At 41.1% G+C, this 144179-nt stretch overlaps 1 protein-coding gene across 1 annotated transcript; it reads right to left on the bottom strand.

Annotated features, from left to right (window-relative positions):
* Positions 1-25831: 25831 nt before the first annotated feature.
* On the bottom strand, positions 25832-120239 carry LOC139536843 (carotenoid-cleaving dioxygenase, mitochondrial-like). Its single transcript, XM_071337499.1, has 12 exons — positions 118664-120239; positions 102329-102545; positions 100852-101063; positions 91473-91588; positions 91153-91255; positions 70234-70362; positions 64172-64332; positions 61099-61266; positions 57288-57425; positions 53248-53430; positions 30853-30963; positions 25832-28766 (listed from the first exon to the last, which is right to left on the bottom strand). Exons 1-12 carry the CDS (start codon positions 118689-118691, stop codon positions 28650-28652), a joined length of 1683 nt encoding a protein of 560 aa, XP_071193600.1. The 5' UTR covers positions 118692-120239; the 3' UTR covers positions 25832-28649.
* Between the last annotated feature and the right edge of the window lie 23940 nt (positions 120240-144179).

The raw sequence follows: 144179 nt of genomic DNA, 5'->3' as shown, positions 1-144179 counted from the left end.
TGTCGGGTAGAAGATTGTGCCTTCTACAGATACTTCCATGAACTTGAACACCTTGTCCTGTGTATATACCAGACTTAGTTTCCCTCTTGCCTTTATGTAAAATGACTGTATTATGGCTTCACCAGTGGAGGGTGTAGTCAGTCTGGCATTCACCGGGTTTGCTTCCCAAATGGCACCCTATTCCCTATTTAGTGCATTACTTTTGACCATGGCCCCAAAGAGACCCTCCCTGGTGCTGGTTAAGGAGGGCTGTATTTGTTCTGAGGTCTTCTGCGCTGCGCTCCGTCCAACCGACCCGGGGCTCTTTTGGCCTGGCTCCACGTAGCACAAAAGGGACGCGGCATTCCTGATGTCTGCGGCTAATCTGTGGTGTCAGCTTGTGTTAACGCCGCGCAGCCAAATCTGAGGGCACGCAGGGCCGTGGAATATTCAAAACCCCAACGGCAGAATTCCTCCAGAGGTTGCAGGAGGGCAGAGCACGGGCAGGGAGGGGAGAGGAAGGTTGAGAGGCTGGGAGTCAGCTAAGGTTGAGCGGCGGGCGGGCCAGGTATACTGCAATGGACAAAAGGCGAGGCAAGGTAAGGAGAGCGGGAGGAGGGGTGAGGAGAGAGGGAGGAGGGAGGAGATGTGATGGAGGGAGGAGGGGTAAGGTGAGAGGGAGGAAAGGCGTGGCAAGGTGAAGAGACAGGGAGGGGGGGTGAGGAGAGAGGGAGGAGGGAGGAGATGTGATGGAGGGAGGAGGGGTAAGGTGAGAGGGAGGAAAGGCGTGGCAAGGTGAAGAGACAGGGAGGGGGGGCTAGGTGAGGGAGGAGGAAGGGAACGCACATTAAAGACAATACATCTTCTTACTTGTCTTGACTCACTGGCACTAGACTAGGACTAAATTAGCCTTGTGTTTTAATAATTTTGTTCCTTCAGTTGATAACCCAGATTCACTGGATTCCACTTCCCAAATTATTTCTGCATGCTACCACAAAAGTGTCCCAGTCACAAGATATACATCCTGATTCATTTTAAACCTGTTATCCTGCTAGTTCTATCCTTCCGCTCTCCTTGTTTTCACAGGGCAGGTAGTGTGACAGATGGAGTGAGTGACTCATTCTCAAGTTGGTGTCACCAATGTCAGTTTCTGGATACCCATACTTGTGTACTACATACTTAAACTGCATACTATTTACTCCTTGTCACATACTATTTAGCACATGTCATTTAGTAAAAAGTATGCAATATGCCACAGCCGCAACGCAGTAGTGGCTCCTGATTGGCTGAGTAGGTGGGGCGGGGCCGAGTGCGGTTGAATAAAAAAAAAATCAGACATCGCATTAACCAGACATCGCATTAACCAGCCTCATAGCTAATTTCCAATATGATTAATTTCTCTAAACTCTGAAAATAATAAGAATGGTGTAATAGGCTGTAGACCATATAGCCCATCTATCCTATTTAAAAAGGACTGAAGACAGAAATATATAATTTGGTTCTATTTCAACATATTTATTAGTGAAACCAAAGTGTTGTAACATCTATAAAATTGAATCCAATAGCCTATACCAAAACTTTTCAAATGCTCAAATCAAAAGTCTATTGCACAGAAAAATGGTAACAGTAGTGGGAATTACAAATTCAAAACAGCTGGACAGCAACATAATAAACAAACACAATGTTTACCGACACTCATAGGTTGATGGGAGTAATATTGTGGGTGACCCGGCCTATAGAGCACCCGTCCGGCACTCTAATGTCCATTGGAATGGAAAGGGGCTGAGTTGGGATGCCCAGCTTGGAAACCCAGAGAAATTTCGACTGGTTCCCCCACAGTAGGATGGCATGAAAAGGGGTGTGAGAAAGGGGAGAGGAAAAGTTCTGTATTGCCCACCAGAGTACTCGCCACTACCCGTGAGCCTGTTCTTTGAGTGGACAGGAGGACACAAAATGACCAGCAGTTCCACAACACGGGCAACTCTTTGTGAGAAGCCGGTGTAGACGTTCGGCTGGGGACAGCCTAGCTCTGCCTAGTTGCATCGGCTCGGGACGACGTGAATCGGCAGACTTCGGAGACAATCGGGGGAACTTGGGTAGAATCCTTGGAATCCTTGGGCGGGCAAGTGGAATCGGACCTCTTCTCCTTACTATGTTCCCAAAGCCGCTGATCGATCCGGATGGCAATGAGCGAGTCGAGATCCATCTGTAGTTCCCGGGAAAGCTAGAAAACAGAAACTAGAGAAAGACAGGAGCGCAGGGAAAACGCTGGTAGACTTGACAAAACAAAACGAACGAGAACACAGCTATAAGTACACTGGGAACAATGGGGAAGATGGGCGACACCTGGAGGGCGGTGGAGACAAGCACAAAGACAGGTGAAACAGATGTGACAGATCAAAATCTAATCAAACTTTATTTGTCACATGCGCCAAATACAACAAGCCTTAACGTGAACCTTAACGTGAAATGCTTACTTACAAGCCCCTTTAACGAACAGTGCAGTTCAAGAAGAGTTAAGAAAATATTGACCAAATAAACGAAAGTAAAAAATAAAAACTATGCATAGATAATGAACAGCGAGTAGCAGCTATGTACAAAACAAATGGAGGGAGGGGGGGTCAATGTAAATAGTCCGGTGGCCATTTTATTAATTGTTCAGCAGTCTCTCCTGAGGGGGATACGGCATTGTCGTGCCCTCTTCACGAATGTCTGGGTGTGTTTGGACCATGATAGTTCATTGGTGATGCGGACACCAAGGAACTTGAAACTCTCAACCCGCTCAACTACAGCCCCACTGATGTTAATGGGGGCCTGTTTGGCCCGACTTTTCCTGTTGTCCACGATCAGCTCCTTTGTCTTGCTCACATTGAGGGAGAGGTTGTTGTCCTGTAGCATATGATGTAGCATATAATGCAATACTCGTGACTATTTAGCCTACATTTGAACCAGTGGAGGCTACTGAGGGGAGAATGGCTCATAATATTGTCTGGAATGGATACCATATGCATGATGTATTTGATACCATTCCACTGTTTCCGCTCCTGCCATTACCATGAGCCCATCCTCCCCAATTATGCTGCCACCAACCTCCTGTGATTTTAACACCACCACAGAAGCTTTGGGCATCTTCCCAATTAAGTAGCCTAATTTTGTTGTTTGGCTACTTGAAGAGAACTAGAGCCTATCGCACCTCTTCCAATGCATTGTCGAAAACTATTAGCTAAAGATCCGAAATGAGTATAACATCCTGGCATTTTAACCATACTCGATTTTTAAAATACTGCATACTAGTAAACGTTCTATTTTCGCATGCTGTCATGGGTGATTGCGGTGTTTTCCACTTTTTGTTTATTTCGGAAATGTCATCCCCATATCTAATTTATCAGCTGTTGTCAAAGCTGAAATGGGTATGACATCCGGGCATTTAAAGTATACTTGATAATCAAAATGTCACATACTATAATTTTTTTTTCTTCTTCATATACTCAAACAGCCTACTATTTATGACGCTAGTATGGGCATTCGGGCATGTCCACTGATCAGAGAAAGAAAGGGGGAGAAGAAAGAGGGAGAGCAGAGGTGAAAGCACAGACAATAGTGGGTATGGGGGACAGAGGTGACTTACTGATGTCTAGTGTATGAGGCTTTGTCAGACGTCTATAAGACTACAGTGTGCTCTTATTCCAGGCCAATAAGACTGGCCCCTCAATGCAGTCTTTGTACCAATAAATCCTCATTGACACTGAGGGTCAGAGCTCAGCAAACACCAAGTTCAACTTCTCACTGTATGTAAGTTACACTGTGTCCATTCTCAAAACACAGATAGTTTTATACTACATTTACAGTATAGCAATATACATATATTGTATACAGTACAGTATACAGTACGTGTATTAGCAGAGCCAGATAGTACCACATGGTAGTATTGTAGTGCAAACAGCAAAGCACCAGCAGAAAAGCTAGCCTAGAGTGGGGGTTGTGACTGCATGTGAGGGATAGCTTGTCTCTGGCCCTGTGGGGTGTTTGGCAGTTCACAGTACAGTACAGTATGAGACTCATGGAATACAACACAGCTTCACGCACAGGGGCATGAAAGAGGTGACAAGGACTTGCTGAGTGCTGACACATTAACAGCAATTGGTGCTAGTTGACTTACCAGCCAAAAGACATGACAGACCCCTGGTACTATAGGGCAAGGCAGGCCTCCAACAAGAGTATAACTCTCCCCAGTCACAGAGGGAGACGGGCAGGCAGGCAGAGTGGTGGGGCCATAGCCAGCCAGGCAGAGTTGTGGGTCCAGACGGGCAGGCAGGCAGATGTGCAGGTGGACAGATGGACGGACAGGGAGTCTTTCAGAAGAACAGCTACTGTGAAAAATTAGACACCAGTTCTGATTCATGCGAAAGCAGAAAAAAACTTCTGTCATAAAAATATAACCAGAGTTATTTTCCCTTGCAGTGTAAAACCCTAAATATACAGTGCATTCGGAAAGTATTCAGACCCCTTGACTTTTTACACACATTGTTACGTTACAGCCTTATTCTAAAATTGATTAAATATGTTTTTTCCTCATCAATCAACACACAATACCCCATAATGACAAAGTGGAAACAGGTTTTTAATTTTTTTGCAAATGTATTGAAAATAAAGAACAGAAATACCTTATTTACATAAGTATTCAAACCTTTTGCTATGAGACTCGAAATTGGGCGCAGGTGCATCCTGTTTCCATTGATCATCCTTGTGTTGAATTCAAGTGGCTGGACAGTGAGTCGGAAAGGCACGACACCCATCAATATGTACCACATGAGATCTTTAATGGCAACCTGCTCAACAGCTTTGTAGCGGGGGGCAGGGAAGGAATGAGCAACCCTAAGCACACAGCCAAACAACCCTAAGCACACAGCCAAGACAATGCAGGAGTGGCTTCGTGACAAGTCTCTGAATGTCCTTGAGTGGCACAGCTAGAGCCCGGACTTGAACCCACGATTGAACAATTTGTTTAATCAGCTGTGTTTGCTTGGGATGGAGAAAAAGTGTGACACCACTCCGGCCCCCGAGGACTGGAGTTGCCCATCCCTGCTGTAGGGGGTCCATATTTGAGTTGTATCAGCTTGAAAATGTTGAGTAACGCCCCCCACTAAGCCATGGATACAATATAATGTTCCAGTATGCCTTTTCAAGTGAATTGTAGTTACCACCATGACTGTATTTGTTAGCAACAGAGACATGGCCTTAACCAAGTGAGTTCCTAGGTGAATGTTATCCTGTTAGTGTGTAGGGGGCGCTATTTTCACTTTGGGAAAAAATAACCTCTTGAGAATACAGGGGGTAATATTTTTGCATTAGCATAATTTGCTCTACAGATTAAACTGCCTCTTATTCAATTATTGCTCTTACTATATGCATATAAATAATACCATTGGAAAGAAAACAATCCCTAGTTTCTAAAACCGTTTCAATTTTGTCTCTGAGTGATACAGAAGTCATTCCACAGCACTTTCCATGACCAAGAACATAAAATCAAGATGTGTTATGCTGGCTTCAAAGCTCTGCCTATATATGGTCGTGCCCCCTATGACCCGAAACACACCTCATTGGCCTTCCTCTGGGTGACAAGAGGACGTCAGAGGAAAAATATCTTGTTTATCTGGGACTGACGTGAAATGAGAGCTAATTCTTTGGCATGACCGACAACTTCCGGTTCTCTATATCGTGCGACTTGTAGCTGCGATTGTCTTCTGTTGTACGGCCATTATTATCTCCGTCTCGAAGTTTGTTTGATACATGTGACCATATCATCGTAATGTATGTTTTTTCAATATAGTTTAATCAGATTATTTGAATTTTTTCGGGAGTTTTGTGGTGTTCCGTTGTCTTTACGTTTGAGATCCGTGCCACTCGACCGGTACCTGTGCTAAATGGAGTGGGCAAGGAAGAATTCTGAACGGAACCAACGACTCATCTTGACAAAGGACACTTTGATCAACATTCTGATGAAAGATCAGCCATAGTAAGACCCAATTTACGATGTTATATCATATCTGTTGTGCATGTGAACTGGACGTGGGCGCCTAGCCGAATCTGCCTGGTAAAAATATCGTGTCCTTCGCTAACGTGGTTAGCTAATAGATTTACATATTCTGTCTTCCCTGTAAAACATTTTAAAAATCTGAAATGGTGGCTTTATTCACAAGACCTGTATCTTTCATCTGGTGTCTTCGACTTGTGATTTAATGATATTTAGATGCTACAAGTTACTTGTGACGCTATGCTAGCTGTGCTACTCAGTGGGGTGAGTTGGGGGGTGCTACCGGATCAGGGTTGGTGACTCGTGAGAAGTTAAATGGCCTCGTACTCTATTCTAGATCGTACAATATGCATATTATTATTACTATTGGATAGAAAACACTCTCAAGTTTCTAAAACCGTTTGAATTATATCTGTGAGTAAAACAGAACTCATTTTGCAGCAAACTTCCTGTCAGGAAGTGAAAAATCTGAAATCGAGGCTCTGTTCCAGGGCCTTCCTATTCATTTGCTTGAAATCTATGGATATACATGCACTTTATACGCCTTCCACTAGATGTCAACAGGCAGTGGGAGGTGGAATGGGGTGTCTAGCTTGATCTGAGGTCGAACAAGATCTCTTGGAATGACGTGACCCCAAATTTCCTTTGTCCAGCAAGGCGCGGGAAGGAACCCTGGATTGCCTTCTGAAAAGCTTTCGGTATAGACGGCTAATATCTCCGGCTTTGATTTTATTTGATACATGTGATAATATCATCGTAAAGTATGTTTTTTCAATATAGTTTTATCAGATTATTGAACGTTTATCGGGAGTTTTGGCGTTTTCCGTTCTCTGCGTTTGGTGAAGATGGACAACTTCGCGCCACTTGGCTAGCTTTGGTTGCTAATTCGACAGGAGAAGAGGACATTCTAAAACCAAACAACGATTTATTCTGGACAAAGGACTCCTTGTACAAGATTCTGATGGAAGCTCAGCAAAAGTAGGAACCATTTATGATGTTATTTCGTATTTCTGTGGAAAATGTTTAGTACTATTTTCCGCCCTCATTGCAGGCGCTGTCTCGCTATAACGTAAGCTGTATGTCGTACTAAAGTTATTTTTAGAATTCTAACACAGCGATTGCATTAAGAACTAGTGTATCTTTCATTTGCTGTACAACATGTTTTTTTTAGTAAAGTTTATGATGAGTTATTTGATTAGATTAGGTGAGTGTCAGAAATATATCCGGATAATTTTGTGCAGTTTGGCTACGTATTCACATTGTAAAACCACGATTTGTACCGCTAGATATGCACATTTTTGAACAAAAATATATGTATTGTGTAACATGATGTTATAGGACTGTCATCTGATGAAGTTTGTCAAGGTTAGTGAATAATTGTATATCTTCTGCTGTTTTTTTGCGATCGCTACCTTTGCGGTGAATGAATGCGGTTGTGTGGTTGGCTATTGTGGTACGCTAATATAATGCTATATTGTGTTTTCGCTGTAAAACACTTAAAAAATCTGAAACATTGGCTGGATTCACAAGATGTTTATCTTTCATTTGCTGTACACCATGTATTTTTCATAAATGTTTTATGATGAGTATTTAGGTATTTCACGTTGCTCTCTGTAGTTATTCTTGCTGATTCGGTGCTATTTGTGATTGTAGCTGCAATGTAAAACTATGATTTATACAAAAAATAGATTTATTGTATAACATGTTATAAGACTGTCATCTGATGAAGTTGTTTCTTGGTTAGTGACTAATTCTATCTCTATTTGGGGGTTTTGTGCAAGCTACCTGTGCTGTGAAAGAAATGTCTGTGCTTTTTTGTATTTGGTGGTGAGCTAACATAAATATATGTGGTGTTTTCGCTGTAAAACATTAAAAAAATCGGACATGTTGGCTGGATTCACAAGATGTTTATCTTTCATTTGCTGTATTGGACTTGTTAATGTGTGAAAGTTAAATATTTCTAAAAAAAACAATTTGAATTTAGCCTTTTCAGTGGAATGTGGGGGGGGTTCCGGGGCTAGAAAGGTTATCATTATAATTAAACTCCTCTTAAACATATCTCACAAGACCTTATTTGGAGTAGCCTTAGACTCATGGTTTACAGGCCACATTAGGCCTGCAAGTAGGGTTGAACAATTCCAGTAACTTTAGCAAAATGTTCAGAATGATTTCCAGAAATCTTCCAAGGAAATCTTCCAAGGAAAAGGAATCTTCCCAGGAAAACCTGGTAATTTGCAAGTGAGTTTTTTAAAGTAATGTGTAATTTTTATTCACCCACAACCTGCATTAATAATGACGGCCAGGGTTAGAACTGTGGAACAACCATTTCATTAACCTCTAAAAGTCTAAGCCATTAAATGTGGCCTTTAATACTATAGCCCATAGAAACACATTGAATAACACATTCATAAATGGCAAAAAAAGACAGTCAAAAAATAAATCATAAGAAATAAGGTTTTGAAGTATCTGTCCTATAACTAGGAGTTCAGGAAATATATATATATGTTATAACCCCTTATTTGTTGCCACAAAACTACCTCTGTACTTCCATTTGTTTGTATGGGTTACCTTCAGACGAGTTGTAGAGCTAAATGGAGAACACCACTTTGTTCGCGAGAGTGGTCATAATAGTTTGCAGGCCAAATCGTTCGGACGATACAGACCTGAGAAGACCTATGTTTGGGATGTCTCACGGTCTGACAAACACTGCTGTAGGTCGGCCACCTTTCACTGCAGACACAAAAGGCCGACATAGGTGGATGCGGTGGATTGAGACGTAGCCCATGCAACATTTTTATAATACTTAGATTGACGCACGGGTGCAAAAAAAATCATCTTTGTGTAGCATAAGATTAATCAATCAATCACTCAATGTACCTTTTTTTTTATCTACCTGCCGTAGTACATGCTGGGGAAAAAACTCAATTTGTTATCATAACTTGAAAAAAAAATGTTGATGTGACTTTCTCATTTAGTTTTGAGTCAGTTCCACATAAACATGTAAGTCCCCACATTTTGGTGTACAAAGCGCTCTGTGAACGCCGTAAGGTCCCGTGCCTTATAGTTCCAAAAATCCTCATCTGTCTGCTCTCTGTTTCAGCTCTCTCAGCAGTGCAGACTTGAAGTGTCCGGTTTCAGACCCCACATTTGCATAGGGAGTGACGTGTCACAATTTCTGGCCTATCCAGACAAATAATACATTTTCTTCCTCTGGGCGAGTGAGGCCAGTCTAGGAGACGGCAAATGAATGGTGACAGTCTGACCTAACGAGTCCAGCCATTGTGGTTTCATCTTGCTGTGATATTCTCAGCCGGATTTAAAGCTCTCAACATGAAAAAATACTAAATAATTTCATAGAACTGGTCACAGACAGACAAAATCACCTCCTGCTTAAAGATGAAGTTGTAATGAGTCTGCACACATTTGAATGGTGTTTCTGTGCCACTCAGTGGACATTGAGGAGAAAATTCCCTGTCGTCAGTTATATGAAATAGTGCCAATATTGTACTGTCACTAAGTATGATCATATTTATTTTACAGTAATTAAATTCACTTTTGTTGAATTGGAAAAACATAATTTATGATTAGATTTTTCATATTTTCATAATAGTTGTACTATGTTTGAGCTTGTGTCCTCAAAAGTGAGTACACCTCAGCAACTACTTTTACCAGACAGGTGAGTTCTAGACCATTCTAAAACTATGCAATTGTACCAGTTATTGTTTATGCCCTATCATTCAAGATGACTTTTCATTGACTTTGAGTTCAACTTACTAGAAGTATTTGAGTTAAATGACTTTGGGTTTACAGTGTGTTTATCCATCAGGGCATGTTTTGAGGTCAATATTACAAATCATACAACCCTGCATGAGAAGTGGAAGGAGCCTGTAATGTTAACTGTGTATTGAGAGAGTGCCTACTGCCCTCCTCCCTCCTTCTCCAGCAGTGCTGGCTGTCTGGCCATACGGTATCTCAGGGAAGTGGTAGCCTTCCCTGCGCCGCGTTTCAGCATTCCTCCTTCCCTCTCTCCTTCCCTCCTCCTCCCCGTCTTCCCCTCCTCCTCCCGAGAGAGGCCCCATGGCGGTGCAGCACCATCGGGTCAACGAGTGCAGACCATTACCCACAAGTTACCCATTACCTCTGGCGCAGGCTAAATTTGAATATGCAGTGCTGCTCCTTTAAGACGCTGAAACAGGAGTCAACTGAATGCACTTGGACTGAGACACAGAGGCAGCCAAGATGGAGAGAGAGAGAGGAAGAGCGATTGAGAGAGAGAGACAGAGAGAGTCCAGTAGGGGAGGGAGGAAAAAGAGAAGCTCATTCCTTCCCTGCCCCCCGCTACAAAGCTGTTAAGTTGCCATTATTCATGTGGTAATATTATGGGTGTCGGTTTGCTCACTGCACCACTTGCAGAGAAAAGGATTATTGTTGCTAGGAGAGGAGAGGCGCAGCCTTCTCTCATTGGCCACCAGGAAGTGTTCGACGGCCCAATGAGAGCCTTCCCCAGCATCAGTAGGACAGTGGAGCAGAGGAGCCCGCACATGCAGACCTGATTAATATGTCAGACATGTTTTATGTGTTATAGTGAATCAGAGACTAGATGTATTGAAAAGTCTGCGGTAGGGAGGGATGGTGTGTGTGTGTGTGTGCGTACATGCAAGCGTATGCATGGGATGTTTTAGGAGTGCATGCATGTATGTACAGTGTGCCTTGGCCTATGGATGTACATACTGTATGTGTGTGTCTACAGTTTGTAAGTGTAGGTGTGTTTGGATGTCTGTCCGTGTTCCCGAGTGCTTGTGGAGAACCTGGGTTTATGTACTTCCAAAAGAGCTAACACATGTAGTCACACGAAGGCTGATACACACATACATGCACCGCAGGCACGCACGCCTACACACACACACACTACTATACTGTGTCATGGCTGGGATCTTCACATGAGCTTAGTCGTGAGTCTCTGCTGCACAAAGAGACACAGATGTCAAATCATGGACATTAGGAGATCATGTGCTTTGTGAGTAATTATATTTTTCGTGTCATCGCACTGACAGCGCCGCATGGCCATGTCCAGATTCCTTTTGCCTAAAACGAGAAAGGAGGCACATGGGGTCGAAATACTTCCTTGATTATTCATCAACCTTATTTAGAAAAGTTCCATTTATACTCAAAGTTCTTTGGGTTTGGCACCTTCGTCTCTGAGCCCACATCCACATCCCTCTGGGTAGCTCAGCTCTGGTCTATGTCCATGGACAATTCCTTCCAACAGAATACACCTCAGGGCCAACTGGCGACAAGACAAGTTGGTAGGCTACAGCTCTCAGTGTGATGAAGACCTCACTCTCAACCTTGTCTGTCACTAAGGCCTGGATAGTAACAATATATCACAGACTTGTATCCTTTTTTAAACTTAAGAGTTGTAAGTGTAAATGTACTCATCAAGCCCTGTTTGCAGTTTGAAAATACATGAGACTGCCTGTGTGTATATTACAGATCCCTCCTCTACTTACAGCGTCTAAGAAGCATTTTATGCCATTTCTATATAACTCTCATCAAGCTGGTCCTGTTCTGTTTTTCCCAACTTGATTTTCGTAAAGTTACATAATGATAGTGATATTGACCTTGGAGTGAGTGCTGCTCATTCCCAAAGCTACCCTCTTACAGAGAGACATGCGTCCTTAGAAAAAAGGGTTCCTAAAAGGGTTCTTTGGCTGTGCCAATAGGATAACCCTTTAAAGAACCTTCTTTGGTTCCATGTAGAACCCTCTATGGAAAGGGTTCTGGAACCTTTTAGGTTCTAGATATACCTTTTTTCCCCCCAAGAGTGTAGATGTACTCCTATTACTCCTAAGTCGTTTTGTGTGTTTTGTCCACCTAAGCATCACCATGGCAACACACCTTATGTGAGACAGATACAGCTCTCACTGTCTGAAAGGTCAAGGGTAGAATGTTAGGGATCAGGGTCAAGGCCATGAGGTCACATGTGCCTGTCTCAGTAAGATCACCTGACTATTCCTTCCCCATATACAGAACAGGACTATATGTACTTGTACAATTACGTTACAAATGTTGTACATTATTCAGTCTTGCTAGAAATTCTTTGTATGCCAGTATACTGTATGTGTAATAAAATCATATAGAAGCATAAGAGCAATATAATCACTCTAAAACAAAGAATACATGTTTATCATTTGTAATAACAGTCATACCAATGTGTGTGCTCTGTTCTAAGAAGCTACAGTATTGGCACATTTCTATAGCACCCCCCAAAGTTTGAATGGCAGATAACAGTGAATGTGCTTATTTGGCAGAAATGATGCAGCCAGCGTTATTAGCTAGATTTAGAGCTTAGCTTCTTAAGTGGTTGCGTTCCAGAGCTGAAACTAGCGGTGAGGAAAACGAGAGAAATCGTTCAATCCTTTTGTTCTCTCCTCTGTGGACATGTGCTTCTGTCCTGTGTGTGTGTGTGTGTGTGTCTGTGTGTGTGTGTGTGTGGGTGGTGGTGGTAAGACGGCAGGGTGGGCTCCCAGTGCAGGTGTTTGGGGGGGATTTGAAGGGCACAAACACACACACAGCTGTGGTTACCTCCCGCCTCACCTCCTCCATGCTTTACCGCCAGATCATGAACCTCATTCTGCTATGCTGCTTCCTTTTATGATGAACTATTTAATTATCTCTCTCTCTCTCAACACCATCTAGTACGGGGCATCTGTACGTTGAGGCTACTTTCTTTATCAACTTTTTTTCTCATACATAAGAGAATTAAGTTTCATACTTTATAGCCAGTCTTACAGGCACTGACTGATCTTCTCCACACCTACGGACATCAACCCTGCACATCTGCTCACCCACCCTGACCTCTACTGGCTATACAGTGAATCACACTGTGGTGATTCATATTTTTTACAGTAGGATCCTGAGCTTAGATTCAAGTGGGTTTTCACTTATCCATAGCCCCATTTATAACTGGTGCTAACATGGGTCGTTTGTCTTGATTTTGTCCACATTCTGATTGTGTCCAAAAATGTGAGCACAATCAGAATGTGGATCAGGACAAAGGACGCATGTTAGCACAGATATAAGCAGGTTTCATGAAGTAATGAGTTGCTATGAGTGTTTTTCAAATCAAAATCAAATGAAATCACATTTTATTTGTCACATGTGCCGAATACAACAGTTGTAGGTAGACCTTACAGTGAAATGCTTACTTACAAGCCCTAACCAACAATGCAGTTTTTTAAAAATATATACAAAATAACAAATTAGAATTAAAAATAAAACAAATAAACAACATTAAGAATAAGAATTAAAAGTAACAAATAATTCAAGAGCAGCAGTAAAATACGAATAGTGAGGCTATATGCAGGGGACACCGGTACAGAGTCAATGTGCTGCGGCACCAGTTAGTCGAGGTAATTGAGGTAATATGTACATGTAGATAGAGTTATTAAAGTGACTATGCATAGATAAAAACAGAGAATAGCAGCAATGTAAAGGGGAAGGGGGGGCAATGCAAATAGTCTGGGTAGCCATTTGATTAGATGTTCAGGAGTCTTATGGCTTGGGGGAGAAGCTGTTTAGAAGCCTCTTGGACCTAGACTTGGCTCTTCGGTATATCTTGCCATGCGGTAGCAGAGAGAACAATCAATGACTAGGGTTGCTGGAGTCTTTGATTGGTATATATAATGTGTTGATTGAGTATGGAAGTTGTGAATGTAGATAGGCAACGTTTTTGCCCGTCGTCAACAACAGCACCTTTCTGTCTCTGTCTGTCTGTCACTCTGTCTATCTTTGATGATGTAGATAGATGGCAGTGTGCGACCAAGGCTCAGTTCTGACTCATCCCAACACTCTGTGTCTGTTTGTCTGTCTGTCTGTGTTTGTAGCCTGCATTCTGATATATGGGTGACAGTGAGAACTCAAAATAACCAGGGGGAAAAAAGAAGCACTGTGTAGAAATGGATGAACAAATACAGAATAGAGGAGACTGACTCTTCAGTCCTGGGTCATTCCACGAAAAGAGTGCCTTTGATATTTTAAGTAGAAATTGTGCACCAATATTGAATTTCAAAAGACTGTTAAAATAAGACCAGGCACCACAACCTCATTGTTCCCCCCCCCCCCCATAATCAAATCACAATCTCCTTTTACTAGTTTAATGTAAACACAATTATAATATTTTTTTTATCAAAAATTATGCTGAAATATGTTATCGCCTCATTTACATATGTGTATAACATATATCAGAAATGTTTTTTATAAAAAAAATATTATATTAAATATGCCCATATTTGCAAATTGCACAAATCCATTTTTCAGGACTGGTTGAAGTCAGCCTAAATATTTGGTTACATTTTGTTAGGACAGCACAACATTTGGTGAATGCAGATGCTTCTGAAGCTGAGACAAATGAGTTGGTGTGTGGAAGATTCTGACTTTCGGGAAATGGAATTAAAGACAAGTACACTGAATTTAGACTACCAAACCACAAATGCCTATTTAGACCCAATCACCATCTTTTAAAATTAAGTTACTAAATATAGTTTAGTATGTAACACTATGAAATTGGCTTTTAAATGATGTGCAATTGTATGTAGTGAGCTTTGAAATTATTGATGTATGTCCATTTTAAAGTGGTTCAAATTCATTAAAATGTTGATGACCGTAGTATGATGGCTAAATACCCAATCTGGCTCTCAAACCATCACGGTCACCTAATAATCCCCAGTTTACAATTGGCTCATTCATTCCCCTCCTCTCCCCTGTAACTATTCCCCAGGTCGTTGCTGTAAATGAGAACGTGTTCTCAGTCAACTTACCTGGTAAAATAAAGGATAAATTAAAATAAAAATGTAAATGCTAAACTAAAGAAAAAAATATTTTTTTAATCAAGTTTTTACATTTTAATTGTTAATATTTAATGTTTGGAAAGACTAATATTAATAGACCAAAATACCAACAAGTCTCAAAATTGATATGCAGATGCAACATTTTTATTTCAGCCTGTGGTCTGAATAAAGACTTGCTAAAGTGGCAAAATGTTGTGAACCCCTACAGTTATTACCATCATTGTAAACCCCAAGTTATTTTGTTGTTTTGACAAAGTAATTCCTGAAGATTATTTATTTCATATTAGTGATTCATTTAATGAGTCTGTCCCTCATTTTAAGGTCAACCCTATCGTTTTAATCTGGCGAAACTATTTCTTTAAAAATATTTTATCAAAATAAACATTGAACATCTAATAGTGTCTTGTTGAAATGCTCTTGGTAACTGCAGTTCTGTACAGGATCTCCAGCAATAGTAAAATAAACGAAGCTTTATCTATGAGATACAATAGTAAACCTATGACATTGTTCTCAAAACCATAACATACAATTTAATATGCAGTGCCTTCAGAAAGTATTCATACTGAACCAGGTTTTCCTCTAGGATTTTGCCTGTGCTTAGCTATTCCATTTATTTTATTCCCCACAATTATTTGTATATATATTTTTTAATGTTTTATATTCTGTACAGGCTTCCTTCTTTTCTTTTTGTCACCTAGTTTAGTATTGTGGAGTATGTACAATATTGTTGGTCCATCCTTAGTTTTCTCCTATCACAGCAATTCAACTCTGTAACTGTTCTAACAAGTCACAAAGTAAGTTGCATGGACTCACTCTTTATGCAATAAATTATTTCTGAATGACCTCATCCCTGTACCCTACACATACAATTATCTGTACGTTTCTCAGTTGAGCAGTCACTTTCAAACACAGATTCAACCACAAAGACCAGGGAGGTATTCCAATGCCTTGCAAAGAAAGGCACCTATTGGTAGATAGCAGACATTGAATATCCCTTAGAGCATGTGAAGTTGTTAATTACACTTTGGATGGTGTATCAATACACCCAGTCACTACAAAGATGCAGGCATCCTTCTTAACTCATTTGCCAAAGAGGAAGGAAACCACTCAGGCGACTTTAACAGATAAGAGTCGAAGCCAGGTGAGAGTGGGGTTCTACTAAACTATATGGAATTGTTTTAAGAAGGTCATACCAAGGCTCATTTTGCTATTTGATTTGGAATTTTCACCCCCTAAGGTCGATGTCCACGCCCCCACGGAAATCTAATTAGCATAATACAAAAACCCCCATTGGATGCATCTCAATCAACCGCATCTGCCTATTCAACACTTCCGCATCTGTTGTGAAAGATGACAGAGCTAGAGTGGTATTTGTCAGACCATGACACACTCTGAAAATAGGTCTTCTCACAAAATCAGCTGTAGTGTCCGAACGGTTTGGCCTACAAACTATTTTGACCCCTCGATGAAAACATGAGGCTCTCACGAAACACAATTGAGTTCACAATTGAGTTCTCAACTGAAGTCGGTATAGGTGATCTGACAACTTCTGTCTCTAGCGTCCAAACAGTTTTGGCTATACACTAATATGACCCCTCTGTGTAAAGGTGAGACGCTCACGAAGACTCGTCTGAAGGTCTCCCGGTACCAGTCTAAATGTTTTTTTATGGAAGTATACATGGAGACTGTTTATTGACAAAAATAAGAGGTTAAATACACGTAAAAAAATATTTATATTAAGAATGTTTCCTGATCTTTCTTATATCTCTCAGATATAGACACTTAAGAACAAACTTCCTTTAGATTTTTTGGGGGAGACTAGCTGTTGTTCCATGCAATGAATCTGTTATTCATTGCGTTTGTATGGGCTAATAGCACTAAGGACAAATACAATTTTTCATCAAATATTATTATAATTTTTTTTTGATACGTCAAGCAGTTTTAAGCAAATGTTTACTCTTGAACTTATTTAGGTTTACCATAACAAAGAGGTTGAATACTTATTGCCTCAAGACATTTCAGATTTCATGTTTTATTAATTTGTAAAAATCTAAAAACAAAAGTCCTCTTTGACATTATGGGGTATTGTGTGTAGTCCAGTGACACAAATTTCAATGTAATCCATTTTAAATACAGGCTGTAACACAACAAAATGTGGAAAAAGTCAAGGGGTGTGAATACTTTCAGAAGGCTACAAGTTACGATGTGATTCGTATAGTTTTACAAAAGTGCTCAATCAAAACCCCAAAATAAAATACAAAACTTCTGTGTGATCGTATAGCTATCAAGGTAGGGCTGTGATGGTCATGGAATTTTGGATGACGGTAATAGGCCAGCCAAATGACCGCGGTCACCATAATAAAAGTTGGAATAGCACATTTTCTTCTCTCCTCCACTCCTGGCTGCTTGTGCTGCCATAGAAATAGAATGAATAGAACGGGGGTCCCCATTCAAGTCGATAGTGCCATAATGGGTGGACTGGCAGCCATTGCGAGTGTACCTGTAGGAGCAAAGAGATCAAAATACAAAGGGATCAACAACATTTCATTCCCTCCATATTATTGGCCTGTATGACAAAGTGAAAATAAAGTAGCCCGTATAAAAAAATCCACTCCAAATCATTCATTCTGTTTGCAGCAAGGCTGTTCAGTAATACTGCAAGACAACACGGCTGTACATTTTGGCCTAAATTAAAAACTACAGGGTTGGGCTAAATCCAATACAACAGTCTCTATTTGCAAGTATTGTGGTGACATGTTCACTCTGTGTTCTGTTGTATTGGATTTGGCCCAACCCTTTAGTTTTTATTTTAGGCCAAAAGTACATGTATTTTCCGTGTTGTGTTGCAATACTACTTAACAGCCTTGTTGCAAACAGAATGAATGACTTGGAGTGGATTTTTTAACATGTCATGTTATGGGTATGCTTGTCATCGGCAGGGACTGGGGAGTTTGTCAGGATCAAAAGAAATATGAAAGAACCAAAGCCCAGGTAAAAATATGAAAACCCACCTCAGTCTTCTGAAAACCTAACCCTGAGATTTTATTTTCCATCAAGACAATTACACACATTTTAATGTCAAAGACTCACCACAATGGCTTTCCAAGAGGAGATGAGTGTTCCTGAGTGGTCTAGTCTCAGTCCTGACTTAAATTTTCTGTCCATCAATGATCCAAAACCAAATTTACTGAGCCTGAGCAAATTTGACAAAAACAATAGACACGTTGCCTAAGAGTTGTGCAAAGTTGGAAGAATCTTAATGAAAATGATTCACAGCTGTAATGGCGACAAAAGGTGCATCCACCAAGTATTAACTCTGGGGAGTGTAGACTTATCCAATTATGATATTTAAGTTATATTTTATTTGTTCTTAATTTGGAAGATTTCTATAACTTTCTTTCACTTTAAAAATGTGGAGTAGCTTCTATAGATCTGTAAGGGAAAAACATGTCATTTAATTTTAGATTGAATTTATAGCAGCAAAATGTGAAGGTGTAGACTTTCTACAGGCACTGTATGTGCCAAAATACAGGTACAGTTGAAGTCGGAAGTTTACATACACCTAGGTTGGAGTTATTAAAACTCGTTTTCAACCACTCCACACATTTCTTGATAACAAACTATAGTTTTGGCAGGTCGGTTAGGACATCTACTTTGTGCGTGACAAGTAATTCTTCCAACAATTGTTTACAGACAGATTATTTCACTTATAATTCACTGTATCACAATTCCAATGGGTCAGAAGTTTACATACACTAAGTTGACTGTGCCTTTAAACAGCTTGGAAAATTCCAGAAAATGATGTCATGGCTTTAGACGCTTCTGATAAAAAGAAATCAGCCAAGACCTCAGAAAAAGTCTGGTTCATCCTTGAGAGCAATTTCCAAATGCCTGAAAGTACCACGTTCATCTGTACAAACAATAGTACGCAAGTATGAACACCATGGGACCACACAGCAATCATATCGCCCAATAAGGAGATGTGTTCTGTCTCCTAGAGATTAATGTACTTTGGTGCGAAAAGTGCAAATCAATCACAGAACAACAGCAAAGGATCTCGTGAAGATGCTGGAGGAAACAGGTGCAAAAGTATCTATATCCACTGTAAAACGAGTCCTATATCGACACAACCTGAAAGGCCGCTCAGTAAGGAATAAGCCACTGCTCCGAAATCACCATAAAAAAGACAGACTATGGTTTGCAACTGCACATGGGGACAACGATTGCACTTTTTGGAGAAATGTCCTCTGGTCTGATGAAACAAAAATAGAACTGTTTGGCCATAATGACCATCGTTATGTTTGGAGGAAAAGGGGGGATGCTTGCAAGCCGAAGAACACCATCCCAACCGTGAAGCATGGGGGTGACAGCATCATGTTGTGGGGGTGCTTTGCTGCATGAGGGACTGGTGCACTTCACAAAATAGATGGCATCATGAGGCAGGAAAATGACGTGGATATATTGAAGCAACATCTCAAGACATCAGTCAGGAAGTTAAAGCTTGGTCGCAAATGGGTCTTCCAAATGGACAATGACCCCAAGCATACTTCCAAAGTTGTGGCAAAATGGCTTATGGACAACAAAGTCAAGGTATTTGAGTAGCCATCACAAAGCACTGACCTCAATCCTGTAGAAAATGTATGGGCAGAACTGACAAAGCGTGTGCGAGCAAGGAGGCCTACAAACCTGACTCAGTTACACCAACTCTGTCATGAGGAATGGGCCAAACTTCACTCAACGTATTGTGGGAAGCTTGTGGAAGGCAACCCAAAACGTTTGACCCAAGTAAAAAACTTCAAAGGCAATGCTACCAAATACTAATTGAGTATATGTAAACTTCTGACCCACTGGGAATGTGATGAAAGAAAAAAAAGCTGAAATAAATCACTCTCTCTACTATTATTCTGACATTTCACATTCTTAAAATAAAGTGGTGATCCTAACTGACCTAAAACAGGGAATTTTTACTAGGATAAAATGTCAGGAATTGTGGAAAACTGAGTTTAAATGTATTTGGCAAAGGTGTATGTAAACTTCCGACTTCAACTGTATATACTGTATTTTATACCATCTTTTGCACCTTGCCTATGCCGCTAGGCCATCGCTCATTCATAGACTTACATGTACATATTCTCATTCACCCCTTTAGATTTGTATGTATTAGGTAGTTGTTGGGGAATTGTTGGATTACTTATTAGACATTACTGCACTGTCGGAACTTGAAGCACAAGCATTTCGCTACACTCACATTAATATGTGTATGTGACAAATAAAATAAAATACAATTTGATTTGATTTACAGTGGTCTAACAGTGATGTGGACATACTCAGTATTAATATCCCGAAAGAATGAAATGATCTGACACATGCAGCTAACAAAAATATATTGAAATGTCTGTTCTACCCAAAATAACAACCAACCAATTGCATCATTATCGTAAAAATAGAAGAAGCAAGTTGTAACCGGAAAAAGTAAGGAACTTGTCTGTCGGCCCTGCATTAAAGACCAAAATTGGATAAAGAAAATAGTGATAAATAAAAAAAGTATCCTGTTTAATTTAAGGACCAAAAAATTGACAGCTGTGCCTTATAGCTTGCAAAATAGTTGGGAAGAGATTTTCGATGTACCGATTCCATGGCACATGGTTAATGAACTGACGACGACACCGGATTCAAAACATTCTTGCGAACAATAGAATGATATTTTTGTGCTGGATACAACCATCCCAGTGCTGCAGATTTTGCTGCGAAGACACAGAATCAGTGGATCATTTGTTTTGGTACTGTCCATATTTAGCTTGTTTTTGGTCACAGGTCCAGGAATGGCTGAAGAATTGCAACATTTACCTGGAGCCAACTCTGAAAATAGCAGTGCTGGGTGATTTGAAAAGTCGTAGTCAATCGATCAATAATATAATAATAGTTTTAGCAATTTTTTTTATCTTTCATTTACAATCTGTAGAAACTATGGGAATAGAAATGTTCAGATTTTGTGAAACATCAGCACAGATGAAAAATATACGGCAAATAGAAATAAGAAAATGGATGGTGTGAAGAGATAGATGGGAGGGATTGAGTGGGGTTGAAGGTTGGGACTAAAACAACCAGATAACTAATGTAAAATATACTGTGTCCGTAAAATGTATAAAGTTTCAGAACTTTTGTTAAACAGAACAGTTAAAAATATGTGGCAAAGAAAAATCAAATTGGATGGTCGTCGGAGATAGATGGTTGAGGGTAGCTGAATTATGGGATTAAAAACAAACTAAAGATAACTATTGTGAAATACACTGTGTCTGTATATAGTATTTAGTATGTATAAAACATAAGTAGAAGCCTAAGTGTTGTTCTCCATAAGTTTACTCCAATTAGGGGAGGTGTGGTAGCGCTATGGGAAAATAATAAAGGAAAATATACTTAAATATATATATACAGTTTGGACACACTTACTCATTCAAGGGTTTTTCTTTATTTTACTATTTTCTACATTGTAGAATAATAGCGAAGACATCAAAACGATGAAATGACACATATGGAATTATGTAGTAACCAAAAAAGTGTTAAAAAAAATCTAAATATATTTTATATTTGAGATTCTTCAAAATAGTCAGCCTTTGCCTTGATGACAGCTTTGCACACTCTTTGCAGCCCCTATACCAGCTTCACCTGGAATGCTTTTCCAACAGTCTTGAAGGAGTTCCCACATATGCTGAGCACTTGTTTACTGCTTTTCCTTCACTCTGTGGTCCAACACAGAGTGTTGGCGGCAGGTAGCCTAGTGGTTAGAGCGTTGGACTAGTAATCGAAAGGTTGCAAGTTCAAATCCCCGAGCTGACAAGGTACAAATCTGTCGTTCTGCCCCTGAACAGGCAGTTAACCCACTGTTCCTAGGCCGTCATTGAAAATAAGAATTTGTTCTTAACTGACTTGCCTAGTTAAATAAAGGTAAAATAAAAAAAAAAAATAAAAAACTCATCCCAAACCATCTCAATTGGGTTGAGGTCGGGTGATTGTAGACGCCCGGTCATCTGATGCAGCACTCAATCATTCTCCTTCTTGGTCAAATAGCCCTTACACACCCTGGAGGTGTGCTGGGTCATTGTCTTGTTGAAAACAAATGATAGGCCCACTAAGCGCAAACCAGATGGGATGGCGTATCGCTGCAGAATGCTGTGATAGCCATGCTGGTTAAGTATGCCTTGAATTCTAAATAAATCACTGACAGTGTCACCAGCAAAGCACCCCCACACAATCACACTTCCTCATCCATGCTTCACGGTGGGAACCACACATGCAGAGATCATCCGTTCACCTACTCTGCGTCTCACAAACAGAGGGGGGTTGGAAACAAAAATCTAAAATTTGGACTCATCAGACCAAAAGACAGATTTCCACTGGCCTAATGTCCATTGCCCATGTTTCTTTCCCCAAGCAAGTCTCTTCTTATTATTGGTGTCCTTTCGTAATTGTTTCTTTGCAGCAATTCAACCATGTAGGCCTGATTCACACAGTCTCCTCTGAACAGTTGATGTTGAGATGTGTCTTGTAGTTGAACTCTGTAAAGCATTTATTTGGGCTGCAATTACTGAGGCTACTAACTATAATGAACTTATCCTCTACAACAGAGGTAACTCTGGGTCTTCCTTTCCTGTGGCGGTCCTCATGAGAGTAGGTTTCATAATAGCACTTGATGGTTTTTGAGACTGCACTTGAAGAAACTTTCAAAGTTCTTGACATTTTCCAGATTGACAGACCTTCATGTCTTAACCTCTCTAGGGTACGTGAGACGGTAGCGTCCCACCTCTTCAACAGCCAGTGTAACTCCAGGGTGCCAAATTCAAATACAGAAATACTCATTATAAAAATTCAGAAAACAAAACATATTTTACATAGGTTTAAAGATGAACTTCTTGTGAATCCAACCACGGTGTCAGATTTAAAAAATGCTTTGCGGCGAAAGCATACCTTACGATTATTTGAGAACATAGCCCAGCAGACAAATCATTACAAACAGTAACCAGCCAAGTAGAAGAGTTACAGAAATAGAGATAAAATTAATCCCTTACCTTTGATGATCTTGATATGGTTGCACTCAGCAGACATTCATTAACGCAATAAATGTTCCTTTTGTTCGATAAAGTCTCTTTATATCCAAAAACCTCAGTTTTGTTCGCGCGTTTTCATCAGTAAATCACAGGCTCAAACGCAGTCAAAACAGGCAGACAAAAAAATTCCAAATTGTATCCGTAAAGTTCACAGAAACACGTCAAACGATGTTTATATTCAACCCTCAGGTTGTTTTTAGCCTAAATAATCGATAATATTTAAACCGGACAATAACGTCGTCAATATAAAAGGTATAAACAAGAAAGGCACTCTCTCGGTCGTGCGCATGAAAAAGCTCTGTGACACTTTAGGGTCCAGTCATTCCGACTGCTCTTATTCCCTAATTTTTCAGAATACAAGCCTGAAACAATTTCTAAAGACTGTTGACATCTAGTGGAAGGCATAGGAACTGCAATTTGAGTCCTAAGTCAATGGACACTGTAATGGCATTGAATAGAAAACTACTTCCTGAATGGATTTTTCTCAGGTTTTCGCCTTTCAAATAAGTTCTGTTATACTCACAGACACTATTTCAACAGTTTTGGAAACTTTACAGTGTTTTCTATCCACATCTACAAGTTATATTCATATCATATCTTCTGGGCCCGAGTAGCAGGCAGTTTTATATGGGCATGCTTTTCATCCAAAATTCCGAATGCTAGCCCCCAACCCTAGAGAAGTTAAAGTAATGATGGACTGCCGTTTCTATTTGCTTATTTGAGCTGTTCTTGCCATAGTATGGACTAGGTCTTATACCACCCCTACCTTGTCACAACACAACTGATTGGCTCAAACACATTACGAAGGAAAGAAATTCCACAAATGAACTTTTAAGGCACACCTGTTAATTGAAATGCATTCCAGGTGACTACCTCATGAAGCTGGTTGAGAGAATGCCAAGAGTGTGCAAAGCTGTCATCAAGGCAAAGGACGGATCTCTAATATAAAATATATTTTTATACAGTGAGGTTTGCCCACTGACAAAGAAATGATCAGCCTATAATTTTAATGGTAGGTTTATTTGAACAGTGAGAGACAGAATAACTCCGGACTGTGGCCCGTTGTTGGAGGTTCCGGTCTGTGAACTGTCGCCGGACGCTCTGGACTGGGTACTGTCGCCGGCCGCTCTGGACTTGGTACTGTCGCCGGACGCTCTGGACTGGGTACTGTCGCCGGACGCTCTGTACTGCCGAGGCGCACAGTACCTCCCATCACCCCGAGAATACCATCCCCACAGTGAAGCATGGTGGTGGCAGCATCATGCTGTGGGGATGTTTTTCATCGGCAGGGACTGGGAAACTGGTCAGAATTGAAGGAATGATGGACGGCGCTAAATATAGGGAAATTCTTGAGGGAAACCTGTTTCAGTCTTCCAGAGATTTGAGACTGGGACGGATGTTCAACTTCCAGCAGGATAATGACCCTAAGCATACTGCAAAAGCAACACTCGAGTGGTTTAAGGGGAAACATTTACATTTCTTGGAATGGCCTAGTCAAAGCCCAGACCTCAATCCAATTGAGAATATGTGGTATGACTTGCTGAACACCAGCGGAACCAATCCAACTTGAAGGAGCTGGAGCAGTGTTGCCTTGAATAATGGGCAAAAATCCCAGTGGCTAGATGTGTCAAGCTTATAGAGACATACCCCAAGAGAGATGCAGCTGTAATTGCTACAAAAGTTAGCTCTACAAAGTATTGACTTTGGGGGGGGGGGGTGAATAGTTATGCACTCTCAAGTTTTCTGTTGTTTTGTCTTCTTTTTTGTTGTTTCACAATAAAAAATATTTTGCATCTTAAAAGTGGTAGGCATGTTGTGTAAATCAAATATACAACCCCCCCAAAAAATCTACTTTAATTCCAGGTTGTAAGGCAACAAAATAGAAAAAATGCCAAGGGGGGTGAATACTTTCGCAATCCACTGTAGAGCCGAATATATCGATAAAAGTCTCCTTGTCCGAGAGAGATTAACACAGTTATCAAAATATAACGCCAAGGAAAGCCTACATGAAACACACACCTTGTATGAAGTGGTTTTAATATCCCCTATGAGAAAAATGTATGAAAAATAATTGGGACCATTTACATGTTTGACTGCTAGGTTTTATGGGTATTATGATGCATCCACTGTGGGGTTCTATGGTAAATTAAATTACAAGTCAATTTATGCTTGTTCCGAAAATGTGGTCGGAGACTTCGTATGAAAGCCCTGATGTCTGCGGAGGCTTTTTCGCAGTAAATTCTGTATGGCCACTTCAGACATTGGATTGATCATGCAGAGCATTTTATCTGGAGATTACATCCTGGTCTTTGCAACCACCGAACTGCAGTACCACATTACGCCAGAAGAGATCACTCATAACACATGAGTAACATGAAAAACAAATCATTTTGGAGAATGTCACAACTTACAGGGACATTTATAACCCTGTTAGACCTGGACCACTAACACTCCCTCAAGGCATCTGATAATACCTGAGAAGCCTAGAAGAAATATGATTACTTTTATTTACATAGGACATGCATGTAGGTTGATTGGCAGAACATTCAGCACTGTACAATAATACACCCACTGGAACTCAAGGTAGGAACATAGGATGACTGAAAACGGAGTTTGTATGTTTATTGGATTGGAAACAGAGAGACAGGAGAGGCAAGAAGAGTGTGCTGAAAGACCCTTGGTCAGATTTTAAATCATCCTCTAAGACTCGCAGTGGTACATAGCGTTCTAGAGGAAGCAGCTTAGACCGTTAGAGCGGCTAGACCACCCCAGGCCACTGGTGGCTTTACTATCAACTACATTTAATTAAATTTATATATCAATAATATCAATGACTGATAAAGGTCAGAAAACAAATGAGAAACTTTTATAGTATCACTTTTTATTAAAAATGTACCACAGAACATAGTAAAACAATTTGTATAAAAGTTACAAAAAATACAAAAGATTGTTACTGGTTAAAGATGCACCCTTGGGATATGCATGCGTAACTTAATGTAAAGTAAGGCATCAGATTCTGCACTGTAAAAAGTAATTAGTTCTGCTAACAATTATTTTATGTGGAAACCAGTTGCCTAGAACCATTTGAGTAACCTAACTCAGAGTATTTCAGTGTTCAATACTTAAAGTAATAAAGTGACATCACCACCCATCTGGTCTTCTTAAGTTGTAAATACTTAACTGTTTAATGTTTTATGAACTTTTTGAAACTAAATTGCATGATGTATTCTGATCTATAACGATTGAAGTTACTTGAACATGGATATTTGTTGTAGTGAATGTACACACTTACAGTCTCTCTCGTAGCAGATTTCGAAAAGGAGTTTGATAAAGTACATTTAGAATTTATATATAAATGCAAGGATTACTTAAATTTCGGTGAATCTCTTGTACAATGGGTTAAAGTTATGTACAGCAACCCCAGGTGTAAAATAGTAAATAATGGTTCCTTAGAAAGTATTGAGCTTTTAAGAGGAGTAAAAGGCTGTCCATTGTCTCCCTATATATTTATTATGGCCATCGAAATGCTAGCTATTAAAATTTGATCCAACAAGAACATCAAGGGGTTAAAATAAAAAATGTGTCAATGTATGCCGATGACTCAAGTTTTTTCTTAAGTCCGCAATCTGGATCCCTGCACAGTCTCATTGAAGATCTTGATCACTTTTCTAGCCTCTCTGGACTAAAACCTAATTAGGACAAGTGTACCATATTACATATTGGATCGTTAAAAGTCAGTGTTTACACTACCTTGTAGTTTACCAATAAAATGGGCGGAAGGTGAAGTAGACATACTTGGTATTCATATCTCAAAAAATATCAATTAACTTACCACAACCAATTTCAATAGAAAGTTTGCAAAAATAGATAAGATTCTGCAACCATGGAGAGGTAAATACTTGTCTCTTTATGGAAAAATCACATTTATTAACTCTTTGGTCCTATCACAGTTTACTTACTAATGGCATTGCCTACTCCAGACGACTTGTTTTTTTAAATCATATGAGCAAAAAATATTTCACTTAATTTGGAACGCTAAACCAGACAAAATAATTAATATGCGTTTTGGGGGCAAAAAATATTAAATATTAAAGCATTAAACCTCTCACTAAAAGCTTCACTTATACATAGATTATACGTAAAACCAAAATGGTTCTCCAGTAGATTATTAAGAAAGGTTAATCCTTTGTTCAAAAATTTTATACAGAATACAACTTCTCATTTCCGACTAATTGAAAATGAAACTTTGTTTAAAGTATCGCCCTTTCATAAACAAGCCATACAAAGCTGGTTACAATTTCAATTTTACCTTCCAGAAAAGACAGAACAAATATTATGGTTAAACTCAAATACTGATTAATAAAAAAAAGTTATTTATGGAATAAAAAAATAAAAAAATTGTATTATATGTATTATTGATAGAAATAGTGGAGTTAAGTAACATATGCAGCTATCAAAAATATATGGGAATATCTGCTCAATCCAAAGTTACAACCAATTGATTGCAGCATTACCAATGGCAAGGGGAAGAGGGAGAATGTTTGGAACTTGTTTGTCTGCCATATACTAAAGATACAAAATTGGCTGAAAATGATTGGCACGAATAGAAAAATATACCAGTTTCATTTGAGGGCAAAAATGTTGACCGCTGCGCCATACAGGTTGCAAAATAAATGGGAAGAGATTTCCGATGTACCGATTCCATGAAACATGGTATATGAACTGATACAAAAAAACAAAATTTGATTCAAGACCGACTTTTTCAATTAAAATTATGATACAAAATTCTTGCCACCAATTTCATGCTATATATATAGGGCATACAACAATCTCAGCACTGTAGATTTTTCTGCGAAGAGATCATTTATTGTGGTATTGCCCCTATGTACAGTAGCTTGTTTTCAATCACAACATTGACTTAACATTAACCTTACAAAGAGCAGTGTTGGGCAATTTGGAAAGCCATTGTCAATCAATCAATAATATAAGAATAATCATAGGGAAGGTTTTCATCTTTAGGTTACAATCTGTGGATAATATGTGATTAGAAAGGTTCACAATTCATGTGTGATTAAAGAGCTTGTGTTTGGTAATGTATTATTATTATTATTATTATTATGTGATTGCTCTATATAAAAGTACCATGTGTGTAAAATGTATATGTAAAATGTGTGTATACAGCATATTCAGACCCCTTGACTTGAATGGTAAATAATGTATTGTCATTTTGGAGTCACTTTTATTGGAAATAAGAATAGAACGTTTCTAAACACTTCCATTGTACATTATTGTGGATGCTACCATGAATATGGAAAATCCTGAATGAATCGTAAATAATGACAAGTGAGAAAGTTACAGACACACAAAAGACATGCTAACCTCTCACCATTACAATAACAGAGGAGGTTATCATTTTTTGGGGGGGGTATATGCTATTTCTGCATCTAACTTTCTCACTCATCATTATTCACAATTCATTCAGGATTATCTGTAATCATGGTAGCATCCACATTTTAAAGTATAATTTAGAAGTGATTATAAACATATTCTATTCTTATTTACAATAAAAGTGACTCCATAATGACACAATACATTATTTACCATTCATTTCTATTGGGCACAAAATAATCTGAGGGAGGGAGGGAGGAAGGGATGGGTGATTGTTAGGTCAGTAATGCTGATCTAGGCAGTGGGGTTGAAGGTACCATGGAAACCGTAGGGAATATTGACAGGCACTTCGGCTCTCCCCAGCTCCTCCCATGTCTTGGCATCCAGAACCAGGAGGAATGTACTCTTATCCTGCACAGAGAAATTGAAGCTTCTAGATTCATCTACATCAACACTGTAGAACATTCTAGATTAACCTCTATCAACACTCTAAAACATTCCAAATTAATCTCTATTAATACCATATCCGTAATGCACGCTTCTGAAATGCTGTAACTTGTGTCTAAAATAACTGAGGTTGCTACCCAGTGAATATCGCCATTTGACCCTAATGAGTGGATGAGAAAGGTGAACAACCTGAACAGGCTCGTTGTGTGAATATTATTGATGACAAGTTCCATTTTTATTTTTACGTTGACAATGGTAGTCAAAACCACACTGTTTAAACTTTTTTCACATTTTCTGTAGCCATTTACGCATTTACCCCCAAAAAATGGAAGATTTGGACACTGAAAAGCACCTAAATTGAACGCAGCGGCTGTACAGTAACATGCTTTACATGATGTTAGAGCTCAGAGTCTCGCTTCACAGCACTATATATATGAAATATATAGCCAATACGTTTTGTATTGAATAACAGTGTAATTTACACTATGATTTCAGTTAGAAAACATTTTCACAATGAAGAGTTAGCCTGTGCTTGTCATAAGCTGTTGTTGCAAGGTTGCCATAAAGTGTTTCTTTACATGACCTTTGACTGTTGTAAAGCCGAGTAGTGAATCTACTCAATAAAAATGATGATGTGGACATCTAGTGGTGACATTAGGAACTGCATGTTACTGCATAGTTTGATTTTGGTGCAGTTTCAGATTTACTTTGAGACAAAGTTTAATTCATTCAGCCCTTTTTGTTTATTAGTGTGCTTGTGGTGCTTCAGCATCAACACTTCTGTATTTTTATCCACTGCCAAAAATAGGTACAACTTAAAAATGTGTCTAAGAAGGTAAACTGAACAAGTGTTTTGTATTTATATATAAAGTGAATTCTTATTCCACATTGTATTGTTACAGCTTCAATTAAAAATGGATTAAATAGATCTCACCCATCTACACACAATACCCCATAATGACAAAATGAAAGCATGTTTTGTTAGACATTTTTGCAAATGTATTATATTAAATAAAGACATAAATAAAGACTAATTTACATATGTATTCACACCCCTGAGTCAATACATGTTAGAATCAGCTTTGGCAACGATTACAAAGGTGAGTCTTTATCGGCAAGTCTCTAAGAGCTTTGCACACCTGGATTGTACAATATTTGCATATTATTATTATTTTTATTCTTCAAGCTCTGTCAAGTTGTTTAGATTTTCGAACCAATTTAAGTCAATATTGTAACTAGGCCACTCAGGAACATTCAATGTCATCTTGGTAAGCAACTCCAGTATATGGTTATGGTCCTGAGGAAAGATGAATTTGTCTCCCAGTGTCAGTTGGAAAGCAGACTGAACCAGGCATATCCTCTAGGATTTTGTCTGTGCGTAGCTCTATTCCTTTTATTTTTATCCTGAAATTGTCCCTAGTCCTTGCTGATGATAATCATTCCCATAACATGATGCAGCCACCACCTTGATAAATTAAAATTGGAATATTTAGTTAATAAATGATCATTTTGAGCACATTGTGTAATAAAGACGGTTTGTGTCTCATTCCATTTCTAAAAAAAAGTAATATAAATCGGTAGATATATTGGTAATTGGTGACTTTTGCCTCCCTAAAATCCCATATCGGTTGGACTGAATTTTGTTGTCTGAGAGGAAAATGCTGTAAATTACAAGGACTGTGCATTTTGGAAGATAAGAAGTTGAGGATTATAATAAATACAGATTTGATGATACAAGCACGAGTCCAAAAGTGCATTTCACATTTCCATATCATAAAACCCATGTAACGTTTATGATCACTACCTTTCATGTACAGTTACAAGATGACATGATGTTATACCCTGGGTTGTCCTGAACAGAACAGCCTGTTTGTTTTATTGTGAGGAACATTTGCTACCGACCACACATCAGAATGCACTCATGACTCCATTCTATGCACACCAATTACAATCTGCTTCTCCGAATTTCCTTGTGAAAGCCTAACACTGTAAGATCATATTTGATCATTTCGCTAGTCATGTGTGCGATATAATGACCCATGACCTTTACCTCAGTGGGCGTGACCACCACGGACAGGATGACCCCATCGTCCTCCTCCACGGCGTCTGGCGAGGGGACGAACACAGGCTCTGAGGGGAACAAACCCTTCTGGTACCACACCTTGAGACAGAGAGAGAGCAGAGATGCAAACTGGGACCCCAAAAGGTAAACATGGGCAATCGTTGAAAAGTGAAAGATAATACTTTTTTTCTTCAGAGAACAACAAGTACATAATATACATTTTATTAATCTCATTACTCCTAACTTCCCAAAACACAACAGACAGAGAAAATAGTGTCCCAGGGAATGGGGAACGGGGGAGTTGGGCTCTTTGGTCTGCGTTTAAGGTTTATCATGACATGCAACGATAATCTCAGTCTTCCCAGAGAGGAATACATAAGGCACAATCACATCTTTTTTTTGTTGCCAAATTACTTTTTGTCGGTTTTGTTTTTCCAGGTTTGGGATTTTTTTCTGATTTTCACTCTCGTAATCACACATTTTTAATAGAAACAAAACCAAATTGGATGTTCTAAGTCCACAACAATGCTTAAACCTTAGAGATCAAATTAAAATTACAAGAGGGGATTGGTCATAAACCCTCAAAGTTCAATAATGGGGCTAAAATGGCAGCCATCTTGGTCAGAGAGAAATCCAAAAACGAATCTAATGTATGGCAGTAACGCATATGTGATGCATTTCCTGCTTTTACTGATGCAGGAAAATAAAAGTAAGGCATGTGATGTATCAGAAATTGTGTATTAGAATTATAGTTAACGTAAAAAATGTAATTTGATTTTAAAGTCAGTTTATATGGGTTTTATACACATTTCCTGTATAAATTGCCTCTAAAAAACATGTAAACATACCATAAATGTCTCGTAATCCTTGAATGAGTGTCCAAACTTTTGACTGGTACACTACTGTTCAAAAGTTTGGGGTCACTTTGGGGTCCTTGTTTTGAAAGAAAAGCACATTTTGTGTCCATTAAAATAACATAAAATTGATCAGAAATACAGTGTAGACATTGTTAGTGTTGTCAATGACTATTGTAGCTGGAAGCGGCAGATTTTTCATGGAATATCAACATAGGCGTACAGAGGCCCATTGTCAGCAACCATCACTCCTGTGTTCAAATGGCACGTTGTGTTAGCTAATCCAAGTTTATCATTTTAAAAGCCTAATTGATCATTAGAAAACCCTTTTGCAATTATGTTAGCACAGCTGAAAACTGTTGTTCTGATTAAAGAAGCAATAAAACTGGCCTTGTTTATCTTCTTGGAACTATAGGGGGTGCTGTTCCGCATTAGCATATTTGTGTCTCCAAATTAAACTGCCTCGTGCTAAATTCTTGATCGTACAATATGCATATTATTGTTATTATTGGATGGAAAACAGTCTATAGTTTCTATAGGAGTTGAAATTTTGTCTCTGAGTGGTACAGAACAATTTCTACAGCACTTTTCATGACAGGGTTCAGATTTCAGAAATTTTTACCTCTGATCTGGGGTCTGTTTATAAGGCCACAGTGAATGCTATGAAGAAACCGACACTGCCTACGTCTTCCTCTGGGTGTCTGTACGTCATCACGTTTTCAATGAAGTCGATGGGACGTTCACAGCCATTATAAATGACAAAAATGTACAGAGACCCCCCTTTCTCAACGTGCGCCTCAAGCGTGAAGGCCATCGGACCTGCCTCGTTCCAAATCGTTTTCTAACCAGCAGTATTTCTCCGGTCATGTTTTCAGTCGTTATAGTTGTTAAAAACATCATAATGTAGTGAATTTTAACCGTTTTATATCAATTTATATCCGTTTAGTGCGATTTTGAGGAATTTCTTTGTCGTGCACTCTGAAAGTTTGGACACGTTTTAGGGTGTCGGTCGTTGGTGATGGACATTTCGAAGGACAGAGGACATCTATCGACCAAAAGACGTTTATAACATAGAAAGGATACATTGCCCAAGAATATGATGGAAGATCAGCTCAAAGTAAGCAATATTTAATATGATAAACCGTGTTTCTGTCGAAATATTTTAAACGCATATATCGCCATTTTGTTTGGTATAGCTTCACTTGGCCAACCCTGTATTGAAAAGTAAGGATAATTTTAAAAATGTAAATCAGCGGTTGCATTAAGAACTAATTTGTCTTTCGATTCCTGTCAACCCTGTATTTTTTAGTCAAGTATATGATTAGCTTTTAATTAAACTAGATCACTCTGATAGATGACGTCAGACATATTGAGGCTTGATTTCCTAGTATTTTCATTGTGTAACCACGGTTTTGTATGGCTAAATATGCACCTTTTCGAACAAACTGTATATGTATGTTGTAAAATGATGTTACAGGAGTGTCATCGGAAGAATTCTGAGAAGGTTAGTGAAAAAATTAATATCTTTTGGCGGTGGTTACGTTATAGCGCTCTTTGGCTGGAATCGATGCTCTGGTAACGTTGGAACATGTAGTATGCTAACTTATCGATTTATTGTGTTTTCGCTGAAAAACGCTTAGAAAATCTGAAATATGGTCTGAAATCACAAGAACTGGGTCTTTCCATTGCTATGCTTTGTCTATTTTTATGAAATGTTTTATGATGAGTAAATTGGTCATACACGTTGCTCTATCTAGTAATTCTAGTGGATTTGTGATGGTCGGTGCAATTGTAAACTGTGATTTCTACCTGAAATATGCACTTTTTTCTAACAAAAACTATCCTATACCATGAATATGTTATCAGACTGTCATCTGATGGTTTTTTTTATAGGTTATTGGCTATCAATATCTTAGTTGAGCCGAATTGGTGATAGCACCTGAAGGAGTAAGAAACTGATGGAGTTAGAATAGTGGTGTATTTTGCTAACGTGTTTAGCTAATAGATTTACATATTTTGTCTTCCCTGTAAAACATTTTAAAAATCTGAAATGGTGGCTTTATTCACAAGATCTGTATCTTTCATCTGGTGTCTTGGACTTGTGATTTAATGATATTTAGATGCTACTATCTACTTGTGAAGCTATGCTATCTATGCTAATCAGTGTGTGGGGGGTGGGGGGTGCTCCCGGATCCGGGGTTAGTAGCCGTGAAAGGTTAAACTAGTTGAGTATCTGGAGAATCAGCATTTGTTGGTTCGATTACAGGCTCAAAATGTCCAGAAACAAAACTTCCTTCTGAAACTCGTCAGTCTATTCTTGTTCTGAGAAATGAAGGCTATTCCATGTGAGAAATTGCCAAGAAACTGAAGATCTCGTACAACACTGTGCACTACTCCCTTCACAGAGCAGCGCAAACAGGCTCTAACCAGAATAGAAAGAGGAGTGGGAGGCCCCGGTGCACAACTGAGCAAGAGGACAAGTACATTAGAGTGTCTAGTTTGAGATACAGACGCCTCACAAGTCCTCAACTGGCAGCTTCAGTAAATAGTACCTGCAAAACACCAGTCTCAATGTCAACAGTGAAGAGGCGACTTTGGGTTGCTGGCCTTCTAGGTAAAGTTGCAAAGAAAAAGCCATAGCTCAGACTGGCCAATAAAAATAAAAGATTACGATGGGCAAAAGAACAGGGACACTGGACAGAGGAAGATTGGAAAACAGTGTTATGGACAGACTAATCTAAGTTTGAAGTGTTCAGATCACAAAGAAGAACATTCGTGAGATGCAGAAAAAATGAAAAGATGCCATAGGAGTGCTTGATGCCATCTGTCAAGCATGGTGGAGGCAATGTCTGGGGGTGCTTTGGTGGTGTTAAAGTGGGAGATTTGTACAGGGTAAACGGGATCTTGAAGAAAGAAGTCTATCACTCCATTTTGCAATGCCATGTCCTTTGGCGCTTAATTGGAGCCAATTTCCTCCTACAAAAGGACAATGACCCAAAGCATAGCTCCAAACTATGCAATAACTATTTAGGGAAGAAGCAGTCAGCTGGTATTCTGTCTATAATAGAGTGGTCAGCACAGTCACCGGATCTCAACCCTATTGAGCTGTTGTGGGAGCAGCTTGACGTATGGTGGAGGCAGGGCTTTCTCCTATAGAGCTCCATTTTTATGGAATGGTCTGCCTACCCATGTGAGAGACGCAGACTCGGTCTCAACCTTTAAGTCTTTATTGAAGACTCATCTCTTCAGTAGGTCCTATGATTGAGTGTAGTCTGGCCCAGGAGTGTGAAGGTGAACGGAAAGGCACTGGAGCAACGAACCGCTCTTGCCGTCTCTGCCTGGCCGGTTCCCCTCTCTCCACTGGGATTCTCTGCCTCTAACCCTATTATAGGGGCTGAGTCACTGGCTTACTGGTGCTCTTCCATGCCGTCCCTAGGAGGGCTGCGTCACTTGAGTGGGTTGAGTCACTGACGTGATCTTCCCGTCCGGGTTGGCGCCCCCTTTGGGTTGTGCCGTGGCGGAGATCTCAGAGATATCCCTCTAGTGGTGTGGGGGCTGTGCTTTGGCAAAGTGGGTGGGGCTATATCCTGCCTGTTTGGCCCTGTCAGGGGGTATTGTCATTTGGGGCCACGGTGTCTCCCGTGACCCCTCCTGTCTCAGCCTCCAGTATTTATGATGCAGTAGTTTATGTGTTGGGGGGCTAGGGTCAGTCTGTTATATTTGGAATATTTCTCCTGTCTTATCCGGTGTCCTGTGTGAATTTAAGTATGCTCTCTCTAATTCTCTATTTGTATCTCTTTCTTTCTTTCTTGGAGGACCTGATCCCAAGGACCATGCCTCAGGACTACCTGGCATGATGACTCCTTGCTGTCCCCAGTCCACCTGGCCGTGCTGCTGCTCCAGTTTCAACCATTCTGCCTGCAGCTATTGAACCCTGACCTGTTCACCAGACGTGCTACCTGTCCCAGACCTGCTGTTTTCAGCACTCTAGAGACAGCAGGAGCAGTAGAGATACTCTGAATGATCGTCTATGAAAAGCCAACTGACATTTACTTCTGAGGTGCTGACCTGTTGCACCCTCAACAACCACTGTGATTATTATTATTTGACCCTGCTGGTCATCTATGAACATTTGAACATCTTGGCCATGTTCTGTTATAATCTCCACCCGGCACAGCCAGAAGAGGACTGGCTTCGTAGCCTGGTTCCTCTCTCGGTTTCTTCCTAGGTTCTGGCCATTCTAGGGAGTTTTTCCTAGCCACTATGCTTCTACACCTGCATTGCTTGCTGTTTGGGGTTTTAGGCTGGGTTTCTGTACAGCACTTTGTGACATCAGCTGATGCAAGAAGGGCTTCATAAATACATTTGATTTGATTTGAACTAGAATGCCAAATGGCTGCAAGCTGTAATTGCTGCAAATGGAGGATTCTATGACGAAAGCAAAGTTTGAAGGACACAATTATTATTTCAATTAAAAATCATTATTTATAACCTTGTCAATGTCTTGACTATATTTCCTAGTCATTCTGCAACTAATTTGACGTATGCTTTCATGGAAAACAAGGACATTTCTAAGTGACCCCAAACTTTTGAACAGTAGTGTATGTATATATTTCCTGAGTTTTTTAAAGTATTTCCTTAAATTTAGGACAGACACTTCAAATCTTTGTTTCTTATGATTTATTTTTGAATGTCCTTTTTGCCATTCATGAATGCTGATGTAAAAAGGGCTTCATAAATACATTTGATTGATATAGTTATACTATAGTTTATTCATGTTTTAAAGAATTTGAAGTTAGGGTAGCATGAACCTGTGAAAGTTTGAAAGGATAAATTATTGTTGCTATTATATGCAAACTCATGCATATTTGAGTAGTTATAATTTATAGCACAGACCAGAGCTAGACCAGAGCTAGTGCGAGCCAGAGCTAATGTAGCTAGCTACACCCAGTACCCGAGCTGAACCAGAGCTTGGGCAGACCAGAGCTAGACCAGAGCTAGTGCGAGCCAGAGCTAATGTAGCTAGCTACACCCAGTACCTGAGCTGAACCAGAGCTTGGGCAGACCAGAGCAGTAGTTGTGTGGTTGTGATCAGTAGTTGTGGTCTGTAGTTATCTTCAGCAGTGGTCAGTAGTTGTTGTCAGTGGTTGGGTGGTCAGTAGTTGTGGTGATTCGATGTGTGGTCAGAAGTTGTGTGGTTGTGGTCACTAGATGTTTTCAGCAGTTTTGTGGATGGGGTCAGAAGTTGTGTGGTTGTGGTCAGTAGTTGAGTGGTCATTAGTTGAGTAGTCAGAAGTTGTGTGGTTGTGGTCAGTAGCGGTCAGCTGTTTTGTGGTCAGTCGTTGTGTGGTCAGAAGTTGTGTAGTTGTGGTCAGTAGTTGAATGGTCGGTAGTTGTGTGGTTAGAAGTTGTATGGTTTGGTCAATAATTGTGGTCAGCAGTTTTGTTCAGTAGTTGTGTGGTTGTGGTCAGTAATTGTGATGTCAGTAGTTGTGTGCTTGTGGTCAGTAGTTGTGTGCTTGTGGTCTGTAGTTGTGTGGTTCAGTTGTGTGGTTGTGGTCAGTAATTGTGGTCCCTCTTCACCCGTGTCATAATTTTTGCTCTCTTGCGTCTGTGAGTACCCTTAGCAAAGGCTCCGTTTGGGCTGCCCAATGATGACACAGAGCTGTTAGAATTCATTAGCTAGCCATTTTTTGTCACTCTAAACTCTGACAAGCAGCTGTAACTTTTTATTGGTAGAAGACATTCCTAATCCGCTTCATCCAATCAGTGGGGTACAGCCTGCCCTCCTCTTTAGAGAGAGGCAAACTAGCAAATTGAGTTATTTAAAGCACAGAGCATGATACTGAGAAGGCGGACAAACCTAGTGAGCATTAGAAATATTCTCTTTATCATTCTAGGTCGCCCAGACCGGGGAAGCATTCAAAATCTTGGCGATTGTTGTTCAGTTAGAAACAGATTCACAAATCATGGGAATTTGTGAAGCTAGGAAGACATTAGCTGTGTTCGAATACTCATACTAACTACAGGCGTAGCGCTAGTATGCTCAACTGAAATGATATGTTAGTTTACAGTATACTAAAATGAACTTCTAGTATATAGTATATACTCATTAAGTATGTAGTATACAATATGTTAGTATGGGTATTCGAACACAGCTATTATCTCCTGCGAGTCAAGCGCTGCTAAGCAACAGTAGCCTTGGCAACACTGCTCCCTTATGGCTAAATTCAAGTGTGAGAAACATCCCAGTCAACAAGCTGGGTTCGGGCCTATTCCGTTTGAGACTCCGGGGACTCGGAATCGACTCGGACTCGGGGGGCTTCATACTGGCCGAGCTCTTCCAAAGTACGGCAGAATCATATTACTCTGGGTTCTGGCTAATGGTACTCGGGCCGAGTCCACCTCAGCATATCTGACCCGATTAACTTTTTCAGAAGTAGGACCATATGATGTTTTTATTCTGCAGGTGATGAAAAAATAAAATGACATACATTTATGTAATAATTTCACCTCGAATTTGCAATTAAAACTCGAACTATTAGATGGAGAAGGACCCTAGAGAATCTATGCTAAAAATGAACTAGATTTGACTACTGATTTTCTTTGGAACCCCACTCACACTAATTCTAATAATGTTAGTCCCACGGCAAATCCTGGCTGAAGGAGTGATGCAGCCTACAACCATGAATGTTGAATTAATGCAATAGCCTATTAAACTGGTACAAATTTTGTCTGTTGCCTATTAAAATAGCTCAATAAATAATGACCCTGACAGGCAATGGGAAAAATCATGGTTCTCGACAGGTCATGATTGAAGGTCATGATTGGGTTCGATTTCCGGGGCCACGAACAGAAACTGAATGCATGTATACTGTCGCTTTGGACAAAAGCGTCTGCGTAATGTCACATGTATTATTTTTGCACACCTCATATTTGTGAGACATTGACAATTTTGACAGTAGCTATGTGCTGCCTGCACATTCTGAGAAGACAGGAGAAAATATAACAGCGTATCTAAAGCGGGTAAGTTATGAATTGCATGACCAACAGTAACTTTGTCATACTGTTTCCTTGTCATAACACAAGGATGCATGCCACATTTTTGCTGAACCTAAACATAGACAAAGTCTATTTCAAGATTGAGACCGCACATCATGTCAAAAATAGGCTACTATGTCCTGTCTGTTTTATAAATCTGTGATTGTAATTTTCAACATTACAAATAGCAGCATACAGTACATGTATCGTCAATTGACAACATCAATGCTTTCTGAAGTATCCTTAACCTCTAATTCCTCCCAAACCCGGATCCGGGAGCACCCCCATCAGTAAAAAAGCTGACTAGCATAGCCTAGCATAGCGTCACAAGTAAATACTAGCATCTAAATATCATTAAATCACAAGTCCAAGACACCAGATGAATGATACACATCTTGTGAATCCAGCCATCATTTCTGATTTTTAAAATGTTTTACAGGGAAGACACAATATGTAAATCTATTAGCTAACCACGTTAGCAAAAGACACCACTTTTTTTACTCCACCAGTTTTTTACTCCATCAGTAGCTATCACAAATTCGACCAAATAAAGATATAAATAGCCACTAACCAAGAAACAACTTCATCAGATGACAGTCTGATAACATATTTATTGTATAGCATATGTTTTTTTAGAAAAATGTGCATATTTCAGGTATAAATCACAGTTCTACATTGCAGCTGCAATCTGAAATAGTGCCGAAGCAGCCAGAATAATTACAGAGACCAACGTCAAATACCTAATTACTCATCATAAATCATTTCTGAAAAATACACAGCGTACAGCAAATGAAAGCCCAACATCTTGTGAATCCAGCCAATATGTCAGATTTCTTAAGTGTTTTACAGCGAAAACACAATATAACATTATATTAGCTTACCACAATAGACAGAAACACAACCGCATTTACCAGCAGCAAATGTTAGGGATCGTAACAATCCAGCAAAAGATATATAATTGGACTAACCTTGATAAACTTCATCGGATGACAGTCCTGTAACATCATATTACACAATGCATATAGGTTTTGTTCGAAAATGTGCATATTTAGCAGCACAAATCGTGGTTATACAATGTGATCAGTAGCAGCATTTCATGCATTCTGGCCGGCGCCATCTTGGAGAGGCACCTAATCTAATCGATAAATAATCGTAAACTTGACAAAAAAATACAGGTTGGACAGCAAATGAAAGATGCATTAGTTATTAATGCAACCGCTGTGTTAGATTTTTTAAATTAACGTTACTAGACATACAGTGTGCGTTACAGCCAGACCAGTGCCGCAATAATGGCGGACAAATCCTTTTTCATTTTTCCACATAAATACGGAATAACATCATAAATAGCTCTTACTTTTGGACGAGCTTCCATCAGAATCTTGGGCAAGTTGTCCTTTGTCCAAAAGAATCGTTGCTCGGTTGTAAAACGTCCTCTTCAACTTTGGAACTAGCAGCTAACAATAGCTATGTGGCGCAGACATGCCCAAATGTTCAAAACGCAATACTAAGGAAATTCTGAAAATGGCAATATACTCGCATAAACTGATATAACCTGTTATGGCTGCAGGGGGCGTATTGGAAAAACTGGAAAATATGTGCCAATTTTCAAACGGCCTCTTAATCAATTTTTGCTCTTACAATATGCATATTATTAATACTATTGGATAGAAAACAGTCTCTAGGTTCTAAAACCGTTTAAATTTTTTCTCTGAGTGGAACAGAAGTCATTTGGCAGCACTTTCCCTGACCAGGAAGTAGAATGTCAGAAATCTCTGCTCTCTTCAACGTTATGCCTATACATGGTCATTTGACGTAGGACCCTACGGACACTTCAGACGCCTTCCTCTGGGTGTCAAGAGGGTGTGAGAGAAGGAATTTTGTGTTCATCTTGTTTAGAGGTTGAATAATAGCTATTTCTTTGGCGTGACCGACCAATTCCGGAAGTCTGAAACGCGCGACTTGGGAGTGACATTGGGTTCTGTTTTGCTGCCGTTTTGGACGGGAACAATCTCCGGCTCGGTTTTTAGTTGATAAATGAGACCATATCATCGTAATGTATGTTTTTTCAATATAGTTTAATCAGATTATTTGAATTTTTTCGGGAGTTTTGCCGTGTTCCGTTCTCTGAATTTATTTATGTTGGACAGATCCGTGCCAGTGGACCGGTACCCATGCTAAATTAAGGTGGAAAGTTGCAATTATGAATCCAAACAACGACTCATCTGGACAAAGGACACATTGATCAACATTCTGATGAAAGATCAGCAAAAGTAAGACCCAATTTATAATGTTATTTCATATATCTGTCGTGCATGTCAACTGGTCGTGCGCGCCCAAGTGTGTCTGGCTAATGTGGCTATGCTAATATAGCGCTACATTTTGTTTTCGCTGTAAAACATTTAATAAATCGGAAATATTGTCTGGAATCACAAGAATCCTGTTTTTCAATTGCTGCACAGTATGTATTTCTCAGATATGTTTTATGAGGAGTAATTAGGTATTTGATGTTGGTGTCTGTAAATGTTATGGCTGCTTTCGGTGCAATTTCTGATTGTAGCTGAAATGTAATTTATGATTTATACCATAAATATGCACATTTTTCATAAAAAAACATATGCTATACAATAAATATGTTATCAGACTGTCATCTTATGAAGTTGTTTCTTGGTTAGTGGCTATATATATCTTTATTTGGTCGAATTAGTGATAGCTGGTGATGGAGGTAAAAACTGATGGTGTTAGAAAGTGGTGTCTTTTGCTAACGTGGTTAGCTAATAGATTTACATATTTTGTCTTCCCTGTAAAACATTTTAAAAATCGGACATGTTGGCTTGATTCACAAGATGTCTACCTTTCATATGCTGTATTGGACTTGTTAATGTGTGAAAGTTAAATATTTTTAAAAAATAGCTTTTGAATTGCTCGCCCTGCACTTGAGCTGGATGTTGTCATAAGTGTACCGGTGTCGGGCTGCCCCCGTAAAAGGATAACTCGGTTTAAAATAACTTTGTTATGATGTTTCTAACACCTATATCGAATTAAATTACAGACGGATATATCTAAGGCCGATAACTGAGCGTTTCAAAATGCCATCCTGAGGTCTTGCTTTGCGTCATGACGAACGTCAAAAAGAGAGCTCCCTCTGTTCCTTGGGGCTTTATAAGGTCTGAGATCTGCGTAGAAACTCCATTCCAATTCTCATTGGTTACTGACATCCAGGGGAAGGCGGGTGCAGTTCATGTCGAACCATAGGATACATACAGAGCTTTAAACTGATCTGAGAACAGAGCCTCGTTTTCAGACCTTCGCAGTTCCTGTCATGAATTTCGCTGCAGAAAGAGTTCTGTTTCACCCACAGACATAATTCAAACGGTTTTAGAAACTAGAGATTGTTTTCTATCCAATAGTAATAATAATATGCATATTGTACGAGCAAGAATTGAGTACGAGGCAGTTTAATTTGGGAACGATAAATGTCGAAGTTGAAACAGCACCCCCTATAGTGACAAGAGGATTTATTAGGGAGCTAGCATTACCTCGGAAGATACCAAAAACATATGATCCAGCAGCAGTGGCCTCTGCTACTCGATCCATCTGCTTGGCAGCTCGAGCTGGGCTGACTTTCCAACGGTCGTTGTGAGAGTCAGTCAGTTGGTTAATAACAGTCGAGGCCAGCCGGAGGAGATACCAGAAAAAGGTCATTGTAGCTATTTTATTTGTAGTAGTGTATTTCGTCACAGTCACTAATTTAGTTTGTGATATTCTAGGTAGCTTAATTTGTGGACTGGTCATGGTTGTTGTCGAAGTTTCTCCATTAATGTCAGCTAACGTTAATGGTAGCTAGCTATCTCAGCTAACTGTTAGAGCAGAGGTAGCTAGCTAAGTCAATATGTTTAGCTTCTATCCTATGTGATATTAGGTAGCTAATCTGGTGTTTTTGTTTGTAAAACATTGGTCGTCTAGCTAAGACTAGGCAAGAAAGCACCCAAAACAGTCACAGTTAGCTATGCTATCTAGCTAACGTTAGCTAGCTATGTCCAGTCACAAAGGACTCGCGCGAACCCAACTGGTCTCGAGTGGAGATGGCAAAGAGCGCTCCAAGATGCGTTGATGATGGTTTATTTCATTTCATGTGTACTATGCAAGCTCTTTTTTATATACGGTCCCAGTGGCTCTGTGTAACTGTCCCAGTGGCTCTGCATTATTTGGATGTAGTTAGTTTTGCGAAACTATTCATGGTTGATCCTATACAGTCAATGGGTCAATCAGCTCCTGTCTTCTTTCATTGAAAAGCAAATCTATAAAAATGATAAGTATAATGTAAAACAACATTCTATAGGTTGAATGATTAGTTTCCAAATCAAATCAAATTTTATTTGTCACATACACATGGTTAGCAGATGTTAATGCGAGTGTAGGGAAATGCTTGTGCTTCTAGTTCCGACAATGCAGTAATAACCAACAAGTAATCTAACCTAACAATTCCACAACTACTACCTTATACACACAAGTGTAAAGGGATAAAAATATGTACATAAAGATATATGAATGAGTGATGGTACAGAACGGCATAGGCAAGATGCAGTAGATGGTATAGAGTCCAGTATATACATATGAGATGAGTAATGTAGGGTATGTAAACATAAAATGGCATAGTTTAAAGTGGCTAGTGATACATGTATTACATAAAGATGGCAAGATGCAGTAGATGATATAGAGTACAGTATATACATATACATATGAGATGAGTAATGTAGGGTATGTAAACATTATATTAAGTGGCATTGTTTAAAGTGGCTAGTGGTACATTTTTACATAATTTCCATCAATTCCCATTATTAAAGTGGCTGGAGTTGAGTCAGTATGTTGGCAGCGGCCACTAAATGTTAGTGGTGGCTGTTTAACAGTCTGATGGCCTTGAGATAGAAGCTGTTTTTCAGTCTCTCGGTCCCTGCTTTGATGCACCTGTACTGACCTCGCCTTCTGGATGATAGCAGGGTGAACAGGCAGTGGCTTGGGTGGTTGTTGTCCTTGATGATCTTTATGGCCTTCCTGTGACATCGGGTGGTGTAGGTGTCCTGGAGGGCGGGTAGTTTTCCCCCGGTGATGCGTTGTGCAGACCTCACTACCCTCTGGAGAGCCTTACGGTTGTGGGCGGAGCAGTTGCCGTACCAGGCGGTGATACAGCCCGATAGGATGGTCTCGATTGTGCATCTGTAGAAGTTTGTGAGTGCTTTTGGTGACAAGCCGAATTTCTTCAGCCTCCTGAGGTTGAAGAGGCGATGCTGCGCCTTCTTCACAACGCTGTCTGTGTGGGTGGACCAATTCAGTTTGTCCGTGATGTGTACACCAAGGAACTTAAAACTTTCCACCTTCTCCACTACTGTCCCGTCGATGTGGATAGGGGGGTGCTCCCTCTGCTGTTTCCTGAAGTCCACAATCATCTCCTTTGTTTTGTTGACGTTGAGTGTGAGGTTATTTTCCTGACATCACACTCCGAGGGCCCTCACCTCCTCCCTGTAGGCCGTCTCGTCGTTGTTGGTAATCAAGCCTACCACTGTAGTGTCGTCCGCAACCTTGATGATTGAGTTGGAGGCGTGCATGGCCACGCAGTCGTGGGTGAACAGGGAATACAGGAGAGGGCTCAGAACGCACCCTTGTGGGGCCCCGGTGTTGAGGATCAGCGGGGTGGAGATGTTGTTACCTACCCTCACCACCTGGGGGCGGCCAGTCAGGAAGTCCAGGACCCAGTTGCACAGGGCGGGGTCGAGACTCAGGGTCTCGAGCTTGATGACGAGTTTGGAGGGTACTATGGTGTTAAATGCTGAGCTGTAGTCGATGAACAGCATTCTCACATAGGTATTCCTCTTGTCCAGATAGGTTAGGGCAGTGTGCAGTGTGGTTGCGATTGCGTCGTCTGTGGACAAATTGGGTCGGTAAGCAAATTGGAGTGGGTCTAGGGTGTCAGGTAGGGTGGAGGTGATATGGTCCTTGACTAGTCTCTCAAAGCACTTCATGATGACGGAAGTGAGTGCTACGGGGCGGTAGTCGTTTAGCTCAGTTACCTTAGCTTTCTTGGGAACAGGAACAATGGTGGCCCTCTTGAAGCATGTGGGAACAGCAGACTGGGATAAGGATTGATTGAATATGTCCTTAAACACACCAGCCAGCTGGTCTGCGCATGCTCTGAGGATGCGGCTGGGAATGCCGTCTGGGCCTGCAGCCCTGCAAGGGTTAACACGTTTAAATGTTTTACTCACCTCGGCTGCAGTGAAGGAGAGCCCGCAGGTTTTGGTAGCGGGCCGTGACAGTGGCACTGTATTGTCCTCAAAGCGAGCAAAAAAGTTATTTAGCCTGTCTGGCAGCAAGACATCCTGGTCCGCGACGGGGCTGGTTTTCTTTTTGTAATCCGTGATTGACTGTAGACCCTGCCACATACCTCTTGTGTCTGAGCTGTTGAATTGCGACTCTACTTTGTCTCTATTGTCTCTCGGTCATGTTTCCGGTCACCTTGCCCAGGTTAAAAGCAGTGGTTCGCGCTTTCAGTTTCACGCGAATGCTGCCATCAATCCACGGTTTCTGGTTTGGGAATGTTTTAATCGTTGCTGTGGGTACGACATCGTCAATGCACTTTCTAATGAACTCGCTCACCGAATCAGCGTATTCGTCAATATTGTTGTTGGACGCAATGCGGAACATATCCCAATCCACGTGATCGAAGCAGTCTTGAAGCGTGGAATCAGATTGGTCGGACCAGCGTTGAACAGACCTGAGCGAGGGAGCTTGTTGTTTTAGTTTCTGTTTGTAGGCTGGAAGCAACAAAATGGAGTCGTGGTCAGCTTTTCCGAAAGGAGGGCGGGGGAGGTCCTTATATGCGTCGCGGAAGTTAGTATAACAATGATCCAAGGTTTTACCAGCCCTGGTAGCACAATCGATATGCTGATAGAATTTAGGGAGTTTTGTTTTCAGATTAGCCTTGTTAAAATCCCCAGCTACGATGAATGCAGCCTCAGGGTGTGTGGTTTCCAGTTTACAAAGAGTCAGATAAAGTTCTTTCAGGGCCATCGATGTGTCTGCTTGGGGGGGAATATATACGGCTGTGATTATAATCGAAGAGAATTCCCTTGGTAGATAATGCGGTCGACATTTGATTGTGAGGAATTCTAGATCAGGTGAACAGAATGACTTGAGTTCCTGTATGTTATGATCACACCACGTCTCGTTAATCATAAGGCATACACCCCCGCCCCTCTTCTTACCAGAAAGATATTTGTTTCTGTCGGCGCGATGCGTGAAGAAACCAGCTGGCTGCACCGACTCCGTTAGCGTCTCTTGAGTGAGCCATGTTTCCGTGAAGCAGAGAACGTTACAATCCCTGATGTCTCTCTGGAATGTTACCCGTGCTCGGATTTCAGCTGATCCCATTCCTTACCTGAACCCCATGTAAAGCAATGTGCTCAACAATACATGTCTTCTTATTAGTCTTCTTGCCAGCAGACTATCCCCACCCTCACTCAGCCTCTCTGACGGACTGTATCCACCTTGTTCCAACAGTATGCATTTTCTTTTTCAACAGTCTTGAAGGAGTTCCCACAGCACTTGTTGGCTGCTTTTCCTTCACTCTGCGGTCCGATTCATCCCAAACCATCTCAATTTGGTTGAGGTCGGGGGATTGTAGAGGCCAGGTCATCTGATGCAGCACTCCATCACTCTCCTTCTTGGTAAAATAGCCCTTACACAGCCTGGAGGGGTGTTGGGTCATTGTCCAGTTGAAAAACAAATTATAGTCCCATTAAGCACAAACCAGATGGGATGGCGTTTTGCATGCTTTACAGTGGGAAATACATATGCAGAGATCATCCGTTCACGCACACCGCATCTCACAAAGGAACCAAAAATCTCCAATTTGGACTCCAGACCAACGGACAAATTTCCACCGGTATAATGTCTATTGCTCATGTTTCTTGGCCCAAGCAAGTCTCTTCTTATTATTGTGGTCCTTTGGTAGTGGTTTCTTTGCAGCAATTCGACCATGAAGGCCTGATTCACACAGTCTCGTCTGAACAGTTGAACTATGTGAATAATTTATTTGGGCTTCAATTTCTGAGGCTGGTAACTAATGAACTTATCCTCTGCAGTAGAAGTAACTCTAGGTCTTCCATTCCTGTGGCGGTACTCATGTGAGCCAGTTTCATCATAGCGCTTGATGGTTTTTGCGACTAAACTTGAAGAAACTTTCATTGTTCTTGAAATGTTCCATATTGACTGACCTTCATGTCTTAAAGTAATGATGGACTGTCGTTTCTCTTTGCCTATTCGAGCTGTTCTTGCCATAATATGGACTTTGTCTTTTACCAAATAGGGCTATATTCTGTATACCCCCCTACCCTGTCACAACACAACTGATTGGCTCAAACCCATTAATTAAGAAGGAAAGAAATTCCAGAAATTAATTTTTAAGGCACACCTGTTAATTGAAATGCATTCCAGGTGACTACCTCATGAAGCTGGTTGAGAGAATGTCAAGAGTGTGCAAAGCTGTCATCAAGTTAAAGGGTGTCTATTTGAAGAATCTCAAATATAAAATAAATGTATTTACAATGTAGAAAATTGTAAAAAATAAAATAAAAACCCTTGAATGAGTAGCTGTTCTAAAAACTTTGACCGGTATTGTATGTCTTCTTGTTTTCCCCTCTAAGAGCAGATTCTGTCTCTCCAACCTCAGCCTCTCTGATGGACTGTCTCCTTCCACCACTGTGCGCCAAATACTCAATGTGAATCTGAAGGCTGGCACCCTGAACCTGAGCTGGTGTGGCCGGACAGTAAAGGAGTCAATCTCAAATGTGAAAACTGTTTAAGGGTGTGTAGACTTTCACTAGGCCATTGATTCTTGAAGAAAATAAGTTATACATTCTTGTCGAGCTTAGTTTAACTGTTCTTCCCCATCAGAACCAAATATAGGCCTGTTTAACTGAAAACACTGTATAGACTCAAAACATGGTTCAAACTTTAAGTCCTTGCATCCATAGCTCCTATATGTTAATAGTCAGTGCTAACACGAATCCTTGGGACATCCCTACCCTAAACGATAACCTTAACTCTTACCGTAATCTTACACATAACCAAATCCCTTACCTAACCTTAAACATTTTAACAATGGGGTAGGGATGTCCAAAGGATGCTGAATAGCATGGACCGTATGTTTATTTTCTGAGATCTGTGTCCATGAATACTGGGCAGGGGCACAAGATGAGAGTCTGGTGTGAGAGAGACAGTGGCCTGGCCATAGAATTAGGAATAATAATTATATGACATAGCCTGACAATAGATCACAGAAAATAGTTATATTCCGAGGGAAATTGATCCCAGGCCTTTGCGGCCCAGAGTTGCCCATCCCTGACCTAGAATTGTGAAATTCTGTGCATAGTTCCCTCTTCGCACAAGGAACACATTTGCCTCAAGGACCCACAAAGTCTGCCATGATGGATTTTCTGCCAATTTGAATTTCTGAAAAACACTTAAATGACAACTCCTCCTGAGCCACAGGGCCGATCTGGATGAAACTTGATATATGGCATCTATGGATAAATGTCTTTCAATGCAATATTTTCCAGACTAGTATGTCAAACAACTGACCAATAACCATTAATGTGGCATGGTCTGGCACATAAATGCATATAAATCAGACAGACATTAGTATTGTAACCAAACTTGGTAAACATGTTCTTAACCCTGTCAAGACTCAACATATGCAAGCAGATTTAGATTGACCACACGGTGGCGCCACAACAGGCACATATTTATCTCTTTGGATCTGTTTGACTTGGTGCTGAAATTGAAAACCTCTGGTTATTGTGATGTGTTGATGTGCTTCCCAGAGGTCTGGATTGTGATTCCTATGATTTTTGTGTAGTGGCAAAATCTGAATGATTGTTGCAACAACTTCTCTTTTTTTTCTGTTATTCAAAAGGTGCTGTCAGGAGAAACAAATTGATACCATTTCATCCTTCCACTCTCACCTGGTTGTTAGTTCTATCAGTTAAGTTGCTAGAGAAGTGGACTTATTGTACATTTTATTTGTTTGATTGCTATGCAGCCTGGCAATGTTCTTATCCCTAGCTAGCCATCTGTGGCTGATACAGTCAAGTCAAAGCTGCAGATACAGTGCGGGAAACATTTTTTTTAAATACATTATAGAATAAGGCTGTAACATAACAAAATGTGTAAAAAGTCAAGGGGTCTGAATACTTTCCGAATGCACTGTAGAATATCAAAGTTGCAGCATTTGTATTTGTTTAAGCTGTTTTCTAGTGACATTTATTTGGATACATCCATTCTACTGTTGAGGGATGACACAGACACAAAATCTATTTCATCTATTTAAATAAAAGTTTAAAATGAGAAAATGTCATGTCTTTTGTTGTTCATGGTTCAGTTGATAGCTGCAATATTACTACCTACATTTAATATAATATTACTACCTGACTCGGGCCTGATTCAGCAGCCAGACCCAGGCCAGCAGTTTTAGATCTGGAATGCCGGAATCAGGCCAGATGTGGGCCAGATGTTTGCTAACATACAGTACGTTTATGCTTTAATACTAACTAAATACTGCACTCTGACCCACAGAACTTACATGATAGTGGTGTTAGACAAAGCAAGGAAAGTTAACTTCAAAACATTATGTAGTTTTATTAGAATTTGCAGCTGTTGGTAAATAATTAATATCCGAGCTTTTGACATGACTTACTGCAGCTAGAAAGAGAGCAGTTGATGGGTTACTAAAACAGCTCTATCTACTGATTGGTAAACATTATTCCTAATCCATTTTCGGATTTGAAAAGCAGAGAAGTAGGGGAAGATTTCATTCCCTCTAAACTTTTGTCTAACTTGTTGGGGTAGTGGTGAAAAACGGCAGTTGTTTCCAAAGAAAAGTTACAGCAAATGATGAAGCGGTTATTGAAACAGCTCAGCATAGTACCCTCCAAATTTGTCATTAAGATCGAGACCCTGGGTCTTGACCCCGCCCCGTGCAACTGGATCATGGACTTCCTGACGGCCACCCCCAGGTGGTGAAGGAAGGAAACAACATCTCCACTTCGCTGATCCTCAACACTGGGGCCCCACAAGGGTGCGTGCTCCGCCCCCTCCTGTACTCCCTGTTCACCCATGACTGAGTGGCCATGCACGCCTCCAACTTAATCATCAAGTTTGCAGACGACACAACAGTAGTAGGCTTGATTACCAATAACGACAAAACAGCCTACAGGGAGGAGGTGAGGGCCTTCGGAGAGTGGTGTCAGGAAAACAACCTCTCACTCAACGTCAATAAAACAAAGGAGATGATCGTGGACTTCAGGAAACAGCAGAGGGAGCACCCCCCCCTATCCACACCGATGGGACAGCAGTGGAGAAGGTGGAAAGTTAAGTTCCTCGGTGTACACATGCTGGACAAACTGAAATGGTCCACCCACACAGACAGTGGCGCAACAGCGCATCTTCAACCTCAGGAGGCTGAAGAAATTTGGCTTGTCACCTAAAACCCTCAAAAATGTTTACAGATGCACAATTGTGAGCATCCTGTCGGGCTGTATCACCGCCTGGTACAGCAACTGCACCTCCCACAACCGCAAGGCTCTGCAGAGGGTGGTGCGGTCTGCACAACACATCACCAGGGGCAAACTACCTTCCCTCCAGGAAACCTACAGCACCCAATGTCACAGTAAGGCCAAAAAGATCAAGGACAACAACCACCTGAGCCACTGCCTGTTCACCCCGCTACCATCCAAAAGGCGAGGTCAGTACAGGTGCATCAAAGCTGAGACCGAGAGACTGAAAAACAGCTTCTATCTCAAGGCCATCAGACCGTTAAACAGCCATCACTAAAACAGAGAGGCTGCTGCCTACATACAGACTAGAAATCATTGGCCACTTTAATAATGTTTACATATCTTGCATCACTCATCTCATATGTACTATATATACTGCATCTGTTGCATCTTGCCTATGCCACTCTGTCATTGCTCATCCATATATTTATATGTATATATTCTTATTCCATTCCTTTACTTAGATTTGTGTGTATTAGGTAGTTGTGGAATTGTTAGATTACATGTTAGATATTGCTGCATTCTCGGAACTAGAAGCACATGCATATCGCTACACTCGCAATAACATCTGATAACCATGTGTATGTGACCAATACAATTTGATTTGGTTTGCTATGAAACTCCAAATTGAGCTCAGGTGCATCCTGTTTCCATTGATCATCCTTGAGAGTTTTCTACAACTTGATTGGAGTCCACCTGTAAATCCACCTGGTAAATTCAATTGATTTGACATGATTTGAAAAGACATACACCTGTCAATATAAGGTCCCACAGTTGACAGTGCATGTCAGAGCAATACCCAAACCATGAAGTCGAAGGAATTGTCCGTAGAGCTCCGAGACAGGATTGTGTCGAGGCACAGATCTGCGGAAGGGTACCATAAAATGTCTGCAGCATTGAAAGTCTCAAAGAACACAGTTTCCTCCATCATTCTTAAATGGAAGAATTTTAGAACCACCAAGATTCTTCCTAGAGCTGGCCGCCCAGTCAAACTGAGCAATAGAGGGAGAAGGGCCTTGGTCAAGGAGGTGACCAAGAACCCGCTGGTCACTCTGAAAGAGCTCCCGAGTTCATCTGTGGAGATGGGAGAACCTTCCAGAAGGACAACCATCTCTGCAGCACCACCAATCAGGACTTTATATTAGTTGCCAGACGGAAGCCACGTCTCAGTAAAAAGGCACATGACAGCCTGCTTGGAGTTTGCCAAAAGGCACCTATTGGACTCTCAGACCATGAAAAAGTATATTATCTGGTCTGATGAAACCAAGATTGAACTCCTTGGCCTGAATGCCAAGCATCACGTCTGGAGCAAACCTGGCACCATCCCTACCGTGAAGCATGGTGGTGGCAGAATCATGGTATGTTTTTCAATGGCAGGGACTGGGAAACTAGTACGGATCGAGGGAAAGATGAACAGAGCAAAGTACAGAGAGATCCCTTATGAAAACCTGTTCCAGAGCACTCAGCACCTCAGACTGGGGCTAAGGTTCACCTTCCAACAGGACAACAACCCTAAGCACACAGCTAAGACAATGCAGGAGTGGCTTCGGAACAAGTCTCTGAAAGTCCTTGAGTGGCCCAGCCAGAGGCCGGACTTGAACCCAATCGAACATCTCTGGAGAGACCTGAAAATAGCTGTGCAGCAACGCTCCCCATCCAACCTGACAGAGCTTGAGAGGATCTGCAGAGAAGAATGGGGGGAACTCCCCAAATACAGGTGTGTCAAGCTTGTAGCTTCATACCTAAGAAGACTCAATGCTGTAATCGCTGCCAAATGTGCTTCAACAAAGTGCTGAGTAAAGGGTCTGAATACTTATGTACATTTTCAGTTTTTTATTTTAATGCTTTTGCAAACATTTCATAAAAACCTGTTTATGGGGTATTGTGTGTAGATTTATGAGGGAAAAAAGCAATTTAATCAATTTTAGAATATGGATGTAACATAACAAAATGTGGGAAAAGTCAAGGGGTCTTCATACTTTCCAAAGCCACTGTAAGTCAGGAGGACTTCAAGAGTTAGGTGTTAGCCAAACCATTGATTAACTGCAATGGAAAAGTACTTGTTTGTCTGGCTATAACATAACACAATTTGAAGTCATGTGGGGCAGAGTCTCAAAAACATTAGAAAAATGATTATGTGTGGATACGGTGGGAACATGTGGATCTGAGCAAGTGTGATGTCATTAATGTTGGTAAATGCTAAGTCGTCTATTGTTTTTGTCAATTATGTTTTTGATTGTTAAATATTTAATTCATTGTTTGTCTGCTTTACTACAGATTGCTCAGAACTTTTACATTTCAAACCCGGACTGCTTGGGGAAACTCACTGATAACTGGATCATGGTCTTCAAGGACAAAAAACTGAGAGAAGCAAGCCCAAGATCTTCTCTTCGAAGTGCAGGTACAGTTTGAAATGACCGTGCTGTTGGTGCCTCAGATGCCAATGAATGTTTTGACTGAAACAATCAAGTAATAACGTTAAAGCATGATTGTAGTCGGTTTACTAACACGTTAGTTCTATTAGCTATGCTGACTATGACGTTACTTCAGCTAATATGGTAACAGCGATGTAGGCTGTGTGTAGGAGTTTGGCTTGGAAAGTATTTTTTTGCCTGGTCACATACAGCTGATGTGTTGTGCATTGAACTCCACAAGTGAAGGGAAGAGGTGAAAGGAGGTGGGTGCATAACGTATACAAATTGGCTGCTATGAAACTGAACTGTTTCGGGTGATCAGAGGTGTATTCATTCCGCCAATTCTGTTGAAAAACGTTTCTTAAACAGAAGTGAACGGAACAAAACGGTGATAAACATACCTGAATTTGTCCAAAATAAACTCTCTCTGTGACAGAGTAGCATTACTTTTGTTACAAAACTCACCTTGACTTTCTTTCCCTCCAGGTCAATCTTGAGGAGTGAGTCTCCCACCAGGTGCCTGAAGCCACAGCCGTAGAAGTAGCGATAGGCCCGCGTGTTGAACTTGCTGTAGTTGATCTGGGGGAACTCCAGACCTCCGTACTCATAAAGGTCCTCTCCATGGAGATCCTCAAACTGGCACACCACCTGACCAGGACACAAAGAGACCAAGCTGAACAAGAGTTGATAAAAGGTAAAAGCCGGCAACTTAATTCCCTTCAATGATTTAAAGAAAGCTGACACTTTTCAACACAAGCGCCTTCATCAGTGATTGAGTGGCTATTTACGGTTCCCACAGAAATGTACATGTACTGTAATGGTAATTGTCAAAACAAAGGAAACACTTGAGTAAATGATCAGATCAAATACATCACTGGAACGCCCATTAAGGTGTTTACATGTCCAAATAATATGAAAGATTGCTCAGAAAACCAGACGTTTTAATCGGCGTATGCTTACTTTGATTTTGACCTTACGCTGATTAAGATAAGCAGAGTAAGGTGTTTACATGACTATTGTATAATCTGCCTGCTGCCATATTCAGAACAGGGGGTTTAAAGCGTGTGTCTCAGTCGCCAGAGTTGTGTACTACGAGCAAGCTAAATCTACTCAGGCTTTTATAACGCTAGACCACTTCAGTTAGCTTCACATTCCAGGTCAGGCTTCATCCGCATTACGACGGTGGATATTGCTCGCCCGCCTGCCACTGACTCTAGCAGGCTCGTAACTGCGCGTGCATGTCACACATGGCTAGTCGAATGCCGGACTCTTCATTGAGACAATTAATCTATGGGTGAGTCAGTGCCATATTTTTGCAAATTCAGCAGGCTATGGGTGTGGAATAAGCTTTTAGATGTTTCGTCTTTATTTTATATATAATCCATAGAAGGGTTTGGAAACTCTAACCCTGGCAATTTGACTGTACACTAGCAATGGCTGCAAGTCTTGATTTGAAAGGGAACTGGCATCTATGGATTATAAACTGTGTTTACAGACATTAGGAACACCTTCCTAGTATTGTGAGTTGGACCCCCTTTTGACCACAACAGCCTCAATTCTCTGGGGCGTGGAAAACTTCCCAAAGTTGTGTCAAATTGGCTGGATGTCCAATGTTGATACAAATGGCAAACTGTTGAGCGTGAAAAGAACTGCAATGCTGCTGAGTTTGACACACACAAACCAGTATTTTGTCTTGCCCATTCACTCTCTGAATGGCACACATACACAATCCATGTCTCAAGGCTTAAAAACCCTTCTTTAATCTGTCTCCTCCCCTTCATCTACACTGATTGAAGTGGATTTAACAGGTGACATCAATAAGGGATCATAGCATTCACATGGCCAGTCTGTCATGAAAAGAGCAGGTGTTCCTAATGTTCGGTCACTCAGTGAGTAAGGACACGTCGATATAATGCACACAATAATATGTTTATTGTGGATAGTCAGATTAATATAATAGTTTGTTTAAAATGTTTACATGCTTTGCAAGAAGAACGATTTCCATAATAGCCCTGTTTACATGCTCACATCTGAAAACAGGCAACCTGATGGGACTTAAATAAATGCAGAAAATCACCAATAAAAATACCCTTTCTGCCACAGCGACTATGCTATTTTTGCAAAGCATATTTTATTCTGAGTTCGGACATATAAAGTTTGTATGTGAAAATTATTTCTAATATGCATAAGCCCGCTCATAAGGAGGCTTGCGCTACTGGTGCTGGCAATTATGCAGATCAAATACACCACTGGAACGCCAATTAAGCTGTTTACATGTACTAATAATTTGAAAGAAAATTAGGTGTTTAAATCGACGTGTGCTTACTTCAATTTTTAATTTAAACCGATTTAAGATAAACAGAGTTAAGTATTTACATGACTATTGCCATACTCAGCCTACTGCCATAATTTAGTTTATTATAAAATGATTAGTGTGCATGTAAACATACTCAGTGTATGGCTATGGTTGGTTGCGGCTGTCAGTTTGCCTTTCACATATTTCTAAATACAATCGTTTGAAAAATGTACTGCTTGGAAAGCAAATGCCGTCATTATACTAAATGTGTAAAGTGATAGTTATTTTAACATTACTATTATTTTACACACCAAAAAACATGTGATTTAAATATTTTATTAATCAGTCGTCATCCTCAAATTAAGGGTATGATGACACAATCTTTGCGAGAGGGAGGGTATCTGATATAATTGGTCCTCAACTCAGTCACTTCATTCAGGATAAATGCCTTGAGTTATCCTACCCGAAGCAGGTTAGTTCCGAAGGTTTCGTTGCCATAGAAATGTACCTGGCTAAAAGGTGAGCAACTTTTGTGGTACCAGTTATCCTAAGTTGTACTCAAGAGTTGACAAAAGTTACCGTGCTAACTCCTCAAACCTGATTCATAGTGTTGGGATCTGATCTCAACCCAATTGAACACTTTATGGGAGATTCTGGAGTGGCGCCTGAGACCACCATCAGCATTGCGCAGAGGGATGCAAGCTCTTTTTTTGCTGAATGTTAAAAACAGCAGGCCAATAGAACTCATAGGTAATTTGAAAGAGTGAACGCCCGATGGTGGAAGGCTATATCATTTATTTATTCAGACCCATAACCATTCAATCTGGAATATGAATATGTATGTGTGCTTCCATTATAGAATAAGTAATGTCACGCCCTGACCATAGAGAGCTTTTTATTCTCTATGTTGGTTAGGTCGGGGTGTGACTAGGGTGGGTTATCTAGGTTATTATATATCTATGTTGGCCTGGTATGGTTCCCAATCAGAGGCAGCTGTTTATCGTTGTCTCTGATTGGGGATCATATTTAGGCAGCCATTTTCCCCATTGTGCTTTGTGGGATCTTGTCTATTGTCTAGTTGCCTGCTAGCACTACATTTGCGGCACGTTTCGTTTGGCGCTTTATCGTTTTCTGTGTGTTTCACTTCCAAATAAAGAGGATGGAACCATACCACGCTGCATTTTGGTCCGATTCATATTACAACGATCGTGACAAGTAAAGTCACAACACTTACATTTTTCCAGCAGCAGACTATGATCGATAATGTCAAAGCTGCACTGAAGTCTAACAAGACAGCCCCCACAATCATAATTTTGTCATCAATTTCTCTCAGCCAATCATCAGTCATTTGTGTAAGTGCCGTGCTTGTTGAGTGTCCTTCCCTATATGCATGCTGAAAGTATGTTGCCAATTTGTTTACTGTGAAATAGCATTGTATCTGGTCAAACACTATTTTTCCATAAGTTTACTAAGGGGTGGTAACAGGCAAGAGTGTGCAAAGCTATCATCAAGGCAAAGGGTGGCTACTTTGAAGAATCTAAAATCAAAAATATATTTTGATTTGTTTAACACTTTTTTGGTTACTACATGATTCCATATGTATTCTTTTATAGTTGTTCATGTCTTCATTATTATTCTACAATGAAGAAATCTGTAAAAATAAAGAAAAACCCTTGAATGAGTATGTGTGTCCAAACTTTTGACTGGTACTGTATATATTTGTTTGTCTGTAGGTCATATATGTTATGGAGCTATAGTACTTGGAATAAGTCCAATCTTTCAACTGTAATGTTGAGAACCACTATCATGTTGCAAAAAACTGTCAACAACCAGACTTGGCAGGGGAAAGGTTCCAGAGCATGTAGATAGGTTGCACTACAATCACCACAGTACGATAACAAGTACACTGGAACTCTCCACAAACACTTATTTTGTTGTCACACTTGAGAAGGTCGAAAACGTATACAAAAACAAGAAAAATTAAATACGTTGACAGTTAAGTACAGTAACTCCGCCCCACCCTGATCGTTCTCACACATGAACAAAAGGTGATGAAAACTCATCCCCCGTGGCCATATCTTTCTAAAATGCCAAAGTAGCACTAACAACAACACATACAGATAACAGAAACATGCACATTTCCAACCTACCAAAATATCACTAACATCAACACATATAGATAACAGAAACTTGCACATTTCCAGCATACCTTATCTATGGCTGTTTTGAAAGAAGTGGCAGAGCTGGCGGGACGTGTGTTGAGGTTCACACCTGTCGGTGTGTGGTTGGTCACATTGAGGGGCAGAACAAAGCGCCGGGGGAACGCTCTGTACGTGGTGTTGTACACCTGAGGAACAAATACAGAGCACGTGAACATCAACACATCAGTGTCACAGTATAAATGTGTGGTATCAATGGGTGTGTTTTAAGTTTCTGTGTTTAGGTTTCTGTGTGTTGTGTGTGTTTGCATGTGTTCGTGCGTGCATGCGTTGGTGTGTGTGTACCCTCTTCGAGAAAAAGGTGCTATCTAGAACCTAAAAGGGTCCTTCGGCTGTCCCCATAGGAGAACCGTTGTGAACACAGTGCCCCATGGGGGCTGTGGTGTTATGGTATGGGCAGGCATAAGCTACGGAGAACAAACACAATTGCATTTTATCGATAGAAATGTGATTGCACAGAGATACCGTGACGAGATCCTGAGGCTCATTGTCGTGCCATTCATCCGCCGCCATCACCTCATGTTTCAGCATGATAATACACTGTCCCAAGTCGCAAGGATCTGTACACAATTCCTGGAAGCTGAAAATGTACCAGCTCTTCCATTGCCTGCATACTCACAAGACATGTCACCCATTGAGCAGGTTTGGAATGCTTTGTATCGACGTGTATGACAGCGTGTTCCAGGTCCAAACAATATCCAGCAACTTCGCACAGCCATTGAAGAGGAGTGGGACAATATTCCACAGGTCACAATCAACAGCTTGATCAACTCCATGCAAAAGAGAGGAATTGCGCTGCATGAGGCAAATGGTAGTCACACCAGATACTGACTGGTTTTCTGATCCGCACGCCTACCCTCTTTTTACAGTATTACAGTATTTTTGTAAGCAATGGGGTAATAGTGTAATAATTTGAATTTATAAACTACAATTTGTTTCTATTTGTCTTTGTTACTTATTTTTTATATTTATGAGTCTTTTTTTTGTATATATTTTTATAGTTTTAAATGTTATGATTATTTAATTGCATTGTTCCAAATGTCTGAATAAAATTTACAGTTAGTGCAGAATGGTGCTTTTTTTGAGGAGGGGATGGGGCGCTGAAGGGCGGTTTGCCCAGGGAGCCATATAAGCTAGAACCACCACTGATTACAAGCATATCCATAACATAATGCAGCCACCACTATGCTTGAAAATATGGAGAGTGGTACTCAGTAATGTGTTTTATTGGATTGCCCCAAACATAACACCTTGTATTCATTTTGCAGTATTACTTTAGCACATTTACCAAAAAGGATGGGTTGTATTGGAGAGAGTCTCAGTCTTAAATAATTTTCCACACGCAGTCTGTGCCTGTATTTAGTTTTCATGCTAGTGAGGGCCGAGAATCCAGTCTCACATAAGTACGTGGTTGCAAAGGGCATCAGTGTCTTAACAGCTCGATTTGCCAAGGCAAGAAACTCTGAGTGCAGCCCTATCCTGAAATCTGGGAGTGGCTTCTGATTAAATGCAATTTTCACAGAACCGCTTGTTGCAATGTCGATGAGGCTCTCTTGTTCAGATATCGGTAAGTGGACTGGAGGCAGAGCATGAAAGGGATAACAAGTTGTTTGTGTCATCCGTTTCGGGAAAGTACCTGCGCAATTATGCACCCAGCTCACTCAGGTGCTTCGTAATATATAATTTGACATTGTCCGTAAGCTTGCATTCATTTGCATACAAAAATCATAGAATGATGGAAAGACCTGTGTGTTGTCCTTGTTAATGCAGTCAGAAAAGAGCTCCAACTTCTTAATCATAGCCTCAATTTTGTCCCGCACATTGAATATAGTTGTGGAGAGTCCCTGTAATCCTAGATTCAGATCATTCAGGTGAGAAAAAACATCACCCTGATAGACCAGTAGTGTGAGAAACTCGTCATCATGCAAGCGGTCAGACAAGTGAAAATTATTGTCAGAAGAAAACTTTAAGCTTGTCTCTCAATTAAAAAAAATGTGTCAATACTTTGCCCCTTGATAGCCAACACATTTCTGTATGTTGTAAAAGCATTACATGGTCACTGCCAGTATCATTGCATAATGCAGAAAATACACAAGAGTTCAGAGGCCTTGCTTTATCAAAGTTAACAATTTTCACTGTAATGTCCAAAACATCTTTCAAGCTGTCAGGCATTACCTTGGCAGCAAGAGCCTCTCGGTGGATGCTGCAGTGTACCCAAGTGGCGTCGGGAGCAACTGCTTGCACACGCGTTACCTCTCCACTATGTCTCCCTGTCATTGCTTTTGCACCATCAGTACAGATACCAACATATCTTGACTTCCAAAGTCCATTTGATGTCACAAAGCTGTCCAGTACTTTAAAAATATCCTCTCATGTTGTCCTGGTTTCCAGTGGTTTGCAGAAGAGGATGTCTTCCTTAATTGACCCCCCATAAACGTAAAGGACATATACCAGGAGCTGTTGACTCATCCAGCTGTAAAGCATATAAATCGCTGGCTTGTATGCAAAGCAGTAATTGATTCAAAACATCTCCTGCCATGTCACTAATGCGTTGTGAAACAGTGTTGTTTCATGAAGGCATTGTCTGTATAGTTTTTTTGGCATTTTCCCCCAGCATTGTCCCAGCCATATTCACAGCAGCAGGAAGAATTAAGTCCCCCACAACAGTATGGGGCTTGCCTGTCCTAGCCACTCGGTAGCTCACCATATAAGACACTTATTAATGGTATCTGTTGCTTTTATACATGTCTTACTACTCGAAAGTCGTCTTTATTCTCGCTCGAAAAACTCCCGTGGCTTATTTTTCAAATGGTCATGTTTCGCTTCTAAATGTCTGCGCAAGAGTGAAGGTTTCCCGCGAGAGAGTAACGGTTAATGTGATTGGATGTTAATTATTTGACTAGGCTAACTGTATTTGACATTGTGTTGTTATTTCACTGGGCACCCAGGGAATGTCTTACATGGTCAGCTACAGTAGATGGTTTAATATTATTTTTGGCAGTGAAACGAGGATACTCAGGTGAGAAAACTACCACCTAAATGTGTAGCCCTGTTGGAAAATATATATGTACTGTTGGAAAATGTGAAAAATGTGAATCACATTTTTATTTGGCGTACGCCCGACAGCATTGAGCGTAGTACCCCAGTTTGGGAATAACTGCTTACAGGATTCCTTATTCTCATTCTGTCAATTAGGTTAGTATTGTGGAGTAACTACAATGTTGTTGATCTATCCTCAGTTTTCTCCTATCACATCCATTACACTCTGTTTTAAAGTCACCATTGGCCTCGTGGTATCCCTGAGCAGTTTCCTTCCTCTCCGGAAACTGAGTTAGGAGGACGCCTGTATATTTGTAGCGACTGGTGTATTGACACTTGATACTCCATCTAAAGTGTAATTAATAACTTCACCATGTTCAAAGGGATATTCAATGTCTGCTTTTTAAAAAACATGTTTTACATGTTTACCCAACTACCAACAGGTGCCCTTCCAACAGGTGCCCTTCCAATAGGTGCCCTTCCAATAGGTGCCCTTCTTGCACATAGAGTCCATTCATCTTATTTTGTGACTTTACTCCAACTTTTTATGCTTGCCATAACAAAGGGGTTGAATACTTTTTTATTAATTTGTAAAATAAAATATCTAAAATTAAATCCACTTTGACATTATGGGGTATTGTATGTAAGCCTGTAAAAAAGCATCTCAATTTAATACATTTTAAATTCAGGCTGTAACAACAAAATGTGGAAAAAGTCAAGGGATGTGAATACTTTCTTAAGGCACTGTATTTCCATGCTGACCTGATCGAGAGCCTCCCCTGACTTGCGTAGGTTCTGGATGAGGTAGTTGTTGATGGCCTCTCCGTTATCAGAGCAACACATGTCCAGCATCAGGAAGCCGTCTTCCTCAAAAGCATTGATCTGGTGGAACACTGACAGAGCCTTGGTGTGGAACTTTACTGAGCTGGTCTAGAGAAGACAGGGGAGAGAGAGCAGGACAAATTACTTCACTGAGTTGGTCTAGAGGAGATAATAGAACGTGGGACAAAGTTTAGATAAAATAAATAGATAATTTACTGGTCATTTAGCAATTTAGTAAGTAGCTTAGTTACTACTGTATCACTGATTCAGTGTATTACTCACTGGTGAACATGACTGCTATATGTGCTACTTTTATGATAGATTAGACAAATTATGATACAGTATCAAAGATTAGCACTTTTGTACTTCCCATACAGTGAAGCAATTATCTTTTCATATGAAAAATACCAAAGCCCAAGGCCAAAAAAGAAAAGAAATGCAGACTCTTGGAATTATCTCGTTTGAACGACTTTGTATCTTGTTTGAACGAATTAGTGTCTCTTTCAAATGACATAGTATCTCATTTGAACGACTTAGTATCTCGTTTTAAAGGCTTAGTAAAAATACAAATGTCATTCAAAATCGTTCAAATGTCATTCAAGTCGTTCAAACAAGTCAATCAAACAAGATGCTAAGTTGTTTGAATTACTTATTATCTTGTTTGAGCGACTTACAGTGCCGTGAAAAAGTACTTCACCTTTTTCAGATTTTCTCTATTTTTGCATGCGTTTGATACTGAATGTTATCAGATCTTCAACCAAAACCATATATTAGATCATGGGAACTTGAGTTTACAAATAACAACAAAAAATAATGGATGCTTTTATTACTTATTTAATTCACAAAGTTATACAACACCCAATTCTCCTGTGTGAATAAGTAATTGCCCCTTACACCCAATAACTGGTTGTGCCACCTTTAGTTGGAATGTAGTTGTAGATTTTTATTTTATTTAACCAGGCAAGTCAGTTAAGAACAATTTATTATTTACAATGACAGCCTTGTTCAGGGACAGAACAACAGACTTTTACCTTGTCAGCTCAGGGATTCGATCTAGCAGCCTTTTGGTTGCTAGTCCAATGCTCTAGCCACTAGGCTACCTGCCACCCCTACAAGAGATCAGTCTCTCACAACGCTGTGGAGAAATTTTGTCCCACTCTTGCGTGCGGAACTCCTTTAACTCAGTGATATTTGTGTGTTTTCAAGCATGAACTGCTCATTTCAAGTCCTGCCACATCTCAATTGGTATTAGATCTGGACTAATGACTGGGCCATTCCAAAACTTCAAATTTGTTGCTTTTTAACCATTTTCATGTCGACTTGATCGTGTGTTTTGGATCATTGTCTTGATGCATCATCCAGCTGTGCTTTAGCTTCAGCTCACAGATGAATGGCCTGACATTCTCCTGTAGAATTATCTGATACAGAGCTGAATTCATGATTCCTTTTATTAAGGCAAGTTGTCCAGGTCCTGAGGCAGCAAAGCATCCCCGAATCATCACACTATCAGCACCATGCTTGACCGTTGGTATGAGGTTCTTGTTTGGTTTTCGCCATACATAATGGGACCCATCTCATCCAAAAAGTTGACCAAAGTTTGCCTGGATGCACCTGGATGATCATCAACACTCTTGGAATAATGTTCTATGGACAGATGAGACAAAAGTATACCTTTTTGGATGTCATGGGTCCCATTATGCCTGGCAAAAACCAAACACTGCACTCCACAGTAAGAACCTTACAACAAAGGTCAAGCATGGTGGTGGTAGTGTGATTGAGTGTAAGGGGGCAATTATTTTTCATATAGGGGCATTGCGTGTTGCATAACTTTTTTTATTAAATAAATTAAATAAGTAGTTGTTTATTTGTTCACTCAGGTTCCTTTAATCTAATATCAGGTTTTGGTTGAAGAACTGATGACATTCAGTATCAAAAATATGCAAAAGTAGAGAAAATTAGAAAGAGAGAAAATACTGTTTCACAGTACTGTAATCGTTCCTTTGTCTAATTAGGCCTAATTTGTTATGCAGCTTGTCAGACCATGTAATTGTCGATGCAGCCATTCATTCACTGATTCCATCCATTGAAATGATTATTCATTGACAGTTCTTTGATAGCCTAAAGCAGGGCTGCTTTTGAGCACCAGACGAGTGTGAAGAGATGAGCAGAGCGTAATTCAAGCAGATTTAAAAATGGTGTCAGCCTTCTCTCCTGCTCCAATTTCACTCCGGTACTGCTGAGCCACAAGCTCCGGGCATGCTCTAGCTAGCATTTTTTATTTCCTTAATCACTGTTCTTTTAATTAATGTGACCCCACCCACAATGGCCTAGTGTATATCTAGTTGATATTCTACTTTCTAACATTAGGATAGTTTCAATTTTGAAGGACATCAAATGTATTAACACATGTTTTAGATTGGGGGGGGGGGGTCAGAGTAAGAAAAAGAATAGTGATAAAGAATAGTGAGGAACGGAAAGGAAAATAGCTAGGCAGAGCACGACCAGAGCTTATAGATGTGTTTTACTAGAGCAAAAGTGGAGCGATAGAGAAAGCCGACACTTTTCTTTTTAAATGCTCGATTTATGCTCTGCTCCTCACTCCACACTCACCCACTTACATGCTCTGGCATTCAAAAGCAGCCCTGCTTTAGGCTATCAAAAAATACAAGGAATAATCATATCAATAGATGGAATCAGTGAATGAATGGGTGCAGCAACTTTGCACGGTCTGACAAGCTGCATAACGAATGAGGCCTAATTAGACAAAAGAACAATTAAGTAGTTCAAATGAGATAAGTAGTTGAAACGACTTAGGAATTGTGACATTTTTTGTAGGCTTTTTTTTAAACTAAATCGTTTCGAACGAGATACTAAGATGTTCAAACGAGAGAATTCAAACTCTACGTTTGAATATATTTTTTGCTTTGGGCTTCAGGGCTTCGTAATAGAACCACGTGAGTGATTTATTTTCATTATAAAGGCCTTTAAAAGCCTTGTCCTGTCCACCTCTCACCTGTCCCGTGTGTTTGTCTACCAGGTGGAAGACAGTATCTTGTTTGGGGTCCCAGTAGACCCCCTCACTGATCCCCTTTCCCCTCAGCTTGGCTGTGACAATCTTCAGTAGGTCCATCTTGATAGGCTGCTCTATGAATACCACATAGTTCTCTGACATGGCTACAGGAAAAAGGGAAAAATATATGTCAAATACATTGTTTTCATCAGGGTTGGGGTCAATTTGAATTGAAGGTTTTTTACATTTTTCTATTAAATCACTTCCTGAATTGACTTTCATAGATGTAATTTTTTTTTGCTACAGAAAGAGAGGGAGAGATACAGTACATATACCTGTAAACACACAAGGCATTTTCACAATGATTGTCGTAGCTGAGATACGGTTGTGTAGTGACATTGTGAGATTGTGTGTACATGGGTACAGGGAGAGTTAACCTTTTTAACGCTTAAGTTCTAAATGTTAATAACGACCCTTACATCATGAGTTATTTTTGCACGCGTTTCCAGAATTCTATGCTGCTGTTCTAGAATTAGATTGTTGAATTTTGACACCATTCTCTACACTCCACAAACCCCAAAGATGCCTTATTACTATTATAAACTGGTACAAATACATGTTTAGTCATACCCGTGGTATACGGTCTGATATACCATGGCTGTCAGCCAATCAGCATTTAGGGCTCGAACCACCTAGTTTATAATTATTATCATCTGAAAGAGGCCCTAGTATTAGCCTGTCTGAGGGGCTGCGCATGTGACATAGGGTGGGAAACCTGAGGTGCTAAATCTGGTGTATTTGATACAATAGTGGCGAACAAACAAAGTGAAAGCAGGGTATGAGCATATATTACATATGCCGACCATGGCTAAGGCTGGGAAACGCTGGGATCCTAAAAACTTTTTGTTAATAAAAAAAAATGGTATTTCATTTATTCTCCCCTGGAAAAAACAGCGGTGGCTTCATTTTGTAACCATGTCAACGTATTATCACCACTGGACATGTAGCCTACAGAAGCCTGCCTTGTCACCAAGCAAGGAAGATATTTCTCATCAAATGCGATGAGTATTATGGCTTGGATAGGTTTTAGACTGGTCGAGACGGAGGAGAATGAGGACAGGGTGGTGGACAAAGTCATGTAAACAAGAAAGTGAAATAGTTTGTGCGAGTGATCAGATTGAATGGTGCGTGTGTGTAATCAGCTATATTGTATGCAGAGATCTTGGCATGAGGGAAGCGATGTTGTAGATATATTAAACTATGGCGCTTAACAGGATCATCTAGGTTTATGCTTTGGCGCCATCTATGGGCTTAATGTTACGTGGGTGGACCAGTTATCGCTCTCCTTCCAAAACGTGGTTACATTTGTAAAAACTTCAAGTATTACTAACTATACAGTATATTTCTAGGACAACTCGATGTAATGTAACAACTCAAATCATTCTCTTTAGTCTACAGTAGTCTACAGGTTAGGCTAAAGGTTGTTTGCTAGGGAAGATATTATTTGATTGAAATAATCAAATCATTATTTTCCCTAGCCAACAACTATTTGGCAAAATGATTAAACATAATTGCGAGAATGCATTTACAAATCAATGAATAACAAAAGTTGATTACGTACTTTTCCTTTTCTGTTTCTGTTTTATTTCAGAACTGGAACCCAGGAGTCAAACAAAGTAAACAAAATAAAATGTTACAATTATATATATTTTTTGTCTTTTTTTAAGAACATTTCTCCAATCCCTCTCACCCACTACACATCAAACGCACAAAGTCATACATTTCACAATTGTTGATTACATACTTTTGTTGTTCTGTTTTATTTCAGAAATAGAACGCAGGAGTCCAAACAAAATATTTCAGTTCAGCTAAACAAACATATGTTAATGGTAAACAAACATATCTATTTTTGGGAACATTTCCCCAATCCTCCCTGTCAAACACCTCAAGTCATACATTGCAATACATTTTACAATAATATATTTGTAAATATCAGCATAAAGCAACAATTGATCAGCCACTATAAACCTACTTTCCACCTAGTAGTGCTTCAGGGTCTGGAACTCGACAAAGCAAGGAACTGCACGCAAGGCTGTGTCACATGGCTCAGACATGTACTTGGTCAACTTCCTTTGTTTCTGTCATCGGGTTGATGTTAGACAGACCTTGCAATGCCTCCTTGTGCTTTTTCCTTGCAGGGTGGTCTGAGGGACATCGCTAGGAAAGTGGTGTTCAGTGAGGCGTAGAGGATTGTCACAGGCAGGCCGGCCCCCAGCAGACGGACAACGAGGAGTGTGGTGGTCCTCAAGGAGCTGCCGCATCAGGTTTATCCTGTACAGCTGGTATGAGAACAACTGTTCTGTGACCTGCCAGTGGACAATGTAGCTGTTGAGTAGGGCTATGTCTATTAGGTGGAAAAATACCTTCTTGTACTTTTTTAGGTATTTTCTGGCACACTCAACAAAACACTTCTGCATGTCCACTTTGTCAACTGCTCCCATCTTCTTGTGGTACTCCAAGACACAGTCAGGCTTAATTTTCCTCTCTCAGGTGACATAGTTCAGTTTTCCTGTGTTCGACATTTTGGAGGTCTGCACAGTGGACAGAACATGGACATCGCGTTTGTCATGCCCTTTCACTGCCATCATCTCCCCCTTGCTCATTTTCTTTTTGAATAGTGGAATCCCCTTCTCACTGTGCCACAGGCCCCTGTGTTCTCCCTCAAAAGGAACCGTAAAAGTGTAGGGCTGCTGTACAAGTCGTCCACAAATACAGTGTGCCCCTTTCTGAGGTAAGGCTGCAGCGTGGTGATCACCACTGATCCAGATATGCCAAGACCCTCAAAATGGCTTATCTGTGGTGGTGCAGGTGTAGATGATCAGGTCCTGTTCATATCCCGTCAGACGGTCACATAAAACAAAGAACTTGACTCCAAAATCTGTGGGGCTTTGATGGGCTGTATTGGCGTAATGAATGTCTTTTTTTCCAAGCCATGAGAGACTAATCAATGCACAAACACTCTTCTAAATGCCCTGGTGAACCTGCCCAGGACATTCCTAATTGTGTGATGGGGGTCAGCAAGGTTGGCAGTGGGCATTGTTCTCAAAGTGGAGCACTCTCAGCAAGACAAGGAAGTGGTCCTGGGAGAAAAAGGTTGGAAAACAACGGGTCTGCAGCATGGGGTCAGAGGTCCATTAGTCCCTCACAAAGACCTTTTTCATCAGCCCCATCAGCAGCACCGTGACCAGGACGGTATACATTACACTGATAGTAGTGTAACCCATTTTGAGAGCTTCCCTGTTATGCTAGGGGCATGTCTTCTCTTTCAGTTCATGAGAATGCCTGCGAACAAATATGCATATTTAGTAGGCTAAAGGCATTCTGAATTTTGATTCATTTGAAGAGAGCCTTGGGTTTTTCTGTTATATGATAATGGGCAAACTGTTGGTTTCCTGCACCACACTCTCCACCAATTGCTCATCAAGGAACAGTTTAAAACACTCTGACTCTGAAGGGGTAGGCAGGGTGCTTTGTACGCCAGACAGGGTGTCATTGAAGTTTCTCTGATGGTGTGAAGAGACAGGATCTCAAGCATCAGGGATATTCCTCCTTAACTTTAAAACCTCTTCTCCCTCGCAGCCTACAATATTGGCAGCAGCACCAGCATCTTGGGGAGGTGAGGGATGCTTATTGCATGCAAGGTAGAGGTGGGCACCATTTTCCTCAGACATCTCACACTCCAGAAGGTTGGGAGGGCAAATATTCCTCATCACTATCTGATTGATCTGACTCACTCTCATACAATAAATATGTTGTCATTCTGATGACGAATCGGTGTATCTCCTCTTCAGTGAGGCGTTTCCTTTTGAAATCGGACATTATCTCTATAATCAATGGCTATCAGTGTCTATCAAGAGTTACATTTTTCTTTCAAGACAGATCGTAACTGTTTACCCTGGGTTGCCAGTTCAGACCCCTTTCCAGACCCCATTTATAGATAAATTCCCCATCATAGTAATATTTCCTCCATCATATCCCCCCATGATACTTTCCCCCATTTCCACCCCCCATGCACTTGAAACCCCCCCACAAATTAAATTAACCCCTCCACAAACACCCCTAAAATGTTTTCAACCAAATCTGGCAACCCTGTTCGCCCTACGGTTAGGCTAGGCAGTAGGCTTGTATTTGGGTGATGACCTGTGAGGCGATAACATTTTATTTGCTGTTTAAACTGTAAACAACTTGTCAAGTCATGTGCTCCGGTTCTTGTATACACTGTAACAATCACATGCAGATTTGTAGCATGCTGAAAAGTGACCAAAGTAAGTTGATATTTTTTGGGCAATGGGCTCAGCCATCTTTGACTTTGTTTATTTGCATCTTATGCCGCGTTCAAAACAACTGGGATTTCTGAAAAATAGAAAGTAAAATCATGACATCAGTGATCTTCAGGTCGGAAAGTCGGAGCTCTATAAAGAGGCCTGAGTTCCCGAGTTGGAATTCCGAGTTGCTTGACCGCTCAAATCAATTATTCCCAGTCGGAGCAAAAAAAATGTCAGAGTTCCTAGTTGTTTTGAACGCGGCATTATAGTAAATGGCATTCTGGGATTCGGGCGTTTTTCACTTGTCAAACATGGCTGTGGATGTGTTCCGTGTAATGCTTGGGTGATGAAGTTCACATTTATCTTTTACATTAAAGGGTAAAACTGAGTAATAAAGTTTAAGACCTTTATTTTCCATCAGTACAAAAAAATTGTAAATGCTGTTCAGACAACAATGGTGTTAAGTCGCGTTTTTTGCGTCATAAGTTCTGTTGCTGCTGTTCCAATCACATTTTTGTGATGGTACGCTGCAGGGACCACACAGCAATGATCACAAATATGTGATCATACAGGTCAAAGGGTTAAGGGCCCCCCTAGAGTCGATATGTCAATCTAAATTACATATTTTTTTTATCCATCAAAATTCGTCAGTTTAAACTAGAGATACAGTACCAGTCCAAAATTTGAACACACCTACTCATTCAAAGGTTTTTCTTAATTTTTTACTATTCTCTACATTCTAAGATAATAGTGAAGACATCCAAACTATAACATATATGGAATCATGTAGTAACCAAACAAGTGGTTAGTAGATATGAGTAGAAAAATCTGAACTTTTGACTGGTACTGTATGTTTTTTTTGCAGTGGATGCATCTCAAACCACCACACCTTCCAGTGGAAGGCTGCTGAGCTACAGCGGTGTTTGTCAGACCATGAGACACCCCGAAAATCAGTATTCTGAAAACGTCTTTAGCGTCCAATCGGTTTGACCTGGAACCTATTATGACTACTCTATGGAAAGGAGACTCTCATGGACACAAGTGTCAGGGGGCATGTCTGAAGTCGGTACCGTTGATGTGCCAACTTCTGTTTGCAAACGTTTGGACCATTTGGGCTACAAACTACTGGGAACCCACTGTGGAAAGGGTTAGGGTTAGGGTCAGGGCGAATCTCATGAACATGATGGTGCTCTTCGTCTTGCACTACGACCCCCATAAGTGTCACGGAACTCATCTGAAGGTAACCGGTGGAGCATGAAGGTAGTTTTGTGTCTTCCCCAAAAAAGGGGTTAAATAAGTGTCAAAAAAATGTATACATATATTTACAAAGTTTTATTTTATATCTCCTAGATTTAGGACAGACACTTCAAAACCTTGTTTCTTATTTTACATTTTTTACTGTCCTTTTTGACATTTATGAAGGTATTATTCAATGCATTTCTATGGCCTTTTAAAAAATATATATTTTATTTTGATACCTAACAGGATCCTAAAATTCTAAATAAAATAGCATCACCCCCCCTCACAAGTTAAAATGAGACACTAATGTCAGGGTACATATTGTTCCTTACGGATGTGATAGAGACGTACAGTGACAGTAAGTAATGGTTGCATCCCGAATTGCAGCCCTTGTCAAAATAAGTGCACTATAAAGGGACAAGGGTGCTATTTGGGACTCAACCATTATTTTGTTTTGGCTCTTATTGCATAGGTATTGCATGAAGTGTTTGGTAGGTTTACCGAAGCTGTGGTAGTAGGAGGGCCTGGCCTTGTCTGCAGGGACAATAGAGCACAGCACTTTGGCCCCCTCCAGGGTTTCCTCTGGATTGTTCTTCATAGGGGGCACTTTGATTATGTTATACAAGGCACCTAAAATGACAGGGACACAGTTAGTACACAACCTCTCACAGTGTTGTAATACTGTGTCACAACACTGGTGTATGCAATAAATAATCCCCTAAACTCACAGGAACACTTTCTACACAACCTGTCACCCTGTGATATTGTGTCAGAGCCACGTAAAACACACACACTTGTATTTAAACAAGAAATACTTGTATATAAATACAGTTAATTTATTGTATATAAGTAACTCACAGAGATTACAGTAAATAATACGTTGTCGAAAATTAAGACCCAGTGTGCTCATTGTTCAACGAAAACCACTGTTGTCTATGGGGTTGCCATGACAGCTTGGTATGTTTGAGGAAGATAGTTACCCCCTCACCCATTTGAGATAGGCAAAACGTAAATAAAGCTTGTAAAATATATCTTACTGGTTTAAATCCACACTTAATTCTGTCTCAAGTCGCACTGAGGTTTAAGGTGCAATAATAGACCAGCCTTATGTATATTACAATATTTTCATTAAAGGGACACTTCAACATTTTATGTCTCCTGCACCATACCAGTGTCTACATACGTGAAAACAGTAATTTTCTACATTCTGAAGAAAAGGTCCTAAGAAAATGACCTCCTATATTGTCAAAGTTAAGAAGTGCCCCTTACAGTGAGCTTGATGAAAACCCCCTCACGGCTCTACAGTGCTACCATTTTGGTCGCATATGCTCCTAAATATTTTGCTGTGCTACCTGGAGCACCAGTGCAACTAGAAGAAAATCACACAACATTTAGTAGCTCCTTCACAAAAATGTATTTGTTGCTGGAAACTTCCCACAAGTTTGTGGGAAATTTGCTGCAAACTAAATAGTGTGCCACAAAATAAGTTTGCCAACTTTTGCCACTAGTCGTGAATCTGCGGCATACCGTTTGCAACTATAATGTTTATTTCCTCTAGTTGCAAACAGTTCACCAGTGATTTTTTTCTGGCAGACATTTCTCTCAAGATTATATTTGTAAATGTGGCAAACATGTGGCAACAACATTTACTGCCACTAGGGTTACCAGAAGCCGTTTCCGGTGATCACATCAGGCGGTGAAGAGAGTTGGAGGCGATGCAGAGAGTTGAAGAGAGTTGAAGGCGGTGAAGAGAATTGAAGGCGGTGAAGAGAGTTGAGTTGAAGGGGAAAGGGGCCACAGTGCTGAAGAAGACATGGCGGTGGCTGCACCGCAACCAGTTGCAAATGTTATACGTCTGGACACACTTATTGTGAAGAAGATGGATTTTTTTGCATTTATAGACACAGTTATTCATTGTATTACACATGTGTCCAAGAAGTCCAAGAAGCTGGACATCATTATATCTGCAGCCAAGAAGTTTTTGGGCCTCCAAAACTACAAGACATGGCAGAAGCACTGCAAGAACAACTGTCGCCAGAAAATGTCCCAACCTCACAAGATCCTTCTGAGCCTGTGTAGGGATCTGATTAAAATGTTGTAAGAAAAGCAGGCTGATTTAGTTTCATTTAAATGTTATTATTGATAGTTGTTATGGATGTGTATGTACAGTTGAAGTCGGAAGTTTACATACACTTAGGTTGGTTGTTTTTCAACCACTCCACAAATTTCTTGTTAACAAACTAAAGTTTTGGCAAGTCGGTTAGGACATCTACTTTGTGCATGACACAAGTAATTTTTTCAAAAATTGTTTACAAACAGATTATTTCACTTAAAATTCGCTGTATCACAATTCAAGTGGGTCAGAAGTTTACATAGACTAAGTTGACTGTGCCTTTAAACAACTTGGAAAATTACAGAAAATGATGTCATGGCTTTAGAAGCTTCTGATAGGCTAATTGACATCATTTGAGCCAAGTGGAGGTGTACCTGTGGATGTATTTCAAGGCCTAGCTTCAAACTCAGTGCCTCTTTGCTTGACATCATAGGAAAATCAAAAGAAATCAGCCAAGATCTCAGAAAAGAAAATTGTAGACCTCCACAAGTCTGGTTCATCCTTGGGAGTAATTTCCAAACTCCTGAAGGTACCACATTCATCTGTATAAACAATAGTACGCAAGTATAAACACCATGGGACCATGCAGCCATCATACCGCTCAGGAAGGAGATGAAGTTCTGTCTCCTAGAGATGAACGCACTTTGGTGCGAAAAGTGCAAATCAATCCCAGAACAACAGCAAAGGACCTTGTGAACAGGCTGGAGGAAACAGGTACAAAAGTATCCATATCCACAGTAAAAAAAAGTTGTATATCGACATAAGCTGAAAGGCCGTTCAGCAAGGAAGAAGCCACTACTCCAAAACCGCCATAAAAAAAGCCAGACTACAGTTTGCAAATGCACATGGGGACAAAGATAATACTTTTTGGAGAAATGTCCTCTGGTCTGATGAAACAAAAACAGAACTGTTTGTCCATAATGACCATCGTTATGTTTGGAGGAAAAAGGGGGAGGCTTGCAAGCCGAAGAACACCATCCCAACCGTGAAGCACGGGGGTGGCAGCATCATATTGTGGGAGTGTTTTCTGCAGGAGGGACTCGAGCACTTTACAAAATAGATGGCATCATGAGAAAATTAAATTATGTGGATATATTGAAGCAACATCTCAAGACATCAGTCAGGAAGTTAAATGATGACCCCAAGCATACTTCCAAAGTTGTGGCAAAATGGCTTAAAGTTAAGGTATTGGAGTGGCCAGCACAAAGCCCTGAACTCAATCCCATAGAAAATGTGTGGGCAGAACTGAAAAACCATGTGCGAGCAAGGAGGCCTACAAACCTGACTCAGTTACACCAGCTCTGTCAGGAGGAATGGGCCAAAATTCACCCAATTTATTGTGGGAAGCTTGTGGAACGCTACCCGAAATGTTTGACCCAAGTTAAACAATTTAAAGGCAATGCTACCAAATACTAATTGAGTGTATCTAAACTTCTGACCCACTGGGAATGTGATGAAAGAAATAACAGCTGAAATAAATCATTCTTCCTGCTATTAATCTGACATTTCACATTCTTAAAATGAAGTGGTGATCCTAACGGACCTAAGACAGGGAATCTTTACTAGGATTAAATGTCAGGAATTGTAAAAAACTGAGTTTAAATGTATTTGGCTGAGGTGTATGTAAACTTCCGACTTCAACTGTATGTGTGTGTGTTTTTGTTTTGATATTATATTTATATATTTATATCATATTTTTGCAATGATGCATGTCAATATGGTAGTGTCATGCTTCCGTTGCATGTTAGCTTGCACAACAGCTAGCTAGCTAGCAACAATATGAGTATATTTGACATCAAATCAAAACATTACTTTAGCAGATGGATACCCTTCCTGTGGTGTTGGAAGAGGCTGTATTGGGAGGAGAATGCATCAACACCCTGGAAATATCACGCAAATTCATTTTTGCGTGATGAATGAATCGTCTTCAAGATTGATAAGGTAATTAAATTCATGTTTTCTCATAAATGTAGCCCTTACATTCATTGTTTGTAACAATTAGATATTTTATTGTTTTAAACTAGTAGCTAGCTTATTTTAATCGTGTGTTGTTCCTTCACTCTTTCTAGTTTGCAATTGGTTAGCTACAAGGCAAACATACAGATTGAGGCCTTCAATCAAACTGAGGACAGAGAAATGTGTACACCAGACAAGTCAAGACTTCTTCCATGCATAGATTTGAGATGTAAGGTACATGTAAAACATGTTGGGTTGTTGTTTCCCCCTTCTGATAACCAGGTGGCGAATCGCATCTCTGCATTTCTGGCAGACATATCAGTGTGGATGACGGATCACCACCTCAAGCTGAACCTCGGCAAGACGGAGCTGCTCTTCCTCCCGGGGAAGGACTGCCCGTTCCATGATCTCGCCATCACGGTTGACAACTCCATTGTGTCCTCCTCCCAGAGTGCTAAGAACCTTGGCGTGATCCTGGACAACACCCTGTCGTTCTCAACTAACATCAAGGCGGTGACCCGTTCCTGTAGGTTCATGCTCTACAACATTCGCATAGTACGACCCTGCCTCACACAGGAAGCGGCGCAGGTCCTAATCCAGGCACTTGTCATCTCCCGTCTGGATTACTGCAACTCGTTGTTGGCTGGGCTCCCTGCCTGTGCCATTAAACCCCTACAACTCATCCAGAACGCCGCAGCCCGTCTGGTGTTCAACCTTCCCAAGTTCTCTCACGTCACCCCGCTCCTCCGCTCTCTCCACTGGCTTCCAGTTGAAGCTCGCATCCGCTACAAGACCATGGTGCTTGCCTACGGAGCTGTGAGGGGAACGGCACCTCCGTACCTTCAGGCTCTGATCAGGCCCTACACCCAAACAAGGGCACTGCGTTCATCAACCTCTGGCCTGCTCGCCTCCCTACCTCTGAGGAAGTACAGTTCCCGCTCAGCCCAGTCAAAACTGTTCGCTGCTCTGGCACCCCAATGGTGGAACAAACTCCCTCACGACGCCAGGTCAGCGGAGTCAATCACCACCTTCCGGAGACACCTGAAACCCCACCTCTTTAAGGAATACCTAGGATAGGATAAAGTAATCCTCTAACCCCCCCCCCCCTTAAAAGAGTTAGATGCACTATTGTAAAGTGGTTGTTCCACTGGATATCATAGGGTGAATGCACCAATTTGTAAGTCGCTCTGGATAAGAGCGTCTGCTAAATGACTTAAATGTAATGTAAATGTTGTTTGGTTGCAAGCATTGGGTCAATTGTTGGGTTGTTTTCTGCAAATACAGAAAGGTTGGGTTATTGGTGCTGGGTTATTGAGGTTGGGTAATGAATATTTGCAACTATTCTAGTTCTAGTGCGACTGAGTGACTGAAAAAGTGCTAACTTTATTTTGTCCAATCATAGTTATGGTAGCTAGCTAACCATTTTCTGTACTAATATATCTGGCTGTGGTAACGTTAGCTAGCTAGCTAATGTAACAGTTGTTAAAATACTTTGTGAATTTCACCAGGTTCATGTATTATTATAGCATGTTGATGTGTTATTATTCATGCCTGCATCCTGGCAATAAGGGAGTGTGTACTTGAATTTTGTCCTGCGTGCTCGTGCTCAAATAATTTTGATGCACTATGAGGTAGGCACCCTTTTTCTGTCGTTTTCAGAAAAGTTAGAGTCCTTTAAGCATAAAGTCATGACACACAGTGTTTTGTTCATGAATAATGTTGTATATTTAGAGTTTACTCAGAGATGGTACAGACAAATTCTCCATTCATGAATGGGATGAGTTGATGATAATGTACTTGAAGAGGAAGGTGCCATCTTTCCCCTCTCAGCTCTTCAGGCGTAGGGAATGGAGGGTTTGTGGCTCAACAGATCACTCCACTCTGATGCACTGTAGACATGATAACCTGTGCCACTGTTGCTTTCCCCAGATCATTGGAAGTCAAATTGTTCAAAACAGGGGGAACGCTATGCCAATCCTGGCGGTGAGAGACACCCAACACAGCAGCAGAGAAACCCACCACATCAGCAACCGTTAAACTGACACGCCTACAGGTGAAGGGGGGAATGTGGGTGTTCAACTGTCTGCCCCTAAGAAAGAATCTGATGATCTCGAGAAAACATATGAGATTTTGTGCTCTGATGCGAAAGGAGAGAAAATTGTTATGTGATGTTCACAAGAGGTTGAGGTTTTTTCAAATTTGTTTTACACCTCTGTGTCTGTACATGGGAGTGCAGCTTAAGGGCATGCTTGACACTGGGTTTATGGCCTGTACATTGAATGAACATGCTGAGCAGAGACTTTTGGAAGCAGGTGCCCTTCCTCAGCATTATCAGCCTCCTACAGAGCTAGTATTAGTGGGTTGTGGGGGGAAGAAGGCCTAACGAAAGTTTTTCTATGACTTGGAGATGCAAATCTATGGGATTGATGTTAAAGTGCCCACCCTATTTGTCCCTGGACAGCGTGATGAACTTCTACTGGGATTGAATGTCATCAAGCATATATTGCATTAGATGAAGGGCACAGACAAATACTGGAAGGTAGTCAACAACATTGATGGCCAGACTCACTGACCAGAGGTGTGTCACAAGATGGAAGGGACAGGAAGTTGATGGCAAGATTTAGATCGTGAAGCTCACTCAAGCTGTGACTATTTTCCCAAGACTGAACACTTAGTTTGGGATAAATTTCCAAAAAATGTGGCATTGTCTCCAGGCAGCACTGTAATAGTCGAGCCTACCAGGTGAAAGGTCATGCCCAGAAACATACTTGTGGGTAGAGTTATTATGCTCATGACAGCGTGAGAGCAGAGATTATGATGCCGCCGACAGAGATGGTCACCTCACTTCGCGTTCTTAGGAAACTATGCAGTATTTCTTTTTTTATGTATTACTTCATATAGGAAATCTTACGTCTTATTACATATAGCCGGGAAGAACTATTGGATATAAGAGCAAAGTCAACTTACGAACATTATGACCAGGAATACGACTTTCCCGAAGCAGATCCTCTCTTCGGACGGTCTTCTGGTCAGGCTTCGTAAACGGAAACATCGCTCACTCCTGAGTATTCTAGTTGCCAATGTCTAGTCTCTTGACAACAAGGTAGACAAAATTTGAACAAGAGTTGCCTTCCAGAGAGACATCAGAGACTGTAACATTCTCTGTTTCAAAGAAACATGGCTCTCTCGGGATATGTTCTCGGAATCGGTCCAGCCACCAGGCTTCTCCATACATCACGCCGACAGAGATAAACACCTCTCTGGGAAGAGGAAGTGCGGAGGTGTATGCTTTATGATTAACAACTCATGGTGTGATCATAACAACACACAGGAACACACAGGAACGCAGGTCCTTCTGCTCACCGGACCTTGAATTCCTTACAATCAAATGCCGGCCATTCTACCTACCAAAATAATTATTGTCAGTTATAGTCACAGCTGTGTACATCCCCCCTCAAGCGAACACCAAGACGGCCCTCAAGGAACTTCACTGGACTCTATGTAAACTGGAAACTATACACCCGGAGGCTGCATTCATTGTAGCTGGGGATTTTAACAAAGCAAATTTGAGATCAATGGTACCTAAATTTTGTCAGCATATTGATTGCATGACACGTAGGGCTAATACTCTCGACCACTGCTACTCTAACTTCCGCGATGCATACAATGCCCTCCCCCTTCCTCCCTTTGGCAAATCCGACCACGACACCATCTTGCTCGTCCCGGATTATAGGCAGGAACTGAAACAGGATGTATACCAGTGACGAGAACCATTCAACGTTGGACTGACCAATCGGAAGCCATGCTCCAAGATTATATGTTCCAGTCAGCCTCAGAGAACGACACTGATCTATACGCTGATTCGGTGAGTGCGTTTATAAATAAGTGCATTGGCGATGTCATAACCATTGTGACTATTAAAACCTACCCTAACCAGAAACCGTGGATGGATGGCGGCATTCGCGAAAAACTGATATCGCGATCCACTGATTTAACCATGGAAAGGGGTCTGACGATATGGCTGAATATAAGCAGTGTAGTTATTCCCTCCGCAAGGCAATTAAACAAGCAAAATGCTGGTACAGGGACAAGGTGGAGTTGCAATTCAACGGCTCAGACACGAGACGTATGTGGCAGGGTCTACAGGAAATCACGGACTACAAAATCAAAAACAGCTACGTCACGGATACCGAAGTCATGCTTCCAGCAAAAATAAACACCTTCTTTGCCCGCTTTGAGGATAATACAGTGCCACCGTCGCACCGACATAGACATTGATGGATGCCAAGTGACTGACCAGTGGAAGGAGAAACTTGTGAATGCCATCACAAAATATGAAAACATCTTCTCAAGACATAATCTGGACTGCGGAGGAGCCAGGGGTTATGTTCACCGTATCCACCTGGTTGATGACAGACCCTTCTGCCTACCATAAAGAAGGGTTCCGCCTGCTCATTACATGAAGCTGAGGAAGGTGTTAACAGATATGGAGGAAGTAGTCCTTATATGCAAGTCGGTTAGTGAGTATGCCTCCCCTTTAGTCGTGGTATGGAAGAAAGACGGGAGTCTGAGGTTATGGATTGACTTCAGGTGGATGAATGCACGAACGGGGGAGGACGCTCATCCCCTTCCTCATCAAGCAGATTGTCTCGCAGCCCTTGGTGGCAGTGCATTTTTCAGCACCATGGACTTAATCTCAGGATTGTATAACATCCCAGTTCATGAAGAGTTTACCAAACCGATGGGACTTTATGAGTAGCCTCCCAGCCTCTTTCCTGAGAATTATGTTAAGCATATTTGGGGACCTACATTTCTCAAATCTCCTTTGTTACCTGGATGACTTGTTGGTCTTTGCACCCACCGAGGAACTGGCTCTGCAGTGACTTGAAGTTGTGTTTAGCCATCTTAGTGCCAACAACCTCAAACTAGCACCCAAGAAATGGCGATGTCCGATTGGACTGAGGAGTGTGTCATTGCATTCCAGAAGCTGAAGGATGTTCTTCTGAATTGTGTTGTGCTGGCTCACCCTGATTTTGAGAGGTGCTTTGTCAAGTGCCTGAAGGTGCAGATAAAGCAATTCCCATAGCATTCGTGAGCAAGACCCTGAGTAAGTTGCAGAGAAGGTATCCGGCACACAGACTTGAATTTCTAGCGCTGAAATGGAGCGTGTGTGAGAAATTTAGTCACTGGCTTAAGGGGCATGAGTTCACGTTCTGGACAGATAGTAACCTGTTAACGTACATCATGACAAAACCTAAGCTGGACGCTTGTGAGCAAAGATGGGTTGCCAAGCTGGCACAGTACAACTTCGAATTGAAGCATTTCCCAGACAGCAGAATATGCACTGAGCCGTGACCCCTTGCAGTGACTGTCGCGCAGAGACTGATGAGGGAGTCCTACCAAGCACGCCTGTCTGAGGCTGTTGGGACGCTAAATGATGATGTGTCCAAGATGCCTTCCTGTGGGCTTCTATCCCCAGGAGATAACCTCCTTGACCACTGCTGAAGTGAAGGCCACATGTTAGCTCCATATCGACTGAGACTGTTCAACGGAGATGCAAGCAATCCATCTTGGATCCACCAGCTGCTTTCTCCTGGTATTGGCACTTTGCCTGAACTTTTGTATGAGGATCTTTGGGATCTCCAGCTGGAAGACTGTGATTTCCAAGGTCATCCCTTCCATCTTCAATAAGAAACGGCCCACCAGGCGAGACCGATATGCTGTTTCTTCTAAATTGTTGTTGCTGATGAAGCAGTGGGATCCCAAGCGGAGTTCTGTATCATGTCATTAACTTCTCTAGGGTAGGGGGCAGCATTCGGAATTTTGGATGAAATGCATGCCCAAATTAAACGGCCTGTTTCTCGGGCTCAGAAGATATGATATGCATATAACTGGTAGATTTGGATAGAAAACACTCTAAAGTTTCCAAAACTGTTAAAATAGTGTCTGTGAGTTTAACTTCTTATGGCTGCAGAAGCAGTATTGAGTAACTTGGAAAAAGGTGCCCATTTCAAACGGCCTCGTACTCAATTCTTGCTCGTACAATATGCATATTATTATTACTATTGGATAGAAAACACTCTCTAGTTTCTAAAACCGTTTGAATTATATCTGTGAGTAAAACAGAACTCATTTTGCAGCAAACTTCCTGACAGGAAGTGGAAAATCTGAAATCGATGCTCTGTTCTAGGGCCTGCCTATAAATGACCTTCATATATATCAGTATACATGCACTTCATACACCTTCCACTAGATGTCAACAGGGAGTGAGAGAAGAAATGGAGTGTATTACTTGATCTGGGGTCGAATAAAAGCTCTTGGCATGACCCCAATTTCCTGTTTCCTGGAACGCGCGAGAAGGGACCTGGTATTGCCTTCTGTAAAGCTGTCGTTATAGACGACTAATATCTCCGGCTTTGATTTTATTTGATACATGTGACAATATCATCGTAAATTATGTTTTTTCAATATAGTTTTATTAGATTATTGAAATTTCTTCGGGACGTTAGGCGTGTTGCTTTGTCTGCGTATGTTCAGGAAGGAGAGCTTCGCGCCACTTTGCTAGCTTTCCGTGCTAATTGACTGGAGAAGAGGACATTCTAAATCCAAACAACGATTGTTCTGGACAAAGGACCCCTTGTACAACAATCTGATGGAAGATCATCAAAAGTAGGACCCATTTTATGAAGCTATTTCATATATCTGTCGAACATGTTGTAATAGTAGTTTGCGCCCAGATTTTGGGCACTCTCTCGCTATAACTAAGCTGGATGTTGTAATGAGGTTATTTTTAGAATTCTAACACGGCGATTGCATTAAGAACTAGTGTATCTATCATTTCCTATACAACATATATTTTTTAGTAATGTTTATGAATAGTTATTTGGTCAGAATATGTGAGTGTCAGAAAAATATCCGGACGTTGTGGGAAAAAGGTGCTACGTTAGCACAATGTATAACCACTGATTTCAGCTCTAAATTTTACATTTTACATTTTAGTCATTTAGCAGACGCTCTTATCTAGAGCGACTTACAGTAGAGTGCATACATTTTATTACATTTTTTTTTTTTTTTAACATACTGAGACAAGGATATCCCTACCGGCCAAGAGCAGACGCTCTTATCCAGAGCGACTTACAGTAGAGTGCATACATTTTATTAAATTTTTACATACTGAGACAAGGATATCCCTACCGGCCAAACCCTCCCTACCGACCAAACCCTCCCTAACCCGGACGACGCTATGCCAATTGTGCGTCGCCCCACGGATCTCCCGGTTGCGGCCGGCTGCGACAGAGCCTGGGCGCGAACCCAGCCCAGCCTGGGCGCGAACCCAGAGACTCTGGTGGCGCAGCTAGCACTGCGATGCAGTGCCCTAGACCACTGCGCCACCCGGGCGCAGTGGTCAAAATATGCACATTTTCGAACAAAACATAAGTGTATGTATAACCTGATGTTATAGGACTGTCATCTGATGAAGCTTATCAAGGTTAGTCAAAAATTATATATCTTTTGCTGGTTTGTTACGATCGCTAACGTTTGCTGCTGGTAAATGGCTTGTGTTTCTGGCTATTGTGGTAAGCTAATATAATTCCATATTGTGTTTTCGCTGTAAAACACTTAATAAATCGTAAATATTGGCTGGAATCACAAGATGCCTGTCTTTCATTTGCTGTACACCATGTATTTTTCAGAAATGTTTTATGATGAGTATTTAGGTATTTGACGTTGGTGTCTGTAATTACTCTGGCTGCTTCGGTGCTATTTCTGACGGTAGCTGTGATGGTAGCTGCAATGTAAAACTGATTTAAAGCTCAAAAATGCACATTTTTCGAACAAAACATAGATTTATTGAATAACATGTTATAAGACTGTCATCTGATGAAGTTGTTTCTTGGTTAGTTTGGTTGGTTCTTGGTTAGTTAGGTTGGTTTTGTGCATGCTACCTGTGCTGTGAAAAATGTCTGTCCTTTTTTGTATTTGGTGGTGAGCTAACATAAATATACGTGGTGTTTTCGCTGTAAAACATTTTAAAAATCAGACATGTTGGCTGGATTCACAAGATGTTTATCTTTCATATGCTGTATTGGACTTGTTAATGTGTGAAAGTTAAATATTTCTAAAAAATATCTTTTGAATTTCGCGCCCTGCACTTGAAGTGGCTGTTGTCATATTGTGCCCGGCTTCGGGCTTGCAGCCCAAAGAAGTTAACCTCTTATGGCTCAAATATCAGCAGTGAGTATCAGCAGTGGAAAGAGGTGGCCATTTCAAACGGCCTCGTACTCAATTCTTGCTCGTACAATATGCATATTATTATTACCTTTGGATAGAAAACACCTTCTAGTTTCTAAAACAGGTTTAATTATTTCTCTAAGTGAAACATAACTCTTTTTACAGCCCATTTTCTATCCTGAAGTGAAATTTCCAAGAAGCTATGTCTCTCTTCAAGATACTCTCTATAAAAGGCCTTGGCACTTAGGACTGTAGAAACACGTCACACATCTTCCCCTGGTTGTCATGCGGAAGTGAGAGAAAAAATGACTTGATTATCTCTGTCAGGGACTGAAAACAACATCTTTGAGTGATAAGTGCGCACTTCATTTTTTTTTCTGGGCGCGAAGTAGGAACTGGACTGCGCTCCTGGAAAACCCTCGTTATAGGTGAATATGACCTCCGGCTTCGAATTTATTTGATACATGTCACAATATCATCCTAAAGTATGTTTTTTCAATATACTTTAATTATATTATTGAAATTTATTCTGGACTTTAGACGTGATGCGACGCAAGAATTTTGTCAAGACGGAGAGGTTAGCACGGCATGGCCAGTGTGCCATGCTAATTCAAGAGGGACATCGTTCGTTCTAGGTCCAAATGAACACGGTTCTGAACAAAGGACCCTTTGGAGAACATTCTGATGGAAAATCAACAAAGATAAGGACCCAATTTGGGATGCTTTTTCATATATCTGTCGAACTGTGCTATCGCTAGCGTTTGACTAGAATCAATGCTGCTGTGTGTTAGCTATTGTAGTAAGCTAATATAACGATATATTGTGTTTTCGCTGTAAAACACTTCAGAAATCGGAAATATTGTCTGTATTCACAAGATCTTTCTCTTTCATTAGCTATCCACCATATATTTTTCTGAAATCTTTTCTGATGTGAAATTAGTAGTTGACGTTGGTGTCTGTTTTCTCTGGCTACTGCCGTGCGATTTCTGACTGTAGCTATGATGGTGGCTAAGATGGTAGCAGTAATGTAAAACTGATTTATAGCTAAAATATGCATTTTGTTTTAACAAAACATAGATTTATTGTGTAACATGTTATAGGACTGTCATCTGAGGTAGTTTTTTCTAGGTTATTTAGGTTGGTTTTAGGTTAGTTAGGTTGGCTTGTGCATGCTACTTCATCCTACTTGTGCTGTGAAAAATGTCTGTCCTCTTTTTTATTTGGTGGTGAGCTAACATAAATATATGTGGTGTTTTCTCTGTAAAACATTAAAAAAATCGGACATGTTGGCTGGATTGACAAGATGTTTATCTTTCAAATGCTGTATTGGACTTGTTAATGTGTGAAAGTTAAATATTTAAAAAAAAAATAGATTTTGAATTTCGCGCCCTGCACTTGAAGTGGCTGTTGTCATATTGTGTCCGGTGTCGGGCTTGCAGCCTGAAGAAGTTAAACACTTTCTAGAAATCGAAAGATATCCGAAGATGGGAAGTTTGTGCTTGCCGCCATGTTTGTTTTTTCACTTCAACCAAAGATAATAAGAGGAGACAAGATTAGTTTGGTCTGTTTGCAGTATGCATATTGAAGGGGGTGTGTCGTCTACCTTCATTCCCATCCCATCATTCACTTCCAGAAGTTTACTCTGTGAACCCTCCTTCACCACATTTTGTTATAAAATCTTTGTCCGACAGACGTTTACGTGAAACCCAGAATACATTGTATGTCAACAAACATGGCTCCACACATAGCTGGAATTAGCTTAGCTCATCATAATCAGTACAACCTTCAAAAAAATATGCATGATTTGTCACCAGTACTTGAAAACATATGAATAAAACAGTAAAACAATAAAGAATTACCACACAAATAATTTTCTGATAGTGATTTATTGATAGAAGTGGTGCGTGACAGAAGACAATCACGTAACCTCTGACTCCCACTCTGAGCCATTCAGTGTTGTTGTTTATGTAAGGTTGATGTCGGAAGTCTACATACACTAAGTATTAAGTATTGTATTTCAACCACTCCACAAATTTCTTGTTAACAAACTACAGTTTTTGCAAGTTGGTTAGGACATCTACTTTGTGCATGACACAAGTAATTTTTCCAACAATTGTTTACAGACAGATTATTTCACTTATAATACTGTATCACAATCCCAGTGGGTCAGAAGTTTACATACACTAAGTTGACTGTGCCTTTAAACAGCTTGGAAAATTCCAGAAAATTATGTCATGGCTTTAGAAGCTTCTGACAGGCTTATTGCCATCTTTTGAGTCAATTGGAGGTGTACCTGTGAATGTATTTCAAGGCCTATCTTCAAACGCAGTGCCTCTTTGCTTGACATCATGATAAAATCTAAAGAAATCAGCCAAGACGTCAGAAAAAAAATTGTGGACCTCCACAAGTCTGGTTCATGCTTGGGAGCAATTTCCAAACGCCTGAAGGTACCACGTTCATCTGCACAAACAATATTACGCAAGTATAAACACCATGGGACCACGCAGCTGTCATGCTGCTCAGCAAGGAGACGTGTTCTGTCTCCTAGAGATGAATGTACTTTGGTGCGAAAAGTGAAATCAATCCCAGAACAACAGCAAAGGACCTTGTGAAGATGCTGGAGGAAACAGGTACAAAGTTATTTATTTCCACAGTAAAACAAGTCCTATATAAACTTAAAAGGCCGCTCAGCAAGGAAGAAGCCACTGCTCCAAAACCGCCATAAAAAAGCCAGATGATTCTGTGCTTCCAACTTAGTGGTAACAGGGAGTGAGGAAAGAGCAAAATGAATAGGGGAGGCAGTAGCTTCGGGGTTAGAAAGGCAGGTCGATATCCGAACCCCCGAGCTACTTGTGGAGAAATCTGCAGGGAGTGATCCGTCACCCGGAAGGTTACCAGCTACAATATCTCTGTATACTACATACTGCTCTTGTGCGCTTGAGTGCCCATTAGCTGCTCCCAGCCTATGATGTGTGTTTTGTGTCAGGTTGGTCACTATGACAGAATACCTGTGTAAATTACCAATAAAGCAAGTATGGTAAAAATGAAGGCCAGACTATCTATGGTAGTGTCTGAGTGTCTGCATGGTTCTAAGAGGCTCTGGTGAAGTTAAGTCTTTCAAGTTTCCAATAAGGTTGTACTATTGATTATCGATGACAATGTGGAAGACGTAGATGCTGCTTTACGAAGCTGCAAATGAATCACTGCAGCTTCGGACTGCAGACTAATCAACATTGCACATGAATTAGAGTAAATCACTACTCTGTCTGACTTGACTTCCTCCACCCACTGCAAAGCCAACATTATGGCCATTAACTTGGCTGCATCAAATTTAAGGTAAACAAATTTGCATCCATCCTCCTCTACTTCACAAGTCTGACTAAATCTGCCACTGTCAGAAACTATTGAAACCCAGTATAGTAATACTAGTGTAGCACCCCGTATTATCGGCATATTTAACAGCGTTTAAGAAATACATTACCTTCAACAGTGTTACCTGGTGATCAAGCCATCAACGTTTTGTCATTATTGGTGTCGTAAAAATGTTAGCTAACGGGTTAGCAATTAGTATATTTGACATTTCAGTGGAATTACTATCAGCTTTTTGATAAGCGGTTCAGCAAACGATATACGTCCCGTATTGTCGGCATACGGTCCCCAGTTTTGGGCCACCTTACTATTTTGTTCAATTACAAGGTATATCCATTTAATTTTGTTCAAAAACGAGACACCACCCTCGTATCCGAAGTGTTTACTAGACAGTTGACTAGTTGGCTAGCTTTCCAATATATAAAAAATACATGCCTGTCAACTTTTCATTGCGTAGCCCGGTGCGCCCTCCTGTAGACTCTTAAAAATGGTTCTTCACCAACATCTTCTTCAGTGTTGTAACCAAATAATGTCTATTTGTTTTACAGATTAATCTTATGTTTTGAGAAAGTAAACAACAGTTTAATACTAACATATGAGTATGAATAATTTAGGTAAAAAGTTGGATTTTAAATTATGTGTGGTCTATCGCGCAGTCAATTTTTACAAAATACAGCGTGTCTCACAACATGTGTATGTATATATATAACTTTTTTGACAACTCTCATAACCTAACTTAATTTACAGAACTGCAATGAAAAATCGGTGTTCAGCTATTTAGAAGGGTGTTTTTGTCGCAAAATGTACTGGTATTTCCCAGTCCATTTAAATGTTGAGCCGAGGTGATTTTAATCCTCCAACTGTTAGAGAGTGTCCGAAGTTAGGGGTGTCCGATGTTGGGGGAAAATTAGCTAACTCAATCAATCACCATACAAGCATGAGATAAGCCTGACAAATTAACCCAGATAGAGAATAAGTCAATACTAGCTAATGTGACTTATCTAGCCAGCTAACTTAGCTAACATTAGCTAACGAGAGAAACAGTGTCTGACATTCCAGACAGTGTCAGACTTAGCTAGCGATGTAGCTAGATAGCTAACTTTAGCTAGCCACACTTACAGACACTGACATAGTTAGCTAGCTAGCTAGTAAACATCAACAAAACATTTACATTTAGTTATCTTCCGTGACAACTCTTCAGTAAACTAGCGTTGTGACCTTGGTCGTGAGGCTAACATTAGTGTAACCGGTGCTGTACTGCACCACTGTAACTCTGCGTTGTGTGCCAATTGTCGCCTCTTTCGACAACATAGACGCACAATACAAACGACTGGGATCAGTCGAGGAGCTAGCCATCGTCCCCACATACAATACCTTAGCTAGCTAGTAACCACATTTGAATTCAGAATGTTAATATCATCCTAAAAGTGCAATTACAATTGCATCTTGACAATACCATCCACTTATGAGTAAACTCTAAATATAAATTCACAAAGTATGTACAACTGTTACATTCACCCCTCCTGAATTTCACCAATCTTTTAAAAATAAACAAAATAATCTACAAAAAAAGGCATAATTCTGAATTCAAATCAAATCAAATTTATTTATATAGCCCTTCTTAGATCAGCTGATATCTCAAAGTGCTGTACAGAAACCCAGCCTAAAACCCCAAACAGCAAGCAATGCAGGTGTAGAAGCACGGTGTCTAGGAAAAACTCCCTAGAAAGGCCAAAACCTAAGAAGAAACCTAGAGAGGAACCAGGCTATGAGGGGTGGCGAGTCCTCTTCTGGCTGTGCCGGTAGGAGATTATAACAGAACATGGCCAAGATGTTCAAATGGCCATGTTCTGTTATAATCTCCACCCGGCACAGCCAGAAGAGGACTGGCCACCCCTCATAGCCTCAAAGCTACCCATAGGGTTCAGGGCAAGTGAAGGTTGGTTTGGCCTTCAACTGCCCCTAGATGCTTAGTGCCTCTTACACTATATATACCTTCTTAGCCGTAAAGAATGATGTACTATGTAAAGTAATTCTGTACTATGTCCCCGTACTATGTTAAACTTGCACCTTCTGGGGGATTGACTCAATTAGTCTTTTGACTGGTTTAACTACACTCCCTGCCCTTGTGTGACCTGCCACTGGGCTGCTTTCATCAGGTGCATTACAGTGGACTGGGCTAGGGGCCATGGTGACAAATAATGGTTCTGGCCTTAGATCAGTGATCAGAGGAGGGTTTGCCCCTGCAGCATCACTGTCATTGAAGTGCTCTGAATCATTGATTTCAAATGGCAAAAAGTTCACCTGTAGCAGTAGATTTCTGTGAACCACCTTCTCTCTGCCGCCGCAGTCTTGGATTCTGTACATGTGAGTTCATGGATTGACTGAAGTCGCTGTGAAAATCTCGGGATTCCACTTTTCAGCCTTGTTAGCAATGAGGACACGATCCCCCATGGATAAACTGATGCCTCTAACCCGCTTGTCGTAGAATGGAGCATAGGCCTTGTCGTCTCTGTTGCTTATCAGTGTGCCTTTCGGCAACACTCATAGCTTCATTCAGCCCAGTGATCAGAGTCTCAACGTACTTGTTGCAATCCACAACACTGGAGTCGTCCAAGACATTGTGGAACATCACATCCACTGGGAGCTGAGGGACCCTACCAAACATGAGAAAGAAAGGAGCATAGCCCATAGTCTCCTGAACAGTGGCATTGTAGGCGAATGTCAATGACTAGATTTGTTAAGGCCAATGTTCTTTGGTTTTCCGGGGTAGACTCCTGAGCATGCTGCCTAAAGTCCTGTTGAAGCGTTCAGTCGCTCCATTCCCCATTGGGTGATACGCCGTGGTTCTTGACTTTTGGACACCAGAGAGCTTAACTGAATTATTTTGATCAATGGTGAGCTCACTCGTGATGTGATTGATTTTAAATACTAATTGTTATTAGCTAGTTCATATTGTAGTTTCTGTCAGCCGAGTTATCTAAATATGATCGCTTGTGTTACATAAATTTTTCCTCAGTTAGTGCTAGGACAAACATATCCTACATTTTCCGGTTTGGATGATTGTGGTATGCTGTAGTTACTTCTGTGAATGTCTGAACATTGCATTAAAAAATAAACTGTTCACATTCAGGGCATAACTTTGTAAGGACTGTGTTTGTGCAAAATGTTTCTGTGAAAAAACGGTGTGGCCAGCTCAAATGCTGATTGTTGCGTTAATCGAAACTGTACGTTCTAAATAAATCACACCGGTTTGAGCGTGCACTGCAGGGACCACTGTAGAATGATCACACCCGTTTGTTGGTACATGTGAAAAGGGTTATGCATGAATATGGGTTATGAATATTCATAAGTTGTCAGTCTTTTCTTGCTGTTTTTTTCATCTAGTAAAACAAGTTTTTTTGTTTAACCGCCACCAATATTATTACCTATTGGCCTATGTGTTTTCTTGCTGTGTTTTCATCCAATAAAACTTTAAGGAATGTACGCTAGCATACAAAAGCTGGCCTCGATCTTCAGCTCGAAAGATGTTCTGTTCCAGTTATGATATTGGCAAGTAATGTTCAATACTGTTTGTGTGTGTGGTTTCTGAAAGTACAGAATAAAGAGGAATTATTAGTAATATTTAGTATTATTAGTAATAATAATATTACAATATCAGGATATAGCAGTAAAACAATATTACAAAGAAGTAACATAACACTGCTATAAAAATTATAAATTGCGTTGACAAAATCACAAATATGAGTTATATTACAATAAGGAGCAGTAACTGTTGAGCTCCACAAGGGGGCAGAACAGAGCAATGCTAAACAGGCCCCCTCCCCCAAAAAACATGGTCGTAAGGCCAGGGTAGCTTCGAAAGACAACACAAGCTAATACTTCTCTAGCACAATTAGCATTATTTTACAGAGCTAATAGAAGAATGTAGCTAGCTACATAAGCACAATTGAGTATAACACCATAAAGGTTATGAAATTAGTAACGTTACCTCGCATGTCCACGAGGAATATACACAAATATATTATGCTCCATACATAGTGAGCTACAGTAGAAACAACATAACACGACATACATGAAGTATTATAACGTAACAAGGCACTTACTTTGATAGAAACACACAAATGTCCAAAGTTATTATCATGTAGTAATGAAAACAACAATGAAGGCGAACCTGGCACCAGCCGGAAAATGTGAAAAAGTTTGTGCAGGTTCTGTTCTGACTGGAGATGGGCAAGTGTCTGCATACTTGATCTGCAGAAACAAGGGGGAAGTGCTTGGGGAAGTTTGTCCGGCTCAATAATGCCTAAAAAATAAATTGTCCGCAAAAGTGAAATGGCCTAATTTTATGTGAATTAATGAGGTGGAACACACCTCAATTCAAACTGTTAGAAAATAAAACTTGTTAGAAAATCATTTGAAATTGACAAGTTAAAACAGCCTATAAACAAAAGCAGGCAGCATGCCTTAGTTTGAGGGCTGCACGGATTAACTGTCCTGTTGCGTAACGTTCACATTTTGGAACAGTGAGCACATTCTGACATCACGTGCATAAAAAAGTCATACCGTTCTGACCGTTAGAGATCTTTTGACATCATATGTGACAAGGTTAACCCAATGCTGTGTTTGTCCAATATCAATATTGACCCAGCGCTGGGTAGTAGAAAGTACACCAATTGGGTTATTTTTAACCCAGCATTTTTTGGAGTAACAATAATTCATTTAGGAAAAGTCATAACCCGATTTCTACCTTTTCAGATGCCAAAATAGAAATAGTTTTGAGTGTCCTAATTGTTTCAGTGCATGCATTCAACAAAGTTCGGACGAAAGATTTCCACAGGGTCGTCATCTCCAAAGTCCACTCAAAAAGACAGTAGTTCTGAATGAACTGGGTTTGATTTAGTTTGAGTTTTTTTGTATTATTAAAGTGTTAATTATTTCAGTTATCACTTGGCTTATGTAAATAATTTTGTAGTTGTCCTTTTAATCATCCTAAGGACAACATCCCCATAGTATTCACATTTCTCTCATGTAAATGTTGTAGCTACATAAGAAGCTCAAACAATTTATTCTGGAAATATCCAGTCATTGCTATTTTCTTCATCACCATGCTGATGATTTCAAGTTGTATTGGATTTATTTTGATCTGTTAAAGACATTGAATACTTGTTGTATAGCATATTTACTACATTTAGTATGTTCAGTTTTTTTTCTCTGAAGTAATTTCATTTAAAGTTGTTGTTTGGTTTATGTAGATAAATGTCAATGTGGTTTATCACACAGTAACCAAAAACCTAATTTCATTTTCATATTGCCACTGAGTTTGCAGTTAACAGAATGTTGATCACAAGTTTCCCAGAATTGTTTGGCAGAAGTTGACAAGTTGCCGCAAAATTACCGCCAAAGTTTGCCTAATTTAACTCATTTCCATGTGAAAATATGAGCTTGCGGCAAATTGGCCACAACTGTTTGATAGAAACCAGTTTTATCAGTAACAGAGAAAAGAAAGAAAGGAAAAGGGAGAGCTTCTCTAGGAGATGATATATATATATATAGGCCAGATGTAGGGTACATCTCAATCTCAAAAAAACTATTTCATGGTACTCCTTAACCCTATAATTTGTTATTGCTGGCAATTCTTACCATTTAATATGATTCATATTTTTCATTGTGCTCCTACATTTGTTTGTGCTCCTACATTTTTCAATTTAGGAGCATGTGGGCCCAGTGGAGCTTCTATGTAGACTGACCTTTTCTGCCATAAGAGTTTCCCATGTTGTACGTAGTGCCGTCTGGTTCAGTGTGGGGATGCGCAGTGGCCATATTCACAGCAATAAACTTTGTCCAGTCCACCTGTAGTAGAAGAACAGGTCAGATAAAGTACACAGCTGTTACCAATATATGTCAGGTCAGGTGTCTGGGCACTCACAATAATCAATGTAAATTTAAAACAGGGCATCATTTACGTAAGTCAGTACATTTGTGCAAGGGTATGAATGTAAAATGTGTCTGCTCACAATGTGTTTTTTTTGTCTGTCTCTTATCTCCTATTATTATGTCATCACTGTACCTTATCCTGTGTCTCCAGGCTCTCTGGGTCCACCCTGTACATGCAGTTGGTCTCAGTGCTGACAAAGCAGTCTCCCTTGTACTTAACAAAGCTAACACTGGCATTGTCTGTTGCCTCTGCAGGGAGAAAACAGAAAACAGAAATCGAATGTAGATATTGATCACTCTATTTCGATGGGGGCAATTGCATCTTGTTGCTGCTGATACTTCTTAATTTTCTTTTCTGATTTAGAAGTGCACAAAAGGAATGAGTGAATAACTTCTTTGATTTTTGGACAAACTCTTTATAAACCTTGGTAAATGACTATAGCCTGTGTATGGTTTGCATGGTCAATTAAAGATTAAAGTTGCTTGTCATATTTCTGGCAGAGTTATAGTTCTTGCAAAATTGTGCTGCTTGCAAAGAGTCCTGTTGCGGCTTGCAAACACTTGAGGAGAGGAAAAGCCTCCCTTCTTCTTCCCTCCAATCCCCCTGTTTAAATGTTACATAACCTTCGACTGTAGCCAAGCCCCTGAGGCCTCAACCCAGTTTCCCGGGCAGCAGACCAGCTTGAGTTACAGTTTGAAGAGAGGCACATCTCATTGCATTGGGTTTACTTTCTCTGAAATAGTCTTATAAAAACCAGATCTTGAATAAAGTCCTTTTGTAATGGCAGCCTTCCTCCTCTTCGTCTGAAGAGGAGGTGTAGCAGGGATCGGACCAAGACGCAGCGTAGTTCGTGCTCAACATATTTAATTAAGACGATAAATGTGAACACTTACAAAATACAAAAATAACAAACGTGGCAAACCGAAACAGTCCTCTCTGGTGAAACGAACACAAAGACAGGAACCATCACCCACAAACCCCAACACAAAACAAGCCACCTAAATATGATTCCCAATCAGAGACAACACAAAACACCTGCCTCTGATTGAGAACCATATTAGGCCAAACATAGAAACAGACAAACTAGACACACAACATAGAATGCCCACCCAGCTCACGTCCTGACCAACACTAAAACAAGTAAAACACACAAGAACTATGGTCAGAACGTGACACCTTTCTTTGTCACATTCCTCACTGTTAAACAGAAAAAGATCAGCAGAATCTAGAAACCACACTGGAACTGACTCCAACATTTCCACAGGGATCATTTTGAGATTACACCATGAAATAGCACTGCAACATTGACAATAGGCAGCTTTACATTGCTCCAGGTTTACTCAATGCAATGTCACGGAAAATATATTTGCGACGTGTAATGGAAATGGCAGATATATATTGAACAAAAATATTAACGCAACATGTAAGGGGCTGGTCCCATGTTTCATGAGCTGAAATAAAAGATCCCAGAAAGGTTCCATATGCACAAATAGCTTATTTCTCTCAAATGTTATGCACAGATTTGTTTACATCCCTGTTAGTGAGCATTTCTACTTTGCCAAGATAATACATTCACCTGACAGGTGTGGCATATTAAGAAGCTGATTAAACAGTATGATCATTACACAGGTGCACCTTGTGCTGGAGGCAATAAAATTCCACTTTAAAATGTGCAATTGTGTCACACAACACAATGCCACAGATGTTTCAAGTTTTGAGGGAGAGTGCAATTGGCATGCTCACTGCAGGAATGTCCACCAGAGCTGTTGCCAGATAATTTCTCTACCATAAGTCAACTCCAACGTTGTTTGAGAGAATTTAGGTCCAACCGGCCTCACAATCGCAGACCACGTGTAACCATGCCATTCCAGGACCTCCATATCCAGCTTCTTCACCTGCGGGATCATATGAAACCAGCCACCCAGACAGCTGATGAAAGTGAGGAGTATTTATGTCTGTAATAAAGCCCTTTTGTGGGGTAGAACTCATTCTGATTGGCTGGGCCTGGCTCCCAAGTGTGTGGGCTTTTGGCTGCACCCCTGCCCAGTCAGGTAAAATCCATAGATTAGGGACTAATGAATTAATTTTAATTGATTGATGTCCTTATATGAACTGTAACTCAGTAAAATCGTTGCAATGTTGCGTTTATATTTTTGTTCAGTATAGAATAAATTATTTAAAGAATATTCTCTAAACAACATTTGTATCCGTTCAACACGGGTCGATTTTTCTTTTGTCAAACTTTCTTTTTTGCGACAAATGATGGAAACTGTGTTTTTTTTTATAAATGATGATTGCCGACTCATTTTGAAGGTACGCAGGGGCATGTGACGTCACCGCATAAAAATAATGCCCCACTCCACATTGAAATCGAAATGTCTACTGCTTGTCTACTGCTTTTTTCAACGATAAAAATTATGTTTATTTGCAAGACAAGGATTGTCCTGACTTTCAAGAAAGCTTGAATTGCTTCGCCTTCCTTTTCCGGTTGGCTGGCAAGTTTCACCATCAAATTATTTCAGATCTACAGGAGTGTAAGTTTCACCATGGAACGGACCGTGCCGATACGTTGGCACATGTTAATTATTAGAATATGGCAAATATTTGTCAATTACAGGATTCTATCTATGCTGGCTTTCGCAGGCTCCTGAAAAATTAAACGGATAGGTGGGAGGGCAAACAGGCTGTCGCCAATTTATTAATGCTCAATTTGCCTAAACAGGTTATGAACATCGTCAAAAAATCACTGGACACGTTAATGGAAACATAGCTAGTTTGATAGCTGTTAAAATCAGATCCAACAATAATATCAAGGGGTTCGAAATCCAGGGCTTTAAAAACAAAGGTGTCATTGTACACTGATGTAAAATTTCGATCGCTCCAAAACCTCATACAGGATCTAGATACTTTTTCTAGTCTCTCTGGATTAGAACAAAATTATGATAGATGTACTATATTACGTATTGGAAATGTCTGCTCTACCCAAAATCACAACCAACTAATCACAGCATTACCGCAAAAATGAAAGAGGCAAGTGGAAGGGGGAAAAAGTAAGGAACATGTCTTTCGGCCCTGCATTAAAGACCAAAATTGGTTAAAGAAAATTGTGATATATAAAAAAGTATACCAGTTTCATTTAAGGATAAAAAAATGTACAGCTGTGATATACAGATTGCAAAATAGTTGGGAAGATAATTTCGATATACTGATTTCATGGCACATGGTTTTTGAACTGATACGCAAAACAACGCCGGATTCAAAACTGAGAATTCAATGTAAATTATTATACAAAATTCTTGCAAACAATAGAATGTTATATATATGAGGGATACAACCTTCCCATCTATAGCGTGGTTCTTGCTGCGAAGAGACAGAGTCGTTAGATCATTTATTTAAGTACTGTCCAAACCAGCCCCGTCGCGGGTCCCGATGTCTTGCTCCCAGACAAACTAAACAACTTCTTTGCTCGCTTGGAGGACAATACAGTGCCACTGACACAGCCCACTACCAAAACCTGCGGACTCTCCTTCACCGCAGCCAACGTGAGGAAACTATTTAAACGTGTTAACTAGCTGCATCCTCAGAGCATGCGCAGACCAGCTGGCTGGTGTGTTTACGGACATATTCAATCAATCCCTTTCCCAGTCTGCTGTTCCCACATGCTTCAAGAGGGCCACCATTCCTGTTCCCAAGAAAGCTAAGGTAACTGAGCTAAACGACTATCGACCCTGGGTCTCGACCCCGACCTGTGCAACTGGGTCCTGGATTTTCTGACAGGCCGCCCCCAGGTGGTGAGGGTAGGAAACAACATCTCCACCTCGCTGATCCTCAACCCAGGGGCCCCATAAGGGTGCGTTCTCAGCACTCTCCTGTACTCCCTGTTCACCCATGACTGCGTGGCCATGCACGCCTCCAACTCAATCATCAAGTTTGCAGACGACACTACAGTGGTAGGCTTGATTACCAACAACGACAAGACGGCCTACAGGGAGGAGGTGAGGGCCCTCGGAGTGTGGTGTCAGGAAACCTCACACTCAACGTTAACAAAACGAAGGAGATTATCGTGGACTTCAGGAAACAGCAGAGGGAGCACCCCCTATCCACATCGATGGGACAATAGTAGAAAAGGTGGAGAGTTGTAAGTTCCTCGGCGTACACATCACGGACAAACTGAAATGGTCCACCCACACAGACAGCATGGTGAAGATGGCGCAATAGCGCCTCTTCAACCTCAGGAGGCTAACAAAATGTGGCTTGTCACCTAAAATACTCACAAACTTTTACAGATGCATAATTGAGAGCATCCTGTCGGGCTGTATCACCGCCTGGTACAGCAACTGCTCCGCCCACAACCGCAAGGCTCTCCAGAGGGTAGTGAGGTCTGCACAACTCATTACCGGGGGCAAACTACCTGCCCTCCAGGACACCTACACCACCCGATGTCACAGAAAGGCCAAAAAGATCATCAAGGACAACAACCACCCGAGCCACTGCCTGTTCACCCCGCTATCATCCAGAAGGCGAGGTCAGTATAGGTGCATCAATGCTGGGACTGAGAGACTGAAAAACAGCTTCTATTTCAAGGCCATCAGACTGTTAAACAGCCATCACTAACATTGAGTGGCTGCTGCCAACATACTGACTCAAATCTCTATCCACTTTAATATTTAAAAGTTGGATGTAATAAATGTATCACTAATCACTTTCAGCAATGCCACTTTATATAATGTTTACATACCCTACATTACTCATCTCACATGTATATACTGTACTCTATACGATCTTGCCTATGCCGTTCGACCATCGCTCATCCATATATTTATATGTACATATTCTTCTTCATTCCTTTACACTTGTGTGTAAAAGGTAGTTGTTGTGAAATTGTTAGATTACTTGTTAGATATTACTGCATGGTCGGAACTAGAAGAACAAGCATTTCGCTACACTCGCATTAACATCTGCTAACCATGTGTATGTGACCAATAACATTTGATTTGATGTGGCTTGTTTTTGGTCACAGGTCCAGGAATGGCTGAAGAATTGCAACATTTACTTGGAGCTAGCTCTGCAGATACTGTAGCACTACTGGTTGATTTGAAAAGTCATAGTCAATCTTTAATTACAATCTGTAGAAACTATGAGAATAGAAAGGTTCAGATCTTTTGTGAAACATCACAGCACATTTGAAAAATACATGGCAAATAGAAATACAAAATGGACGGTGTTAATAAGAGATAGATGGGAGGGGTTGAATAGAGCTGAAGGGTGGTACTAATAACGACAAGAGAACTCATGTAAAATATACTGTGTCCGTAAAATGTATATAGGTTCAGAACTTTTGAAAAACAACACAGTTAAAAATATACGGCAAATATAAATCAAACTGGATGGACATCAGAAATAGATTAGAGAGGTTGAGGATAGAGGAAGGACAAGACTAAAAACAAATAAAATATAACTATTGTAAAACGGATTGTGTCCGTAAAATATATACGGTATGTATAAGCTGGAAGTAGAAGCCTAAGTGTTGTTAATCATTAGTTTAGTCCAATTCGAGGAGGGGTGGAAAATAATAAAGGATAAAAAATAAAAAAGATATGTATGTGTATGTATATGCATGAATGTATGTACTGTACGTACAGTGGGGAGAACAAGTATTTGACACACTGCCGATTTTGCAGGTTTTTCTACTTACAAAGCATGTAGAGGTCTGTAATTTTAATCATAGGTACAGTTCAACTGTGAGAGACGGAATCTAAAACAAAAATCCAGAAAATCACATTGTATGATTTTTAAGTAATTAATTTGCATTTTATTGCATGACATAAGTATTTGATACATCAGAAAAGCAGAACTTAGTATTTGGTACAGAAACCTTTGTTTGCAATTACAGAGATCATACGTTTCCTGTAGTTCTTGACCAGGTTTGCACACACTGCAGCAGAGATTTTGGCCCACTCCTCCATACAGACCTTCTCCAGATCCTTCAGGTTTCGGGGCTGTCGCTGGGTTGAAGTGTACCTATGATAAAAATTACAGACCTCTACATGCTTTGTAAGTAGGAAAACCTGCAAAATCGGCAGTGTATCAAATACTTGTTCTCCCCACTGCATATGTATGTGTATATAGCAGCATACCACCCTGCATACCACTGCTGGCTTGCTTCTGAAGCTAAGCAGGGTTGGTCCTGGTCAGTCCCTGGATGGGAGACCAGATGCTGCTGGAAGTGGTGTTGGAGGGCCAGTAGGAGGCACTCTTTCCTCTGGTCTAAACAAAGAGCCCAATGCCCCAGGGCAGTGATTGGGGACACTGCTCTGTGTAGGGTGCCGTCTTTCGGATGGGACGTTAAACGGGTGTCCTGACTCTCTGAGGTCATTAAAGATCCCATGGCACTTATCGTAAGAGTAGGGGTGTTAACCCCGGTGTCCTGGCTAAATTCCCAATCTGGCCCTCAACCATCACGGTCACCTAATAATCCCCAGTGTACAATTGGCTCATTCATCCCCCTCCTCTCCCCTGTAACTATTCCCCAGGTCGTTGCTGCAAATGAGAATGTGTTCTCAGTCAACTTACCTGGTAAAATAATGGTAAAATAAAAAAAATAAAAAAATATATACAGTTGTATTCAGAAGTTTACATACACCTCAGCCAAATACATTTAAACTCAGTTTTTCACAGTTCCTGACATCTAATCATAGTAAAAATCCCTTGTCTTATGTCAGTTAGGATCACCACTTCATTTTAAGAATGTGAAATGTCAGAGTAATAGTAGAGAGAATGATTTATTTCAGATGTTATTTCTTTCATCACATTCCCAATGGGTCAGAAGTTTACATACACTCAATTAGTATTTGGTAGCATTGCCTTTAAATTGTTTAACTTGGGTCAAAAGTTTTGGGTAGCCTCCCACAATAAGTTGGGTGAATTTTGGCCCATTCCTCCTGACAGAGCTCGTGTAACTGAGTCAGGTTTGTAGGCCTTCTTGCTTGCACACGCTTTTTCAGTTGTGCCCAAAAATGTTATGGTCAGGGCTTTGTGCTGGCCACCCCAATAACTTGACTTTGTTGTCCTTAAGCCATTTTGCTACAACTTTGGAAGTATGCTTGGGGTCATTGTCCATTTGGAAGACCCATTTGCGACCAAGCTTTAATTTCCTGACTGATGTCTTGAGATGTTGCTTCAATATATCCACATCATTTTTCTTCCTCGTGATGCCATCTATTTTGTGAAGTGCACCATTCCCTCCTGCAGCAAAGCACCCTGACAACATGATGCTGCCACTCCCGTGCTTCACGATTGGGATGGTGTTCTTCGGCTTGCAAGCCTCCCCTTTTTTCCTCCAAACATAACGATGTTCATTATGGCCAAACAGTTCTATTTTTGTTTCATCAGACCAGAAAACATTTCTCCAAAAAGTACGATCTTTGTCCCCATGTGCAGTTGCAAACCGTAGTCTGGCTTTTTTTTATGGTGGTTATGGAGCAGTGGCTTCTTCCTTGCTGAAGGCCTTTCAGGTTAGGTTAGTATGGTACTCGTTTTACTGTGCATATAGAGACTTTTGTACCTGTTTCCTCCAGCATCTTCACAAGGTCCTTTGCTGTTGTTCTGGGATTGATTTTCACTTTTCGCACCAAAGTACGTTCATCTCTAGGAGATAGAACGCGTCTCTTTCCTGAGCGGTATGACGCTGCGTGGTCCCATGGTGTTTATACTTGCGTACTATTGTTTGTACAGATAAACGTGGTACCTTCAGGCGTTTGGAAACTTGTGGAGGTCTACAATATTTTTTCTGAGGTCATGTCTGATTTCTTTTGATTTTCCCATGATGTCAAGCAAAGAAGCACTGAGTTTGAAGGTAGGCTTTGAAATACATCCACAGGTACACCTCCAATTGACTCAAATGACGTCAATAAGCCTATCAGAAGGGGAAGAGGACTCCAGTGGCAACCTGTGAAGCTCTGGTGAACTCCATGCCCAAGAGGGTTAAGGCAGTGCTGGAAAATGATGGTGGCCACACAAAATATTGACACTTTGGGCCCAATTTGGACATTTTCACTTAGGGGTGTACTCACTTTTGTTGCCAGCGGTTTAGAAATTAATGGCTGTGTGTTGAGTTATTTTGAGGGGACAGCAAATTTACACTGTTATACAAGCTGTACACTCACTACTTTACATTGTAGCAAAGTGTCATTTCTTCAGTGTTGTCCCATGAAAAGATATACTCAAATATTTACAAAAATGTGAGGGGTGTACTCACTTTTGTGATATACTGTATGTATGTACAGTATGTATGTATGTATGTATGTATGTATGTATGTATGTATGTATGTATGTATGTATGTATGTATGTATGTATGTATGTATGTATGTATGTATGTACTGTATGTCTCTATATATATACAGTACACGTCAAACGTTTGGACACACCTACTCATTCAAGGGTTTTTCTTTATTTTTAACAGTCTAGGACCGATAGGAACGTTGACTGAATAATCTCCTTTCTACTATTTAGTGAGAAGCAGGACCTATTTCTATGGAAGAAGCACTTTTCTTCACCACTTTCTTAACTAACTCATCAATATGCTTTTTAACTATGCAAATGCACAGATATTTATAGCACAGTCACGATCAATATGGACAACATCCAAAGTACATATGCTTAAATCATCAGACTTTTTTTATGCGCTGTAGAGAACAACATGTGCTTAGTTTTACCTGCATTCAGTGCTATTTTTCAGGTCAATAATGTTATTCTTCAATACAATGAAGGCAGAATTTTTGTTCAGATAGAACCTGGTCAACCGTGGGGGCGAAGTCATACACAACAGTATCGTCAGCATACAAGTGCAGGTAAAAAAAAATGGACAGACATGTCGATATTCTTAATGTAAAGGAAACCTGATTTGAACAGGTTCAGTAGATATACATTGTGTTCTATCTGTCATGTAATTTTTAACTCCAGACACAAAAGAACACGTACGTATAGATTGTTTGCATGTAGGTAGGCCTTTCTTTCACACTTCAATCCTCTCTTTTGGCCCAACCGGGTTTAAATGCCTTCTTCCGTTTCATTTATTTGTATTTATTCATCAGTATTTATTTATTTTTGCTGCTTGAGGGAAATTGTTATTGCTTGGATAACCATATCTACTATTATGTATTGATATTTTTATTTCTTAATATGCGGTGTGCACTGCGCAGAACACTAGATGAATAATTGTAATAGCCTACATTTACTTTAGGAGTGAAGACATTGACACTGAATGGTACAACAAAGCACTGAGTATGTTATGTCTTTGTCTAATAGCTAGAATTTTTGAGGAAATCAGGAACCGGTCAACTACTATACAATTGCAAAACTATGATGACATGTATAATGACAATGCTGTTACCGTATTAATTAAAGTTACTAGGTGTAAGTGCAAGTGTAAAGTGTTGCTCAAAATATCATTCGTAAAGCTGCTTGGTTTATTTCCACCCCCTCTCCACTCTCTCTGTGACTGTGACTCACCTATCATCTCGAAGCGAGAGAGGAAACGCAGGAAGAAGTTCTTGCAGGGGTCGGGCATGGCCACCGTGCCGAACTCTGACACCATGATGCGGTCCCTCTCGCTGTTCTTCTTGTAGGCATCACTCTGCAGGAAGCGACTCCTATAGGTCACCTTGCCATCCTCAATCTTAAACTGGTGCAGCATGGCCATCCCATCAAACCAGTGGTTGTAGCTGAAGAATAAAGGACAGTAGGGATAGGTAAGGCCAAGGGAAAGTGTTAAAAAAAAACTAAGATTGATGTCTGCGCCCCTGAGTAAATCTAATTAGCATAATACAAATATCCCCATAAAAATCTGTCAATTTAAGCAAGAGACATCTGTTTTTTTTTACGTTGGATGCGTCTCAATCCTCCACATCTGCTTAGTTATATAAAGGTTGAATAAAATAGAAAGTGGACAGCTCTAGATCAGTGTTTGTCAGACCAAGAGACATCCTGAAAATCGTTTTTCTCACAAAATCGTTTGTAGCATCCGAATTGTTTAGCCTACGAACTAGTATGACACCTCTATGGAAAGATGAGACTCTTATGAACATTATGGTGTTCTCTGTTTTGCTCTACACTTCGTCTGATGTGGGACTAGTCTGAAGTCGGTACAGCTGATCTACCAACTTCTGTCTATAGTGTCCGAACTGTTTGGACTACAAACTAATATGATCCCTCGGTGTAAAGGTGAGACTCTCACGAACATGTCGGTTGTTTTGGTTTAGAACGCACACAGGCCTCAAGACTTGTCTGAAGGTCCCCAATTACCCATCCCAAAAATGTATGGAAGGATATATGGAGTCTGTTTAGTGAAAAAAAAGGGTTTCGGTAAATAGAAAAATTAAAAAACATCTCTCAGATATAGTACAGACACTTCAGAACAATCTTCCTTTAACTTTTTTGGGGGGGACAATCTGTTGTTCCATGTAGTGAATGTATTATTCAATGTGTTCATGTGGGCTAATAACAGGGGGTCTTCAAGGGGTCTTAAAATTCAAAATCAAATTGATCCTGGTACGACCGTCATAAAACAATTCCATATAGCTTAGTAGCAACCCCCCTAACATGGCTTAGCCTCTTATGGGTTAAAGGTTAGGGATAGGTTCAGGGTTAGTGGATAGAAAAGGACAGTGAAGATAGATTAGATTAGTCATGAATACAGTGGAGGTGGATTCATCATGCATCCATATAGCGTGGTTCTAGATCTGTTTGTATTGTCTTGCCAACTCCTATGGTTGTTGTCCATAGCACTACAGGAGTTGGCAAGAGAAGCACAAACAGGTCTGGGAACAGCCTAACGTCCTTCTAAGGATACGTGTTGATGTATGTCTCTGAACCCCATCCTTGTTATTCCAATGTGTAGCCTACTTGTGCTTATTTTAGTTTTATTCTACTGGTCTAATGGCCGCAGGTCTAAGTTGTTCCAAAAAATGTGGCTAAAGGTGTGACTCACTGTTGGTTTCCGAACTCAAACTTCCCCGGGCCGTTGCGGAGGAGGCTGCCTCGGATCCAGGTAGGGATGGTCCCACGCACCTCTGTGGCGATGGGCTCTGGGGTCTCCTCCACGGACCGCACCAGAGGGGCGATAGACTCCAGACCCTTCAGCTCTAGCTGGCTACACTTATTGAGCTCCTTTGGTTTGGCATCACTAGACGGTGTGGTGGTCGCATCTGCAAAAAAAATAGATACTTTTATTTGTGTACCTCTTGAACCTCTAGGATGCTGTGAGTCCCACGACACACAAACCAAACCAAACCTAAACATTCAGTGACCTGCAGTAGGCTGGTTGTAGACCAGACCATGCTCATACAAACCATGACGAAACATTCTGTTTTTTGAAAATAGGTCATGAATATGAACTTTGGAAATGTCAAACTTTTCATTCATGGTTAGATGTATCCTGGTTTTACAAACAGCTGTGGTTTCTGATGTTGTTTTATCCAGTATATAGGTAAAGGCAAAGCCTAATATCCCATTAACTACATATCTGCCCTACACCATACATACTGTACATACAGTAGATACAGTACCAGTCAAAGGTTTGGACCCACCTACTCATTCCAGGGTTTTTCTTTATTTTTACTATTTTCTACATTGTAGAATGATAGTGAAGACATCAACACTATGAAATAACACGTATGGAATCATGTAGTAACCAAAAAAGTGTTAAACAAATCAAAATATATAAAACATTTGAGATTCTTCAAAGTAGACACCCTTTGCCTTGATTACAGCTTTGCACACTTTTGACATTCTCTCAACCGGCTAAAGAAAAACCATTGAATGAGTAGGTGTGCCCAAACTTTGGACTGGTACTGTACCTCACTCAATTATTTTTCCCACTTTACTACAACAACAAAAATAGTTTGAATGCTGTATCAGGACATATGCCAAAACTATTAATATTGGAAATGTTTTTAAATTAGATTTGTTTAGTCAACTGGTTTTAGTTTTTTTGCATGCAATGTGTAATGCACATGTCTCACCTTCTCTGTCCTATGATTCCCACCCTGATCTATTTCACCTGTCTTTGTGCTTGTCTCCACCCTCTTCCATGTGTCGCCCATCTTCCCCATTATCACAAGTGTATTTATACCTGTGTTCTCTGTTTGTCTGCTACCAGTTAGTTTTGTTTCGTCAAGCCTACTAGCATTTTTTCTCCTGTGTGCCTGTCTTTCTCTTGTTCCTGTTTTCTACTTTTCCCGGTTTTGACCATTCTGACTTCCCCGACCCTGAGCCTGCCTGACGTTCTGTACCTTGTCACACCACCCTGGATTACTGACCTCTGCCTGCCCTTACCCTGAGCCTGCCTGCCGTTCTGTACCTTTCGGGCTCTGCTCTGGATTACTGACCTCTGTCTGCCATTGACCTGTCGTTTGCCTGCCCCCCTGTTTTTGTAATAAACTTGTGTTACTTCGAAACTGTATGCATCTGGGTCTTCTCCTGAGCCTTGACACCTATATATTCTAGATATATCCTATATATTCTACCACTGCTAAGGGCTATATCCAGGCACACCGCGTTGCGTCATGCATAAGAACAGCCCTTAGCTGTGGAATATTGGCTATATACCACTCCCCCTCGTGCTTTATTGCTTAATTATAAAATGTAATTATGAAGACTGTTTGGACTTGGCAAGAGATTTTTGCTCTGATTAACCTCAGTAAATACATCTTAATTCTCCACACAAGGCCTCAGTCACAGTGAACTGTTTATACACCAAGCAGAAGCATAGTCTTACCACCAGAAAAATCACCACCACAAAATACTTTCACAAATCCTGTTGGGGCCTCATGCTTGCCTTGCAAAAAACTTAAATGACTGAGATTGATCTCTCTTTCGTTCCTCTTGAATACCCCCCCTCTCGAGCATCACATTGGTACCTGCATGAATCCCCCCTGAGCACCCCATTGGTTCCGGCATGAACAGTAGGCTGATACTCCCTTCCATGGACCCAAGATACATAGGTAAGGTTCTACATTGCAATATGACTGTCAATACGCACAATAGGTCTATAGTGAGGGGATTTCCCATAGTTCAAGTTCCCTATTATGAGCTACGATGCTAATATTTGTGTAAACCCTTCAGAATTGTAATATGTGGATGTCACTGAGTAGACTGATACCCACATTTCATGGATCCAAGATCCATACCTAAGGCTGCACATTGCAATATGCATTTTCAATGCATAGTAGACTGACTTATGAGCTGAATGTGACTCATTTCACAACAGTTTCAAAGTCCCACAATAAGTGCTATGAAGCTAATATTTGAGAAAACTCTTCACAGTTGTGTTCTGTAGGCTGATACTTAATTTCCTGGGTGCACAATCTCTAGCTTAGTCTGTACAGTCAAATATCTATGTTCAGTAGACTGTATGGTGAGCTGATTTCCCCCAGCTAAAGTTCTCTAGTAAGAGCTAAGACGCTAATATGTGTAAACTCTACGTGGATGTCAGTGGGCAGGCTGATACCCCATTTCATGGGTGCACAATCTTTAGCGTAGACTGTACAGTCCAATATGTACGTTCAATGCATATAATAGGCTGAATGCTTAATGCTGCTGACTTCACACTTGTTTTCAGAGTCCCACAATAAGAACTAAGACGCTAATATTTGTGTTAACGAGTGTTTCCCACTAGTGCTTTCTGTCTGCTATACAGCAGGTTACACACTCATTTTCAGCCGTGAGGCCTATTTTTTTTCACTTTAATTAATTAGGCTACTTTTCAATTCGCAAGTCAGAGATAAAGTTAGCCAAGCCCTCTCCCACTCGAACAGGGATTGGCAACTCCAGTCCTTAGGGCCCCAGCTAACACACCAGAATCCAATCCCTGCGCTAGAATGAACAATATGCATCTCCTAGTGATCTATTGACAGGACAGGCGCCTGTCAGTCACAAAGTTAACGATCACAGGGAAACTGTCTGTCCCGCCTCCCGGTACCTGTGTGTGTGTTATGTAGGCTGTGGTTGCAGTAGAGAGGAAGAAAAAGCGAAGTTAATTTTAACAGTGACCAAGTAAGTTACTATGGCTATTTGATCATAATGTAGACCTAACAGAGTGGTATACCATCGAAAACGATGGAGAAAATGCATAACATTTTAATAACATGGAAATAGCTGTTCTATCATTCAGCCTACAGTAGCAGCCAATGTGTGGAGTTCAATGTAGGCCTATATTCCATTAGACTTTGGGGGGGGGAAACATGCAGGGCTTGACATTAACCTGTTTATCCACTTGTCCTTCAAACAAGGAGGTTGTCACACCCTGATCTGTTTCACCTGTCTGTGATTGTTTCCACCCCCGTCCAGGTGTCAGCTATCTTCAAATCAAATCAAATGTTATTTGTCACATACACATGGTTATCAGATGTTAATGCGACTGTAGTGAAATGCTTGTGCTTCTAGTTCCGACAATGCAGTAATAATCGAGTAATCTAACCTAACATTTCCCCATTATCCCATGTGTATTTATACCCGTGTTCTCTGTTTGTTGCCAATTCGTCTTGTTTGTTCAAGTCAACCAGCTTTTTGTGTCTCAGCTCCTTCTTTTTCCAGTCTCTCTTTTCTCGCCCTCCTGGTTTCGACCCTTGCCTGTCCCAACTCCGAGCCCGCCTGCCTGACCACGCTGCCTGCCCCTGACCCTGCCGACCTCTACCTTTCCCCCCCTCTGGATTACCGACCTCTGCCTGAGCCTGCCTGCCGCCCGGTACTGTTGCCCCACCTCTGGTTTACTGACCCCTGCCTGTCTATTGCCTGCCCCTGTTGGAACATTAAACTATTGTTTATTCAACGTGGTCTGCATCTGGGTCTTACCTTCAAACCTGATAGAGGTGACTGGAAAAAAAGTGTATGTTGCAAGAAACCACTTTACATAATAAAAAGCGTTATTATTCCCATACCATTATTGCAGAGAATCAGACAAATTATGCTACCCTCTGCCTATTGGCTACTTAGCCTATTCAAGCCCATCTCAAAATACAACACTGGCCCTTTAAGAAAAACTTTTACCTGACTTGCTTTTCAACAATGTCTAGAAATGTACACATTTTGTGCTCTTGTAGGAAGCAATCACTCCCTCATTGCTGACTACACACGGTCTAATAACTCACTAACTAGCAAAGGATATGAACAACATGTGCACACTGGGCGACATGCAGCTCTTTGATCTCAAAACAAGCGCATCTGCTCATGATCACAGCTGTAAACACAGTCCTGTTCAAAGTAAATGTCACAGATCCATATATAGAAATGATATATTTGCATATAGGGCTCCCGAGTGGCGCAGTGATCTACGGCACTTCATCTCAGTGCTAGAGTTGTCACTACAGACCCTGATTTTATTCCAGGCTGTATCACAACCGGCCATGATAGGGAGTCCCATAGGGCGGCGCACAATTGGCCCAGCGTCGTTCGGGTTTGGCCTGGGTAGGCCATCATTGTAAATAAGAATTTGTTCTTAACTGACGAGCCTAGTGTTTTAGCTGGAACTTCTGGTTCTTCTTTGTTAAGGTTTTATGGCTTCCTGGCGGCCATGTTGGAAGACCACCACATTAAATATTCTGACAACAGCCGAGGAGCTACCCCAACTGCATGATAACAGTGACTAAAACTAGTTGATTCATCACCACGGTCATTTTCTGTGGTGTATTTGGCTGCTCTAACAACGCAGGAAAGAAAACAGGAAAAAATATACATTTACAGATGTCCCACAATCATGAAACACCATTGGTGACACCAATGAGATAAGACTCAAGAACGGTCAGAAAAGCTAAGAAACCTTTTTGCCCGTCAAGACCTGAACCCAGACAGCTGTCAATACAGGGTTTGCCACGTTTATTTCATCACTGGTAAGTCAAGTCTGATCAATTCCAAGTTTAATTTAACCGTTATGCTAACCAGGTGTTAAACACCTACCCTAAATTAGCCAAAATGAGCTAGCTAGCTTGATAGCTTGTAGTCTAGCTATTAGCATGTGTCACCTGAGTTTCAAGTTTCGGGGAAGAATGTGGCCTTTGATTAACCTTTCATGCAATTCTACTACACTTTATATGGCATTAGCAGATTCTTTTTAAATACGATGTTTGTACAGGCCTACTCTTCTGACACTGACAACAGATAAATAAAAGCGACCTTGTCTTGAAAGCAACCATGTGCTCTAGGCCGAACAGGGGTCCTGACTAAAAGGGATCCAGCTTTTGTCAAATGCTTTTTGACAAAAGCAGCTTTTGTCAAATTTTGCATTTGAGCTAACCTAACTAACCCTTAACTTAATTCTCCTATCCTGCTGTTTACATTTTCCTAATCTGCTATGAAATGTCAAACATTATGTTCATTTTACAAAAGCTGGATCCCTTCTAGCCGTGACCATGAAAAGGGGAGACACAAATTGTACAATATGATGTCTACATACAGTAGCCTGGTGGATGGATATTATTGTCCCAAAAAAACTCCAGTGGTTATCATACATTCATATGATAACTCAATTATACTTTTTGAGAACTCTATGCATAAGAGGGAAAATGTAAGGACATGACATTATACGACAAATGCCTCAATGGGATAGGACAACTTGATGTGTTGACTATTGGTTGTTCCTGCCCAACAATATATTTAATATTTATATGACAATAAAACACCTGAATTAATTAATTAACAACCAAGGACTTCAAAGCCCTGATGATATAGGTAACCTGAAGAAGTGATATTCTAACATCAGGTGTGCTTCTCATTTCAAGACACCCATGTCCCACTGTGAAGATGAGTAATGCTGCAACAGCATCAGTTTCTACTTATCTGTTCTTTTACAGATATGAAAGGAGACATCCCTCAGTTATATGAGATGGTTGTCATATGCTGTACTTTGGACAATCTGAATGGTTCTGTTGTGCCATTTAAGTAGAGATTACCTTCACCTTGGTGTCAAGACAAAAGTGCCCCCTTAAACTGTATGAATATATACAATGTAATTTGGAACTTGTAAAATACTGTACTTTAATAATATGCTACATTGTTGTATGGGTGAAATGAAATGTTGTCATCTCTGCTTTGCCTAGCCCCATTGAATAAAAAGTATTTCTTATAGCCCAACTATTGTCTTTCTTTTACACGTTTTACACATTTGGCATAGACAATGTCATTGTTGTGGTAGTCTTGGTAGTAGTAGTTGTATGTTTTAAGCTAAGAATCATCCCATTATCTCCTCTTTCCAGACATTTCACCACCTAAATTACAAGGGTTGGATTTGTACTGAACAATTTAGTTGCAGCACAAGTAATGTACAAAATATATTATAATGATTAGCTTCATACATTGTCGACTGGTATTGTATTTAAATTGAACATATAGCTGACAAATGTAAACAATGTGTGAGTAAAGCTATTCTCTGCTTCAGATGCACAATATCAAGGGGTAGAGCTGTTACGGTGACTATATTACTGCCACACTGGCAGTCACGAGTCATGAAGGCAGTCAAATTCCATGTGACTGTTTAGTCATGGTAAATTAGGCCTCTCCAAGCTCTGATGCTGCTGATGGTCATTAGTAGCCTACCAAACTTGCTAACTGCCTGGTACTCAGCACTCTATTGTCCCTCTAATCACCCTGACATCATTGCAAATGTGATCAAAAATCGAATCAAACACTTCATGAGAGCCCATGAGCTCATGTTGCTCAACATTTCTCTAGGCTTTGCAATTGTGTGAGAAAACAGACCGATTGCCTTGATTAAAAAGAAGAGGATTCCATCAGCTTACTATAGGCTAGGCCTCTCCCTAATGTCAATATGCCTTGTCCATTGCTGTTTTGGTTAGTCATTATTGTCTTATTTCACTGTAGAGCCTCCAGCCCTGCTCAATATGCCTTAGCTAGCCCTTTTGTTCCACCTCCCACACATGCAGTGACCTCACCTGGTTTAAATGGTGTCTCTAGAGACAACCTCTCTCATTGTCACTCAATGCCTAGGTTTACCTCCACTGTATTCACATCCTACCATACCTTTGTCTGTACATTATGCCTTGAATCTATTCTTCCGCAACAAGAAACCTGCTTTTTTTACTCTCTGTTCCGAATGCACTAGATGACCAGTTCTTGTAGCCTTTAGCCGTACCTTTATCCTACTCCTCCTCTGTTCCTCTGGTGATGTAGAGGTTAATCCAGGCCCTGCAGTGCCTAGCTCCACTTCCATTTCCCAGGCGCTCTCATTTGTTGACTTCTGTAACCGTAAAAGCCTTGGTTTCATGCATGTTAACTTCTTATGGCTGCAGTGGCAGTATTGAGTAGCTTGGATGAAAAGATGCCCAGAGGTGCCCAGAGTAAACTGCCTGCTCCTCAGTCCCAGTTGCTAATATATGCATATTATTATTAGTATTGGATAGAAAACACTCTGAAGTTTCTAAAACTGTTTGAATGATGTCTGTGAGTATAACAGAACTCCTATGGCAGGCAAAAACCTGAGAAAAAAATCCAACCAGGAAGTGGGAAATCTGAGGTTTGTATGTTTTCAACTCATCGCCTATCGAATACACAGTGGGATATGGGTCAGTTTGCACTTCCTACGGCTTCCACTAGATGTCAACAGTCGTTAGAACTTTGTCTGATGCTTCTACTGTGAAGTGGGGCCGAAGGAGTGAGGAATGAGTAAGGTCTGCCATGAGCTGACCATGCTCGGACCATGCGCTTTCACATGAGAGGGAGCTCTGTTCCATCGCACTTCTGAAAACAATGGAATTCTCCAGTTGGAACATTATTGAAGATTTATGTTAAAAACATACTAAAGATTGATTCAATACATCGTTTGACATGTTTCTAATGACTGTTACGGAACTTTTTGACAATTCGTTTGCTTTTAGTGAACGCGCTTCGTGACTTTGGATTTGTTTACCAAACACGCTAACAAAAGTAGCTATTTGCACATAAATGATGGACATTACTGAACAAAACAAACATTTCTTGTGGAAGTGTGAGTCCTGGGAGTGCATTCCGACGAAGATCAGCAAAGGTAAGTGAAGATTTATAATGCTATTTATGACTTTTGTTGACTCCACAATTTGGCGGGTAACTGTATGGCTTCCTTTTGTGGCTGAACGCTGTTCTCAGATTATTGAATATTGTTTTTTTGCCGTAAAGCTTTTTTGAAATCTGACACAGCGGTTGCATTAAGAACAAGTTTATCTTTAATTCTATGTAAAACATGTATCTTTCATCAAAGTTTATGATGAGTATTTCTGTTATTTGATGTGGCTCTCTGCAATTTCTACGGATATTTTGGAGGCATTTCTGAACATGTCGCTAATATAAACAGAGGTTTTTGGATATAAATATGAACTTTATCGAACAAAACATATATGTATTGTGTAACATGAAGTCCAAAATCGGGACCATCTCTGATAGCTATAGGACCACAGTGACTGTCACAAATTTGAGGTTTTAATGACCTAGTAAATTCGATGACTTGGAGGTGAAATATATCAAATGTATTCAGGAAGAGCTCGGCCTGCATGAAGCCCCATGCCGAGTCTGAGTCACCCGGGTCTCAAAAGGAAAAGGCTCGAGCCCAGTGTGTTGACTGGGTACAGTATGACGCAAGACCCCACACTGCTTTGGTGTGCTCTGCCAGCAGTTGTTTGCCAAGTGTGCTAAGCTGAATCCTGCAATACCTGCTGAAAAATAACATTACTCCAATTTGTATAACTGTAATGGTTCTAGTGTCTTACACGCAATGGTAGCAAAGCCCACAAACACTTTGCACACGTTTATATAGATTTGTTTGTATTTTTTGAGTAGATAAATGGTCAGAGACAGGGGTGTGAAGGTGAACGGAAAGGCACTGGCGCGACAAACTACCCTTGCTGACTCTGCCTGGCCGGTTCCCCTCTCTCCACTGGGATTCTCTGCCTCTAACCCTATTACGGGGGCTGAGTCACTGGCTTACTGGTGCTCTTCTATGCCATCCCTAGGAAGGGTGTGTCACTTGAGTGGGTTGAGTCTCTGACGTGATCTTCCTGTCTGGGTTGGGGCCCCCCTTGGGTTCGTGCCGTGGGGGAGATCTTCGTGGGCTATACTCGGCCTTGTCTCAGGGTAGTAAGTTGATGGTTGAAGATATCCCTCTAGTGGTGTGGGGGCTGTGCTTTGGCAAAGTGGGTGGGGTTATATCCTGCCTGGTTGGCCCTGTCCGGGACTATTGTCGGGCGGGGCCACAGTGTCTCCCGACCCCTCCTGTCTCAGCCTCCAGTAATAATGCTGCAATAGTTTGTGTCAGGGGGCTAGGGTCTCCTTTATTATCCGGTGTCCTTTGTGAATTTAAGTATGCTCCCTCTAATTCTCTCTCTTTCTCTTCTCTCGGAGGACCTGAGCCCTAGGACCATGCCTCAGGACTACCTGGCCTGATGACTCCTGGATTGTAGGAATGCTGAAAGTAAAAGAAAGCATGTACCAAAAACATCCAGTTTTACTCGGGGTTAGTTGTAACATTTTCTCACAAGTTTTTACAACTAACCCTTGCAGCCATTACCTAGCTTCACTTTTAGATAAATGTTAACATTCTGGTTATAAACCTGATATACAATACCAGTCAAAAGTTTGGACACGCCTACTCATTCAAGGGTTTTTCTTAATGTTTTACTATTTTCTACATTGTAGAATAATAGTGAAGACATCAAAACTATGAAATAACACATATGGAATCATATAGTAAACAAACAAGTTTTAAACGAATCAAAATATATTTTACATTCTTCAAAGTAACCACCCTTTGTCTTGATAAGAGCTTTGCACACAGCTTTGAACCCATGTTTTTTTTTTATTGTCTTTTACCAGATCTAATGTGTTATATTCTACAACATTAACTTCACATTTCCACAAACTTCAAAGAGTTTCCTTTCAAATGGTATCAAGAATATGCATATCCTTGCTTCAGGTCCGGAGCTACAGGATCCTTTCGAGTTTTCTTTATAAATAAATGACATACTGCAATTCACAAAGATAATTGAAAACATGTTGAAATTCTTTCACTAATTTAACTGATGTGGTTCTATGACGTCTTAACAGGAATGGACCCAGAACTTAAATGAGCATCTGTTGTTTATTTTAGAGACCTATGTTCCATTTGAATAAGTGCCCATCACACAATTTGTTTTGTAACCTTAAATTCATTTCTTCAAGATAATTTGGGCAATATTTTCTTTTTAATAAAATACAATTTTAAAAACAAACAATTGTGGCAATTCATGTCTTCCAGTACAATACTTTAATCTCAAGAGAAGACAGGTTAAATGTTAAAAAAAGTTTTGATATTCTCTTACTTAGAAAATAGTCCTGAACATATAAGCCTAGACCAGCGTTTCCCAAACTCAGGACTCCAAGGAGTGCACATTTCGTTTTTTTGCTGTAACACTATACAGCTGATTCAGATTATCAAAGTAAAGTACTAAGTGTATTAAGTGTTTTGTAAGGATGGTAAAATAATACTCCACAAAAAGTGCTCATTTTCTATGTTACTTAGTCAAGAAAAACATTGCATTTGATGTGGATGTTTTGGGTCTTTCTTTTGGGTATTTGGGATGAACTGAAAGCACGTATATCCAACCAACAGGACATTAAAAACTGTAATATCTTATGTTTCACCGAGTCGTGGCTGAACGACGACATTAAGAGCATACAGTTGGCTGGTTATACACTCTATCGGCAGGATAGAACAGCAGCCTCTGGTAAGACACGGGTTGGGGGCCTATGCATATATGTAAACAACAGCTGGTGCACTATCTAAGGAAGTCTCAAGGTTTTGCTCGCCTGAGGTAGATTATCTCATGATAAGCTGTAGACCACACTATCTACCTAGAGAGTGTCAGGACCCGGTGCGAGAAACAGTCACTAAATCGGCAGAACCCAGAAGATGAGGCAGACACAGCAGTACTAGAGATGGTGGTTTAATAAAAAATAGATAACTTCCAAAATACAAAGAAAATCCACAAAGTGGTAAAAACAGCAAGGGAAAAAACAAACCTAAAAGACTAATCCAAAATACAAAAGAACAAAACCAGAGAACCTCTGGAAAATCCAACAAGAGAAAAATATATGTTCACAACAAGGCTTGGGCTGGGGCTGGGGGCTGGGTGCTAACATACAAACACTGAGCAAGGAACTAAGGAACACACAGGGATTAAATACTAACAAGGGAACGACATACAGGTGCAAACAATAATAGAGCAAGGGAAAAACAAAGGTACAAAAAAGGTGCAATGGGGACATCTAGTGACAAAAAACCAGAACAGTCCTGGCCAAAACCTGACAGAGAGTTTATCTGTATTTTTCATAGCTGTCTACATACCACCACAGATCAATGCTGGCACTAAAACCGCACTCAATGAGCTGTATACCGCCATAAACAAACAGGAAAACGCTCATCCAGAAGCGGCACTCATAGCGTCCGGGGACTTTAATGCAGGGAAACTTAAATCAGTTTTACCTCATGTCTATCAGCATGTGCAATCAGAGGAAAAACAATCAAGACCACCTTTACTCAACACACAGAGACACATACAAAGCTCTCCCTCGCCTTCGATTTGGCAATTCTGACCATAATTCTATCCTCCTGTTTCCTGCTTACAAGCAATTAAAGCTGGAACACCAGTGACTCTGTCTATAAAAAAACTGGTCAGATGAAGCAGATGCTAAACTACAGCTCTGTTTTGCTAGCACAGACTGGAAAATGTTCCGGGATTCTTCCAATGGCATTGAGGAGTACACCACATCAGTCACTGGCTTTATCAATAAGTGCATTGAGGAAGTTGTCCCCTCAGTGACTGTACGTACATATCCCAACCAGAGGCCATGGCTTACAGGCAACATTCGCACTGAGCTAAAGGCTAGAGCTGCCACTTTCAAGGAGCGGGACTCTAACCCAGAAGCTTATAAGCAATCACGCCATGCCCTCCGATGAACCATCAAACAGGCAAGCATCAATACAGGACTAAGATCAAATCGCACTACACCGGCTCCAACGCTCGTCGGATGTGACCGGGCTTGCAAACTATTACAGACTACGAAGAGAAGCACAGTCGAGAGCTGCCCTGTGACACGAGCCTACCAGACAAGCTAAATATCTTCTATGCTCGCTTTGAGGCAAGTAACACTGAAACATGCATGAGAGCATCAGCTGTTCCGGACGACTGTGTGATCACGCTCTCCGCAGCCGATGTGAGTAAGACCTTTAAACAGGTCAACATTCACAATGCCGCAGGACCAGACAAAATACCAGGACGTGTACTTTGCGCATGCGCTGACCAACTGGTAAGTGTCTTCACTGACATTTTCAACCTCTCCCTGTCTGAGTCTGTAATACCAACATGTTTCAAGCAGACCACCATAGTCCCTGTGCCAAAGAACACTAAGGTAACCTACCTAAATGACTACCGACCCATAGCACTCACGTCTGTAGCCATGAAATGTTTTGAAAGGCTGGTAGTGGCTCACATCAACACCATTATCCCAGAAACCCTAGACCCATTTCAATTTGCATACCGCACCAACAGATCCACAGATGATACAATCTCTATTGCACTCCACACTGCCCTTTCACACCTGGACAAAAGGAACACCTATGTGAGAATGCTGTTCATTGATTACAGCTTAGCGTTCAACACCATATTGCCCTCAAAGCTCATCACTAAGCTAAGGACCCTGGGACTAAACACCTCCCTCTGCAACTAGATCCTGGACTTCCTGACGGGGGACCCCCAGGTGGTAAGGGTAGGTAACAACACATCCTCCATGCTGATCATCAACACAGGGGCCCCTCGGAGGTTCGTGCTCAGTCCCCTTCTGTACTCCCTGTTCACTCATGACTGCACGGCCAGGCACGATTCCAACACCATTATTAAGTTAGCTGATGACACAACAGCGGTAGGCCTGATCAACGACAATGACGAGACAGCCTATAGGGTGGAGGTCAGAGACCTGACAGTGTAGTGCAAGGACACCAACCTCTCCCTCAACGTGATCAAGACAAAGGAGATGATTGTGGACTACAGGAAAAGGAGGACCAAGCACGCCCTCATTCTCATCGACGAGCTGTAGTGTAGCAGGTTGAGAGCTTCAAGTTCCTTGGCGTCCACATCACCAACAAACTAACATGGTCCAAGCACACCAAGACAGTCGTGAAGAGTGCTCGATAAAACCTATTCCCCCTCAGGAGACTGAAAAGTTTTGGCATGGGTCCTCAGATCCTCAAAATGTTTTACAGCTGCACCATCGAGAGCATCCTGACGGGTTGCAACACTGCCTGGTATGGTAACTGCTTTGCCTCCTACCGGAAAGGAAGTACAGAGAGTAGTGCGTATGGCCCAGTACATCACCGAGGCCAAGCTTCTTGCCATCCAGGACCTCTATACCAGGCGGTGTCAGAGGAATGCCTTAAAAGTTGTCAAAGACTCCAGCCATCCTAGTCGTAGACTGTTCTCTCTGCTACCGCACGGCAAGCGGTAGCGGAGCGCCAAGTCTAGGTCCAAGAGGCTTCTAAACAGCTTCTACCCCCAAGCCATAAGACTCCTGAACAGCTAATCAAATGGCTACCCAGACTATTTGCAGTTTTCCTCTTCTACGCTGCTGCTACTCTTCGTTGTTATCTATGCATTGTCACTTTAATAACTCTACCTATATGTACCTATTACTTCAATTACCTGGACACCAGTGCACTCTTACATTTGTTGGGGCTATTTTCTTAAAACTGCATTGATGGTTAAGGGCTTGTAGGTAAGCATTTCACTGTTGTATTTGGCGCATGTATTTGGCGCATGTATTTGGCGCATTTGGCGCACAAATAAGATATGATTTGATTTACACAAATATTAGCGTCTTAGCTCTTATTTTGGGAATCTAAAAACCAGTGCGAAATTAACCACTTTAAGCATTCAGCCTATTTTATGTATTTAACATACATATTGGACTTTACAGCCTAAACTATGAAATAGGGTATAAAGTATCAGCCTACTTGGTGACACCCACAGAACCACTATTTTTGCACAAAAATGAATTCTCACACAAGTTTTCGAATACCAATGTCCATTCCGATATTCTAATATTCCTATAACGTATTCTATCAGCAGATGTTTCTGCATTAAAGCATACCGTAAGACAGTGTTACAACATATCCTTCAGACGGTATTCATGCCCCTTGACTTATTCCATATTTTTTTGCATTACAGCCTGAATTCAAAATAGATTATACATTTAAAAATCACATGTACACATAATACCCCATTATGACAAAGTGAAAACAGGTTTTTAGAAATGTTATGCACATTTATTGAAAACGAAATACAGATATATCTAATTTACATAAGTATTCACATCCCTGAGTAAATACATGTTAGAATCACATTTGGCAGAGTTTACAATTCTGGGTCTTCCTGGGTAAGTCTCTAAGAGATTTACAAACCTGCATTGTACTATATTTTTCAAGTTGGTTGTTGATAATTGCTAGACAGGCATTTTCAAGCAGATTGAGGTCAAAACAGTAACTCGGCCACTCCGGTACATTCACTGTCTTCTTGGTAAACAACTCCAGTGTAGATTTGGACTTGTGTTTTAGGTTATTGACCAGCTGAAAGGTGAATTCATCTCCCAGTGTCTGGTGGAAAGCAGACTGAACCAGGTTTTCCTCTAGGATTTGCTTGTGCTTAGCTCCATTCCTTATATTTTTCATCCTGAAAAACTCCTCAGTCCTTAACGATTACAAGCGTACCCATAACATGATGCAGCAACCACTATGCTTGAAAATATGGAGAGTGGAACTCAGTAATGTGTTGTATTGAATTTGCCCCAAACCTAACACTTTGTATTTAGGACAATTGATTTGCTTTGCCACATTTTATGCAGTATTATTTTAGTGCCTTGTTGCAAACAGGATGCATGTTTTGGAATATTTGTATTTTGTACAGGCTTCCTTCTTTTCACTCTGTCAATTAGGTTAATATTGTGGAGTAACTACCATGTTGTTGATCCATTCTCAGTTTTCTCCTATCACAGCCATTAAACTTTGTAACTGTTTTAAAGTCACCATTGGCATCATGGTGAAATCCCTGCGTGGTTTCCTTCCTCTCCGGCAACTGAGTTAGGAAGGACTCCTGTATCTTTGTAGTGACTGGGTGTTTTGATACACCATCCAAAGTGTAATTAATAACTTCACCATGCTCAAAGGGATATTCAAGGTATACTTTTTTATTCATACTCTTCTACCACTAGGTGCCCTTCTTTGTGAGGCATTGGAACACCTCCCTGGTCTTTGTGGTTGAATCTGTCTTTGAAATTCACTGCTCGACTGAGGGAACTTACAGATAATTGTATGTGTGGGGTACAGAGATGAGGAAGTCATTCAGAAATCATGTTAAAAAACAATTATTGCACACAGAATGAGTCCATGCAACTTATGTGACTTGCTAATCACATTTTTGACTTTGTCAAAACAAAGTGGTTGAATACTTATTGACTCAAGACATTTCAGCTTTTCGTTGTTAATGAATTTGTAAAAAAAAAAGAAGAAAAACATAATTCCACTTTGACATTGTGGGCTATTGTGTGTAGGCCAGTGACACACATATTCAATTTAATCAATTTAAAATGCAGGCTGTAAATCAACAAAATGTGGAAAAATAAATACTTTCTGAAGGCACTGTATGTTCCCATTGCAAACAAGAAAGTAAACATACTTTTTCAGCCAGCATTATTATAGTCTCTATGACCAACATGTCTTATCTTTCAGTCAAACAGGCTATTCCAGACTACCATTTGTATGTGCCACCTGTTTTTAGTAAGGACAGGATACACACCCACACCGAGGGCAACAACAGTCACGTGCAGCTATAATATGCAGTAATGTAGCATAGGAAACAACAGTAAAATGCGGATATAATAAGCATTAATATGTAGCCTAGGAAACAACAGTAATATGCAGCTAAATGCTGTAAAATGTAGCCTAGGAAACAACCGTAAAATGCAGCTATAATATGCAGTAATATGTAGCCAATTTGTAAGTCGCTCTGGATAAGAGCGTCTGCTAAATGACTTAAATGTAAATGTAAATGTAGCCTAGGAAACAGCAATCGCATGCAGCTATAATACGCAGTAATATGTAGATTATGAAACAACTAATATGCCAACAGCTGGAGCCTAGGGAAAAACTGTCATATTCAGCTGTAGCCTAGGATACAAAAGTAATATGAAGCTGTAGGTTATAGATAAAGAGAATAACAAGATATAGGATTAACCTTTTATAGGAGGAGAATAACCTTACCTGATACCTCAAGCTTTATTGGTGGCATGGTTTGACTTAGAACACTGCTGCTGCTGTGTGAATAATTCAGTGTGTTGAATTCAGTTAGCTACAGTGGTCTACTGTCCTTTTTTAGAGAAAGCTTTTTTTGCTGGTTGCTCTCTACACTGCACGCTAGTGAGCTACACACTGTACTGGCAGTCAATATGGAGGCGGTGCATTATATAATCCTGGTATATAACCCATTGCTGAGGAACAATGGGACAGGGAGGGGTGGAGAGAGTGGAAAGTGAGCCAGCATCATTCAGGGAGGAGAATACAGGGACAGTTATAGAACAGTCCCTTTTCTGACCTTCACACCAGGGTCGGGGGTTCATTTCAATGTATAGAGGCAGAGAACCATTGTGATAGGTCCTGTTTCACTGTAGTACTTTTTTTGTTTACTTCCTGAATTGAATGAAATGACTGCTTCTCACAGGCAATTCTTGTAGTTTTAAGCATTTTTGGATTTTTTTTGCATGTTGTTTCCTAGGATGTGTAGTGCTTTTAGGCTTGAACTTGAACCTTTAGGCTAAGTCATCTTGCAGTGGGAAGTGATTATGACCACATTTGGGTTATTTGTACAGCTTACCTCACAGGGGCAAGGGTCAAATGAGTTTCATTGCTTTCATCCCACACACACACACACACCTCTACTATTAGTATTCAACTATTCTCTAATGGCACTATAATGAAAAATGCATAATAGTTCTCTGTATCTATACATCCACTGGACATTTAAACCAATATATTGTGTATTTTTTTAATCAACTGGAAGGATGCTGGCCTGTTCAAATTATGGATATCTGAAAAACATAAATACTTTTGTAATAAAATAAGAAAATGGACATAGAGAATAGACTGGTGGCAGTCAATGTGCTCTGGGGGTCTTCACTTTCCCCGGTTTAGTCAGTGGGTCAAACATATATGGCCGGACATATACTGTGTATGGGCTAAAGGCTACACGCAAAGACAGTGTAAACCTGTTACACGTTCAGATCATCTCTGATATACTAGCATACAACTCCCCCGTGTGGCTATTCAGATGATGGCTACACAGTGTAGTACAGTAGAACCTTGGGACATTTATTACTACTCCTTGAAAACCAATGCACAAATAAATAAAAATATTACTTAGAATTAAATAATGAAAAGAAAAATCCCTTATTAGGCTATACAGTCATTCTACACGGCCTTTGAATTCAGTTTTAGAAACACACTTTTGGTCAGTTTTTGTTTGAGGGTCATGCGGCGAGCTATGCATGCCTAGTTTGTTAATTTACCCTAGCAGATGCTCTTATATTCCCATGCCCTAATCACAGTCAACGCAAATCTATTTTTAACAACAATATCATGAAATAAAATTAACTTAAAAATGATACTTTCCCAAATTAACAAAAGTTGCAAATGCATATAGGCCTAACTGATGATATGCAGTTGCTGTGTTCTAAAAAACGAATGGCTTTTTCTCAAATTCATTGATGATCAGATACTTTTTAATTAAATGTTTATTTCACCTTTATTTAACCAGGTAGGCCAGTTGAGAACAAGTTCTCATTTACAACTGCGACCTGGCCAAGATAAAGCAAAGCAGTGTGACGAAAACAACAACACAGAGTTACACATAAACAAACGTACAGTCAATAACACAATAGAAAATGATATGTACAGTGTGTGCAAATGTAGAAGAGTAGGGAGGTAAGGCAATAAATAGGCCATGGAGGCAAAATTATTACCATTTAGCATTAACACTGGAGTGATAGATGTGCAGATGATGATGTGCAAGTATAGATACTAGGGTGCAAAAGAGCAAGAGGATAAGAAACAATATGGGGATGAGGTAGTTGGGTGTGGTATTTACAGATTGGCTGTGTACAGGTACAGTGATCGGTAAGCTGCACTGACATCTGATGCTTAAAGTTAGAGAGGGGGATATAAGTCTCCAGCTTCAGTGATTTTTGCAATTCGTTCCAGTCATTGGCAGCAGAGAACTGGAAGGAAAGACGGCCAAAGGAAGTGTTGGCTTTGGGGATGACCAGTGAAATATACCTGCTGGAGCATGTGCTACGGGTGGGTGTTGCTATGGTGACCAGTGAGCTGAGATAAGGCGTGGCTTTACCTAGCATAGACTTATAGATGACCTGGAGCCAATGGGTTTGGCAACGAATATGTGGTAAGCGCCAGCCAACGAGAGCATACAGGTTGCAGTGGTGGGTAGTATATGGGGCTTTGGTGACAAAACGGATGGCACTGTGATAGACTACATCCAGTTTGCTGAGTATAGTGTTGGAGGCTATTTTGTAAATGACATCGACGAAGTCAAGGATTGGTAGGATAGTCAGTTTTACGAGGGAATGTTTGGCAGCATGAGTGAAGGAGGCTTTGTTGTTAAATAGGAAGCCAATTCTAGATTTAATTTTGGATTGGAGATGCTTAATGTGAGTCTGGAAGACCAGTTTACAGTCTAACCAGATACCTAGGTATTTGTAGTTGTCCACATAAGTCAGAACCGTCCAGAGTAGTGATGCTAGTCGGGCGGGAGGGTGTGGGCAGCAATCGGTTGAAGAGCACGCATTTAGTTTTACTTGCATTTAAAAGCAGTTGGAGATGGATACAGAATGTTGTCGTCTGTGTAGAGGTGGATCAGAGAATCACCAGCAGCAAGAGCGACATCACTGATATATACAGAGAAAAGAGTCTGCCCGAGAATTGAACCCTGTGGCACCCCCATAGAGACTGCCAGAGGTCCAGACATCAGGACCTCCGATTTGACACACTGAACTCTATCTGAGAAGTAGTTGGTGAACCAGGCGAGGCAGTCATTTGAGAAACCAAGGCTATTGAGTCTGCCGATAAGAATGCGGTGATTGACAGAGTCGAGAGCCTTGGCCAGGTCGATGAAGACGGCTGCACAGTACTGTCTTTTTATCGATGGCGGTTATGATATCGTTTAGAACTTTGAGCGTGGCTGAGGTGCACCCATGACCAGCTCGGAAACCAGATTGCATAGTGGAGAAGGTACGGGGGGCTAGACCGCGGACCCATTACGCACGCAGGCAATGAGGCAATGATCGGGGTAGCGGTAGCCAGGTGGAAAGCATGGCCAGCCATAGAAAAATGCTTATTGAAATGATCGATTATCCAAGATTTATCGGTGGTGACAATGTTTCCTCAGTGCAGTGGGCAGCTGGGAGGAGGTGCTCTTATTCTCCATGGACTTTACAGTGTCCCAAAACTTTTTGGAATTAGTGCTACAGGATGCAAATTTCTGTTTGAAAAAGCTAGCCTTAGCTTTCCTAACTGACTGAGTACATTGGTTCCTGACTTCCCTGAAAAGTTGCATATCGCGGGGGTTATTCGATGCTAATGCAGAATGCCACAGGATGTTTTTGTGCTGGTCAAGGGCAGTCAAGTCTGGAGTGAACCAAGGGACCTGTTCTTAGATCAACATTTTTTGAATGGGGCATGCTTATTTAAGATGGTGAGGAAAGCACTTTTAAAGAATATTCAGGCATCCTCTACTGACGGAATGAGGTCAATACCCTTCCAGGATACCCGGGCCAGGTCGATTAAAAAGGCCTGCTCGCTGAAGTGTTTTAGGGAGCGTTTGACAGTGATGAGGGACGGTCGTTAGACCGCGGACCCATTACGCACGCAGGCAATGAGGCAATGATCGCTGAGATCCTGGTTGAAGACAGCAGAGGTGTAGTTAAGGGGCAGGTTGGTCAGGATGATATCTAAGAGGGTGCCCTTGGTTACGGATTTAGGGTTGTACCTGGTAGGTTCCTTGATAATTTGTGTGAGATTGAGGGCATCTAGCTTAGATTGTAGGATGGCCGGGGTGTTAAGCATGTCCCAGTTTAGGTCACCTAAAAGTACGAACTCTGAAGATAGATGGGGGGCAATCAATTAACATATAGTGTCCAGGGCACAGCTAGGGGCTGAAGGGGGTCTAAAACAAACGGCAATGTTGAGAGACTTGTTTCTGGAAAGGTGGATTTTTAAAAGTAGAAGCTCAAATTGTTTTGGCACAGACCTGAATAGTATGACAGACCTCTGCAGGCTATGTCTGCAGTAGATTGCAACTCCGACCACTTTGGTAGTTCTATCTTGTCTGAAAATGTTATAGTTAGGGATGTAAATTTCAGGATTTTTGGTGGCCTTCCTAAGCCATGATTCAGACACGGCTAGGACATCAGGGTTGTTGTAGTGTGCAAAAGCAGTGAATAAAACAAACAGGGAGGAGGCTTCTAATGTTAACATGCATGTAAAGTTTCAGAGATTGCGGTTGGAATCCGGAGATGTGGTAGAGAAAAGCAGTCCGATATGCTCTTGGTTGATATTGTGCTGTGCAGACTGGCAGGAAATGACCAGGCTGAGGCTGGCTGATGTTCGAGCTAACGGTGCTAGGGTTGCGTCACTTGAGTGGGTTGAGTCACTGACTTGATCTTCCTGTCCGGGTTAGCGCCCGGCCTTGGGTTGTGCCGTGGCGGAGATCTTTGTGGGCTATACTCGGCCTTGTCTCAGGATGGTAAGTTGGTGGTTGAAGATATCCCTCTAGTGGTGTGGGGGCTGTGCTTTGGCAAAGTGGGTGGGGTTATATCCTGCCTGTCTGGTGGTATCGTCGGACGGGGCCACAGTGTCTCCCGACCCCTCCTGTCTCAGCCTCCAGTATTTATGCTGCAATAGTTTGTGTCGGGAGCTAGGGTCAGTCTGCTCTATCTGGAGTATTTCTCCTGTCTTATCTGGTGCCCTGTGTGAATGTAAGTATGCTCTCTCTAATTCTCTCTTTCTTTCTTTCTTTCTCTCTCTCTCGGAGGACCTGAGCCCTAGGACCATGCCTCAGGACTACCTGGCCTGATGACTCCTTGCTGTGCCCAGTCCACCTGGCAGTGCTGCTGCTCCAGTTTCAACTGTTCTGCCTGCGGCTATGGAACCCTGACCTGTTCACCGGATGTGCTACCTGTCCCAGACCTGCTATTTTCAACTCTCTAGAGACAGCAGGAGCAGTAGATATACTCTGAATGATCGCCTATAAAAAGCCAACTGACATTTAATCCTGAGGTGCTGACCTGTTGCACCCTCGACAACCACTGTGATTATTCGTTTTTGACCCTGCTGGTCATCTATGAACATTTGAACATCTTGGCCATGTTCTGTTACAATCTCCACCCAGTACAGCCAGAAGAGGACTGGCCACCCCTCATAGCCTGGTTCCTCTCTTGGTTTCTTCCTAGGTTCTGGCGTTTCTGCATTGCTTGCTGTTTGGAGCTTTAGGCTGGTTTTCAGTACAGCACTTGTGACATCAGCTGATGTAAGAGGGGCTTTATAAATACATTTGATTGATAGCAGTGGCTAACTGACTACTAGCTAGTAGCTAGTTAACTGGCTAGCTGATGATGGGGGTCCGGTTCTAAAGTGTAAAAAATAGCAGATCCGTACCACATTGGGTGAGCCGGGTTGCAGGAGAGTATGTTCAGTCCGTAGATGGAATTTCAGCTCATGAAACATGGGAACAACACTTTACATATTGCGTATATATTTTTGTTCAATGTATTTTTTTTATACAGGGGATAGTTTTGAAGCAGCATAGTCAAAACGTTAGGTAAAATGTCCCATTTCCAAGTGTGGACAAAAACAACAACAATATGTGATACCATAGATTTAACCATGCAAATCTTGTCCAACTTATGAACAAAAACGAGCACTATGTAATAGTATAATATAAACCCACATTATACGTTTGTGGCAAAAGGGCTTAGGTTAATTGCCCTGACGTAGTTGTTACTAACATAACCTTTCAAACAAATCAAATCAAATCATAGTTTATTTGTCACATACACATGGTTAGCAGATGTTAATGCGAGTGTAGCGAAATGCTTGTGCTTCTAGTTCCGACCATGCAGTGATATCTAACAAGTAATCTAACCTAACAATTTCACAACAACTACCTTATACACACAAGTGTAAAGGAATGAATAAGAATATGTGTATATAAATATATGAATGAGCGATGGCCGAACGGCATAGGCAAGATGCAGTAGATGGTATAGAGTACAGTATACAGTGGGGCAAAAAAGTATTTAGTCAGACACCAATTGTGCAAGTTCTCCCACTTAAAAAGATGAGAGAGGCCTGTAATTTTCATCATAGGTACACTCCAACTATGACAGACAAAATGAGAAGAAAAAAAATCCAGAAAATCACATTGTAGGATTTTTAATGAATTTATTTGCAAATTATGGTGGAAAATAAGTATTTGGTCAATAACAAAAGTTTATCTCAATACTTTGTTATATACCCTTTGTTAGCAATGACAGAGGTCAAACGTTTTCTGTAAGTCTTCACAAGGTTTTCACACACTGTTGCTGGTATTTTGGCCCATTCCTCCATGCAGATCTCCTCTAGAGCAATGATGTTTTGGGGCTGTTGCTGGGCAACACGGACTTTCAACTCCCTCCAAAGATTTTCTATGGAGTTGAGATCTGGAGACTGGCTAGGCCACTCCAGGACCTTGAAATGCTTCTTACGAAGCCACTCCTTCGTTGCCCGGACGGTGTGTTTGGGATCATTGTCATGCTGAAAGACCCAGCCACATTTCATCTTCAATGCCCTTGCTGATGGAAGGAGGTTTTCTCTCAAAATCTCACGATACATGGCCCCATTCTTTCCTTTACACGGATCAGTCGTCCTGGTCCCTTTGCAGAAAAACAGCCCCAAAGCATGATGTTTCCACCCCCATGCTTCACAGTATGTATGGTGTTCTTTGGATGCAACTCAGCATTCTTTGTCCTCCAAACACGACGAGTTGAGTTTTTACCAAAAAGTTATATTTTGGTTTCATATGACATTCTCCCAATCTTCTTCTGGATCATCCAAATGCTCTCTAGCAAACTTCAGATGGGCCTGGACATGTACTGGCTTAAGCAGGGGGACACGTCTGGCACTGCAGGATTTGAGTCCCTGGCGGCGTAGTGTGTTACTGATGGTAGGCTTTGTTACTTTGGTCCCAGCTCTCTGCAGGTCATTCACTAGGGCCCCCCGTGGGGTTCTGGGATTTTTGCTCACCTATTGCTTACCTATTGCTTGCTTACCACTGCTTACCTATTGCAGATTCAGTCTTCCCAGCCTGGTGCAGGTCTACAATTTTGTTTCTGGTGTCCTTTGACAGCTCTTTGGTCTTGGCCATAGTGGAGTTTGGAGTGTGACTGTTTGAGGTTGTGGACAGGTGACTTTTATACTGATAACAAGTTCAAACAGGTGCCATTAATACAGGTAACGAGTGGAGGACAGAGGAGCCTCTTAAAGAAGAAGTTACAGGTCTGTGAGAGCCAGAAATCTTGCTTGTTTGTAGGTGACCAAATACTTATTTTCCACCATAATTTGCAAATAAATTCATAAAAAATCCTACAATGTGATTTCCTGGATTTTTTTTTCTCATTTTGTCTGTCATAGTTGAAGTGTACCTATGTGTACCTAAATTTTTAAGTGGGAGAACTTGCACAATTGGTGGCTGACTAAATACTTTTTTGCCCCACTGTATACATAAGAGATGAGTAATGTAGGGTATGTAAACATTATATAAAGTGGCATTGTTTAAAGTGGCTAGTGATACAGCCCGACAGGATGCTCTCGATTGTGCATCTGTAAAACTTTGTGAGTGTTTTTGGTGACAAGCCTCATTTCTTCAGCCACCTGAGGTTGAAGAGGCGCTGCTGCTGCTCCTACTTCACCACGCTGTCTGTGTGGGTGGACCCTTTCAGTTTGTCCGTGATGTGTACGCCGAGGAACTTAAAACTTTCTACCATCTCCACTACTGTCCCATCGATGTGGATAGGGGGCTGCTCGTTCTGCTGTTTCCTGAAGTCCACGATCATCTCCTTTGTTTTGTTGACATTGAGTGTGAGGTTATTTTCCTGACACCACACTCCGAGGGCCCTCACCTCCTCCCTGTAGGCCGTCTCGTCGTTGTTGGTAATCAAGCCTACCACTGTAGTGTCATCTGCAAACTTGATGATTGAGATGGAGGCGTGCATGGCCACGCAGTCATGGGTGAACATGGAGTACAGGAGAGGGCTGAGAATGCACCCTTGTGGGGCCCCAGTGTTGAGGATCAGCAGGGTGGAGATGTTGTTACCTACCCTCACCACCTGGGGGCGGCCAGTCAGGAAGTTCTGGACCCAGTTGCACAGGTCGGGTCGAGACCCAGGGTCTCGAGCTTAATGACGAGTTTGGAGGGTACTATGGTGTTAAATGCTGAGCTGTAGTCAATGAACAGCATTCTTACATAGGTATTTCTCTTGTCCAGATGGGTTAGGGCAGTGTGCAGTGTGATTGCGATTGCGTCGTCTGTGGACCTATTGGGGCGGTAGGCTGACTTTGTTTATTAAGTTGCTGATATCAAAGATGAAATTGTCCAGGCATATGTGGCAAAACGTACACTGAATGATATGGACCCTGTTCAGTGTCTGTACCTTCAGTGTGGTCTATATCCCCCACAGCATAGCAACGGCCTTGCGGATCCCCACATCATGGTAGCTGGCATGATGTGGGCAACGGGCCCCATGAACGTGGTGAATAGGCCAGACTTTACCAGTTTTATCTTCAGGTCACCTTGGACATAGTATGTCAGCAATGCCCCTGTGATGCACAGAGCTGGTCTATACGGGTCAATAAAGCCCACTGCATGAACGTTACACAATATTCTTCTGGGACTGGGTCAACTGGCGACATTTAGGAAGTCAACAAATTCCATTTCTACTTTTCCTTGGAATGTAATTTCAGTTTTCAGATTCAAGTCTACCTTGAATTGACTGAATTGATCCCAACCCTGATATTCAGCCCAAAGCCCTTTGAGGCCATAGTAGAGCCACCTTATAGTGTCCATGGAGGGTGAGGGCAGCTGCCATAAAGTAGTCCAGCACTGGCCCAGGGTGCATGTAGGTGGCAAGTGAAACGACTAGCAGCTGTGGGCTCACAACACTCTCACCTGTCCAGTACAGGGACGCAGCCTTGGAACCAGCAGCAGAAAGGGAGATATTAGCTTGGCCTACCTCAGAGAAAGTAGAGACTCAGCGGCACCACGTTCACAGGCAATCATAAATCATTTTTCAAACGAGACTCAGCAATGTGACTTGATCATGAGCACCAGTGTGCCAGAGAATGTGAGGCAAGAGGATGCACTCGTCAGCACCATCACAGATACTCAGAACAAATCTCAACAAATCTCAAAACAACACATGCAAACAGAAAGATGTGAGCAGGATGATAAGCGTGAGCAGCAGTGAATCCAAAGACATTGTCGACAGTGTGAAAAGAGAATGCACTCATCAGCACCATCAAGGATACTGTTGTCTGCGCATGAGGTAATGACGAGTCCAGTATTAAGTAAAGCTGGTCTTTTGAGGTGAATATTGATGAGTCTATCTTTAAGTAAAAAAGGTAATATATATTAAATGTTGATAAAGCAGATATTTTTTTTGTGGTTGTTGTATTTTACCCCCTTTTTCTCCCCAAATTTGTGATATCCAATTGCGATCCAATTACGATCTTGTCTCATCGCTGCAACTCCCCAATAGGCTCGGGAGAGGCGATGGTCGAGTCATGCGTCCTCCGAAACATGACCAGCCAAACTGCAGTCCTTAACACCTACTTAACCCGGAAGCCAGCTGCACCAATGTGTCGGAGGAAACATCATTCAACCGAAGTTAGCCTGCAGGTGTCCGGCCCGCCACAAGGAGTCGCTAGAGCGCGATGAGCCAAGTAAAGCCCTCCCCTGACCCGGACGACGCTGGGCCAATTGTGCGCCACCCTATGGGACTCCCGGTCATGACCAGTTGTGACACAGCCTGGGATCGATACCGGGTTTGTAGTGATGCCTCAAGCACTGCGATGCAGTGCCTTAGACCTCTGCGCCACTCGGAAGGCCAAGCAGATTATTTTGACATCAAGTTTTTATTATTTCAATTTATAGGATTCATACAATACATTTATAGAGTTTTAAAGATCCCCCCCATCCCCCACCGACAATCTGATAGCATGTAAAATAAATAATGAGATAAAAAATAAATGAATTTGACATAGTAAATCTACTGAACAATATATCATATAGCCTCAGAAATAGTGACAAATTATTCATACACATTCATGGATGTTTGGCCCGTTGGTTAAGAGCTCAGAAATGTCTGCTCCATGTGTCCAGAGTGGACACCTTGGCCCTGTGGATCCTGGCCATGGAGAGCTCCATAAGTATAATTTCCTTAATGTCAGCAGCCATTGGTGCAATGGTAACTGATGAGGTGGAATCCACCTTTGTACACTCATTGGTTCCTGCCAACCACACTCTCTGTTGGCGCTCTGACAAGTGCAAATCAGAGTCATCACAAAGCAACATCACTATTGGATCTAATTGCATTACTTTATCTGTAAGTACAGAGATTACATCCTTGATTTACCCCCAGAATTCACCACCCCGGGAAATTCCACAGAACATGCTGAAAAGTACCAAGATCCCTTGTGGTTCAAAACTCACATATTGGCGATGGACTAAATACTCATGAGATGTCTTTTGAGGTGTTGGATAGGTTCTGTGGCACATTTTTTATGAATTATTTGGTGATTGGTGTTTCTAGATGATCCAAATATATATTTTCCATACTGTCTCGCAATCTATTTGTCTGTTAGCAAGTGTAAAATCTTTTTCCCATACAGTGGATAGAGTTAATCGTTTTTGTGCTGCTAGTATTAATTGACTATAGATATCAGAAACAACTATTTTTGAGGGGCATCTGCCCGAAGTTTGACCAATGGGTGTACTGCTAATTCTGCTCCCCGGGGGACCGCATAGGCTTGCATGGATAGGCAAACTTGAAGGTAAAGACAACATTAAGGACACTGGCGGATTTCCTGGAAACTGAGGAGTCCATTCACATTGAATATGTCTTTGAAAGTATAAATACCCTCCTTAAACCAAGAATCTGATATACATGGTTTCTTACACGCTGAGAATTCTTTATTATGCCATATTGGAGAGCCATTTAAGATTAGATCTCATATGCTTCTCTGTAGTTTTCAACGCATTTACTAAGTATGCTATAATGGGTCCAAAGAATAATGCAATTTTTTGGGGAGTAAATCAAGAAAATAGTAAATCTAATTGGAGAACGATTGACTCTTCTATAAGCACGCCAAGGAACAGAGGCCTCTGGGTTTAACCAGGTCTTCAGAAAATTCAGGTGATAAGATTTTTAATTTCTAAAATGTATGAAATTGTTTTTTCCCACATCAATCTTCACACAATACCACATAATGACAAAGCAAAAACAGGTTTTTAGACATTTTAGCAAATTTAAAAAACTGAAATAAAACATTTACATAAGCATTCAGACCCTTTACTCAGTACTTGGTTGAAGCACCATTGGCAGCGATTACAGCCTAAAGTCTTTTTGGATATGACGCAACAATCTTGACACACCTGTATTTGGAGTTTCTCCCATTCTTCTCCTCATATACTCTCAAGCTGTCAGGTTGGATGTGGAGCGTTGCTGGACAGCTATTTTCAGGTCTCTCCAGAGATGTTCGATCGGGTTCAAGTTCGGGCTCTGGCTGGGCCACTCAATGACATTCAGAGACTCATCCCGAAGCCCCTCCTGCGTTGTCTTGGGTGTGTGCTTATGGTCGTTGTCCTGTTAGAAGGTGAACCTTCGCCCCATTCTGAGGTCCTGAGAGCTCTGGAGCAGCTTTTCATCAAGGATCTCTCTGCACTTTAATCCGTTCATCGTTCCCTCGATCCTGACTAGTCTCCCAGTCCCTGCCACTGAAAAACATTCCCACAGCATGATGCTGCCACCATCATGCTTCAACGTAGGGATGGTACCTGGTTTCCTCCAGACGGGACGCTTGGCATTCAGGCCAAAGAGTTCCATCTCGGTTTCATCAGACCAGAAAATATATTTTCTGATGGTCGGAGTCTTTAGGTGCCTTTTGGCAAACCAAGCGGGCTGTCATATGCCTTTTACTGAAGTGTGGCTTCCATCTGGCCACTCTACCACAAAGGCCTGATTGGTGGAGTGCTGCAGAGATGGCTGTACTTCTGGAATGTTCTCACATCTCCACAGAGGAACTCTAGAGCTCTGTCAAAGTGACCACCGGGTTCTTGGTCACCTCCCTGACCAATGCCCTTCTCCCCTGATTGCTCAGTTTGGCCAGGGGGCCAGCTCTAGGAAGAGTCTTCGTGGTTCAAAACCATTTAAAAATTATGGAGTCGACAGTGTTCTTTCTACAAATTTCTACAAACCTGTTTTCGCTTTGTCAATATTGGGTATTGTGTGTAAATTGCTGAGGATATTTTTTGTATTTAATCCATTTTAGAATAAGTCTGTAATGTAACAAAATACTGAATACTTTCTGAAGGCACTGTATGTAACTAAATCTGCCCTGTTTATCATATCCACTTTTTTCAATTGAAGGGGTAGATTGTGTTTATGTAGAAAAATCACCCCTTTAGATTTAGATATGAAGCAGGAAGCAGCTGCCAGTTTGTAGCACTTCTTTTTAAGTCTATGGACATCATCCTTTGAAAGATGTGTCTCTTGCAATAGAGAAATGTCAACTTTGTTCCTATGTAAGAAATCAAAACATTTAATTTGCTTATTTGGCTCATTTAAAGCCATCAGATTACAGGAAATTATCACTAAATTAGCCATGATCCATCTGTGGTGATGTGAATACCAGTTTGATGGATAGAAGGGGTCGTGTGTATGTATGTGCGTAGGATATCTATTGGTTAAAAGCGCATTCCAGCCGGTGTCAAATCTACAAGTTATCCCAGGCTAAATCTAAGTTACCACTGGGTAAATCTATGACGTTAAAATGCTTATTTACTCTGTTCCACCTGACTGTTCCAGTCAATCATAGTGCACTTTGCTTTATTACGGGAGACAATTTTTGTAAAATGTTTGTATCACTGCATTCTCTACCAGAAAGTTGGTTGGCCCGCTTTGATGTCACAGGTTGATACTGTTACGACTTCCGCCGAAGTCGGCTCCTCTCCTTGTTCGGGCGGCGTTCGGCGATCGACGTCACCGGCTTTCTAGCCATCGCCGCTCCATTTCTCATATGTCCATTTGTTTTGTCTTGTTCCATGTCTTGTTCCATTCATTCCATAATCACACTACATGTATTTAGTCCTCTGTTCCCCTCCATGTCTTTGTGTGTCACGTTCCTGACCTGTTTTCTGTTAGTTTTGTATGTGTTAGTTGGTCAGGACGTGAGTTTGGGTGGGCAGTCTATGTTTTCTGTTTCTATGTTGGTGAATGGGTACCTAATATGGTTCTCAATTAGAGGCAGGTGGTTTTCATCTCCTCTGATTGAGAATCATATTAAGGTAGGTAGTTTCACAGTGTTTGTTTGTGGGTGGTTGTCTCCTGTGTCAGTGTCTGTATGTTACGCCACACGGGACTGTTTTCGGTTTTGTTTGTTCGTTCGTTTTATGTAGTCAGTTTTCCTGTTATTGCGTTCTTCGTGTTTCATGTAAGTTCGTCGTCCAGGTCTGTCTACATCGTTTATTTGTTTTGTTAATTATTCAAGTATAGTTCGTTGTTTTGTCGTGTTTAAATAAATTCGTTATGTCCTATGAAAACGCTGCATTTTGGTTCAATCCCTGCTCCTCCTCTTCGGATGAAGAGGAGGAGGAAAGCCGTTACATTGTGTGTAATTGTTTATTGTTATGTGGATATTGTCAGGCGCTATACTTCTGTTATATTCCGTGTTTTTGGCACGTGCATGTTTTTATGTGCTGTCGTTTTTGGACCGGAATTAAAGTGCGCCTGTTTACTTCACTCTGATCTCCTGCACCTGACTTCGCCTCTGTACACACCCCTAACAGATACATTGCTGTGTTTTCATTTATAAAGTCATTTTACAAAAAGTCTCACTGTACATTACCAAACTTTTTAGATACGAGTTACCACACCCGGTCTCAGGGATGGCTAACTCTAGAAATTCCTTTGGTCTCATCTGAGTTAGGTAAATCAGCTTTTAGTTTTGCTGCACCTTACTTGTGGAACAATCTTCAAAATGTCCGCACACTTATTGATTTGGTGCCTCTAGGGCAATTCAGAAAGCTGATTGAGCACCTTATTACTGATGAATGTGTTTCTTTTTTTTACTGTTTTTCTTTCTGCTTGCATTTTAAATGTATATTTTGATGTGTGTCGTTTGTAATTCAGGGCTCATCTGTAAAAGAGACCTTAGTCTCAGTATGACTCCCTGATAAAATAAAGGTACAAAAATAATAAGAATAAGAAATGGAAAGAGCAAGTGTTTATCACTGTATAACACAGGCTCCACTCTCAAGTTAAAGTTGAACTTGTTGACTGATTAAAAGGTGGAGGCTGCTAATAAGAAGACTGCAGCCAAGGCAGCACTGGTCCACACCTGCCCTGTCTGTTGGTTGAGTAGTATTGGTGGGTGCTGTATGTGCCTTTAGGTTCCTCTCCATGTGTAGGCTGTTGTACAAGCCTGTGTAGTACAGTCTTTCATGTGTAGTAGTCTGTTGCATCGTGTTAATTGGTTTACAGTATCATTTGTGTCAACCTTAAATTCAATCTAAGCCAGAGAATGTTAAATTTCTCCATTTTGTACTTAACCTTTATAGAAATGGACAGGAAGACATTCAAGCAGCGCTTTGAGAGCAAGCATTCCAAGTCTCCAATGGTCCCAGTTCTGGTTGATGTACAGGCCTGTGACCAAACACACTCAAATGGACCTACAGCTGCCATAAAATGATTTCATAATTCACACGCAGTAGACAGTGTAAACCGCCATGTTGTCAACAAAACGTTGTCGTCAATGCTCTATTGTGTTTGTGAAAACGCTGTAATCACTCATCGTCTTTGCTGTTGTGATTCAGACACACAGTGACCACGGTTTGAATGCTGTAACTGAGATGGAATGACGTCAAGGGACACAAAAAGATCCTGATTATAACTGGACACGGGCAGGATATTTGGAATAGCAACCTAAAAGGTGTGCATAAGCACATTAGCACACCATTTTATGTTTATTCCATGGCCAACCATCCCTCTAGTCACCTCTTATTCCACACTAGGGCTGTCCCCGACTAAAAACAATCTCGGTTGACCAAAAGTCGTCTGTTCTTTCGACCAATTGATTAAGCAAACTGTTTAATTAAATAAGACCCAAATTATTGAAAAGGGAGTCAGATCAAGATAACCAAAAATAAAAAAACTTAATCCGACCATCCTCCTGCTCCCGCTGGCTTTAGCAAATTCTACCATTACCCGCCTGAAGTTGCTGGTAATAGGCTACATGAGGAGTATGTAACCTTTCTAATGTGGAATGCCAATTAATCTTACAATTTCTACATATCTTCATGCCAGTTAAGGTTTTCATATGCACATTTTGTGGAACAGTTTCATTTAATTTATTATAACGTCTCTATCTCAAAATCTAAATGAAAATTATACAAACCTATAAAGTAACTTCTATTGCCATTGCCAACTACTGTATATAAAAACATTGCCTACAAAGCCAACAAATAACATTGCAGCATGCAGGTAGTGCATATCCTGATAAAAAATACACATCCTATAAATCACATTGGCTATGCATGGCATGTCTCCAACGAACTTGAAACATTGTATCAAATATTCTGAGCCCTCAGTTTCCTGTGCCAGTGAGCTTGGGACAGACACAGCTGTAGGCTATTTGGGATAAGAACTCATCAGGTAGGCCTGTTTTATGACATTTCCACAGGATCAGAGCATTACATTTTTCCCTTCACGCTGAGTGGTCATGGAAAGGAAAAGAGCTAGACATTGACAGTAGTGCTCCAAGCAAAAGCGACTGACTAAGTTTATAAAAATTGTGAATTAAATGAAATAAACCAAGACTTGTTTCTCACGAGTATAGCATAGGTTGTGCTCTCTGCAAACAACCTGTCCACTCTGACAATGAGAACGTTAAAAGACTGGAATAATAATATATTGAATGCATTAACAGAAATTGCCATAACCAAACAAACATTGTAGATTAGAAATTACATTTACATTTAAGTCATTTAGCAGACGCTCTTATCCAGAGCGACTTACAAATTGGTGCATTCACCTTATGATATCCAGTGGAACAACCACTTTACAATAGTGCATCTAACTCTTTTAAGGGGGAGGGGGGGGGTTAGAAGGATTACTTTATCCTATCCTAGGTATTCCTTAAAGAGGTGGGGTTTCAGGTGTCTCCGGAAGGTGGTGATTGACTCCGCTGTCCTGGCGTCGTGAGGGAGTTTGTTCCACCATTGGGGTGCCAGAGCAGCGAACAGTTTTGACTGGGCTGAGCGGGAACTGTACTTCCTCAGAGGTAGGGAGGCGAGCAGGCCAGAGGTGGATGAACGCAGTGCCCTTGTTTGGATGTAGGGCCTGATCAGAGCCTGAAGGTACGGAGGTGCCGTTCCCCTCACAGCTCCGTAGGCAAGCACCATGGTCTTGTAGCGGATGCGAGCTTCAACTGGAAGCCAGTGGAGAGAGCGGAGGAGCGGGGTGACGTGAGAGAACTTGGGAAGGTTGAACACCAGACGGGCTGCGGCGTTCTGGATGAGTTGTAGGGGTTTAATAGCACAGGCAGGGAGCCCAGCCAACAGCGAGTTGCAGTAGTCCAGACGGGAGATGACAAGTGCCTGGATTAGGACCTGCGCTGCTTCCTGTGTGAGGCAGGGTCGTACTCTGCGAATGTTGTAGAGCATGAACCTACAGGAACGGGTCACCGCCTTGATGTGAGTTGAGAACGACAGGGTGTTGTCCAGGATCACGCCAAGGTTCTTAGCACTCTGGGAGGAGGACACAATGGAGTTGTCAACCGTGATGGCGAGATCATGGAACGGGCAGTCCTTCCCCGGGAGGAAGAGCAGCTCCGTCTTGCCGAGGTTCAGCTTGAGGTGGTGATCCGTCATCCACACTGATATGTCTGCCAGACATGCAGAGATGCGATTCGCCACCTGGTTATCAGAGGTGGGAAAGGAGAAGATTAATTGTGTGTCGTCTGCATAGCAATGATAGGAGAGACCATGTGAGGATATGACAGAGCCAAGTGACTTGGTGTATAGCGAGAATAGGAGAGGGCCTAGAACAGAGCCCTGGGGGACACCAGTGGTGAGAGCACGTGGTGCGGAGACAGATTCTCGCCACGCCACCTGGTAGGAGCGACCTGTCAGGTAGGACGCAATCCAAGCGTGGGCCGCGCCGGAGATGCCCAGCTCGGAGAGGGTGGAGAGGAGGATCTGATGGTTCACAGTATCAAAGGCAGCCGATAGGTCTAGAAGGATGAGAGCAGAGGAGAGAGAGTTAGCTTTAGCAGTGCGGAGCGCCTCCGTGACACAGAGAAGAGCAGTCTCAGTTGAATGACTAGTCTTGAAACCTGACTGATTTGGATCAAGAAGGTCATTCTGAGAGAGATAGCAGGAGAGCTGGCCAAGGACGGCACGTTCAAGAGTTTTGGAGAGAAAAGAAAGAAGGGATACTGGTCTGTAGTTGTTGACATCGGAGGGATCGAGTGTAGGTTTTTTCAGAAGGGGTGCAACTCTCGCTCTCTTGAAGACGGAAGGGACGTAGCCAGCGGTCAAGGATGAGTTGATGAGCGAGGTGAGGTAAGGGAGAAGGTCTCCGGAAATGGTCTGGAGAAGAGAGGAGGGGATAGGGTCAAGCGGGCAGGTTGTTGGGCGGCCGGCCGTCACAAGACGCGAGATTTCATCTGGAGAGAGAGGGGAGAAAGAGGTCAAAGCACAGGGTAGGGCAGTGTGAGCAGAACCAGCGGTGTCGTTTGACTTAGCAAACGAGGATCGGATGTCGTCGACCTTCTTTTCAAAATGGTTGACGAAGTCATCCGCAGAGAGGGAGGAGGGGGGAGGAGGGGGAGGAGGATTCAGGAGGGAGGAGAAGGTGGCAAAGAGCTTCCTAGGGTTAGAGGCAGATGCTTGGAATTTAGAGTGGTAGAAAGTGGCTTTAGCAGCAGAGACAGAAGAGGAGAATGTAGAGAGGAGGGAGTGAAAGGATGCCAGGTCCGCAGGGAGGCGAGTTTTCCTCCATTTCCGCTCGGCTGCCCGGAGCCCTGTTAATTATAGGAATTAACGGTAAATGTACCACTGGTGATGTAATGGGGAATTGATAGACACTAATAATAAAAGCAAACAATTCACACAAGGAAGTCATGAAACAATGAATGTGCACAAATTGGCAGGAGAGAGCATATTATGGAGAAAGACATGCATTTGAGCCATATCCCCTTCTTGGACTGTGCCATCCACACGGCCTCTGCATTGGATTAGTTCACTGAGATGGGCGTGAATCAGACAGGTGTGTCGTGTACCATAAAAAAAATACACCCTATGTATATTTGCTACTGCTTAACAAAAAAAACATATTGGTCGACCAGCAGCCTATCGACCAAACAATCGACTCATTGGGGTCAGCACTATTCCACACTATGCCTTTTATGCCCCATGATCCCTCAACTTCAGACACTTTGGAAGTCTCTATAAACCCACCCTACATTTATCCATTTTCCCTATGCTGCTTCCTTCACTTGTTCTTCCCCTAATATGATAACATCTAGACTCAATAACACACATGTAAAAGTGTTGTTGTGTCCTGTTTTTGCAACCATTTTTTCTCACCTGTGTAAGCAGGAGGACAGCATTATTCTGGTGCTCAGACTGAATGCAGTAATAAATGTGTTGCTAACAATTGACATCAACAACATGGACCTGTTAAATTGACAAGGATGGTGTTGATATAGCAGCGCTTAGGCATGGCTTTATTGTTTTGATTCTGTTAAGTGTACTTCTCATTCTGCTGGAGTTGACCTAGTATTTTATATTAAACCCAATTTACACATTCAGTTGTTTCTATATGCTGTTTTCCAGTTTGTTATTTGTACTGGTTTAATTCCTGAAATGGAAAAGCAGAAGAAACTGTGCACTCTCGGATAGTAAAAACAGTTCATATGGTGCTCTTCGTTGTCCCAGGTTTGTGGCATTGATGAATAAATAATTTAATCTATACTTAAAGTCAGATGTTTTTTATATGTTATGTATGAAAGGCATACGTCTGTATTGTTTACTATTTTGATTTATTTAAAATAATCGAATTGTTTGAATTTGACTTGATTGATGAGTGACTAGGTGCATTCATGTCAAATAAATAGGCTTATTCATTCATGATTATGGATACATTCGGCAATGATGTAATCTGGCTTTGAATCTGCAACAGAACATGTCAACAAGTTAGTTGTGAATTGCTTTAATGCAGCAGTGCATTCGGACACCATGAATTGAAATATACTTCACCTTGTTCATATAGTTATAGACCACTGGCTGAAGGATAAGAAGATCTGGTAAAATAAGGGTATGTTGCTAATATTATCTAGATAGATAGCTACTGTAACTAGCAAGCTAGCTTCTTCGCAAAAACCTAGCCTAGTATTCATTGCATATTGTAAATATCTGACTGCTACTAGAATAGTATTCTGTGCAATACCAACTGCATAAATAAGCCAAATATTAGTTATATAAAAAATCCAACAAATGAAAATATATAAAATAAAAAAAAGCCTACATGAAACACAGACCTTGTTTGAAGTGGTTCCAAAATCTCATATGGGAATGGTGAAACAATTATTGGAACCATTTATGTGTTTTACTGATAGGCTTTATGGGTATTATGATGCATCCACTGTGGGGTTCTATGGTAAATTAAACTAAAAGCCAATTTCTACTAGATCTGAAAATGTGATTGCACAAACACAGTCCCTACAAAGTTATGTCCTAAATGTGAGCAGTTTATTTTTGGATGCAATGTTCAGACATTCACAGAAGTAGCTACAGCATAACACAATCATCCAAACCGGAAAATGTAGGCTACATTTGTCCTAGCGCTAAGCGACGTAACGAGTGACATAACACAAGCGGTCATATTTTTATAACTCTCGGCTGACAGAAACGACAATATGAATTAGCTAATAGCAATTACTATTTATAATTAATCACATCATGGTTTAGCTCACCATTGATCTAAATAATTGAGTAAAACACTTTCTACAATCGAAAGTAATCCAACTATGGGTAGTTTGTGCTTGCCTGCCATGTTTGTTTTTTCGCATCAACCAAAGATAATAAGAGGAGACAAGATTAGTTTGGTCTGTTTATAGTAAACATATTGAAGGGGGTGTGTTGTCTACCATCATTCACATCCCATCATTCACTTCCGGAAGTTTTGTCGAAAAATGAGTGAACCCTCCCTCACCTCATTTTTTTATAACATATTTGGTCGTTTCCGTGCAACCCAGAATGCATTGTATGTCAACAAACATGGCTCCACACATAATTGGAATTAGCTTAGCTCATTATAATCAGTACAACTGTCAAAATAGTATTTTACACATAATGTGTCCATTACAATCTATGCAAGAATCGGAATGCATGATTTGTCACCAGGACTTGAAAACATGTGAAGAAAACAGTAAATGAATAAATAATTACCACACAAAACATTTTCTGACAGTGATTTTTTGATACAAGTGGCGTTTGCCGGCAGTCAATCACGTAACCTCTCACTCCCACTCTGAGCCATTCAGCGTTGTTGTTTATGTATGTAGCTAGTGAGCTAAGCTGCAGCATTAGCAATGCCTTTCAAAAGGAGACAACTCACAAATGTGGAGATTTTTATAAATTCTGACAATGAGTCTGAGTATGAAAGTCAGGAATCAGATTCTGACAGTGACAGTGAGGAGCCTCCCCCCAACCTTGTAGCCATTGAGAACCTTGAATCTGAGAACCCCTTGTCCACTGATGAAGTCCCAGGTCCCTTTGAAGATGCTGGTGGTGATGAAAGCAGACCGACAGTGGATGCAGTACAGGAGTTCTGTGGTAGCTGGAAGGCCGCCAGCCTATTCACCCCTCCTGGCCCTGCTGTTTGCTTTGATGAGTCCCAGTCTGGAGTGCAAAGCCCTTTGTCATTTCCCTCTGAGACAGAGTGATTCAAGCTGTTTCTGACAGAGGAGCTGGTGTGAGACATAGTAGACGTGACCAATCGCTATGCCTTGGCGATACAGGAGAAGAGAGAGACAGGAGTGAGGAGGCAACTCGCTAAATGGTTCACAACCACAATTAGTGAAATGTAAACACTTCCTGGTGACAGTCCTTCTCATGGGAATAGTAGAGAAGAACTCCTTAAGAGAATACTGGAGCACGGATCCTATGTTTGCAACTCCCTTCTTTGCCATCCTCTTTTCCAAAGACCGCTTCCTAGGTCTGCTGCGATGCCTGTATTTCGTCAACAATGCTACTGCCAACCTAAATGACCCGTTACACAAAATAAGAAATGTTCCTCTATTATAATCACTCCTCTTCCACCCCAGCTGCCAAACTTACCCTGATTCAGATGACCATTTTACCCATGCTAGATTACGGAGACGTAATTTATAGATCGGCATGTAAGGGTGTAAGAGGAAAGCCCATAAAATTGTCAGAGACTCCAGTCACCCAAGTTATAGACTGTTTTCTCTGCTACCGCACGGCAAGCGGTACCGGAGCGCCAAGTCTAGGACCAAAAGGTTCCTCAACAGCTTCTACCCCCAAGCCATAAGACTGCTGAACAATTAATAAAATCACCACCGGACAATTTACATTGACCCCCCTCCCCCTCCCTTTTGTACACTGCTGCTACTCGCTGTTTATTATCTATGTATAGTCACTTCACCCCCACCTACATGTACAAGTTACCTGAACTAACCTGTACCCCCGCACACTGACTCGGTACCAGTGCCCCATGTATATAGCCTTGTTAATGTTATTCTTATTGTGTTACTTTTTTATATTACTTTTTATTTTTGTCTACTCAATATTTTCTTAACTCTTCTTGAACTGCACTGTTGGTTAACTTCTCTAGGGTAGGGGGCAGCATTTTCACGTTTGGATGAAAAGCATACCCAAATTCAACTGCCAGTTACTCATCCCTAGGAGATAAGATATGCATATTATTAGTAGATTTGGATAGAAAAGTTTCTAAAACTGTTTAAATCATGTCTGTGAGTATAACAGAACTTACTTGCAGGCGAAACCCCGAGGACAAACCATTCAGATGTTTTTTTGAGGTCATTGTCTTTTCAATTAGATTTCATTGGGAAACCAGATTTCTAAGCAAATTGCTTGCAGTTCCTACGGCTTCAACTAGATGTCAACAGTCATGAGAAATAGGTTGAGGTTATTCCTTTGTGTAATGAAGAAATACGGCCATCTTGAAGTCGAGGCACTCCAGCTGTCCTGTACATGCGCTTCAATCAAACAGAAGGCATGCAACATTTCGTTTTAGTCCTGTATTGAACACAGATCATCCCATCTTCAATTTGATCGATTATTAACGTAAAAAAATACCTAAAGTTATATTACAAAGGTAGTTTGACATTTTTTGGCAAAGTTTACAGGTAACCTTTGATATATTTTGTCGTCATGTTTGAGCAAGTTGGAACCGATGTTTTTCTGGATCAAACGCGCCAAATAAATGGACATTTGGATATATATCGATGGAATTAATCGAACAAAAGGACCATTTGTGATGTTTATGGGACATATTGGAGTGCCAACAACAGAAGCTCGTCAAAGGTAAGGCATGAATTATATTTTTATTTCTGCGTTTTGTGTCGCGCCTGCTGGGTTGAAATGTTTTCTCTCTTTTGTTTACTATAAGTGCTATGCTCAGATAATAGCATCGTATGCTTTCGCTGAAAAGCCTATTTGAATTCTGACATGTTGGCTGGATTCACAACAAGTGTAGCTTTAATTGGGTATCTTTCATGTGTGATTCAATGAAAGTTTGATTTTATAGTAATTTTCATAGTAAATCATTTTAATTTGGGGCTCTGTATTTTCTCAGGCTTTTTGCCAAGTGATACAGTAGCGTCTTGCCTAAACTCAGATTTTTGGATATAAATATGAACTTTACCGAACAAAAAATACATGTATTGTGTAACATGAAGTCCTATGAGTGTCATCTGATGAAGATTATCAAGTGTAGCTTTAAAATGGTGTAAAATACTCGTATGCTTGAGGAATTTAAATGATTGGATTTCTGTTGTTTTGAGTTTGGCGCCCTGCAGTTTCACTGGCTGTTGAAGGGGTGGGACGCTACCGTCCCACATACCCTAGAGAGGTTAAGAGCTAGTAAGTAAGCATTTTACGGTAAAGTCTACACTTGATGTATTCGGCTCATGGGACAAATAAAGTTTGATATGAATATATTGCATTGACAAATCACAAATATGTGATATTTAACAGTAAGAAACAGTAACTGTTGAGCTCCACAAGGGGGCAGGGCAGAGCAGAGCTAAGCTAAATAGGCCAAATGAAAACAAATTATGGTCATAAGGCCAGGGTAGCTTCAAATGACAACACAAGCTAATACTTCTCTGATGCAATTAGCTTTGTTTTACAGAGCTAATAGAAGAATGTTTCTTGCTACGTAAGCACGATTGAAAATAACACCATAAAGGTTATGGAATTAGTAATGTTACCTCGTGTGTCCACGGTTTTAAGGAATACACACAAATACACTGCTCAAAAAAATAAAGGGAACACTTAAACAACACAATGTAACTCCAAGTCAATCACACTTCTGTGAAATCAAACTGTCCACTTAGGAAGCAACACTGATTGACAATAAATTTCACATGCTGTTGTGCAAATGGAATAGACAACAGGTGGAAATTATAGGCAATTAGCAAGACACCCCCAATAAAGGAGTGGTTCTGCAGGTGGTGACCACAGACCACTTCTCAGTTCCTATGCTTCCTGGCTGATGTTTTGGTCACTTTTGAATGCTGGCGGTGCTTTCACTCTAGTGGTAGCATGAGACGGAGTCTACAACCCACACAAGTGGCTCAGGTAGTGCAGCTCATCCAGGATGGCACATCAATGCGAGCTGTGGCAAGAAGGTTTGCTGTGTCTGTCAGCGTAGTGTCCAGAGCATGGAGGCGCTACCAGGAGACAGGCCAGTACATCAGGAGACGGGAGAGTCTGTGCTGGCAAAACAGTCCTGTAGTTTAGCATCTGCTTCATCTGATCACTTTTTTATTGACCAAGTCACTGGTGTTTCCTGCTTAAATTTTTGCTGAATCAGGAGGATAGAATTATGGTCAGATTTGCCAAATAGGGGGCGAGGGAGAGCTTTGTACGCGTCTCTGTGCGTGGAGTAAATGTGTTTTTTTCCCCTCTGGTTGCATATATGTTGATTGCATATATGTTGATATATATCAACAATATGTTGATAGAAATTAGGTAAAACTGATTTAAGTTTCCCTACATTAAAGTCCCCGGCCACTGGGAGCGCCGCCTCTGGATGAGTGTTTTCTTGTTTGCTTATGGCGGTGTACAGCTCATTGAGTGCGGTCTTAGTGCCAGCATCGGTCTGTAGTGGTATGTAGACAGCTACGAAATATACAGATGAAAACTCTCTAGGTAGATAGTGTGGTCTACAGCTTATCATGAGATACTCTACCTCGGGCAAGCAAAACCTTGAGACTTCTAACCTCCTTAGATATCGTGCATCAGCTGTTGTTTACAAATATACACAGACCGCCACCCCATGTCTTACCAGAGGCTGCTGTTCTATCCTGCCGATAGAGTGTATAACCCACCACCCCGTGTCTTACCAGAGGCTGCTGTTCTGTCCTGCCGATAGAGTGTATAACCCACCACCCCGTGTCTTACCAGAGGCTGCTGTTCTATCCTGCCGATAGAGTGTATAACCCACCACCCCGTGTCTTACCAGAGGCTGCTGTTCTGTCCTGCCGATAGAGTGTATAACCCACCACCCCGTGTCTTACCAGAGGCTGCTGTTCTGTCCTGCCGATAGAGTGTATAACCCACCACCTCGTGTCTTACCAGAGGCTGCTGTTCTGTCCTGCCGATAGAGTGTATAACCCACCACCCCGTGTCTTACCAGAGGCTGCTGTTCTGTCCTGCCGATAGAGTGTATAACCCACCTCCCCGTGTCTTACCAGAGGCTGCTGTTCTGTCCTGCCGATAGACTGTATAACCCGCTAGTTGAATGTTATTAATGTCGTCGTTCAGCCACGACTCGGTGAAACTTAAGATATTACAGTTTTTAATGTCCCGTTGGTAGGATATACATGCTTTTAGCTTGTCCCATTTATTTTCCAGCGATTGTACGTTGGCTAACAGTAAGGATGGCAAAGATTTACCACCAATGCTCCTTATAGGACAAATCGCTGCACTTTATACTCTTCTGTAAACTCTTTATACCCGTTGCAAGACCCACTGATTGATGCTAATTTATAAAACCCTCTTAAGCCTCACTCCCCCCTATCTGAGATATCTACTGCAGCCCTCATGTTCCACATAATGATGAGGGCTGACCCACAGCAACGGCGCCGGAGAAGAGGCAGATGGAGTGGTCTTCTGGTCAGACTTGAG

This window comes from Salvelinus alpinus, chromosome 13 (assembly GCF_045679555.1).
Source record: "Salvelinus alpinus chromosome 13, SLU_Salpinus.1, whole genome shotgun sequence".
Lineage (NCBI taxonomy): Eukaryota > Metazoa > Chordata > Actinopteri > Salmoniformes > Salmonidae > Salvelinus > Salvelinus alpinus.
Note: the sequence above shows the minus strand (reverse complement) of the source record. Positions and strands in the feature narration are given on the sequence as shown.

Bases quoted from the DNA above. Each gene is read 5' to 3' on its own strand.
- LOC139536843 (XM_071337499.1), bottom strand. From the start codon at position 118,691: ATGCCACCAATAAAGCTTGAGGTATCAG. The intron at 70,363-91,152 runs GTCAGTCTACAT...CTGTCATTTTAG, and splicing joins AAACTCTTATGGCAGAAAAG to GTGCCTTGTATAACATAATC. The intron at 57,426-61,098 runs GTCAGCATGGAA...TTTGTTCCTCAG, and splicing joins CAGGGGAGGCTCTCGATCAG to GTGTACAACACCACGTACAG.